The sequence below is a fragment of the Symphodus melops genome (genome assembly GCF_947650265.1).
Source record: "Symphodus melops genome assembly, chromosome: 14".
NCBI classification, from domain to species: domain Eukaryota; kingdom Metazoa; phylum Chordata; class Actinopteri; order Labriformes; family Labridae; genus Symphodus; species Symphodus melops.
The window spans coordinates 15,654,087-15,786,962 of NC_136704.1; the positions used below are offsets into that span (position 1 = coordinate 15,654,087).

At 41.3% G+C, this 132,876-nt stretch overlaps 4 protein-coding genes across 19 annotated transcripts in view; 3 read left to right on the forward strand and 1 right to left on the reverse strand.

Moving 5' to 3' along the window:
- The first annotated feature begins 5,278 nt into the window (after window positions 1-5,278).
- On the forward strand, window positions 5,279-64,856 carry eya1 (EYA transcriptional coactivator and phosphatase 1). Of its 11 annotated transcripts, XM_079361145.1 has the most exons (19): window positions 5,279-5,471; window positions 10,180-10,253; window positions 33,910-34,037; window positions 34,619-34,684; window positions 36,001-36,078; window positions 38,117-38,183; window positions 38,567-38,712; window positions 39,551-39,688; window positions 44,204-44,286; window positions 44,830-45,016; window positions 45,651-45,793; window positions 46,531-46,614; window positions 49,838-49,927; window positions 58,937-58,995; window positions 59,109-59,269; window positions 59,466-59,580; window positions 59,760-59,881; window positions 60,549-60,649; window positions 62,731-64,856. In XM_079361145.1, the coding sequence occupies exons 3-19, from the start codon at window positions 33,914-33,916 to the stop codon at window positions 62,809-62,811; spliced, it is 1,845 nt and encodes a 614-aa protein (XP_079217271.1). In that variant the 5' UTR covers window positions 5,279-5,471; window positions 10,180-10,253; window positions 33,910-33,913; the 3' UTR covers window positions 62,812-64,856. The 11 variants fall into 11 exon arrangements, with proteins under 11 accessions (XP_079217271.1, XP_079217278.1, XP_079217269.1 ...); XM_079361142.1 differs by lacking the exons at window positions 5,279-5,471; window positions 10,180-10,253 and adding an exon at window positions 26,528-26,797; XM_079361146.1 differs by lacking the exons at window positions 5,279-5,471; window positions 10,180-10,253 and adding an exon at window positions 26,528-26,797 and having other exon boundaries at window positions 45,654-45,793.
- A 49,885-nt stretch (window positions 64,857-114,741) lies between these two features.
- xkr9 (XK, Kell blood group complex subunit-related family, member 9) lies at window positions 114,742-117,146 on the reverse strand. The gene is made up of 3 exons (XM_079361418.1): window positions 116,701-117,146; window positions 115,727-115,941; window positions 114,742-115,650 (listed from the first exon to the last, which is right to left on the reverse strand). The coding sequence occupies exons 1-3, from the start codon at window positions 117,015-117,017 to the stop codon at window positions 115,022-115,024; spliced, it is 1,161 nt and encodes a 386-aa protein (XP_079217544.1). The 5' UTR covers window positions 117,018-117,146; the 3' UTR covers window positions 114,742-115,021.
- Window positions 117,147-119,303: 2,157 nt separating this feature from the next.
- On the forward strand, window positions 119,304-124,947 carry tram1 (translocation associated membrane protein 1). The gene is made up of 11 exons (XM_079361419.1): window positions 119,304-119,601; window positions 121,066-121,129; window positions 122,068-122,189; window positions 122,275-122,391; window positions 122,491-122,549; window positions 122,684-122,768; window positions 122,965-123,035; window positions 123,164-123,268; window positions 123,376-123,519; window positions 124,052-124,203; window positions 124,439-124,947. Exons 1-11 carry the CDS (start codon window positions 119,479-119,481, stop codon window positions 124,507-124,509), a joined length of 1,113 nt encoding a protein of 370 aa, XP_079217545.1. The 5' UTR covers window positions 119,304-119,478; the 3' UTR covers window positions 124,510-124,947.
- Window positions 124,948-126,644: 1,697 nt separating this feature from the next.
- Window positions 126,645-132,876, forward strand: part of ncoa2 (nuclear receptor coactivator 2) — a 59,141-nt gene continuing 52,909 nt past the window's right edge. For 4 of the 6 annotated variants that reach the window (XM_079360747.1, XM_079360752.1, XM_079360751.1 and 1 more), the window contains exon 1: window positions 126,645-127,037. The gene's annotated coding sequence lies outside the window, so the exon portion shown is untranslated. Of the gene's footprint in view, window positions 127,038-127,082; window positions 127,612-132,876 lie in introns of those variants that run through there. The other 2 variants (XM_079360750.1, XM_079360748.1) reach the window with 2 other exon arrangements.

A 132,876-nucleotide genomic window follows, 5' to 3' on the forward strand; every position in this document is an offset into this window, starting at 1 on the left:
ATGACCTTTTTTTTAAAATACAATGATCTTTATTCTGATTTGAGACAGTTTTTTAATCGAGTTGCTTGCAACGTTTCTTCACTCTTTTTTTGGGGTCTCTTCAATATTTATTCTATTTATCCTATATCTCGCTTCTTCTCTGTCTTCCTCTTTGATTATACTCACCATTTAGTTGTTTTTTTTATGTCTGTATGTTTGTTTAGCACGCCTTTTTTTTTTTTTTAAAAGATCATTTTCTAAAAGCCCATTCCCATACTGTAAAACAGCTGAAATCTGCCCTGTGTCGGTGGTGCAAACCACTTTTTTTTAATTTGAGAGGGATAGGCCTACATGTGAATATAGCTTAAATAAAATACAAAATTAACCATTTCATTTTTTTGGAAACTTAACTTGGTTTAAAATCAAAATATTTAACTATTAACAGGAACTACTTAATTATAAGCTATATGACCTGAACTTTGAGCTTTTGTATTTTAAGTGTGATCTTGTGCAACACTGCCCATAGGACTCATTCCATTTGGCAGCAAAGTGGAGCTGGTTGAGCTTAGGGGTCAACCTAAAGATCATACAGAAAAACCATCACAAATCCACTTCTACTTAAGTTTTCAAGAGAGATAGAACTTGTTCCCTTCCATTACTTTTACTGGCTGTATGAAAATCTAACACTTTGGGAGTGCTGCACATTTTGCTCTTGCTTACCCTAATGGTGCCCAATCAGTTCCACCAGGTCTGTTCCAATGGGGTATAGGCGGCCTCTACCCTGATTACACTGAATTGTGGGTATTTCCTGCCTCTAAGCCTCGCATATGGATTGAGTAAGGCAGTGGCTGAGGGGACTACCGTTTCTCTCCACTACATCTTCATTTCTTACTGCCACACTTCTTTTTTTCACAGAAAAGCAAAACACTTTTGTTTTTTCTGGCTCTGCTGTCAAAATACTGATCTGGGTTTTGGCTCAGCGTCTGCCTGCATGTAGCCAAGGAAAAATCCCATGAGACAAGTGTGGCTAAATGCAGTTTAATCCACATGATCACCATCCGTCTGCAGACTCAACCACACCTATTGCTGACCTATTGCTACAAGGCAAACACATTTTTACTCAATGCGTGTTTCCCACTTCAGGATATAGATGTTTTCAATACATTCAAGCCTGTGTGAAGGCATTTTATTAAGTCAGCTACACCATATGGGCTGTGGCCTGTTTTTATGGTGGAGGTTACTTTGTCTTTATTATAAAATAGCAGGGTGGGTGCTTTACAAATCCAATAAGTCCCCCCTCCCCCACAGAAAAATGATTACATCATTATGAAATATAACCCTCTGGTAAAAGTGCCATGATAAGACCTGTGAGTGACACATAAATGCTTTTAAAGAGAAAATAACAACGCGGTCAGAACTACATTTATATGTATAATGTTTTTTTTTTTTTTTTTTAAAGAAGTAACTTTGTCTGAACATCTACCAGTTATTGTTTTATCATATAAAACCACAGATATGTAAGGCAAACCTGGCAGAAATGGTGTCAGTACCATGAAAAAGAGTGAGATTTAAGTTAGTTGCAGATGGCACATCTGTCAAATTACATTACATTCTAGAAAAACCAATAAAGTTACCCCACTTTGGAATTTCTCTCTTTTTTTTATCCTCACACACATTACTTCCTCAAAATGATATTTTATGTTACAAACCCACAAAGGTAACTTGTTTTCAAATAGTAATATTCTTCCTGCAATGGTGAAAAAGTCTTACATGAAAAAAACTCTGCACACTTTGACAAAGTTGAGAAGACCCTGACTCATTTAAAGGAGAGGTCTTGCACTCACCAGTTTTTTCATGACATGCTGTATGAAGAAAAGATCCACACATGCTGAACAATTGTACTGGGCAGTTTTAGAGCCATTCTCCAGCTCAAAACATTTCCCATACTCTATGTTACTGGATGAGGCCTTCATAAGCGCTTTTGTGGGAGAATTTGGCATTTGGTTCTGGTGCTTGTATGTTTATATTAAACATTTTTGAAGTGGACGGCTCATTATTCTGCGCTCCTCTCAAAAATTGGCCATACTTCCTCTCCAAAATAACCACTGATAGAGGACAGATTGAACTGCATTTTTCAGGGTTTTTCATACCTGCAGGGCTATTTGATTTGGCAATGGGAGAGCCATCCCCTCAGGGCCTTATACCATAAGGGTAATTAATCTAAGATGTTCTGTTCTTATTATATTTGGGCAGAATGTCTAGAAAGTCAAACATATTGACAAAATGGCAACTGGTTATTAATGGACAGATTTGTTTTATGGTTGATTAGTATTTTAAGTCTATCATTAAAAACATACCTCTAGATATACACTAAAAAGCTAAAAATACATTAATGTACAGTATACCACAATATTATGATATTATCTTTTTAATGTCAAGTTTTGCAGGGTTGCTAAATATTTTAAAAGCCCCCTTATTAAAGGAGCAATCTTAGCAATCTTCAAAAGTAAACCACACCGTCTAAAATGTAAGAAAGAACAATTTAAAACAGAAAATATCATAATTGTAGCGAGTTGCGGGACACAAAAATAACATTTATTTTTTTAATCTGGAAAAAATATAAAAATTAAAGATTACAGATTGAACTGAGGGACCAACTTTCTTTTGCCGCTATATCGCTTAATTCCTTCATTTTTTAGGATGCGTCTTTATCGGCACACATCAAGTTAAAATCTTACAAAAAATGTTGTTCACTTGTTAATTGTGTGTGGTTGTAGCAGATCATTTCATATGAAACCAAAGAAAACATCGTATAATCGGATATTTGAGAGGGACTTCATATTGTTTTCTGTGTCCTCAGCTGTTTAAAAAGCATTTTGTTGTGATGTTTGTCGCCTTCTTGTTCTCCTAACTCGTCTGTCCCTGTGGCAAACAAAAGAGATAGGGTGACACATACTAGATTACTGGAGTACAGGATGTGATTGATTGACTTGTTGTTGGCCTGTATGACCACTGGAATGCACCTTGTGTGAAAGGTGCCTCCAAAACACACTGTGCATACCTCCTTGGGTTACCTGGGCGGCACACAGGTATTATGAATCTTATTGTACCATTATAAAAAGACGGGTGAAGAAGAAGAAAAAGAAAATAATAATAAATAACCATTGCTTCTTTCCTTTTGTGTATGAAAAATATGCACATTTCTCCAGGTGTAGGTTATTTCACTTTGCTTGTAATGTGATAGGAAACTAATACAAAACACCTGACCTCAATGTGAAATGTAGCATATAATGTAATAAAGTGCATTGTCTGATTGGCTATGGTAATTCTTCATTTAGTCACAATAACCTAAAGCTCAGCCGCCTCAAATCCAGGGAAATCACCTAAAACAGATGTTGCTCTGAGTTTCAAGAACTACGAAAAATGCATCTCCCAGCAGAGGTACAACCAAAAACCTGTTCCCTTAGAGTGTAGGAGTATCCTCGTGCATAGGGAAGCATTGGTGCATTGTTATATTTTACTGTGTGGCATAAATCAAAAATTATAGAGGTGCTGAGAATAAAAAGCATCTGACATTTTTAGCGTGACAGTTCCGCCGTTCCCGTGTTTAAGTGGCGTTTGGAGCTTTGTGGTGCTAGGCCGAGATCTCCTCCTGTTAAGCACACATCCTGTAGGCTTTGTCCCTTGGCAGTGACCTGATCCAGCGGGAGGAAGCAACCAATCAGTAAAATATTAGATCAGCTCTGGGAAAAATTAATAAAAAAATTCTCTCAAGTCTGCCTCACCTACCGTAGTGAACCGTGAGATTCACACATACGAGTAAAGGCGTGCACTTTATATGCTTTCATCAGAGCGACTCCATTAACCCCCCCCCCCACTTCTTCAGGTTCAAATGATCTATGGACATCATGATACGCTTGTGGAAGGTGTTGTGTTCCTTTCTGCCCGTGTCCAGACAAGGGTGGTCTGTGCAACCAGATCCTTTGACATCCCAGAGAACATGAAAACATGAAACATAGTTATTGATCACAGCGTCCTCACTAATCAAATAGCACCCTGGTTTGTTTGAAGTTAAAAATGGTTACAGTGGGTGTTTACGGTTGCACTTCAGGACCCTCCAGCCGCTCCCCTCTCAAACATACACAGACAGAAGTGTTATTTGTATTGTTAAATTTACATTAAGTCCATTTTAATTGCATCAACCCACTAAACAGATCTCACAATAATGGGCCTGACAGAGAAAATTGCAATCATCTGTGAAGAGCCTGCGGCGGTGTAATGGACAAACTTGATTAATTTAATCTTGTTGCACTCCATTATGGCTGCACTTTATCATTTCAACAGATGGAGCACCAAGAAATTAAAAAACGCTCTCAAGGATATGTGGCGCTTTGCATCCACTTGAACCCCTTTATCTGAAGGTGTGTGGGCTACTGTGTGGAATTGAAGGCCTCCACTGGAACCTTTGGATGAGTGCATTTTCCAACCTAAATGAGATTACAAGAACAGTCAATTGATGCAACAAATCATCAGAATTGTCTTGTGATGTATTGCTGAAGGCTGTTAAGGGCTGTCCATCCAATCATCCAGTCCAATGAGCTGATATTATCAAATGAGTAGAATGACAATTGCATTATTATGGAGGCCATTCACCCAAGTATGGATGCTGCATTCATTCAGCTGTTATGCCAAAGCTAGAATTACAATGTGCTTCAAATATAATATAATTATAATATAAATATATTAATATTGGAAAATGTATATATAATCCCTGCATTATAATGCTATTTTTACCAAATTGCATCTCTGGACTCTCAGTACTTAATCTTCACTAATCTTTGCTCAAGTAAGCCTTTAACATCTAATATTTTCAGAGATAGCTTCTGAGTCAATCCTCAGAAAGAAGCTCATTTAACAACTTTCATGGCTGTAGATGTGCCTATAGGTGGCGCTGTAGTTCATATCCACAGAAATATAGAAAGATGAAATCTACTATGATCTAGGACCCCCCCAAAAAAACACTCAGCACCCTTGTAAGGTGTATCGGGAGGTTTATCAAATAAAATATTGCTAAATAATAAATACCCCGTTTAGCCTAATGTCTTAAAAACTATATTTTCTACTAAACTATCTGATATATATATATATATATAAAATGTAAGACAATGCATGAACTGTTAACGATAACAGTGGACCACAAGAGCGAGTAAAGTTTGTCTCGTGCCTCACACTGTTGATACCAGAGGGCAGCGCGCGCACACATGCATGCGCATCTAGCTTGTCAATTCACTGGAACCTTCCGACTCCGCAGCGCCGATAACTTCGGATTCCAAGTCGGCAATTGAAGCGCTTTTCATGCCCATGTATCTTCTTTCAGGGACACATTTCCTGCAGGCGTGGACAGAAAAAGCAGCAGTCGCTCGCTGAAGGGTTGGAAGACGTGAAATCCATGGACAAGGAGACTTGTTGCATGTGGTGACAGCTGTGATACAGTAAGGTTGCAACTAATGACACGTGTGTACTCACATTATGTATAATTGTTTGCTTTATTCGAATTTGCCTACCTACCTATTAGTCTTCAATTCAGTTTAAGAGCTGAAGACCTGAAGTTTGACAGCGTGTTTTAGTTTCCACAATGGGCGGAGACAGTAGTAGAGGGACTATAAATCATTGCTCTTGTAGTAGCTGTGTCTGACGCATTGTTCATAGACCATGTATCCATCCGCAGAATACATTGAAAATGGTTAAATTCAGACATACATTTAACATGAACCCAAATACAATTTAGTTGTAAAATTATTTTTGTAAATTATTATTAATCTTTTAAGGTGGCTTTATTTACATTTAAAGTGTGTCGAGTAAAGCAGAATTTTCTTGGGGGGCAAGCTGTGAATTACATTAGCATATTTACAATTCCACATTATTCCTTTATTAAAACAAGCCTATGAGTGCACCTGCATTGTACAGCATTTCATTGCATATGTTGTCTCCTATTTCCCCTCAGTAGCATATGGCAAGATTAACAGGTTTCACTCCCAAAAATAGGAGGTCCAGCAGGTTGTAGGAGATGCATACAGAACATTTATCAACATATCATTTGGCTTAAGTTAACATCAGTTGTACCTGGGTTTTACTCTCATTCATTCTGCCTCAGGCTGCAGTCATTTTTCTGTATAATTGCTTCCTCTTTCACTGTGCACCACACTTGACAGTGATGGATAACAGGTTAAAAATGGACATTTTCTCCTGTTGGTGTATGTTGGATTGACTCAAGCATGCATGGTGTTCTTCCCTCAGACCAAAAGACCTTGGAAAGATTGTGTTCCCCTCTGCTTTTCCCATTCCAATATAATCCAGTTTGTCTTCATTTTCTCCTGCCTTGGACTCATTTTCATGATGTATAGCTGAAGCACATCATCAAGACAGAAGTGTAGGTTATGTCAAAGTTATGCCATCATGATTACAGTCTAGGTTGCAGAAGGAGGCCATGTAGCAGTGCAGCACTAAGAAACAGCAGATCAATGGTGAATGTTGTTTGTTCTATATTAAAATTTTTTCCTTACACAAAAAAGTTTGTAATTAGAAACGCTTCTCTGTCTACATGTCAAATCAAGAAGCTGCCGAATCGATGCACCTGGTGCAGCTTTATCGTGACGTCACTGCTCGGGATTGGCGAGTTGAAGATTTTAGGACAAGATGCTCCGCAATATTATGGACGTTCTGTTCACACATGCACCACAGGAGACTTTCCAATGTCCAATGAGATGGGGCGGGTGGGATCTCAGGAGGCAGGACATGACTTAAAAAGGATAACCATGAAATGGCAGCTTCTTTTGGGTGAAATCTCCTGAATATTTCTTGCTGCGTTCACAACTCACCACTTGTTCACACAGAAATGTTCCTTCATATTTCCAGTGAGGTTGGCGTGAAAATGAATCCTCTACAGTGGGTTTAACAGATGCAGTTCATCACAAAAATGTCAGCGACTTTTTTAGAACTTTTTTTTGGATGTGTGAATTACTGTAAATATATTGGCACTTGTAGTTTAAAATACTGAATAGGGCACACTCGTTGCTTTCTTCATCTATCTCATGCAGTCTCCATATATTTAAAGTAAGTTTCAGGGTTAAACAACACTTTGCAGTCTTTGCAGATATGTAAGCCAAACTGTGTGTTTGAAAAGGTTTAGCCATCAGTCTAAAAACAGACATTTTTACAAAGTGAGTCTTTTCCCTGCTTGATTTAAAATAGTATTTCTCATTACGGTTGCTATGAGGATTGATGTCATTGCAGATTAATGCAAGGATTTTTTCCCCATTGATCAACCCCCCCCCCCACACACACACACACATTTTAACAACGGCCAAAATGGCAATTGCACAGTTCTTATGTTTAAAAACCAACGTTTAAAGACCTTTAGTTTTTTTGTATTGTTGAATGAAAAAATATCTCCTTTTTAACCATTAACTGATTAATCAGCTAATCATTTATGAATGACTACTTACAGTATATAGTTTTCCTCTGATATTGCAATGAAACTGTTATCAAGGCCCCATTTTTTTCCTCCCCTGTACTTGGATTGCCCTGAAGAAACATCATCCATTTTATGAAAGAAGGGGAACATAGTCCAAATCTATAAGCTTATAAATGACACATTCAATGTGACTTACGGTTATTTCATTTGAAGGCTTGTTGTTTTTCTTTGGGTGATGTCACATCCTTTGAATGATATATTTTTATAGACGTCTTTATTGGCATTTTGGAATGTCTTGTTTTGTTTTGACCCAGTTTTTTTTTTTTTTTTCTTTCTTTATGCTGCTTTTCATATTTTCAATCTCTGACCCGAGCTGGAACAGCTGTGACCTTAAGAGCCAAAGTCTGAATTCACTTGGCTTTTAAAAAGTGTGGTAGCACAGCGGGGATACTGCAGTGTATCATGTCTGCAGCAATGAACAGAACAATTTTCATTCACACATGTAGCCGATTGCCTTCTATACTGTACATGTGCTTCACGTTTTCTTTAAGACTTGACTTCAGAGGGAACTTCTCCGGTCTGTTCTCCTCACTTTTGAAGTTACATGCTCCTCCAATTACTGGGGCCATGCAGTCTCCCCTATGGTGTCCTTGGACAGCTCTTTGAGTGCCTGAAAATGTTGCGGACCATTAATCCTAGATTGTCTTCATCTGTTTGCATAATTCTCCCTCCGTAACCATTTTTCTCCCCAATTTTCACAGTGTGTGCTTTAAAGTTGTTTTTTTCAGAAAGACCTGAATCTTCAACAGATTTCAGTTTGAGTATTTTTTTTTCTCCGTACCACTGACAGTTGTTAAACTTTAACTTAAGTCTGTTTTATGGGGCACAGCCTGTCAGCTGTGTATTCTACACAGCCTGTGTGTTTTACAGCCTGTGTGCTGATGTTGCCTATTGAAACTCTTCACCTGCCAGCAGATAGGTTTACAGATGTATTCAGCGATATTTTTTATTCTCTTTATAACATTTCGAAATATAAATCAAGCCATAAACCAAGCTGAGCAGGTAATAAACAGAAACCAATTTTCTTTGCAAAGAAAAAAAAAAGGTGTTGTTTCCTTTACCTTATGCATTTAAGGTTTTTCAGTTAGACTAATTTGCTGTCAGGCAGGAGGTTGTTTTTGCAACTCAGGCAGACTCCAAAAATTAATTTATCCAAATAACCAAGTCCTCCCGGGCCATGGAGGTTGGGACACTGAATGGCCCTGGTAGGCAAAGCCGCCTTTTTGAAGTCTGGAATGTTTTGGCTGACTTAGAGCAGGCGACTGGAGTGGAGGGATCATTTTCACTGACCCATGGGATTTTTAACCATTTTCATATACTGAGAAGAAAACAGACTGGGGAAAAATGCCGGAGCTGATTTGCATTGACTTTGTAATCAAAAAAATGAGGAGAGGAGAGAAAGTGAAGTGAAACTGATTTGGTGTATCTCTTTAGTTTTTTTTTTTTTTTTTAAGTGTCACCTGTGTAGTCGGCATGATGTCATGCATGCTACAAATCATTTTTAACGGGTTCAAATTCTTTCCACTAGGATTTTTTTTTCCCTTTTAAAAAAATGCAGCCTGATCAGAGAAATGTATAAATGCAATGGGAGTGTTCATTCACCGCTCGTTTGGACTGCGAGCAAAGTAAATACAAGGTCCATCCTAATCATACAAACACTTTGATTGTACACTTCCATTGTATAAAGCCTCTCATTAGTTGCTAACACTCTGAGGGTATCATTTGTTATATCCACTTAAAAAAGTCACTACTGCAGTTACATTAATGAAATCAAGCCCTATTTATATATGGTATCCTCTCAAGGACTTTAATTACAGCAAGTAAATGCTTTTATTAAACAAGCCCGAGGAAAGGGAAGTGCAGGAAACCAGGCTGCTCTTGAGTAACGGGGCACTTGAGTTTCCAGCGTAATAAATAATTCACAGCTCTGTGTGATGAGCTGCTGAGGACAGAAATCCCTAATGACAGCTTTTTATAACCTATGACTCAGCTGGCCATTATGCTTCTGACATCCCAACACAGACCACATTCCCTCCGCATGCTCACTGCTCTCACTCTTTTCACAATGACAAAAAGGAGTTATATTACAGGGTGCAATGTGCAGCCGCTGAATGAAGAAAAAAAAAAAAAAAGGGACGTCAAACGTTTTTAAACGACGTTGCTGATTGTTAAACGTGTGCCAGCTATACAGCTCATCAATGATGTGAAAGTGTTGCGGTTGTTCCTTCACAACATCTATCCAAACATACTAACAGAACGTGTGTTAGTTTTATTGTTGCATTGTCAACATGTCCACTGTTTCATCGAGCTCAGTTCGTTTCCTGATGCGTTTTTCCGGTTCGGTTTGGGAGGGAAAATGTGCTGAAGTGGTGAAATGTAAAGAGAAGGATGGTTTTACGGAACCAGTTTTGACACATTTTGACATGAACAGAGGAGTAACAACCTTTATGCACTTACTCTGTGGCTCTTGTCTAGTTTGTGTGTAGTTTTTCTAAGTCTCTGTAAACACTTGGGATTTTTCTGACAAATTATGAAAAATGCAAAACTTGTTCTTTGATGTAGTTCCTGAAACATTTACTCCTCGGTATGTTTGTAACAATGCCCCTGTCATACTGTAAGTTAAACTGTAGTCATTCCTTTCTCTCCTTTGTCCCTTCCTTCATTAGGTCTATGCGTCAAAGGACTGGGCTAACCTTAATTCCTGCGGCAGCGGCGGCGGCGGCTGCTGTGTACGTGTGAGGTAAGAGTCTAAATAATTGAGTTCCTCCGCTCTGCTTTAGGCCTGTGACTGATCAAGTGTTTCAGCGTTTGATTGGCATAATGGCACCATACCCCCCCAGGTGAGGTCAGTCCGAGCAACATCTGGGCTTATTATGCAACTCCCAGAATGAAAGGCAACGCCTCATATGGTATTGGTTGATCTGATTATTGTTATCATTTCCAAACGCTGGATCTCACTAAGACGAGGTGGTTAATTTTAGATGCAAAATATGATCCAATTACTCAGGCCTGTGCTTGTGGTTGTCCCCAGAGTTAGTGCAGGGAAATAAATCTGGTGGCCTTGATTAAGTACCTGACAATAGAGTTAGCACAGCACTAGTGGTTTATAGTAATACAGAGGACATGGACAATTAGGCCCACCAAGTAATTTACAGTACTGCTTGCAGGTGGTGACCCTGAATGAGCTTGGGACCACCTCAGTAACAAATTAAATCATATAAGCAAGCAGAGTAGCAGCTCTGTAGGACTTCCAAATAAAGCAGAGCAATCAGAGAAAAAAAAAAAGGCCTGATGCTTATTTCAAACTTGCTATATTTTGTACTCGTGAAAGGAATAACAAATGGCACAAGGTTTCCCTTCTGTTATTTTCTGAAGAATGAATGATCACATTTACGCGTTGTTGATCTTTTTACGTCAGTGTGGACCGTTCTCCCCTCACCGCTACCCATTAATTATGAAATACTGTAGGTCTCGGCCATTTCTTTTTACTACCTCTTCCTGCTGAACTCGGTGTGAAAGGCTGCTGTTCTTGTGAAGGTGTATAAAAGTAAGAGCGGGGAGAAAGTTCCCCACCGGTAGACCCCACTCTCTAAAGCATGATGTCACCCGAGTCAAAAAGGCACGGCTGAAGAAAAATGGCTTGTTTCACACATGATAGACACCTTAACACATGGAGCAAATGGAGCGCGGTATGTGGCTACTTCTCTTCACTATTGAAGCACAGGCTGACGTACACAGAGTCAGGCAGTGGGTGTGCTATGATGTTTGAATGTAATATTTAATCATGGGAGAGATCTGTCTCTGATGTTAAAACTAAATTGGAGAAGTTTCAGGTAATAAGTGACTGAAACCCAAGATTTCTTTGTTTTACTGACAGCATTTTTTAATCCATGTAAATATCGGGATCAAGGTTTAGGAACATCATTTTTAGTACAGCCAGCAGTAACCACATAAACAACAGTACTGGAATAAAGGTGAATATATCTAAGTGATTTAAGTCAACAAAAAGAAAATACAAAAGACAGAAAGAAAATCCTTTAAAAATCAGCCAGAGGTTCTGTATGTTGATCAGATATTAATAATACTTTAGTCATTGGCCTTCACAGTGTGTAAAAGTGAAGAAAAACAGTGCCCTCTTCTGCCTGCCTGCCCTCCTGCCTGTTGTCGCCCACAGATTGAAACATTACTTCAGGTTCGCTCGTCGTTTACAGAGTGGAGACCGCCGCTCTGTGTCTGTGGCTTATCATGCTCTTGTACAGGTCAGACTCAGTGGCTGAGTGGCAGGACCCTTGGAATAACTCTGATCACCCTGATCCTCACTGTCAGCACATTGGCTTTAGTGTGAGTGGATCGAGGGTCCTCATCAAGGACGCCACAGTTTAGGGGGGGTCTGCCTGCTCCCCCATAATGCACCACTGCGGGGCTGGTTTCCTCAGTGAGTCTGTTTAATTGAACAGGATCATGTACTGTCTCTTTCTACGTCTTCACAAGTATTTTAAACACACACTGTTTTAAAGGGTCAACTGTGTTCTTATATTTATTGATAATCTGATATTGGTCGTATCTTTCAACAAAACATAAACTGTCAGGCCTTTTATTACCAATCGGAGTGAGGCCACAGCTACGGCCTTCTTCCACGGCCTTCTATTTTTATGTGCGTCATTAATTCATGACGAGCGGCCTCAAATAGAGAGAAAAGCTAATTGGCATAAACTCTGATGATGTAAGCAGCTCCACACCACTAACAGCTGTGTGTGGCCCACAAATGCTTGCACAGCTATTTTAGAGCTCCTCCAAATCCAAAAGAAATATACTGTACTGCTACACCTGCAGTGGAAGCTGGTCCTGTAGAAAGACAGCGTTAGCAGCAGAATGTTGAGTGTTTTCCCCAGGCAGAGGGAGGATTAGCTCTGTTGAGCTCAGCTATTATATTTGTGACCTTCTGTCAAAACTAATGCACGGGCAATTATTAATACATGAAGTCTGTCTTTCCTGAGATGATTGCCTCTGCTATCTTTGGTAGATATTGTAAGTGTGCATTGGTTAGAACACTCATCACATGTGTTATTCATGTTGTTTTTTTTTCTAATCTGCACAGATGCTTTCTATAAAACAAGAAAGAAAAAAGTTTTTAGTTATGAGCGCTATTTCCACTCACTCCATAAAGGAAATGTTCCCTGGGTGATTTCCACAGAAGCAAATGTGAACTCCCGTTTTCTCAACTACTGGAACAATATTTAGTATTTCTGCTGCTGATGTTTAATCTCTCATTAGCCTTTAGGTGACATGAAACAGCATCAACCTCAGTCTTGAGTTTGCCAATCAGTGGCGGGTTGAGTGACAGGCACAGAGCAGCACATCCCTTATGTAAACCCTTCCTCTACCACCACGAAATTAGAGTGGCTGTTGCTACAGTACACGCCGCCGCCTCCTGCTTCTACACAAATGAGAAAGTAAGCACTCCGGTTCAGAAGTTCACATTTTGGATGCGTGCCGGAACTACTTAAGGCCAGTGACGTTTTTCAGAGGAACAGGTGGTCAGAGTGACATAATTCTGGCTCAGTGTTTTGATCCTTAAAAATTAGGCCCTGCTGCTCCTGCCAAAAGGGTCATTACTCTGTCAATATGTATGAAGGCAAGATTATCGGACTCACTACTAATGTAAACCGATAAAAGACAAAATTATGATAATGACATGAACGTTTCTTTACACCTGCTTATATACTTGATATCGCTTTACACAAACAAACTAATAAATAACACAGATATGTATCCATCTTTGACAGGTCTCAAGGCTTGGCTGAGAAAGTTATTTATTCTCACACTGTTAACTCCTGGCACGTATGCGTTCGAGAGGAATGCCATTCAGAATGCAGAAAATATATTTAGTTCTCGCCAACAGACAGCAAAAGGCACCAGAGGGTCTAGCCCCTGTGTGAGAACAGTTATTTCTGTCACAGTATGGACTTTCAATTACTGTAATCCGCTGCTTGATTCCTTCAAGAATATCAGGAACGATTAGATGTTTACATACAGCGGCTGTGACACCTACAGTACCAATCAGAAAAAAGTGACGTTTTCCTTTAACTTTCATTGCTCAGTTTTTTTTTAACTACTTCATCTGTTTGTGCAAGTGAAGAAACGGGAGATGTTACGTAGAACATCTGCAGGCCTTTTGTCTGCTGAAGAATTGTCACATCTAAGTGTTAATAAATGTGCAGTAACAGTTTGACAGGTTGCTTGAAGCCCACTAATGGATAGGTGCTTATGGACAGTGGAAATACCCCACAGCTGCAGTCTGGCTGTTGCTACATATGTGATCCTCCTGTCAGACCTCACTACCACAGAACAAGTCTCAATTGCAGCGAAACAGACATGTGTCCAACAACTATTCATGGTACAAAATGAATCTACACATGCACAGCTTTTCCTCACAGTCAGATCAATATTGAAGATCGACGACAGACCATTTGTGCATGTCTCGTCCAAATGCATGGGATGAATTTCCTTCAGCTCTTTTTCTTATTTCCCGACATTCAAGGCTTCGAAACCTTCTGCATGCTTTTATTTTTGGAAACCCTGTGAGGTCTGTGCTTATATTTGGGCGAAGGTTTTTTTTTTTTTTTTTTCTAAAGCTGGGCAAATCTCACAGCAAAGCCTGGTGATTTAAACAGGGATGAACGGAGAACAATGGCCAGATAAGTGAATTACCTACCTGGTAGGAACACACAGAGTCTGCGTCCTGAAGCTAGGCAACTGGCCGACTGTGTTTGTGTTAGGAAACAGTTGAGCAGCTCCCGCAAACACAACTTATCCGGTTTAATTGGTGCGTAATTCCTGCAAAGTTGTCATACGCGTCTGTCTTTCTTGAGCTGCACAAACAATGTAGTGTAGGCTGAATGCTCTTTGAGTGGTTAAGTGGAGGATCTGTAGAGGTGGCGTATAATTGGTCGCTTTAGAGCCTTGAGAGGACAAAGTGTTATTGTTCATTCTGGTGCAATCTAAGTCATTAGCTGTAGTCTTCTACATTGTTGTATAAGTTCAACATATTTCTGACTTCCTAAAATGACTGAAATGAAAAAAATGTCTCGAGTAGTCCAGAATGTGGTCTAACCCCGAGTCAGCTGTAAAAAATAGAAAAAGGAAAACTCCCAATTTGAACACATATAACCACCTAATTAGGGTTTATACTATTAAATAAGGAAGGTCTAAAAGTTTATTATGATCCAGTAAAAATCATACAGAACACACGACGCAACCAGTTAACCCAATTATCATTATTTTAAAAACCTTTAAAGAAATGTTGTATGAATGGATGGGTTTACTACAGTTTACAGCCTTCAGACACTATTCTGGTGTTTGTGGAGCTTCCTGAATAAACTCATGAACATATCATAAGTGTGCTTCTTGAAAATAAAATTGTGTTTTCAGAACAACAAATTTAATACAAATAAAAGATATTCACTGAACCATGTTTTGAGACTTGACTATGGACTAGTCTGTGTACCGCTCAGATTTCAGTGCGATAACATTTCTCTAAACACACGTTGTGCTTGCTTTACCGGACCACCCTCTGCTAGCAGTGCGTTGCTTTTCTTTGTTATTATTACACAGTAAATAACCTGAAAGCACTGTTTCGTTTGTGGATGTAAAACAGTGTTTGATTGTAGCAGCAGTATTATATAGGCTATATCAATGAGAGTCGGCATCTGCATTGTAGAAAGAAATACTGATTTTGGGAGCTAATATGTTATAATATCAGATCAGTACATCACCTCATGTTGTTGCCAATACTTGATAGAACATTCACACTGGTATCAGTACAGCTTTATGTGGACTGAAAGAACAGAATTTCACACACAGTATTGTTATATTGTCAATTTGTTGTCAATGCCCTCAGCTTTGGAACAAAATCCGGTGAAATAATGAAAAATAGATTTCTAAGTCATTTAATGTCGTCTTGAGTGAACAATACCTGTACCTTCTCTCAGTGCTTCAACTTTTTAAATGTCCTGGGGGAGTTCCTGTTCAAGTCCCAAACCTACAGAGAGCTCTAATGAAGGCTTTACCTTCCAGGCAAGCATATTTCTCCAAATGACAGTAATTTACATATGATGTATTTAGAGAAGAAGAGGGCAGGCTAATTCTATTTAGAGATTTTCCTTTGTTTTAGGAGTCATTAGCAGCTAGCTCAAATCTAATTTTTACAATTTCATCAGGCCATCTTGGAAAGCCTCTGTGAGCTCATCAGAGAGGAGCATTTATTGCTAAGTGTTCTCTATTGCATTAGCACACAATAAAGCGGCCAGGGACTGCTACAGACGTTTATGTGGAATCCAGTTAACACTCCGCCAATTCGTTTTTTATTGGGACTCAATCAATTTTTATTCATTTTAAAGCCAGAATGCTTTCTTTCATTGTGTGCCTCCTCCAGCTTATTATGCCCTAAACTAATTACTCAGTTGTTTTCACAAAATGCTAATGTTTACGTTGAAGATTTCCTCTTTGAAATTCAGGCCGGAGAGATGCATATACACGATGTGAAAGTCTCTGTCACCTTACTCTTTCATTATCACACACCTCCCACTTTGTTGTTTAAACCTGATCATTGCATCGCTTTAATTTTTACAGCAATGTTGTCTGAGTAATAAACTGTTCAACATGGAATCAAAATGTAAATAATATTCACATCATTGTGGACATCTTCAAATCAAACATCTTTTTGCTTTAAATGCATTTGATTTGTTAACAAATAAATAAAAAAACTCTGAGAACAGGGGAGACTCAATTCAGCTCCTGAAATAATCAGATGTCAACAAAATGAGCCTCAATGCAGAAAACAGTAAAGCCACCTACATACAGTCGTGGGCTATGGACCATAAGGATGAAATATTTCAACTATTATTAAAAGTAATCAGATTTTTGTGAAGAAACATTCTGGAACAATTCTTAAGTTTTTATTGATAACAAAGAGAGGTTTCAACAAAATGCATTTTTTTAGTTTTGTTACAAAGTGTGTCTATCATGGATGTCTGTATTTTCCTATAAGGCTTATGAAGCGCTTAAGCTGCTATTTATCTCTGTTCTGGTCTGAAAAAGCAGAGCACTACTGACAGCAGGTGAAGACTCCTCAATGAGAGCTGTGTGCATCTTACTACTGTGTGATAATTCGAGTGCTCTAAGTGCTCCTGGAGACTAACCAAGATACCCTCTTCCTCTTTAGCCTCTCCACTCATTCACTCGGATGGTTTTTTAATGGCGCCCATTTGACTCTGATATCATTTATTGTTTGGTATCAGATGTACATCTTGTACCCTTCACCATTTGCTCTGAAGCACATCTGACCTGAACTTTAAGGCAGGCAACAGATGTCCGGTCTTTTTCCCTCCAATGCTTCTCCATCAGTAGAATGCACAGGTGTTTAATTAGCACTGACAGACATTAGTCATTCCTGCATCTTCAGATCACAGTCACATTGCTCTTTAGTTGTGCTGATATTTTTTTTCCTCCAGTTTTGGTGCCGGCTTTGGATTGCGTTCAACGCTTGGACGAGATGACAAGTTATCATTGATCCGTCCTTACTTAGTGGGATCTGTTAAATAATGTATGGACTCCTGTGCATCACCAACGCACTCCCCTGTCCTCGACCCATTAGAGCAGCAGGGCACGGGGCCCCTAGCGGCTCCAGGCCCTCAGAGGTCCTTCGGCTTTCATTTAATTAAATGATCCCATAATGAAAACTCCAGTAATGAGATTAATTTTAATTATTTATCAGTGGCCGATTTGAGGGAGAGAATGCATTAATGATGCATGAACGGGCTAAACATTTTTCAATTCATCACCTTTTCCTTTTGTTAAAGGTGCAATTTATTAAGTGCTCCGCAGCTGTTAGAGGTGATGGTGGTGGAGATACGGGCGACCAGGCCCAGAGGTCAGAAAGAAGGGCTTGACTTTCATCTGTCAATCTGCATTATGTTTCTAAATCAGACCAAGATGTTTGTTTTTATGCATTCAGTGGAGTAAGCCCAAGTTTCATCTTGCTTTATTTTTTTCCAAAAACTAATGTCGCAATTTGAGCAATCCTCAGGTGCACAGTATTGTTTTCTTAAGTTTCTTAAAGCTTTGTGGATTTCATATTAATACCTAAAGGCAGATAAGTAATCAACATTAAGCCTGTAATTCCTTGCTGTTGTCTGTATACTTCTATCAAGTTGGCATGTTGATTCCCCTTGTGTGAGCAATTTAGAAGAGTTTGGTGTCCAGCCAACAGAAATGGGGAAGATTGTCGACTGTCACACAGTGTGAAACTGTAATTAGCTGGCATGGAAGTGTGTTTATTTGAGTTCCCGGGCTAGAGAGAGGTAGCAGCAGCAGCGGAGTTCTGTAAGCTGATACTTTGTTTGAAGACAATTACCTTTTGTGATTGAAATGAGCACATTTTACGTGTTCATAACTGTAGTAGCATATAAGCAGGCAGAGCGGTAGAAGTGGCCCGGGGCAGGAGACAAGAATGTCATTGGGACAGTGAGCCGGGTGCATTTATCAGGCCCTCATCAATAGTTGATTAATAATTCAGGCCAAGTCTGGGGCTTCTTTAGGGCAGGGTTTCAGCTAGCTTGTAATTTTGTAAATTGCATAGTCATCATGCAATGGACGGGACAGGGTGCTCTGAGAGTCACAGGAGTGAATTCTGGTTCGATTTGGATTCTTTAGGAACTGGAAGAGATTTAACCCACTGTGTAACCAGTGGCTTTTACAACAAATGGAACAAATGGTTTCATGAAGAGGCTGTAAAGACACCTGCTAGATAAAAAAAAAAAACCCAGTTGTATAAGTATTAAAGCTTCTGATATCAATAATTAATATCAAAGACAAATGAGCAGAAATGAGATGTACTTGCATTTCTGTCTCATAAAAAAAACTAAAAGTAAGATGCTACAAGCTCAGTCCTCATAATCATACTGTAGTCAGAGTCATCTTTTGCAATCCACTTTAGCTTGACTACAGAATGAACAATATTACCCAAGTTAAAATGTCAAGCAACGTACTAGCGTTTTGTCGATCCAACGCTCCAGATTTCCACCAGATACTTACCTATCAGAAACTATCAGAAAACAAACCAGCATTTCTCTCCATTGTGAGTTGTTTAAGGAGCCTCGGTCCAGGTGCAGCATTCACAGCAACGTCCGAGTTCGGTGAATGAGCAAACCCCTCAATTACCCTCAGCCAGCTCTCTGATAACTCCCATTCAACAAAAGGAGCCCTCTTAATTGCCCTGACCAGTACTACCTGTTTCTCGTCCAAAAGAGCGCTATTCTTCAACATTGTTTCCTAGGCAACTGGAAGTTTTGGTGACCTATAAAAAGTTGCTACTCCTGTAACTGATCCCTGGCTCCGTGGTTGTTTGTTTCCATGGCAGGCTGCTGTGCTATATTTAAGTCTTTCTAGCTGGTACAAGTCAGCACAGAAAGCATTACCAACAATTTAATTCATTCATTTGGGAGAGAGAAATTCTGAGGTGCTTCTGCTGGAGTGAAAGTCGACGTGAGATCTGACGGGATGTTTTGAGAACCAAAAAGCACCTGGGGCTTCAGAAATTGAGTCACAAAGTCAAGTAGGAAGAAGGCTTCACACTCTTTTCCCAACTGCCTGCTTTTCACCCCTCAATCCAGAAGCGGATCCTTGTAACAAGACGTAATGTTTATTTTTGAGTCAGAGGCAATGGCCGGAATTTCTTTGTTGTGGTTTGGTTTGTGTTTTTAGCAAAGACGTGTGAAGCTGCTGGCACTGATGATTCAGACGTTCATCATCAGAGGTCCTCGACAGTTCATCACATCTGTTGACCTTGTGCGTCTTGAGGGAGAAGGTTAATCAGGAATCCTCCATATTAAATGGAACATTTATCTCTGATTCACAGAGTTGAAAAGGTAAATTCATTATCAAAGGTGTCAAGTACAAAGTTCAGGAAGGGATCCCCCTCGAGGCATTTGGCAGCTTCTTCAATCGTCTCTCCAATTTCAAAATCTGTCTCTTATTTATTGTCTTTACTGTATTTAAGCTTTACTGTTTTCTTCATTCATGTTGCTGGATTCTTTCACTTGTACTTGATGTTCACTTTAAGACGTGTAGACTTGATTTGAAATAAAAATCAATATCTCTTCTTGAAAGCAACTGTAGATACAGGAAGAACCTTTGGAGTCCACCGATAATATTTAAAGAGGTTTCACAAAAGATGGAATGAGATGGACTTTTAAAAGAGGCGGGATATCAATAGGAATCCATTTAGTTTATGGGCGAGATACATTAACTTAACTAACAATCAATCGTTGCCCTCTTTAAAGCTTTTTAATGCACGTGAATCTTACATGTCAATACATTCAGAGCTATGCTTACTCTTCAGTCCATCGTCGTGGTTATTCACCTACCAGAGTCGGTTTGTTTCTTCCCTCCTGCAGTGCACCTTTTACTGTACAGTATAATGAATTCCAGTCAAGCTGCTCCGCATCAAATACAGTTCTACAGTAGAAGAGGATGACAGAAACTCCTCCTGGCATGTTGCTAAAATAAGCTGGAATCCTAACTGTTGCATTGAGGATGTATTCTCTATTGGATATAATCTGGCTTCTTAGTGTCCTGCATGGTGGAGGACATGTATTTGTTTATCTGCTTTCTCCACAAATTTAGCACAGGTTGAAAAGAAAATCCCTTATTTTCGTAGTAGCGAAACAACACGAGTGAACGCTTCAGGAGCATCGTGCATAAAACCTTTTTTTTTTTTTTTTTTTTTTCGCATCTTCAGCGTAAGTTCTTCCTCTGAAAATCCATATGCACCCATCTTAAAATACTTAAGACTCTATTTCCTCAAATCACTTGTAAGACGTACAAGCTAGATGAAACACAACATCTTTTCAACCAAGTACAAAGGGAGTGTGTTCTGTAAGCAATGCATCGCAAATTCCATTTCCTCACACAGGAAGTCACCTTTTAGCAGTCCCACTGCTGCTCCAAACACATCAAGAGGAAGCAAACATGGAAAGTTGGCATATCATTTGGCCGAGTTGGTTCTATTGATGTCTTTCACAATGATATGTTTGTCCGTATTAACTGAGTGGACTAGGATTACTACAACACTGATTTAGATGGACAAAAATCTCAATGAATTACAGTTTTACTTCTTCGTTCCTTCTGTTTGTTACCCTCTCTTCCTCGTCTTTTCAAATGGATGATGCAGTCTTTGCTTTTTCATCTGTTAAGTCACTTGGACAGCTCTTCCTGTTCGCCGGATATTGATCGTCGCAGCAGCAGTTTTAGTAAAAACGATAAATGAAAGGCTGTCTCCGTTACTCATGACGATGGCGAGGACAAGAACCAGACACGTGCACAGAAGTCACCAAGAGGTACTTCAGTTCACGCCATTAGCATAAATAAATGTCAGCACTCTTCTTACAAACTCTTAAACCGCCATTACTGCGTTGGTTATTTCCGAACGTCTTGTCATGCTTCACGTCGGACTGTGGCATGATTGGAGGGAGCCTCCAGTTGAGTGAGCCGCTAATAGTTCACACTGTACTCGGGGCTGTGAAAAACTGTGCAGCTCAGCATGTTTCCTGCTGTTCTATAAAACGAGTGACATTTGGTGCCTGGATAATCTGAGCTTCGTCTTTTTTAAGAGCCCGATAAGCCCAGCTGTTAAGTCTGTCCTGGAGTTAAAAATGACCGAAAACTGGTGTCCACTGTCCAATGGGAATGTCCATTCATCATTGCAAATACCCCTGCTGGGTTCACTTGCATTTGCTTCCTAAAGAACAAATGTGCGTGGAGGTTAAATATAAGTTATTTCCGGTCTGTCTTAATTCAGTTATATTTATGCAGGACGTGGAGCTGATTGGTAACACCCCGGGCTTAAATAGCCTTGTCAAAGCTCTTGTGTTCGTCCCTTGGCACACACGGGTTCAGAACTTGAATGTGGTAGCATATTCTGTCAGTGAGACAAACCGCTGGCTCGCACAGCTCTGCCTCTTTTGTAACTGTATTTAGTTGCTAAGCAGAATGGCACAGACCCAATCTAAGTGGCTTTCATCTGGCCAATTCAAACAGACGTTTGACCCCAGACATTTGCCTAATGTGTTTTTGTTATGTGGACTCCTGGCTTCACAAATGTCACAGTGGCTGGACTAGTGGGGGTGTGGTGAGCGACTCAGGGGGGGAGCAACAGAAACAGAGAGGCAGCCCGGGGGGGAAGGGGGGGGTCTATAACCTCTGCATTTTGTACTCTAACCCTCTGAGAGTTGGTGGTGTGCTGAACATAAGTTCCCAATGATACGAGTGGCCCCTCCTTCCTCATGGGCCCAGCTTCACTAAAGCTCGCTGATGAGCAGCCCGGCCCCCAGCGCTCTGCTGACCTGGGCCCAACTGTGCGGGCAGCTGTGGAGGAGACGGGGAGTGCCACATTTCTGGCCGCCTGGGTCGCGCAAGTCAGAAGCCGTCCCAGACAGTTGGGGCGGCCCTGACAAATGCTGCTATTAGAGGGGTGCTGAAAATTTATTACCAAACATATTGGTATTTCAGGGTGCAGCTGACTTTGATTTAGTGGAGTTGCTGATGAAGCTCAGGCTTTAAACTGTATACCAGAATATTACCAGAAAGTTTCACAGCTCACAGCAACCACTTTATTAAGAATCACTGACACATGCTCAACTCAAAAAGGGACTGTATGGACGTGAACAGATTTGAGAGTATGGCATGGATGCAGAAGATTCATTAGGGAATCGGGAATCAACTTTTGATTGATTGATTGATTTTTTTTATAAACCTAAAGGTTTTTCTTTAAGTGTTGCTTAGTTGGTAAACTTAAACATAAAGTGCTGACCACATTTTGTTGAAAAAAAACCCCAAAAACATTTACTCAGTCATTTGACCAGTTCTTTTCCTGCCTGCAAACTTTGCATAGAAGAAGATTAGCTGTTAGGGAGACCAAAAAACATCCTTTTAAAATGTTACAGATCTTTAAAGGCTGGTCCAGACTGAGCGTCGGATCTCTGATCTTTGATATAAAATCTATAAAAATAACACAAGTATCTCTCCCCAAATATAAATGTATATTCTGGCCTTCTGAAATCACATATTCTGAACATAAATCTCAAAATATACCAGACTAATCTCATTGAAGTGACTTATTAGGCTGAATTTACTCTTGTTATTCTCTTTATCTTTTAACAGACTATATATCCTGAGTGTATTGCCCTCGGTGATACTTCCAACCTCGGTGATGTCTCATTCTGAGTAATAGGTCTCTAAAGTGTGCTTGTTTTCCTTTTTTTGGGGCCATTGGAGAGCAATAAAGTGTCTGTCGGAGGATTTTTCGGGGTCCTCGTGGACTTTCTCCAGGTGTGCCTCACCGGTCATAAAGTACAACTTGTCTTTCACGCTGTATGCGTGGATAAATGTGCCGAAGGATCCTTCTCCAACATAGTACTGGTTATTTTGCTTTTGGATTTTTCAAGCAAGGAAACATTTAGAGAGGACTTTATAATTTTTTTCAGAAAAGGTTGCCTGACAGTGTTCTCCAATGGACATTCAAAGCATGTTCGTCTTGTTATGTTGGGCTACAACAATAAAGTCCCGCTGTGAATTTAAGCCTGTGACGTCCGCTGAGGTTCACCATTTCCTTTGTTCCTCTTTCGGTGGAGGAAAGCTCCGGAGCATTTTTCGAGTTGAGGTATGCTGTGTTTACTTTCATCACTGCTCCTCAGCGAGGCAGGCCGACCTGATGTTTGTTTATAAGGACTCCGGACTTCTCAGAACTTTCATTCACCACTTGAAAGAAGCTGACGTGCTACTCATTTACCTTGAGGTACTTCAAAATTATCAGTCTGCACTTTCAAAATCTTTATTGTGGTGAAAACGTGTCATCATGAAAGTCTGTCTTTAGAGTTTGAAGAAAGCGTGGCAGATACAAGGGTTGGTGTTATTTTGTGTTGTATACTCCTATACATGCAGAATCTTAAACTCAAGGTTACATTTGTTTGGGGTGCCTGACAGGATGTTGGTTGTTTTGCTTTTGTGTCTACATTAAAAAAAAACAAGCAGCAGGAACGGAGCAGGACTGGAATAGTCCTGGAAATAATTTTCCCCGGTCGAGATATGTCGCTCAGTCAACTTTCTCAAGGAAACTATGCACATGAATAATTGAGGAAGAACTAGTACATAGCACTCACAGAGCTCTTTGACAAATTGCCATCCTGCAAACTTTAATGTGCCACTTGTGTCAGGGGCAAGGCTGAAAGGTGGGAGGTTTGTGTAGTTAAGGCTTTTTTTAGAGTATTTTCCCCTTATTCAATAGGTGAACACTTCACCTGGTAATGCCTGTGTCAATATATGAAAAGTGTTATTTTATCCAGAGTTATCCCAAGTTCAGATTACCCTTCTTGGGGGGGGGGGTTCAGAGTGTAACGCTCTGTTGAGACTTCTGTCAAAAAAGGAACTTGATCCCCCCTGATGTGTGACTTTGTGTAAACACTGTAGTGGTTCTAACCAAACAAATTTGCCGCATATGCATATAAAAATATTGCAACTGTGTCACTGGGGTGTTAGCGTTTTGTTTCATCTGTATCATTTGATCCCTTGTCACACTGTTCATGTTTTCCATGTCAAGATAAGTAAACTCACTTGTGGAACATCAGACAAAATAAAATACAAAAATATAGAGGATTGAAAAATCTTTCCAAGTACTAGGATTGCAGTAACATGTACATTAATCTCCAATCCTTATCTGCAAAAGGGAATCAGACATTTGGAAGTGAGTCTATTTTCAAGTGTGTGTGAAGCCGAGTGGATAACCTGTTGGCAGCGGAGGACAGTGCAGATCTCTCTTCACTCTAAATTGCAAGCAGGCATCTCTGAAACCCCACATGAAGACCATTGAGTCCCATCAAGATAATCCTTAATAAAGAACGGCTTCACATTTAATCTTAGCTCACTTCTCAAATTTCTTCCTTGATATAGTTTTTGGCAAGTGGCGTTTTAGCGCTGATGTCAGTCGAACGGTATCAGTGCATCTTTTGTTAAGCCTCCATTTGGCACACGAAGAAGGTTGTGTTAAGTACACCGTTTTTATAGCTGCAGAAAAGATGATTAAAATGTTCTCATTTATACAACTAATGAAGTTTTATATGTTCGAAATGTCTGTGCCTTTAAAATTTGCACCGTTTTTTTATAACACGGTTAAAAAAACAGCGAAAAAACTCGGCATATTATTCTTCCTTCTTTATCTAGATGATGAGCATTTTACATCTTAAATGAATCCTGTTTAACATGAAAATAGTCAGGAGGACTCAACATCCTCAGATACTGCCAGCTTGATTCAAAACATACCACGGAGCTCTGCATGCAGGAAAATCTTGAGTTTAGTCGTTGGGACATAAACAACTCTGGATAATTATACTGTGCAATTTGAAAATAACTCACTTGCAAAATGACATCTCAGGCTAATTTTATACAGCTGCTTATTGAAAAAGCGAGCGGCGGAGTTAAAGGACAAATTCGACTGGCGTGCGTACCTCCTCTGCTATTAGAAATATTCACCTGAGAGTCCCAAAACTTCAATTAGTCAATCGAGTTATCAAGAGCCTGTTCAGTGTGCAGTGTATTTCATGCCAGGATATTGAGATGTGAGCAATATGGATTTACCTGAGGGCAGGAGAGGAGGAGGTTGCACTCACACGTCCACATCCTTACTGCCGTGTATTTAAATCAGGAGCACTGCAGCTCGAATCTATTTCTGTCAGCTCCTTGTTGACTGCATGCTGGTGACCTGCTTTCAGTTGGAAGTGGTGCAGCTGGTCAAGGAGAAAGGAGCTTTATTTTTTTACTTATTTTTCATCCCATGTAATTCCATGAATAAGCTCTGTTAGTGAGACGTGTTCGTTTTTTTTATTCTTTTCATCACCTACCGACTATAAAGTTACAGAGGAGACAAGCAGCGCATACATACGCCAACCGCTAACACAGTAAACTATATATTCTTCGAGCTGTGGGTGTTCTTCTTCTCTCACCACCTCTTTACCGTAGTAAATGTATGATTTCCTCTATCTGGGTAATCATTTTTCAGAAGAGCAGTTGTTATTTCACCCTCACTTTTATTATGTGGAAATCAAACAAATTTAAAACGCTCCATCGACCTCTCAACCATCCATTACTCTGATTGATATTCTTGGACAAAAAAACAAAAACCCAGTATGACATATTGAAGCAAAAAGCTGCACTAGCTTCATCACCAGCTTGAATAAATCACCAGTTTGAGCTCATCAGTAGCAGCGTGGCCTTGTGCGGCAGCTTCGCACAGTTGAAATAATAACCTGGAGCAGACAGAAGGCAGTCATTACCTCGCACACAGACACGGCGTGTATGTGTTGACGGAGGACTTCCACTAGTCTGCCGCGGGGACGGACAGAGCCGAGCCGCTCGGGCCGCTGCTAAACCTCCGGTTTCTCGCCACCTAAGCTGATGACCTAAGCTGTTGTTTGCCCTCTGAAGTTCCCTCTCTGACAAAAAGAAATCCAGCAGCAGCCTACGATTTGCAAGAAAAAATGTGGTTTGTGGTGGAAAAAAAAAGAAGAGAAAAAACAACAAGGGAAAGAGGGGAAGTAGAAAAGTGTGGGCCCTTGGGGTTTGTGAGCGGAGCCGTGTGTTGCAGTGGACAGACAGGCCAGTGGAGATCTGCCGTTTCATTGTCTTAAGTCTCCACTGATACAATCTGGAGAGGGCTCTATTGCTTTAAGCTGTGAGTGAATGACATATGGGGAGCTGGTGTGAGGCACAACTCCCCTGTGCCTCCTCCAGACCCAAAGTCTTCCTGTGAGAGAGTGGCGAGCAACTTTTCTGCTTTTTCAAACGGCAGCAGCAGCAGCCTCCCTCTCCCTCCCTCGTTCACTCCCTCCCTCCCTCTCCCTCGCTCTCTCACTCTCTCTCTCTTTTTTTTCCCTCTTCCTCAGACACTCACTAGTCACTGCCTGAAGCAGTAATCGGACAACTCTCTTTCTCACTAGGACCGGGTCTCCTGAGATAGCGCGTGGGGCTCCATGGGTTCCAACACCTAAAATGAAAAAGAAAAAAGTAGTCTTGTAGTTTACATTTATTGTGCTACTGATTCTACCAACACCTGAAGAGCTCTTGTAGAAAATTTGCTGTCCGTTCTGCTGGACTGATAACCTTCCTGTAGATGATTTTTTTTTTAAAAGAAGATCCGAGAAGGGATAAACACACAGGGATTCAACCAGAATTGTAGTGAGTATCATTTTCATTTCTACATTATGTTTGACAGGTTTGTTTGACTGCTGTCTTTTCCCAGTCTGTTTTTTTAGTGTGTCACTGTGTAAAGAATCATCTCAAACATTAGATAATTTTGTGAGGAAATTTAATTCTACATTTAATCCTCAACTAATGTGTTATTATTAAAAAGAGCTGTGGAAAAAAATTATTTCATTTAGTCTCTGATCTTATCATAAACTGTCATCATATGGGACAGAATCCTCCTAAATCTAATTATGTTGAAAAATGTCAAACTGTAAAGCTCATAAAAGAGTTAAATTAATGGTAATAAAAGAGAAGCTTCAACATGTACATTTCAGTTTTAATACACTGATAATAAGAGAGTTAAAAAAAAGGTGCATTTTTATTTTACTGAAAAAAAAATAATCTCACAAAGAAGTAAATTTAAAAAATAAAATATAAGGCTTTTCAAATAACACTGATAGTCTGACACAAAACATTTAATGATAATCAAATCTAACCACATTGTGCTTTAATATTGCATTTAGTATAGCCAGTATTTTTAGATATTTGGAACTCAATTTTCTCTGTAAAGATGAATGACGTTTATGTAGAATTTTATTCCCATCCTTAAAAAAAACCCAAAAAACCCTTAGTTATCGTAATCTTTTTGATTAAAACAAATAAAAAAGATTTAGATACCATTTAAAGAGTCGTGTGTTTGCTTGTTGTGATCCTCTTCTGCTCGGCCTAGTTTACATTTTGGATCAAACACATTGGTCCCTGCAAGAGTATCTCTTTTTTCTTTTTCTTTTTTTTTTTGTTTGACTTGCCGAACAAACCAAACCAACACAGTTAAAGCAGTTGACATGTAATGCCATCTGCTGAGGCCAGGAATGCTGAAGTGAGACCTGAGAGCTTCTCAGCGTCTCTCAGAGACAACAGGCCTGGACTCCCGGCCGTGCTGCGTCTCCGCTCGTATCCGCCGTATCCAGCGTGTAGTGAAGATGACTCAGCGGCTGTAATCAGCAGCCTCTCTAATTGAAGGATGTTCTGCTTTAATGTTGTGTGTGTGTGATCGCAGGCTTACATCTCAAGTCAGGGAATTATTATACGTGTGTGAAGCACTTTTCATCTCTTTAAATTGCTATTTTTTTCTCTTTACTTTTTCACACTAATTCCTATAATTTCAGAAAGTGCTGCCCTTTTTGGCTCTTTAAAAAGGTGTGTTTGTAGATAACAGAGAGGAAATAGAAAGGGTTAGAAGAGCCAGACTGCTTGCAGAATGGCCTCCGCTCCATGTAGACAAACATGACAGTGTGTGTGACCGCCTGCAGCAGCCATTCACTCACACAATAACCTTATTTATCCAATTAACAGATAATGAGGCGGCTGATTTGGGGCTGTTTACTCTGTGTATTTGCTTTGCGCCGACAGAGATCACGGTCTCTCCATGCATGTGTAGCAGCAGTGTGTGCAAGCAGGAGTGGTCGACGGTGACGGTGGCATTGTTTGCCCAAAGGCCTGATGTCTTCCGTATAGATGTGTGTAGCCGAGGCTGAGCCCTCGTCCTCTTCTCTCAGAGAGGAGATTGAAAACGGTGAAAGACACAGAGGGCTAATTGATCCAGCGAGGACGAAGCAGAGGGAGAGAGAGAAAGGGAGAGAGAGAGAGAAAGAAGACTGAAATAGTGGACCTCTTATTAAGTAGCTCTAACTGGGTGATTAGTGGGCAGGGGGTGTTTACTAAATACTATGGGCTCTTATTTTGTTAACACACCACTGTTTGGATCTGGAATATGCGGCTGAAAGAGCAGGAAATGAGCTTTAAAGATTTCTGTTAAATGTCATTACAGAGCCTCAATCACTAAAACCCTCTAGTGTTGTTTGTTTGTGAATGCATGACGTTTACATTCACAAGATAAAGAGGAAACCTGCAGTTAGAAGTCTAAAAATAGATTTGATCAAAAATACACGTCCTGCACATTCAGTTAAAGAACACCTGATAATTCACATTTCATTTTTTACTTTTAGAAAATAGAATATCCGCTTCCTATCCTGTGTAGATAATAACTTGATAAACATGATAGATGACTTTCTCTGATTAGTGAGAATTAAAATAACAAGCCCCAAGCATTAAGGTGATTTGATCGTCATCATTTGTCACTGGACTGTCTTTTATCTTTGTGTGTAAAGCCCCTCTCGGCCTGCGGTGGTCACGGTGGTAGGCAGGTTGTGATAAAATGTGCACCTTAAATCTTGTTTGATGGCCCCTCAAAGGCGAACCGGCCTTCTGGAAATAATTTGGAGGGTTGAAGAGCACAGTATTAACAGATTTAATGTTGCTATTGAGAGAATTGCCGGAGCACCATGTCAGATTGAACCAAATAAGACGGACAAATTACACATCAACAAACAGGACATCTGTTAATAATCGTGCTTTTAATTACAGACAAGTTGAATATTTGTGAAACACCGGCGGATTTAATGTGTGTCAGCACAAGTCTTATTTCATAAACTAGTACACTGCATCTTTACGAATTAGTGTTCATAGAAGGACATACATTTTTTTTAATTTGAGCAGCACACTTCAGATATACGTGTTTTTTAATTTATTTTAAATGAACTGCTGTATTCATATGTTTCAACATATTCCAGCCTCTGAAAAAAAGTGGGCTCATTGTTTTATGGTGACCCAATAACATTTTAAATGTCCACCTCTTGTTTTAGTTATCCTTATCTAAACAATAAAAAAAACACAAAGCTGTTCGACGCTGCGTTCGTTGGCAGCCGTCATTTTTTTTAGCCGCGTATTGAGACACAAGTGAAGTGTAGCATTTTGTAAACTGTGCCTAAATCCACTCACATCTGTGTCCAATTGTTGTCTCCATCTACATTCTTTGAGAGTGGATTTATTTTTCCTGGGCCACCATGTGGATTCAGCTGACCAGCTTAAGTGGGGATTAGTTGTTTTAAAGTTAGATTTTGATTAAAGCATTGTTTCTTAAAAGTTGTAACTCACAACACATGGCTTAGACTGTAAAATTCAAAGGACTTGGAGGCTGGGATCCTGTCAAATTATTATCTATATGAAGGATGACACAGATCGTGGAGGACAAAAAACAAAGTCTCCCCCCCTTGTAGTTTGGTTATTTTTAGTTTAAACATCAACTTTAACATGTTAAAAAATATAACTGTGGGCTGAATAGTTAAAAAAAATGATATTCCAAAGGTGAAGAAGAGATTTGTGCCGGGTCAGGCAGCCTGCATGCTGACTTGATCTGTGCTAAAAGCTGGGCTGGGGTTTTGTTTACCTTTGGAAACGCAGGCCTTGGAATAAGTAAAGCGAAACAAGGGGCCAGCAAACAAGCGTGAGAGAAACGTGTTGTGGCATTTCTTTTTGCTCCCCTCTTGATGACACTTGCAGCGCTTCATCTAACCCGGCTTTGTTCTTGTTAGCTTCAAAGACCTGTTCAGGTTGAACTAAGATGCACATCAAAGATGAATGTGAATGCAGACTCTTTTTCCCCCCCTTTAAACAATAAATATTTAGCGGCCCAGAAGAAAGGCTTTTTTTTGGGGGGCTTTTAAACCCCCCCCCCCCCCTCCCCCCCTCACCTGGCTGGTTTCACCTGCTGGCGATGGCTCACACACCAGCATGATAATGGCTGCATTGGCCTGTACTGTTAAACAGAGAAACCAAGCAGCCACCACACACACACACACTCATTATACCACATCACTCCACCACAACACACTCTCTCCACAGCTCTATGATCGCTGTTAATGTGCTGTGGCAGAATGTGTTTCTCTTTCGTCCATGGCTTTTACCTCTGTGGACTTTCTTTTCCATTGATATTTTTATCTTTCTTTTTTTTTTTTTTTTCTCTCGACATCCCCTGCATTTTTTTTAGCGTCGAAAATGCAACGCGGAGATGCCGCTGTTGCCTGTAGCTTCCAAAGTGAGAATGAAACAGATTTTTTTTTTTTTTTTTTTTTCAAGGAAAGCTTTTCCATAAGCAGTTTGAAGGCAGCATGCACAGCCAGAATGGTATTCATGAAGGCTTTTCCTTGGTGTGAAGCGCAAAGCCTGTTGAAAAAAAAAGAAAAGGAAAAAAAAACGTAATACCATGCAGCTCAGGTTACCGTGGCTCATGTAAACAGTCAGCCATTAAAAATCATGCCATGAAAAAAAGCTTTTTATAAATATATATTTCATTTTTTTTCAGACCAGTTGAATACCTTTGACCTTTTTTTGGACCCTCTATCCCCACGGTGGGCCTGACTCAGCTCTAAAGTAGTGTTATAGCCGTGCATGTATACGACTCTGCTTGATGTTTGCAGAAAGAAGAGCAGAGCGGGAGTGGACGGCAAAATGTAACTGTCAGCTAAAGGAGAGTAATAGAGGCATTCACAGCGTCATAGGAAACATATGTGGCTCCATATGCTCTCCGTGTTCTTGTTTCCAGTCTTGTTCATTGTCTGAGATGCACCACTGATCTGGGGGCCTCTAAAGTGCCCTGTGTGTGTGACTTTGTGTTTGCGTGCCGTGCATTTGCACCACTGATCTGGGGGCCTCTGAAGTGCCCCGTGTGTGCAGAGACATACGGAAATAAGTTATGTGTTTAAGAAAAGAGAATGAAAAAAAGAAAAGACTGAGAGAGACTATTTATATATTTATATATTGTTCTCTTTGTGTTCGCCACGCAGTTGGGAAGTTGTGTTTCTGTGCCATGGCCCCAGGCTGGGGCAGGCCCGCGGGAAGCAGCCCTGACGGTCATTAGGAGCTGTCAGTATGCGGGGAGGGGGGAGTGCTGATAAATTTCAGATAGTGTCAATTGCAGATGAAAGATCTGCTGAAGATGCTGGGGGTGTCACGCTTGGCTTGCCTCTGCTCAACAAGTCCCATCTTCCCTTCCAGCAGCAGGCTACCTCAAGCAGCAAAGCTCTCCCCCAACCCCTTCACCCCTCTCTGCCTACCTTCACCACCCCCCCCCCCCCCCCCCCCCCCCCCGCCAACACACACACACACACACACACACCCCACCCACCCCTTCCTGCTTACCTTGGCTAAGCCTCTTTGCATGTTGATTGGGGGAGGGCTAATCCAGTTTGCAGCTGTCGTAGACCAATGATGAATCACCTTTCCGTCATTTGGCTGTGCTCCCCTTGCTCAGGGAGGAGGAGGGAGGACCTGAAGGAGGAAACAACAGCAGAGTAGAGGCTGCGGCTCGGAGAGTGGAGACAATGTGCGCCTCTGTTCCCCCCCCCCCCCCGCAAGCCCTCTCTTCCCATTCTGCTCCAGAATAATAATAATGTTTTCTCAGACAAGCCTTTTTGTGTCATGGATGGCTCTGGACTGTGACATCGAGCTGCAATAACAAGGAGTGACATTGTTTCTGCTGGGGCAGGTGGAGGCAGAGCACAGAGAGGTGGAGTGTGGTTTGTGAGGACGCAAATCCTTCTAGGTGCAGGTAAGAGCAATGTTGAGCCAGTGCCAAGAGCATCAGAGACTTGTAGCGCTCCGGAGGCCATCAGAGATTTCACTCAGACACTCTGCTGAGCAGCTGACACGTTTTCTTTTTAAGCCTTCTGTGTTGTCAGTGAAGGCTTTTTAGCCAACTGCTAATGAGAATAAAGTTTGGGCAAAAGAGGAGGAAACAGGATTAAGTAGTGAGTGTGAAATATGGAACTAGAATCTTTTTTTTCTCTTTCTGCACAGTCCCCGATGTGCTTCAATCGTAACTCTGCTGTTGTATGCTTTGTGGGTCGGATAATTTTAGTGGTGGAGTAAATTAATATACTCCTGGGAAAAGAACAATGAAGCTACCATTACATATGTGTGACTAACACTGACTCAGCTCTGTGTTTTAACGTTTTTAGTTAACACATTTATTTTGTGACTTATGTGTCAGTTTTTTTGTTTTGTTTTTAAAAGTACATTTCTGTTAATAATCAAATCTGACTGAAACCACAAGAAAGAGCTTTATCTGCCTATCTTATTCTGCAAAGTATCATAATATCATAACAGTGGAATACCACCTTAAATAGAGTAAATGCATATCATGATTGAATCTCTTTATCTCATGATTCTGGTTTCTTCGAGCCCTGTGATAGCACTCAGACTGCTTAGAGTTTCTGGAGCATTTATCTTTGTGGCCTCGTGTAAAGATTGATGTGTATCGATAGCACAGATAGCCAGAACCCTGGGATACAATTGGAAATGACAGAATAATGTACTAATTTCGTTAAGTCACTATTGCAGAGTGGCAGAGATAAATCGGGTCCAGAGTTAGTGGACGGAGTTTTCCAATCACTCGTGCCTCCTTTACACGCTGCTGTCTATACTCGATCAAATCCTTTTTGAGCGCACAAAAGAGAAGATAGAATAATGTTTTTAGTGGCGTGGTCTTTTGTATAAACACAGAAACAATTAAGGAGTTTGCCAGAGCAAACACATGCCTCGTGAGCTTCTCATCTGCCCCTCACTGAGGCATGGGCTCGCACAATCAGACAGAGAGAGCTGCACTTTGAACAGGCACATTAAGCATAGCCTCAAACCAGCAAACATCTGTTAACAGTCTTCGATACCACACAAAAAAAGATACATATACACTCAGGGCAATTTTCACTTTTACATCCAACACAGTCAATTGACAGTAAACACTTTGTGTGATTTTTGTAATGAGAGAAATCAGGAATAGTCATGTCAAAATGTTTACTTTCCTTTGAAAGCACTTGTGCTGTTTTCTTTGTACATGATGTGTGTGTGTGTGTGTGTGTGTGTGTGTGTGTGTGTATGTGTAATGTTATATTATATTCAATAATCACGTGTTAATGTTTATATAAAAAGGTCATTCTTTTTAATAACAAACAAGGCAGAAAAATTGCAGATTCTTAATATAAATGAAATTGACTTTTTTTTTTCTCCCCTGAGAGACTTATTAATATATTAACACATATTTATATCTTTCTCTTTTTACTTTGTGATATCTTCATTTTATTTCACTTGATCTGAACATTGTGTGCACTGCATTGTGAATCAGTGCTGCATGTCTTCCGTGAAACCAGAGTGAAAAGTGTAATTTGATTTGGTGTGTGTGTGTGTGTGTGTGTGTGTGTGGACAGGTCTATGGAAATGCAGGATCTAGCCAGTCCTCACAGCCGAGTAAGTGGAAGCAGTGAATCTCCTAATGGTCCCAACCTCGACAACTCCCACATCAATAACAATTCCATGACACCCAATGGCACTGAAGGTATGTGTGTGATGATTATTTGTCAACTCGCTGAGTCATGTTTCCTTTTCAACATCTCACATAAAGGGGGGCTGAGAATAGTGATACTATATTGTGGAGTAAAATGTGAAAGTGGTCAGTGTTGCTCTCCTTACAGTATTTTCACTACAATCATAAATCTAGTCTCAATCAGAAAAAAAAGCACCTTTGTGTCTGGTTTGAAGCGTAGATTATTTTCAACCATACAGACTGCGTGGCGTTTTATAGCTTCAACCATTCAGTGCTAATAGTAGTTGTCTTCCTCTTTCCAGTAGCTGTTTATTTAAGCAACCATGTAATTATTCAAAGCCCACAGCATGGAAATGACAGAGCTTTGCATGAAGTCTCTACTGTACATAGTTATTTACTCAGGTGATTCACCTGTGCTTAAATCTGAACCTTTGTTTAGTAAACCCCACCCCCCCATGGTCACGTAATCTTCACCTCAGTCTGTGCTCTGACCTCAGGGTTTATTTTCATTAATATGTGTGTGTGTTCATGAGATAGGACCAGACACAGTGCAAACTGTCATGTGTCCCTCTGCAACTCTTTCTGTCCCGTAGGTGATAGCATCACAATGCTTACCACTGCAGACTGGTTGTTAGGTTCTAACTCACAGTCCTCTGCAGGTTTGTCTATTCTTGGCCAAACAATGAAAGGACAATACTTGGTGTTTCTACCACTTCATCAAAAGAGCAAGTTAAAAGTCTACCATCAAATTTCCAATTAGAAACTTTGAACCAAGGTCCTAAAAGAATCCGTCTGTCAAATCCTAAAGTGGCCTCAACTATTGTGCCTTTCATTCAGAAACTCTGGTATTTGCTGTTATTGTTGTGGTGTTTCTGTTTGCAGCATGGTTTTACACACTCGATTTGAGTCCATTGTTACTGAATGGTCTTGATATCAACTTGAATACTTGGAATGTATGATTTAATTTTCCTTTTATGTTCCTTGCTGTTCCCTGAACATAGTGGACATGTTTGTGCTCTGTGGCCCGAGTGTGTGCTAGTGTATGCATGCACCTTCCCACTTTCTTTTATCTTGCATTGATGTTGCAAAGAATTGCCCCTTTGTCAAAATGTGTTCCTGCACTGAACAAGCAGAGCAGAAACATGTAAAACATGACAGCAAGCAGCTTCTTCAGCCATGAGGGATTCCACTGAGTATGACTCCCTTGCCCACATTGTCAATTTGTTTTGCCAAAAAAAAAAAGGAAGAAAAAAAAAAAATCCTCCCGCCAGCCTGAACAGGAATGGATTGATTTCAAAGATTCCTGAGCTGTCACAAAGCTGTGAAATTGTCTATCCAGATCTAACGCTGATCTGTCGAGAGAGGCCGGGTCACACAGCGTTCGCTACACTCTTAAAAAGATTTTATTCACCATACATTACCTTGACATTTCAATTGTACTTTGAGCTCCCTGTGGAGCTATTTTTTATTGGCAATTCATGCTACATTTCAGTACCGAAAGACAGTAATTTATCATGACAGTTAAATCATTTTGTAAGAAAACAGTATTTCTAGAAAAGTAGGAATAAATGTGAACTTAAATTTTTGATTTTTCCTCCTGTAAAATAGTCAATTTTTTTTTTAAACACGTTTCCAAGCTTAAGAAACAGTTCATCAAGTTTCTAAATGCAAATCCTGATTTAAAAAAATAAATAAATAAAATGAATTGAATTGAATGATTTAAAAAAAATTAAAAATAAAATGAATACATGAAAATGTATGGACATTTGAATTGGTGCAATAAAAACTCTAGCTAATCCTATTTTGAAAAGAGCCTGAAATGTTGTTTGACTTTCCCTCTGTTTTTAATTTATCTGAGAAACATTTTTGCTGTTTTGATGAAATATTATTAGTTCAAGTAATGAGACTTTAATCTAATTTATTCTTCAGCCTTGATTTGGTGCTTTTGGTGACAATATGGCTTCTTTGTTTGCAGTTAAAAGTGAGCCAATGAGCAGCAGCGACATCGCCTCCTCGATAGCAGACGCCTCTCTGGACAGCTTCTCAGGATCAGGTAAGGTTGGGAGGTTAGAGGAGGGAGAACTGGCATGTGTAGCGCAGACACACACACACACACACACACACACAGATACACACACTTAGACATACAGAGCTGCAGAACTGATTAGTGAGAGATGAGCCTACAGGTGGGTGCCTGATAAGCTGAGGCCCCAGGAAGTGTCCCTGCAGCTAAAACATAGAGTGTGTGTGTATGTGTGTATGTGTGTGTGTGTGTGTGTGTGTGTGTGTGTGTGTGTGTCTGTCTGTCTCCATGTCTGGGAGTGTTAAAGTATATGCACCTCTTACCTTACCTTTGTCAGCATATGTATGTGCTGTGCTTGCTTCCACATCTTTGTCTGTGTGTGTGTCTGTGTGTGTGTGTGTGTGAGTGAGAGAGACCTGCTGGTTCCCATGCCAGTGCGGGCTGAATTATGACCCATAATGCACTGAGCCTGTCTGTCCACTGGAGTGACATGGCGTCCCAGTGGCCCTCGCTCTCCACGGGCTGTTACCCTATCGCCCTGTCAGAGCAAGGATTTTCACACCCTGCTCTCAGTGAGGGGAACATCTCACACACACACACACACACACACACACACACACACACACACACACACACACACACACACACACACACACACACTCACTCACTGACACATACACACTCACTCACTGACACATACACAGAGGCATTGCTAAATAAAACCAGGACCTCGGAGTATAATGAGCATTGTCAGAATTGTTAAAGAAATAGTCTCTAATGTGATAATTTTTTAGCTCATTGCTTTTTCCGCCCTCACAGATATCTGTGTCACTCTGCAGGACTCACTTCTATGTCCTGTCACATGTATTAATAGTACCACCTCTAACTGTGCACGGTTTTTTCTTCCTGCTAATTTTACCTTATTTCCTTAACTGTTTAACTAAGTATTTGATACTTTACGCTAGAAGCGGATAAATCACAGCCACGACTTTTGTCTCTGACAATATTAATGAAATTTGGTAATCTTACACCCCATATCCTCCTCGGGGAAACCCAAAGCTCCGCTCAGAAGAGCAGGTTTTGTCCAGCGGCAGGTGCTGCTGATGTGGGAAAAGTGTTCAATATTAATAACGTGTGTGAGGGGTTACAGCGTACAGTTACATGCAGTTAGCGCTCCCCCGCAACCAAATCCTTTCTTTTACATGTCACGACCAATTAGACAGATGTTTGAAGACTGTGTACTCAGCTCGGCTGCAGTTTAATGGGAGTAATACGCACTAATTCAGACCTCAAGTCTTTCTTCAATTCTTTTAATTTTTGAGTGAATTTGAAAAAAATGATTCTTGAATTTCTACATTAATCATAAAATTCCAAATTGATATTTATTCTTCCACGTTCTTTAATTATTTATAAAATACGAAAGAGTTTTTGTTTTTTAAGTACAACCGGCCATTTGCAGTCCTGCAGGTTTAGTGGATTCAATGAAATGTTTTGTTCTGACATGTAATAAAACCTGTATGTAACCTGAACAACAACTCTGATAAAAATGATCATTTTGCTATTAACAAAAGTTTTTTTTTTTTTCAGCATCATTTAAAAAAACAAAAATCCCTTAAATAATTCTAACTGTAGATTCAAATCAGACGTACTCTTGGAGTTAACAGCACCATGGAACCGCAAAGTTGTACACTTAATGAAGGAATGATTACGCAGTAGCAATCAGTGATGTCACTTTCAATGTGGGTTTGAAGGCCTGAGGCAACAAAAGCTCCAAGCTTTCAGTGCGACCGTCCTGTGTGTGTTTGCACCAGCGGTCGTCATAGCAGCGCAGGCCTATCTCAGAGATACGTGGGTCAGCAGAAAAAACCTGATGTTCTTACCTGATTATTTGACTTCATTATTGCACTACAGTTTTCAACCTTAAATAAGGTTAGTAAAATAAATAGAGTAATGCAAGGTAATTACGATTTCCTTGGAATCCAGAAGTTCTATTGGCAAACGATAATATTTACCTTATTTCTTAATGTTTAAATATGTGCTTGCCTCTTTTCTTTTTGACTTTCCTCAGCTATTGGAACCAGTGGCTTCAGCCCAAGACAAACTCACCAGTTCTCTCCGCAGATTTACCCTTCCAAGTAAGGCTTCTTTTACTTTTCTTTAAAAAAATAAGCAGCATCCAACTTCATTTGGATCTTTAATTAGATCCTTCTGCTAGATCGGGGGGGTTTTCGGACAGCTTTGTTTGCCAGGATGTCTGCAGCTTGCGCACTCTCAAATCTGTTGTAATTATTATCTCGCAAAAAATTTCCTCTGCAATTTATTATTCTTTCACTATGTGTATGTGCTGCACGATGCTATCTGCATTACAGCTTGGCTGGGTGTTTTAAATGAAGGAGCACAATCACAAGGAATTTGTCAGTGAGCATAGTTTCTGTTATGGTTGCAAGGGTACAACATGGTCCCCTTTCTTCCTGCCGTCCTTCCTCACATTTTGTCTTTTGCTTCTTGTCTCAAATAGCAGAACATATCCGCATATTCTTCCTACCCCTTCATCCCAAAATATGGCTGCGTATGGGCAGACGCAGTACACCACAGGAATGCAGCAGGCCGCAGCTTATGCTAGCTACCCCCAGCCTGGCCAGCCGTACGGCATCCCGGCCTACGGTAAGATTTCTCCAAGGCACATCATAACCTTCCTTTTCTCACTTCAATCCGCACGTCTCATTGTTTGTGCTTTTTACATTGTGTGCATGCAAAGGCAGAGAAAACAACAACTGACTATATTCCCCTATTTTTGATCACCTTTCATATTTAAAAAAAATCCTCCAGTAATGCAGGAGCAGCAGAGATGTGGTGTTTCTGTTTAGAGCTTGCACATTCTCCTTCGTTGCACTAAAACAGAATCTGCTTGTCAAGCTGTTCAGAAAGATCCCAAAGATTAGTGATAAAAATCTAAAAAACAAAACCTGCTTTCCTTTGGCATTGCAAGAGAAAGCACAGAGTACATGACTCACTGAAGGCTTTATTTGTCCAAAGTCTTTCGAGTGTTTTGACCCCAGAAGACTCTCCAATATGTGGAGGAATTTACTCTGTTTATTTGAGCGGAGTCCTGCAACCTACCACTGCGAAGATACTGCATCGTGACTGATTGAATGTAAGCAGGGGCCACTTCGACTCACAAACAAAAGCAGAATGTCGAATTATTTGTGCGCCTTTTCAAAAATGACATATCTGAGATGGCAATTTTGATAACACTAATGAATGATTACATAGAATCAAACAATCATGCTTCTTCCAAGTAGACAACTCCTCTGCAGTGACACAATAATACTGAACTGATTATAGTTCAGGCTTTGATCACATAATCAGTGCTCCTGCATCGTGAATACCGTGCTATGCTAACGGACAGATGCTGTATTCCTTCGCTGTGTGCAGTGTAATTTAAACCTGTGTTGACTGTGGTCTGTGCATCAAACCGATCTGGTGTCACTAACTGATTTAGGTCCATTGTGGGCAGGCATAAAGACAGAAGGGGGTCTGAGCCAGTCCCAATCCCCGGGACAGACGGGCTTCCTGGGGTACAGCTCCGGCTTCACCACACCGCAGACGGGACAGGCTCCCTACAGTTACCAGATGCAGGGTGAGGACATTTTAATGAATGTTTGTTTTTTCTCTGTGCATCTTCACAACTCACGTCGGAGGGTGTTAAGAAGCGGCAGACGCTTTACGATGGATGCATTTCCAGCGTTACAACTTTAAATGCAGAGCAGCTCAAATGTTTGACAATGTGTTGGGTCTTTAAAACCACACACATCTAAAAATATAGAGTCTGGATGTTTCCTGTTTTTCCCCATTTGGTTACCTACATGTATTTCTGTCTTCTTTATCTTATTGTCTAAGTGTCTTTTCTGTCTTCTGGTTCACGTTATTTTTCCAGTACGACTTTTTTCCATTGTCTTCTTCACTACTTTGTCTTATCTCTTTTTTTCTGCCATGTGTTCCCTCTTCTAAGCCCATCCAAATAAGGGTTCTAGGGCTCTTTGACAAAAAAAAAAGTACAGACAAGGGTATCTGTCCCTGATTTAATAGCACGCAGAGTCGGACTGATTCACTACACGGCCCTCTCACTCACCCCGAAAGATGGCTAAATCTTGGCGGTCGTCATGTTCAACCACCACGGCTGCCTCCCTCTCCTCTCCTCTTAAAAGAATCAACACAGATGGAAACTTAGTCACAAGCCATGTCACTTCCCACTCCCCTGCCTTTGTTTTTCTCTCCCTGTGATCATATTTGTATTTGTTTAAGAGCTGAGACCATGGAGATTTACGGCCTTGGAAACGATAAAGATGAGTTGTTGCACCCTGCGCGCCCTTTTTTTTCTTCTTCTTCTTTTGCTTCCCCTCTCCAGTTGGTTTAAATTTAGAGGGCCTTATGCCTTTGAATGTTTCTATTTGTAAGCCTCTGTTCCACCTGCACTAGACAAGCACAGCCAGATAATGGCAAGCATAGTCTTTTAGTTCTCTCTTGCTATGTCTAATGTGTGACAGTAGAAACATCTCTGCATGTAGCTGAGAAGCCTCCAGAGCATCTCACAATAAATAATGCCAGCTCAACAGCAGATGTGTCGCGGGGAAGCCTCTTTTCCACGCCTCTTAAGCAAATACAGTCGGCCACAGTCGGGAGTTTTGCAGCGTGCTGTCGATGCACATGAAAAAATGGAGGCACAGAGAGAGAGAGAGAGAGAGAGAGATAGAGAGAGCGAGGGGAAGAAAAGGGAACAAGAGAGAGAGAGAAAGAGAGAGCATGTGCGGCAGAATGCAGAAGCTGCTATCCTGCTCTTAGTGGTTTAACTCACGATGACAGTATTATGCGCCCATTCATCTTCCAAGTATTATGCTCTTACTCTAGCCTTTCTATTTCCCTCCCTCTCTTTCTGTCTCTCCCTCACTCTCCTGCTATCTCTATTTATCTCGAGCCTCACAGAGCTTTAAGTACGTTAGTAATTGACAGTCATGTCAGATGACAGATTGACCACTATTCTGGCCCTGACTTTTTCTAACTGTGGCCCTGGCCCTCTGCCACACCATCATCATTACTTTCTATGGCTCATTGATCTGCTTGTGAGGTGCCGAAGGCCTGGATATCCATACCAAATATTTGTTTTTTGTTTTTTTTTTCTTTTTCAAATCTGATACTCCCTCTCTCTGTTTGTGTCGCTGCCACCAGCCCGTGGCCAGCTGTCAAGGCGGAGGACGATTAGATTAATGTTTCTACTCCTTGCTTTCAAGTCAGATGCCATGGAGCTTTATATGGGCGCTAAAGTCATGGCACAGTATCAGAAAGCCCTTTTTGTCACGCCTCAGTATTAGAATCCCTTGTGTCCGTTTTGGGAATTTTTTAGAATAAAAAGCCTAAACATCAGAGATGTGTGAAGACAAGGAGTTTTTTTTCTGATTGTTGGACAGAGCAGATGCTAATACGGTGAATAATTGGATTCCAACATTCTGTCTCAGCAGCAGTGCAAAACTAAAGAAGACGAAGCCTTGGGTTTTTTTTTTTGGGGTTTTTTTTAAAGGAGAGCCCATCTGGACTTGATAGCCTATTCCCAAGTGGGGCATACAAACTTCTGCTACAAATATTGTGCACTGATGATAGACATAGCCCATGGCAAGGGGACTGATCAAGCAAAGCAAATGGACTTCCAATTGAGGAGCCAGAAGGCAGGAGGGAAGGAGGAGGAGAGGAGGGGAGGGCTGGTGTCTGCTCTTGAGTGAGTGAACTAACTGGAGCAGGACAGGGGGAGGGAGAGAAAACATGCCCCCTGGGGGAACCCCCTCTTTCTCCCCCTCGAATATAACCAGCACCACCACTCCCAACAGCATGGGCTCATTCTCGCAAGGCTAGCAGGGGTCCCCTTGGCTTTTATGTGGCTCCTTGTCCTCCACTGAGCAACCCTCCAGCCTTGCCAGTGACGCTTTTACGACTTTTTGAACCGTGCGTTAGGCTAATTTGTTGTCCTTTCCAGCCGTACTCGTCCTGGTCTCTGTCCGATTGTTCTGCAAGACGTTCACTTGATGTTGAACTCACTGCGGAGAACAGAGACGTTTGAGAACTTCCCCTCAAGGCCTTGAAATGTCGAATGAAACAACAAAGAGAGGGTGCGAACAGTTCTGATGAAAATAACCAGTCGAGGCAGAGTGGGAGAACAAAATAAAATCTGCAGAGAGAGAGAAACTGCACAAATAATTAGCGGATCGGGGTTATAATGGAGGCTTTGGAGGTGTTTGTTTCTCTCTTTTAGCCACAGTGTTGGCTTCTTCCAGCTAACTGACAAGGCTAAACACTGCACCATGTCGTTTCTTTTGCTTTGTTTTCTCCCATACGGTACCCTTCATGCCCCCCTCCACAGGCTTCCCTAAACCTTCCCACTGTTCTAAAAGCTGCTTCACGTTTGTCACGGTGTGGGAGGGCTCTCCTGATGGGGCCAATGACCACAGGATGAAAGGAACTCCCTCTGTTTGTCTAAAGGAACAAAGGTGTAATTACGCCCCCATTTAGAAACAGTAAATGTATCTCCCCCTTCGTTTTCACTCTGGCTTTTGGATGAACAGTGAAGTGATGAGTGATGAAGCCTATTTTAAAGAATGTAATGGTCTCTTGTTGATATATGGTTACGTTATTTGTTTTTCAATGCACAAAAATGATTCGGGAAAAAGGCCAGGGGCCATAATTATATTGGTTTTATCTGCACTGTGATCAATTATGGGGCGATTTTTAAAACTGGATTGTTTAGAGAATACATGTTGTGTTTTTAATGATCAGAAACATATTTCACATACAGGAAAATGATCATAAACCATGCTTTAGAATGATCTCATAACCATTCAAGTCATTTTGCTTTGTCCATCAAATTTTGCCTTTCGGTATTCATTCTTTGCTTTAAGAGATTAAAACAACATCAGTCTCTACTCAAGGCTGAAATCTCCAACCAACACAAGGCTTTAAAAGATATTTAAAGGAACCTTTGTAAACATAGTTTTTGCTTCAGGTAGGAGTGTTTCCATTCAAAAAGGGTAACCAGCTTTACCGTCATCCTTCCTGAAACTGGTTCATTTTGATATATGTTCTGCTGATGTTATGAGCTGACCTTCTAATGTTTAGATTAAAAAACAAACAAAAAAGATTTGTCATATATTTTTTTTTATTATTATTTCTTGTAAAAATGTAATTTTATTTATTAATTTGTAGCCACTTTAATGAATAAGGTCGTCGAATAATGTAGTTTTTTGTCAAAATTATATTAAAGTAAAAAAGTGTTGTGTTTTTTTTTTTTTATTTGTATTTAACCTTTATTAAACCAGTAACCCACTGAGATCAAGATCTCTTTCACAAGTGTGACCTGGCCAAGAAGGCAGCAGCACATGTCATTTTTCCTCATACGAAAAACGAGCTCCACTACCAGAACCATTTTAGCTCTGATTCTGTGACGTCTAAGGGCCGTCTGTGATCCCTTTGAAACAATTTCTCCTGCCTGACAGGACAGGACAGGTGGATTTTCCGTGCCCTCCGGGCCCCTCCGCTGCTAGAGCTCATGTCATGTATATTATTAAGCCATTAGATGCTATCAACTCCTGTGAATGATTTAATTATAGAGGAGAACCATCCTTTAAGCAAGTGAAAAGAGACACATACATATTCATTGGTGCTGGATCCCAGCAGCAAATACCTCCCTCAACTATTGTTCCTCACTTCAACCTCCATACATACGCTTACACACACACACACACACACACACACACACACACACACACACACACACACACACACACCCCAGGAGCTCACAGACAACAGTCTCTTGTCTTCCTCACAATGTGCAGGTTGGTAGGTAGGTTCAGTCCACCCCTCACTCTTCTCTGTCATTCACCAGCTCTGATTCAATCACTGATAAGAAACGAAGAGGACAAAGATCAGGATGAGAGCTCCCTAAGGCCTCCATCTGTTCACCACCTTAAAAAGTCATCTTTTTTCCCCCCATAAAATAAAGCTCCTTTTGATTTCTGTCAGTGCACTCCCTTTAGATGAAAACAATATGTTATGTGTTTGAGGTATAAATTGTGTACACTCAACTCAAAAAGTCTTTCATTTTCTCCTAAAGGTGGTACTTTCACGACGACGTCAGGATTGTACGCGGGAAACAACTCCCTGACAAACTCGACTGGCTTCAACAGCACACAACAGGTAATCTGTGCACGTCCTTCTGCTCCTTCTATTTCTCCTCTCTGCTATCAGTATGAAGCTATCAGTTTATAGAAGTCTGAATTGCAGGCCTGGAAATCTTCATGCAACATGCATACTTGATATGTTACATTTCATCCGTGACACATCCAGACATAAATCACTCAGGATGTCAAAAGCTTAGTATGCAGGATTAACTACTGTGCCTCCTCCAATACAAATGTCTTATGCCACAGAGGAAAAGGAGAAGAAGAAAAAAAAAACAAGACAGATCGTTGTCCAGATGTAGGACAGAACAGACATATGTTTGCATTTATGTTTTGGAATCTGCACTGTAAAGTAGCAACACTGGTGCAGGGCATATCTCACATTACTCTGCCAACCTCCTACTTCTTTTTCCCCCTGCTCTGCTACCTTATGTCTCGCTTTAATCTACCCTTTTCATTTAAATTCCCTTTTTTACTCCACATTGTGCATTTCTTTAACTTTTCTTTTCCTCCACTTGCTTCATCTTCTTCTGTTGATCATTTCCATCTTTCTCAATAGGAATATCCCAGTTATCCAGCCTTTGGCCAGGGGCAGTATGCTCAGTATTACAACAGCTCACCCTACACTTCCCCCTACATGACAAGTAACAACACCAGCCCCAGCACACCGTCCACCACTACCACCTACACTCTCCAGGAGCCACCCACCGGCATCACCAGCCAGGCGCTCACAGAGAACCCTGCAGGTAAGAGTCAAACATCAGGCAGCAGGGATGCCTCATGAAGCCTGAATATCAATAGTTTGATCTTGCTGAAAGACACGTCTTCTTTCTTTTCTGTTTTTTTTTTTTTAAATCAACAAGTGTGCCAGCACAAAATTTGCTCCTGATAAACCAACAGCTAAAAGCAGAAAACCATTCATTTTAAAAACCTTCATGCACAATATTCCAAAACATGGCTGAAAAAGAGGGATCAGATGTACAATTGACCCAAATTACACAAGACTTTAATGCATAATTTGGCAATTGAGTACTGATTGTATCTTTAAAGGTGAGTCTAAATCGTGTGAGTGCATTTGTAACTGTCAAGAAGCATTACAGAAGACGTCAAGCTTTAACGAAATGTAATTTTATACACTGTCGTCACATTAAGATAAAGACATTTTAGCTATTTCTCGTTGGCAGTCACTCCCGCACCTTGTTTTTATTCAATCAGTGTGGCTAACAGTAGCTTTTAGTTTATAATTGTGTGTTACCTGTAAGCATTCAAATCCTTTTGTCCTGCATCAAGACACGTGGTGACTTCTTCAAAGCAAATAATCGCTCAAGTGCAATACACTTTTTTTTGTTATACGTTCCTTCTGTCTTTGCTTCCTCTCAGTAGAGTACAGTACCATCCACAGTCCATCAACCCCCATTAAAGATTCAGATTCGGATCGATTGCGCCGAGCCTCGGATGGAAAGTCACGTGGCCGGGGAAGAAGGAACAACAACCCATCACCGCCGCCTGACTCTGACCTTGAGGTAGGGTGAGCCCGCTACCTTGGCGACAGACAGCCTCGCCCAGTCTGAGGCCAGTGGACACTAATCCACTTACCTTATGGCTGCTACACTGGCTTTAACACTTGGGCATTAATTCTTAAATATTTGATTCCTTAACTATAAATGCATTATTGATGCTTTGTGGAATATATGACTTCACTAAACGTATATAAAGATCTCACGTCCACCTTGTGAATAAACCATAGGCCGTGAGATGAAGTGAGTCATCAATGAAGTGAATAATATATATTCTAGTCATGAAATACCGGACACGAGCATTGACTAACAGTGGCACCAAGGCACCGTGAGGCCATAGAACACTTTGATAGAGACCATATGTCAAGATAATCTCTGGGTAATTCAGAGGGCTCTTCATTAATATGATATGAATTTGAACAAGGTTAATAGCACCCATTATTGCGCTGACATCACGGCATGTTAACATATCTAGTTAATTAGTTTGTCACTATTGATTACTCTAATGTAAAGGGCAGGAGATGGAAAGCGTGTGGTGGAGCGATGGGAGGAGTTTTGCGGTGACCAACCCAAGCAAATGGATCCTGGTCCCTGTGGCGCACAAATACACGCTCCTGGCCTATTGACCAGGAGGATCACCTTGCAGCCCGACAGAGTGCACCATTGATTTTGCCTCTTTTTCTCTCTGTTTTTCTTTGTTTCCCTCCCTTCCGTCCTCCCCCCCCCCCCCCCCAATTCTCTAGCGAGTGTTCATCTGGGACCTGGATGAAACAATCATCGTTTTCCATTCCTTGCTTACGGGTTCCTATGCCAACAGATATGGACGGGTGAGTGACATCAGACTGTAGCAGTAGCCATGTATTTTATCAGCAAAACACATAAATATTAAAAGGAGGAATAAAAGGGGGAAATGGCCATTGAGTGGAGGATAGATTTCACTCCGTCTTGAGCCCGCAGTGAGAAAATTAAACAGAACTCAATGTACAGATAATTGTTTCTTTTTTTTAATAGGTCCAATGAGGCTTGGCAAGTATTTGACTGCTCTGTGCAGCTGTTGAAGCTATGCGTGGCCGGACAGGGCTCGGCTGTAGGGGCTCACAACAGTTGCACTCTGGATGTCTATTGACACATCCTAAGTGTTCCTTTCTCCTTCAGAAATGCCACATTGTTAGTTTAATTAAGTGCTTCTCAATCCATCCTTTTCAGGCTGGGCTCTCCTTGGAGACCCCTTTACAAGAGTCTGAGCCCACCCCAAAATCAAAGTGGAGCAAAAAGATTCCCTCGAACCTGCCTTAATTAAGATTTCCATTAAAAAGAAAAATCTCTTGCAGATGTATATATAAATACATACACAAACATATATTAAAATCACAGTGGCAGGTCCTTTTCCATCCCATGTCACTGTGTGTGCTTATACGATGAAGAGTTTACTTTTCCAGGCTTTGCTATTTGTTGTTCCATGTAAATTGCCTCTCTAAATTTAAACTTTCAAAGCAAACAATTTGGGAAAAAGGCAAAATCCTATTCTCATGCTTTTGTTCAGGTCATAGGTTTCTATATAGCCTTCAAAGTGCAGCTTCCGCTCTTATTTTCCCATTTAGATTGGGTACACAGGAATAAAAATAACTCATCACAAATACACAACAGTAAAAGACAGTAATGAATCACCTATTTGAGAGTCTGAGGGCAGCATTTCTATCACCAGTTGTTTTGGCTATAGAGGTGTCTGGGTTTCAAGTAAAAAAAAAAAAAAGACATTGCTCTTCATATGTCACAAAGCTTATCGTCTGCAGCCCATGCTTTTTGCCTTTGTTCTGCTCTGAGGCAGTGTTTGATGGGGGCAGTGTTTTGTTTTTGGGGTGAAAGAGGGCTGCCCCACGACCCTCCACTGTTTATTTACTTTATTCCTCAGCCCTGCATGCTGGGTAAAGAGAGAGCTGAGGCTTAGGGAGCTGTGGCTCAGTGACGAGGAGCTCTCCAACCACACACACACACACACACACACACACACACACACACACACACACACACACACACACACACAGGGTCTCCTGTGTGCTCCTCTGAAACAGGAAACACTCCTGACTCCATAAGGGCCCTTTCCATCAGAGCTCATATAGAATGTGACAGCCGCTCGAGTCCCTCTCACTCTCTCTTTTCTCTTTTGTTCCCTCTTTTTTTCCTCCTCTGCCCTTTTCAGTTTCTTGCTAAGTTTCTCTTCCTCACGTCCTGACAATATCTCACTGAAGCAGAACTACAAAAGAAAGCCATAACTACTCACAGCACTCACAAAGCGTGAACTGAAGATCTGTGAACTAACTCAGAAAAGAGAGCGAAGCAGACAAACATCCCAGAGAACCACGAGCACACAACAACAGTCTACCCATCCATCTCCAGCCTTCTCATTGACATACACAATAGGTACCAAGCAGTTTTCCTCCTCGCAGCTTTTAGTTTACTATTAATAGCTGTGTATCGGAGTGGGTTTGCATCCACACTTTCTCTCCCTCCCTGTGACCTCCTCCCACCCACTCCCCTTGACTCCCTTTTTCTCTCTCTCTCTCTCTCTCTCTCTTACACACACACACACACACACACACACACACACACACTGTTGCTCTTATCAGCTCTTTTAATTGGCATCAAGGCAGCTCACCCCCCTAAAGCTGATGGCTGAGGCCAGCTGTGCAGCCATTGGGCTGGCCAGAGCTCGAGCTTAAAGTGGGTGGGGTTGGGGGAGTGGGGGGGGGGGGGGGGGGTTGTTATTGGTAGTGGGGGGACTTGGCGCCCCTGTGGATGGCACTGACGTCTCTGGACAGGTGGTGCTGCAGCAATGACAGCAGCAGTGCTTTGGCCTTCTGGCCTGCTTGTATTCTTAACTCCCTCACTGACTGATTGTTTAGTTTTAATTGGAAAGGATTCACTTGGGCCGGAGAACAGTTCCCTTTCCCACCAAACCAGACCACAATACTAAATCACATTGCAGCGCCAGAGGTTAGAGACAGGGAGCTGGTGTTCTGCTGATGTGGGAGGCTAATTATTTTTGATGAATTCTGACTGAAAGATTGATTCAGACTGGGAGGTGAAGAGCAGGGTTGGAAGTGGGGATTGGGCTCTACTTGTGTGGTTTGTCCTCTTGTCATTTTAGTGAAAACATCAGCATTGTGGGGTGTGACAGCTAATCAGCAGAAAGCTCAGGTGTGTCCTTAGGTGGTTTAACTCTGTAATCCCTGTCTCAGGTCCTGAGCGGAGACTCTTAAACGCAGTCTCAACCAGCTGCATGAGGTTCTCCCTGACAGCCTGCCTTTGTTTGCCGACAAAAAACAAGAAAAAGAAGTAATGCGTGTGTGCAAAAAGTAAAAAGGGTTATTATCACGCTGTTAAAACACAAAGAGAAGTGTGAGAAAAAGCCCTGAATTAAATCTCTTTCACCTTTTTTTGAGTATATTTTCAAAGAGAAAATGTCAGGCATTGTCACAGACTCATTAACTATTTACAGTGTAGTTGGCTTCTCTCCTGGTGTTATCTTACAGACAGTGCAACCTAATTACCATTACAGCATGTGTCGCGTTACTGTCAGACCAACACAACTTCAGAAAACATTGTAGCTATGCCGAATAAAGGAGACTCAGAATGTGTTTGCTTCAGAGGGAATTGTGTCATATCCCCCTCTGAGGGATCACATGATGCATCCACTCAAGTATGTGAAGAATGGACTATTTACGATGAGGCTGTGACCCCAACTCGTCCAGATCGACCACCCCTCCTGAGAAGAGACATGCTTTTACTGCATTCATTCAAGTCTGTGGCACTTCTGATGACTATTCTGGTCTCTTTCGGAGAGTCGTAAACAGAGGCCAGAACTTTCAAGTCCGCCTAATGTCTTCTTTTATGAGAACGGCCTGCTGAGGAATTTAAAGGGATTCAGCGTTAATTGAGTGACTGAGAGGGAACAGCGTTATTTATTGTTTCACGTTAACTCTTTCAAAATGGAAAAAGTACCTCAGTATGCAGCAGTCAGGTAATGATTTCATTTTGTTTGTTTTTCAGGATCCGCCCACCTCTGTATCATTAGGCTTGAGGATGGAGGAAATGATCTTCAACCTGGCAGACACACACTTATTCTTCAACGACTTAGAGGTGCGACCATTTCTGGATTCTTTCTCTTTTCATCAAGCTTTTCTTCGTTCCTTTTCTTCACTCTGTGTTCACCGTATGATGGTTTTAATGGCCCGAGGAGTTTAAATGACCCAACAGGAGCGTAAGATAAAGTGCACAAGGATTTCAGTAAAAGCAGTAAAAACAACCTATAGCATAGCACGACACAGTGCGACGCCTGTTTCTCGGTTATCAGTCCCATAGTGATGAGGCATTACCTCCGAGCCCCAGGAATACCATGAATTTTACATGTGCTGTCAGTCTCTGTCATTCCTGGGTCACGAGCCCCTCTCATAGAAGCTAGAACAATTTGTCAGGCTCGGGTGTTGCAGTGGCCGCTCTGTCTGTGTGTCTGTCTTTATGTCACGCTGTGTGCTCAGTGTCGCTGTCCACCCACAACACAGAGCCCTCGGTCACAGCATGAAATCCCCCACAGTCTCCCCTCCCACGCCTCTTTGCTTCCCTGATTCATGTACGGCCAGTGTAAAATCTGCCCCTGGGGCACAGGACTGGAGGGATCAAGGATATGGAGGTGTGTGTGTGTGTGTGTGTGTGTGTGTGTGTGTGTGTGTGTGCGCGTGCATACATGCGTAGGGGTGTCTAAGTGTCTACTCCACCCTGGGGAGAGCTCAGACTGTATGTACAGAAAAGCATTTGTTCTTTCAGATTCCGAGCAGATTTTAAACCAAGCCAACCAAACACCAAAGATTTGCTGATTTTTAAAAATATATTAAAAAAAAGAATTTATCTCTGTTTTTGTCTAACTTTTAGATTTTCATTCATTTTTTATCTTTGCACTTTATGTCCCTTCCTCCTTCCCTCCACCTGTTTGAACCAGTGAATGTGATCCCACCGACCGAGTGCTTCCCTCGCTGTCCTGCCTTCTGCTGACCTCACTCTCGCAGTAGAGGAAATGTTTCGTTTGATACTGAAGTGTGAGGAGATCTGCAGCCCGTCTGCCAAGTCTCATTACTCACCACCATGTTTGGCTGTGTTACATGAAACAAACCCAAGAGGGAGGGGGGAGAAATGAGGACGAAAAGACACAAGGAAGAAATGTTCATACTCTCCCAGACGGACGAGTGACTAAGATTCCAAACGCAGTCGTCGTGATCAAAGTTAATTGGCTGCAATTGGCTGGTTAAATATTCCCTTATGCCCTGGCCGTGTGGACTTTATTGAACAGATCTGCACCGATCATTTGAAAAGATGGCAGTTTGTGACGATGCTTAAAAGTGGGTTTTCACCACATCTGTCCTGTGTTTTCATTTCTTTTCATGTGTGATGGAGCTGTTCTCGGATGAATTGGCATCTCTGCCCGCTTATACAATTATTGAAAAATGAAACACGTTTGTTTCTTCTGCTCTATCTCAGGGACAAAATTATTAGATTTAGTTTTGACTCTTTAAAGCTTTAGATGTATTTTTTTTTTCCAAAACTAAAGCCTGAGTATTATTTTGTTTTATGATTTTAACATCTGTGGTCTGCTACAAGCTTTCTGAGAACTGTGATGTAAAGCTCTCTTTGCAGACGCTGCAGTGATTGTCATTAGCAATCATGCCAGAGGAGGAGTGACATTCTCTTGAAGGCATATTGATCTCTCCTCTTAAAATGAGCTCGACCAGTCTGAGTGTTAAGTGCCAGTTCTCAGCAATGTCTAACCAGTTGTGTTTCCTCTCTGCTGATTTACAGTCCTCCATCTACGATAGAGCTAAATAGAGTCCAACTATAAATACTGCAGCCAGCAGCAGTTATGTATTTAAGCATGTGCAGAAATGCATATGGTCCATCTAATTTAGTCTAAGCCATAAAGGGAGACCCCAGAGGCTGTGCAGAAACACAGGTGCAGAGTTAGTGGCCTTAGCGTTCTGTGGGAGTGCTCCATCCAAGTCTTAACACTATTGTTCTGCCAGCCTCTGCTCAAGAACATTAAATATGGACACACAACCTCATAAGGGCAACACTTTTTTGATTTTGCTGATTTTAAATGAGCTCTTTGCAATGCACAAAGCGTAGCTACAGGTCCCTCATAATCACAGCTGAGGATGGTTTTGTGCTCACCCTGCAGAAGCAGAGTAAACACTCTGTTCTTATGTGTGTGTGTCTCTGTGTGTGTGTGTGTGTGTGAGAGAGAGAGAGAGAGAGTGTGTGAGAGTTGAGGCTGGGCCGTGTTGATAGAGCTGCTGAGTGACGATTCAGAGGAAAGTCATAAAAAGAAAGAGGGCATGCCAAAAGGGTCAACAGGGATCAGTTTCACCTTTACGTCTCTCTCTCTCTCTCTCTCTCTCTCTCTCTCTCTCTCTCTCTCTCTGGATCAGTGCTTTCTCTTTTTATTCACAGTTTGCATTCTTTCGCAGAAATAAAGAGTTCCCCTTCAAACCCACAAACACAAATTGCTCAGCTGATCTTCCTGCTCAGCCCCTTAAAATAATATTTTTGTTTGAACGATGTCGAGGAAAACTTATCTGCATTTATTATTCTTTTACATTTTATTTAAATTGATATAAAAAAAATTAGAATCCAAACAGATTTAGTAATTCATCATGCATGCAAACAAACAGAAAAAAAACTTCAACAACAAAAAAAGCCAACATAACATTTTAGTAGAAAAACAGAAAAAGTCGTTCAGTCTGCAGAATGGGCTGCTCTGAGGGTCCCAGGTCAAAAGGAAATACTTTGACAAAGAGAATAAGTTAGTTGGATTTTCATGATTATCTGACAAAAGTTCATTATGACTAAAAATCTAATTTATATTTTCTTGTATTCTTAGATTTCCAGATTTTTGTTTATTATGTTATCAAAAAGTTAGACATTTATGAATAGATAAGTGAGAAACCTTCACTGGAGGCTGGCTTTGTGTCATGCTGATGAACATGGAGTTAACTGATGGCCTGAAGTGATGTGTATAATGAAGCCCACTGAGGCTGAGCTCACTGTGAGACCTGACAGCTCTGCTGTGACTCAGGGTGTGAGTTTACTGTAGGTAAAGCTAACGTCGAGCACTATGGGAAACGGGAGGCCCCTTTTTTTCTCTGGCTGAGCCCCCCTGTGCTGCCCTCTCAGTGGGGTACACAGGGCTTACTGCCCGCCCCCCCTCCCTCCTTCCTTGGGTGAGAAAACAACCCTCCCTGTCTGGAGGATAAAGGGCATGGGGGCAAACCACTCACAGGCAGAGAGAGGGGGAGAGGTGTCTAAAGGTGGGAACATTTTGAATTACTCCAATGATGTCTTCACGCTGTGCACATGCACTCTGAACACTTTCTGCTGCAAAATGTAACACTCACTCACATGTTTAAACACCAATGCACACAATCAAAGAGGCACCCACAAAGTCTTATTCTCTTACACATGTACCTGTGGACGAACCCTGTGTCACTGAGCCGAGGTCCTTTTATAGCTCCCAGCCCGCAGTCACAGGGTTGAAACCTCCTCTGTCACTCTAACCCAGTGGCTGCCTGTTAATGAGAGACACTGTGAAATGCATGGATACCTTTCTCCTCATGGCTGAAACAGCCCTCCAGAGCCCCTTTCTGCCGAGCTGTTGCTTTTATTTCCCACTGTAGAGTCAGTCTGTAGTCGCCATTCCAAATGATTGGTAGCTTTATGGTGTTTTCCTTGATGGTGTTTTTTTTTTTCTTTCTTTTTTTGTGGTTTTATTCCCAGTAAGGTGGAACATAATGCTGACTGTTCTTTTCACTAAATCAGGAAATTAAGTCATTCAGTTGATAGGTTACCATTTAACACTGTAGCTTTTTTACCAATTACATTTACAGTATTTCTATTTTAAAAACACCTTCACATTGTTGATCTGCCCCGGTCAAAAACTGTGAAACCATTCATTTGCAGTTCCTTGTTTTACATTTTCAAACTTGACTTTGCTGCTAAATCCAAGTTGCAGAAGGTTTTTTTTGTTTTTTTTCACACCGTTTATTTGTTCAGATGGACTTCTTTGGGTCTCCACAAACTGATGTGGGTATTTCATCATGTGCCTGGCTACTGATGCAGCACTTCTGTCATGCTCCTCAACATAGCTCCATCACGTCTCCAGGCAGGACTACTGATGTGTTTTGGAAAGACTACAGAGGAAAAGTGGAGGTTTCAAAGCCACCCTGTCAATCTTCCCTCCTCAGAGCTCCACTTCACACCGACCCTGCTCCCCGATATCCCAACAAAGCACCAATAGGGGTTGAGGGTTGAGCGCAGGAAATATACCATGACTGTCTGGTAACAAATGATAATGTTACGTTGGGAGGGACAGCACCTGTCTGTGGAGAGCAGAACAGATACTTTCAGAGATTTGTCCAAACAACAGTCCACTTGGCAGGAATAAACACTTTCTTTATGTTGAGGAGGAGGAATGCTGAAATGACTGAGATTTGATATTGCATGTAATGTGGCAGTCCTCGAGGTGTGGTTTGGACTTGCAGCCCTATAAGTAGGGAAAGGGAAAATCAGCTCATCCATCAGACATAACTTCTTCATACTTTTCGCTGCCTACCTGTTAGAGGCTTTTTTTTTCTTTTTCAACTTTTCCAGTCACTGCAAGAGCGCTTTATGGCACGCTTTGTCAAATTCAGTCTGAGCAAATCCCGTTCCTGCTCCCTCTGGAACCTTCCTCCCGATCGTGTGAATTTCTGTAAAACAAGCATGGACGTCTCTATACCTGTGCTTTGTTTGGCGCCGCTGTTTGAATTCCATGGCTGTTCAAGCACAGATTGTGGATTGGAATGAAGTGGGTCCGAAGAACTCTGCCTTTGTTACCCACATCCTGTGTTTGACCCCCAGGTAATCACAAGCCCCCCCCTCCCCTCTGCACACCCCTCTCTCCCCCCCCCCCCCCCCCCCCAGACAGGGGTGCCTGTGGTGGGAACGGAGAAGGAAGTTGCTGGGGTCACAGACCGCGGGGGGGATGACAGCCACTGCCGGTGGAGTGGCGTATTGAGAACCTGCGAACCATGGATGAGTCTTTTTCACATGGCATTAGTCTGTAGGGTCACAAGGAATATTGTGATGACGGCTGTTATCGCTCCCACTGTGGTTGTGACCACCCACCCCCCCACCGACAGCTCACCTGAGAGAGAGAGAGAGAGAGGGTGAGAGCGAGGGGGCGAGCAGGACAGCAAAAAGTGGACACTGTCTATAGGGTGACCTCAACCTTTATGGGGGGGGAAAAAAACACTTCCACATTTTAAAAAGCTCCATCATTTCTGTGTTTTGGCAACACGTATTTCTGACTCGCCTGTCTTTCTTCTCCCGGCCTCTGACTGCTGCAGTCACCACTCTGAGCTCTCTCCAGGGCTGCAGGAAGACTCGGGCCGTCATCACTGATTGCTTAATGACAGACGCCAGGGGAACAAAGAGGGCTGTGATAACTTCCTCCGCAGTGAAGAGTTTTCAGCAGACCAGTGGAAAGACAGAGAGACAGGGAGAGGAAGAGAGGCTGAATGATGTAGAGATGGGAGCATCCTGAATCACCCTGTCTTCAATTGATGTACATTTTTGGGTGTTTTCTTCTTTCCTGTTCAGATACAGACTGTCTGCTAGCAGGGACGACTGATAAAAGAAAGAAGGCTCCTGATGAATTTAACAGAGCGACACAGTGTTTGCATAAGGAGTAATTGCGATGGCCTCTGGTGGAGGGTCTTCACTCCTGAGTACAGTAGGAACATCTGGTGCGAGTTAGCAGTGATTGTAGGTTTTAGAAAGACCACTGTTTGCTTGGTGAGGGGAGAACGGGGGGGATTCGATGGAAAAGAGATGTTCAAAAGGTTCTCAGAAATTCTCAGGCAGCCCCTCAAGGTACCAGCGCCATAAAGGCCAGTCATTCTATTATTATGCACTATTCAAACAAAATAAAAGCAGGATGTTATTTCTTTTTGAAGCTTTCCAATGAGTCAATGACAGCAACTAAGAGTGGCTCCTAATTAGAGCCTATTTGTCATAAGGTAACACATTTTTACCCATTGCTTTTGTCCATTATTCACAGTATTCTCAGCCTGCGCAGTTAAAAGTTGAAAATGATTTTTTGATTGAATTGAATTCAGGAAAATGATGCTCAAAACACAGGTGTTATATAAAACATGAAGAACAGCAGATAGACATAAAAGTTGTGAGTTATAGCCATGCACTCTTTTTTTTTTTGTTGGACTTGATTTCGTTATAATATTGAATGTGTAATTTTTCTCATATCATGCGGCATGTGTTTTTTTTTTTAAAAACATTTTCTAATTATTTCCATTTGTAATGTTCCATTTCCATTTAACCACAAAGGAAGTTCTTTTGAGTCTGTCAGCGAAGAAAGTTCATCGCCCCACAGATTGCGTTTCCATCCCGTCCAATTCCACTATACGACTGTACTAAACTGACTCTAACCTGCAGCGTCCACGGCTCTGTGGTGTTTACGAGGCCTTCAGAAGTGGCTCCTAATGAGTGTGTGTAAGGGTTACTGTACGACATTAACCACAGCCACCTCCTCCGTCAGCTCTCCCAGTCCTCCCAGGAAACTGGTGCAGAGGTTTATACTGGCCCCAGCTGGGAACAGTAATGGTTGAACTTTAAAGTTCATGAAATATCTTTGATAATGAGGCAGCAGTTTTTAATAACTGCAATCCAATTCATGACTCAAATCTGTGTGTTCAGGTTTGTGTTGGAACATTAGATCCTGCCCCTAAAGTAAACCCCATAATTCACACTTTGTAAATATGTGCTCAGATCTCTGTTTGGATCCGTGCTAGCTGTCAGAGTATGAAAGAAACAAATGACAGGGCAAGGAAAAAAACCAGAGGAACTATTGTTATCATGGAGACAGCATGTCATTAGGCCGGTGGAACTGAATGGTTGTGTTAAAGTGAAAGAGGACCAATTGTGTGTGATTCATCAGTAGGTGATTACTGCACAATTGAAGCATTCCACTCACTTGCACCAGAATGGAAGGTCTTTTAAAAACAGATTTACGAGGTGCTTAACCCGGTGTGCTGGTTTTTGTTGTGCTTAACAAACAGACAAGCCTCCACTACTTAAGGAGTACTTAAGAAAAACCAACAGCTCAGGCTTGAGTTCTGAATTCTGCTGTAATGTTCGAGTTGTGACACATCGTTTTTCCTTGAGTTTGTTGGCATTAGATCTTCCCTCTGCGACAAATTGCTGTTTTCTTCAACTGTGGAAGATCTGCTGCAGAGTATCTGGGAGCAGATTAAGCCAAGTGAGCTGAAAAACATGTCTCCAATTGGCAGTTCGTCCCCTGGAACTCAGGGCTCAGTGCTTGCTCCTTGTGAGGTCACTTTGGACTCTATCCCCCAACTCTCTCCCATTTCCACCTCTCTACCCTCCAACCTCCCCCTTATCGGGGTGCCCGAGCTCTGGAGAGGAGGGGGGGGGGGGGTCATAGGGTCAAAGTCTTTTCCTCTTTGGATCTCGGGGCTTGCTGGGAGAGGCTTGGCGAGAGAATGGCTGCATTAGAGCAGGGGTTGGGGGTCAAGATTTTAATTCTGTTAAAGAACAGCTGGTTTGAGTTTCTCAGCACGTCACTCTCACCCTCCCTTTCCCCACAAATCCAGGGAGATGAAAAATTTGTTCAGAGGGGAACCAGTAAAATAAAAAAGGTTTACAGTCCAAAGCCCTTACCCTTACCCCGCTGCAGCATTAGAGAGGAATGCAATAACGTCAGCATTTGGCATCAGTTAGATTGACTTAAAACAAGGAAGTCCTTTTTTGTATTTGGGTGTCTTAACAACTGGATGAAACTTAAACTTAAATTATAAATCTTAAAAAATCATGTGGACCGTAGGAATTTAGTCCTGCAAGTTTCAACTTCCACAAGAAATTATGGATATATATGTTATTTGTCACTTAACTTTAAACAGGTGAGACTAACCTGTTGTGGCGTTTACACTACCTAACTGAAATGTTTAACTTTGCGAGGAAATTCTTTGAGATGTTAAATGTGCTTTCTGTTGTTTCTTCTCGATTAGCGGTGAGTAGAGCACGTTCAGATTCGAAGTCACATTCCCATGTCAAAGCTAATGCTAAAATCAAGCAATCCCGCCGAGGTTTTAACAAAAATACGCTTAGCAAGTCTCCCTCTGCTCTGTCCAATGTGCAAAGTGTTGATCTGAATGCCAGTGCTGGACTCCTGCACATTTCAACTTGCTGAGAGGGCAGAGAGAGGAGAGGGGGGGGGAGGCACTCGCGCTCTCCTATAAATGGAAAACTAATAACAGATTTTCAGTCTGCTTTCTCCTGAGCTCTCTTGCCGGCTGCCTGGCCCCAGGGCTGTGTTGGTGTGTGGCGCAGCAGCAATCAGAGGTCATAATTTCATTGGCGGTTAGCATCAGGTTCAATTTTTCTAGTAGGTTACATTTACCAGAAAGTCTGGATTGTGTTACTGCGTACTGGTGGAATCAGTGCAGAGCTGCAGAATCCGTCTACCTTTCCAAGAGGAGCCCGGCACCCCCACAGGGGGAAGAGGAGTGCATACATATGTTTAGAGATGCACACACACACACACACACACACACAGAGACCATTAGTGCCAAGGTCCTTTATACATCCAGCGAGCCCACATACATCCTTCTACTGTATGTATATATATCAGTATTGCAGAAATAGCTGCTCAAGTGAAAAACCTGGGGAGTGTTTAGAGTTTCGATTGAGACTTAATTGGTTTTGTCTGTAGGTGTGCATATCGTTGGACCCCTCTAGTGGTAGCGCTGCTTTCCCTCTGATGATGAGGTTAGTTTTTGTTTGGACAGAGCTGGTGAAGGACAGGAAAATGTGGAACGATTTAAACGCATACGAAGAGAAAGTCAAGGCAAACAAGGATTAGGAGCAATGCCGGCCGGCCAAAGTACGAATTCCTGAATAAATATGTTGTCTTTAGAGGAAAATGTCCTGGAAGGCACAAGGGAATCCTTTTTTTTTTTTTCAAAAGGAGAAACTGCTCGTTAAGTTTGTGAATTCTTCATGACTTGAATTGTGTTTTGTGTATTCCAGGAATGCGACCAGGTACATATCGATGATGTGTCCTCTGATGACAACGGCCAGGATTTGAGGTACAAAACTGTTTCACTTTTATTCCTGAATCAACAATCGGACATGTTTGTTATTCCAGTGTTGAATGTTTGTGCACTCATGCTGATAGTTTCTTCCTTCGTCTTTATCTCAGTACTTATAACTTCGGCGCTGACGGTTTCCACGCAGCAGCGACCAGCGCCAATCTATGTCTGGCCACAGGCGTGCGGGGAGGCGTGGACTGGATGAGAAAACTTGCCTTCCGCTACAGACGAGTAAAAGAAATCTACACCACCTACAAAAATAACGTCGGAGGTAATCCCCCGTACAGTTCTGTCCATTATAAAGGAGTTGTTGCCATCATTACGTGGGCATCTGTGTGAGAGAGTCTGCGCATGCTCAAGTGTTTGCTCTGAAAGCACACATACCACAGCACCGGGTCAGGGTACATTTTGAAAATGTGGTATTCAGAGTGCATGTCCAACCTAAACAATGTTTCCCTACGTTTCAGGTCTGCTGGGCCCGGCCAAAAGGGAAGCCTGGTTGCAATTGCGAGCAGAAATTGAAGCCTTGACGGACTCCTGGTTAACACTGGCACTGAAAGCACTAACATTAATCCACTCAAGGTAGGAATTCAGTGAGGAAAATTGTACCCAGTTACATACCACAGTTTTTCAAAAGCACACGTGGGGTGTAAAAAGGTGAACTCTGTACTCTCCCGCTCTTAAAGAGAACTGCAATTTAACTTTTGACTGAAGAATTCAGAATAATCCCTTTTGTTCTCCTGCTTTTTTCTCTTCTGTAGGTCAAACTGTGTAAATATCCTGGTGACCACCACGCAGCTCATCCCTGCCCTGGCTAAGGTCCTGCTCTACGGCCTGGGAATAGTCTTTCCTATCGAGAATATTTATAGTGCAACCAAAATAGGTAAACACTGTGTGATTCGTTTGCTCTAATCACTTTGGTGACACTGACGGTTATTTTTGTAGCTTTGTTTAGAGTAAAAAGTTCAGACGTGCTACCTAAGTGACAGGACAGAAGCGAAGGGATGAGGCTGACCAGCCTGAGATTATTTTCCTGGAGTTTGGCCTGCACTGGGCTCTCCCGTTCAGTCTGCAGATGAAACCACTTCTGCACATTTATGTCAATCCTCAAAAACAAGCTCTCCCCCCTCCTTCTTCCTTCTTCACTGTTTCTAATGCAAAATAAACATTCAGCTTTACTCCTGGCCTCGTCGATGCAGGGTTAGTGTAGCTCGGGGTTCCTCGACGCTGAAATGCACTGCTGCTCCTCCTCACCAGGAGCCCGTGGCATGAATGACTTATTTAACTGATTTAAGTGCATCTGAGGAGAAGGAGGGCCGAGTTAATGCTTTTCAGATTGGCTTTATCTAAAGGCTGATCTTATCACATCTCCTCGCTGAGCTCAAAGTGTTTACGCTCCGACCTGTTCTCTGCGCGCTCGTTGTTTTTGAGGCTGCTCTCGTCGCCGTGCGCCTTTGAATCATCGTGCTGGTGTTTAGTGGGCTGTCTATGTGTCTGTGTGTGTCTCTGTGCGACGCTCCACTGAAACCCTGTTGTTGACTCCTGCACAGGGAAGGAGAGCTGCTTTGAGAGAGTCATTCAAAGATTCGGGAGGAAAGTTGTTTACATTGTCGTCGGCGATGGTGTGGAAGAGGAGCAAGGCTCGAAAAAGGTAAGATGTCTCACAACAATAGAGACCATGTACTGTGAATACATTGCATCATTGAGGGAGAAATACACAGAGCTAAGAGAAAAGAAAAAATGTTTGGACGTGTTATTACTCTCTGTGAGGTCAGGAGTTCAGGATGAATGCTCACAGAACACAAAACATACCTGCCATACCTCTCCGAAGAAAGGAATCAGCGCTCAGCCTCTGCCTTTCAACAGTCTTACTTTACTTTCATTCGCTTATCCGCTTATAGTGCATCCAAGTACAAGAGAGAAAGTCTGTAGTGTGTAATCAGCGCTCTTCCTCTGCCGTCTCAGGTTTACAGAGCAGGGGAGGGGAGAGATGGCATAATTATATATTCCTGCTCGGCGCCCTGAGCAGCATGAATGCTGAGTGTGTAAAGCCAGGCAGGCGCTTTCAAGCACGTTGAAGCCACACTGTAAAAAAAAAAAAGCCTCAAATCATTGTCGATGGAATTAGAGTCCTCTCTGCGATCACAAGCCTGTTAGCACGAGATCAAGGCGATGTCCGCTGTATCTGTGTTCAGAAGGAACTTTTTCAAGTACCTGTTGGAGCTCGCTCCCTCATTTGTAAATTCAGCATTTCTGCCAAGTGTGAATGTAAAACAAATGTAGCGTGCAAACCGCACACGGCAAACATGCTCATTCGCAAATGAATCGGCGGCGCGAGAGCATACTTCACTGTCAGCGTCGATGAGCAGCAGTGTGAGGCTGAAGACGCGGACTTTCCCTTTGAAAATCCTCCATCTCCTTTTTCACCTGTTTCTCAGTAAACAATGAGCGTGAAGACGGATGAAGGGTGACTATGCTGCAACCTTTCGCCTGGATAAGTGTGTAAAAGTATAGCTCTGTATTATGAAAAGTGAACACGCCCTGGGAATAGGGTCTTGAGGGATAATTGTGGAGGAGAAAAATGCAAATATTTTTACTCAGTCATGAGTTGTCGGAGTGTGACATTGATGGAGGGATAAGGAGTTTTTTTTTTCTTCCCTCCCCCTTGTCTGAGTGCTGTGAGTCCCAGGACACACCATGCGGTAAAAGGTTTCTGTGTCAACATCAGAGAGGACGTGAAATAACACAACAATTTCACCCGTCATGAGGCACATATCAGACGTGACACTGTGTGGAACTACAAAAGCAAAATGTCTTAAAGTCTTCGCTGCCCTTATTCCTTCATCTAAAACGAAAAGAAGAAGGAAAAAAAAAATCTGAGACAATCCTGCCTCCAGTTATTTCCATCGCCTGGGAGACAAGGCCGAGATAACATCTCGAGCTTTTAAACTTAAAAGCAAAGACAATTTACAAAACAAAAAGCAAAGAGCTTTTTAAGGGTCAGTGCAGGCTCTCCTAAGCGGAACATATGCCTGGGAGAGGCCGTACCTTTGATAAAGGAGTGGTGGTGGCTGGGGGGTGGGGTGGGGTGGGGGGGGGGGGGGGGGGGAGGCTGAGGACTCTACCTGACAGGCTCCTTTCATTCTGTGCGATTCTCAGGTTTCTGCCCCGTCCTCTGCTCGGGAACAACAGCTCATTTGCACTGTCCTAAAACACACTGACAGGAAGGAGGTTTATTCTAAAGACACTGTGGGGAGCTCATTTGATTTGGAAGCTAAAGACGGCGGCTGGATTAGTCGGATGGAATAAAAATGCACTTAATGCAGCAGAGAAATTAGCAAAGAGGGACAGAAGTACTACTTGATTGTAAAGATATAGACACAAGGGAGCTAGGCGAGTTTTTCAAATGATGGCTTTTCCTCATGCTTCACTTATTGTATTTATGAGTAGCTGTGTGACGATTCAAATCTTTTTAGCATGTCTTGAAAGTGCTTTAAAAGTGACTATAATGATATCACTCTTTTCTCTTATACTCTAAATACTCTTAATATGTCCAAAAAAAGGAGCTCGGATTGACTGAACAGCGGTCCAAAACTCAAGCTTATTAAATCAACAAAGAAAAAAAGGCATACATCTCCATAACTGTGAAGCATGAACTGAATATTTGTGGCAATTACATCATTATTTTCAGCACTTCTTTAACATATTTTGATGTTTTGATTCATCTCATAGCACAACATGCCCTTCTGGAGGATCTCCAGCCATTCAGACCTCATGGCCCTCCACCACGCTCTAGACCTGGATTACTTGTAGCACTGCACCATCCAGCAGCATACTCGACTCCGCCTCAGCCTTCCACCTTTTGCCCTCCAGCCCTGTCTCATGCTTACTGCAGACCCTGCAACTCAGAACCCCCCCCCCCCCCCCCCCGCAGTGCTGCCTGGCGTCTGTCTTGCCCTCCACAGGAAGAAAGGAAGAGGAGGATGGGGGTTTAAAAAAAAAAAAGAAAAGAGGCTGAGCACACGGTTAATGTGCTGACATACGGTCACACTTTGTCTTAACCTGAAACTTTTTTTTTTTTTTTTTTTTTTTATGAATCTTGAAGCGAAGGAGAGAGGTGAATTTACGGCTTTGCAGCTGCTTGCCCTGGTTACTGTGAATCGGCCGCTTTCTGAAGCTGTCAAAGTGTTTTACGGCCTCCTGTTTGTGCCGGGACTCTGTCAGGGTTCACACCTGTGAGAGGAACAGAGCTACTGACGGCCTCGCCACAGAACTCAGCCGACTACTGGTGGTGACATTTCTCCATCCTCCTGGCTCCCTCCTTTTTCCTCTGTACCTTTTTCTTATTTGTCTGCCTACTCACTCTCTTCTGTCATATGACAGACACAAAAAGGAACTGTCGGCCCGGGAGTCCTGTGCTTCTTATTTATGAACGGAGACTTTGTGGGTGGCACCGTTCTACCAAAAAGGTACCTCGAAGACAAAAAGACTTGTGCCTTTAACAAAGTACTTTTCGTTCCCACCGTAGTGAGAGGAAGACGTTGATGGAAGAAACAAGAAAAAAGGAGTTTTCTACTAATTTAAGAAAAAAAACTAAAATCTTTATTTACATTGCTGAGACAATCATGTATAGAGGAAATCTTTTTTTGTGTGTGTGTAAGTTTGTAATCACTGGACTATTCCTTCCTATATTCATTTAGGTACGTGCTCTTGAAAGGTGGCAGCACTTTTCATTGAAAGTTTAAAAAAAAAAAAAAAAAAAAGGCATCCTATCGCACATTAGCTTGTGCGAAGCCTGAAAGTGTTGAAGTGTTTTGTTCAGTAAACAAATATGTAGATAATGGGATTTTGTGATGAATTGTTTTGTCAAGACCAAAAGCATGGATGTCAAGTGTCAATGCGCTCTCATCTGATTCTGCTGTCCAACAGCTCTACTCCACTGCAAGCCCGCTTTAGATTCATCCTCTAAAGAGGCAAAAGGTTTTCTCTTCTTCTTCTTTTTTTTTTTTATTCAGAATGGTAGCTCACATTTTGTGTCCTCAGCATTTCACCAGCTTGCAGCACCAACCCAGTACATTTGGAAGCAAACTTAACTCTGAGAAGGGTTTCACTTACAGTGTGGTGTTGAAGTGTATACTTGACATGTCTGGCCTCCTGGGAGCCACTTAAACAACAAATTTGAATCAATCAGAGGTTTTAAAAAAAGCAGGCTTGAATAGGTTTTATTATCTTTTATACAAGCGCTTTAATGACTCTTGTACAGCGAGCAACATTTTCTATGATGTAGTGTTTTTATTTGAAAATATATCATGTCCTTCTTTGAAATAGCTGAAACACATGAAGCCCTTTTTTATAATGTATCTACATCTGTAGATGGGAAAACTGTCATGAACATTAAGAGAAAAGCCACTATAACCTTCAAGGGGTTTGTGAACGTACATGACATGTGCTATCGACTGTGAATTTCTTAAACAGAAACCGATCCGTCGTGTTTCTCATTTTTTCCCTCCTTTGCACATGATCGTTGTCGGCCTTTACATTTCAATTTGGAATCCCTGCCTATTCCCACCCACTAAACAGCCTCCTCATCCTCCATCTTTTCATACAACTTCTTCCCCTGCACTCGGGGGTATCTCCATATTGCTGCTAGATCAAGGTAAATAGGGGAAATGTTTTATAGATTCATACAGCACACTTTTTTTTATTATGTTGCAATCATAAATGCAAACTGGAAATACTTTACACTACACGGGCCTTATTGTGAAACGCAAAAGATTGTTGTGTCTGCAAAATATGTGTACAGATGTTTTTGACATTATTATTTGATTGTGTTTAAATTAATAAAACTGATTTGTGAACTGTTACATGTCACACTCTGACTCTTTTTTATGCAAAACTGATAATTCAAATATTTTTAATGATATTTACTGAACCAAAGGTGGAAAATAGCTTGTGGTTTTTTTTTCACTAGTAATGAAGCTGAGATTGATATTAATGCTTCTATGTGACCTATTAAGGCAAAAAAGATCATCAGGGATGCGATTGCTCATTGCCTGTAGACGCCCTTTATGCTCGTAACCACTGCAGTGGAAGGTGTCAGACAAAGGAAGTTACAGCACGCTGCAGAAACAGCCTTTGTTTACCGTTACCATGACAAAGATTCTCAATGAGTGATACATCTGACAGTTAAAAGAAAGCAGGACGATTTGTTCGGGTAACATGACTTGCTCATCCACAGGACAAAAGAATAGCAGACAGATAGGATGTACCGCTGAGGGCGCCAAAATAAATACAGTGACAATACAATATCTGCTTTATAAAACTTCATAAGGAAAGGTATATTCTTTGGGGACTGTAATTAACATGTAAAAAATTATGCTGCTTAAGGTACATGACAAGGCATTTCATCTGTTTCATTTGATTCAGCTAAAAAAAAAGAAGCTAGATTTTCTTCAAAGCCAATGCTCAGCCAAATATTTCTAATAGTTCAATCCAAATGTGTATAGCAGCCTCCATGCATAATTATCATAAATCAAATCCTCTAGGCCAAAGAGTAAGTTAAATACTGTAACACATGAAAAATATTTATGAGTCTGATTTTATGAGGTGGTCACAGCTAAGACAGTACAGCATGTAACACAAACCCGGACAGGGAAGAAAGTGTCCGGCCTCCAAAACCACGCTGGCGAATTAAGCATGCATGGTATTTTATTTCGAGCCGCACGGTCCGTTTAATATCCAGATCAATTATGTTTTCAGATGGAGTTGGAGTGATGGCCCCGGTTTGAGGTGTGTGTCTGCCAGGCTGGACGAAGGGAGTCGACTGCTACCAATGACCCCTAATGTGCTTTTCCCACTTCCGAAAACAGCTGAAAGAGTGAGCAGTGTCTGACGTCCTGGCTGCCTCGTGCGCTCTCTGCAGCATAGAATAGACGTCTGTTCTTTGATAAGTTTTCCCGATGCTCTGGGACCTGGCAGACAAACTCAGACAACCAGACTAGACATTTTGTGAGAGAAAAAGTGGGTGTTTTGTGGCATGTCGGCCAGCCGCTTTGGCTACTCTTGCAATACAGACGGGAATAAAAATAAGAGCTAGAGTGTGCCTGTTTGGCCTGACTTACATTTTTTATTCAAACTTTGATTTTCTGTAAGATTTATCATCCTTTGCTTTGTCTCAGACCCAGCATATAGTTGTTTCTGTGCTTTAATCAAGCCCTTACAATAACCATGGAATTCTCCTGAGGCCTGATCCTCACTGAACTCCCATCAACCCCCTCATGGAAATAAAGAGGGCCATTAGATCGCAGGTCCTCTGTTGGGCATTCCTCTCCAGGACGTCCCAACAAAGCGCCAGCCCTCCATAAAACTGTACTGCAATAATAAACAACAGTGTTGGTGATTTACGACCTTGCCCAGACAGTGATTTCATGCAGATTTCCATAGAGGGGGCCTCTGACGGTGCATCACAATTGAACTAATATTGTATTACATGCATATCAAACTCCCCCCAAAAAACCTGATCCGCCACATCTCTTTTATGAGCAGGAAGCCTATTAATAGGTCTGTGTTCTCCTCTTGGTGGCTAGTGTGTCTCAAGTTAGGGGAATTTGTCTCTGTAGTGTGCAGATGTCCACAGATTGAGACAACAAGAAAAAAAAAACAGGAGTGAGACACGAAAAGGCTCCAACCTTAACAGAGCTGCAACGAGTGTCTGATAAATCTAATAACCGAAAACACACTTTCAGTCCCTTTAAAGTCTGCCTCTCTCTTCATTTTTAGTTGGCTGAAGCTGTGTGTCTCGAGGCGAGCTCGAAAATCCTGCTGTTACTGATTGCAGCTTCCCTTGCAGTGGTTTTCACATGAAGACAGGGCTCTTCCTCCTCTCCAGAGTGCATGGCTCAGCTAGACTTGGCAGACAAGTGAGGGTGACAAACCTGTTGTCATGATGCGGTGGATGGTGGCGCTAAACTAGGTCCTTTGTTTACTGTTTGTTTATTTCTCGGTAACTGGGGTTTGACAGGTAGAGTGGGGCAGGGACAGCTGGTAATCAGGAAGCTGTGGATGCCAGGGATCCCTGCCAGCAGTGTCGAATCAGATTTAACTCAGGCTCTACAACGTCGTCTTTCTCACGTATATGAGAAATTCCCAAGTGCGACAAGACTGTGAAACTAGCCGCTTTTTTTAGAGTGTGATTCCGCGAAAGCCTCTTAACAAAGCTCTGCCATCACAATATATCTGTAAATTCAAATTGATTCCACAATGGTGTAATATTGGTCTCCCAATGTATCAATTCAAATTGCCTTACAGCTTTGGGGAGGTACAAATAGTAGAAAAACAGCAGGGGCTTCACATACACACATGCTCAGATATGCACACGTACGGTGCTGTTCTCCCCCGCTGCTTTCGCACATCCAGTCATGCTCCTGTAACGCCACGGTTACTATCTCCCAAAGCAGTATAGTGGTGGGGATCACTTCATACACCCATTACATCTTTGTGACATTCACAGTGAAGGCAAAACACCTCAGTGATGTGAATAGGGCTAATGTAATGTAGCTATATATAAATATATCATCTATATCAGGGAGAAAGTTCTACTAGACATGATACACAGGGGCAAGAACTACAAAAAAAACAGGAAAGCATACAACCTAAACTTAAATAATAATACAATGAAAATACAGAATGGTGTGTTGAACAAAGTTAAAAGCTTTAAGGTTTATCATCAGTCATGATGATGATGCCCTTTCATCTTGATCATAAACTATTTTCTTTGAATTTCACACAGTTTTCTTTGAAAGTTAAAGCTGGAATTCAACGCTAAGTAAGTCTTGCAAAAAAAAAGAAAAAAAAACTTTCCGAAGCTTGAAGTTTATTTTTGGAGCAAATTCAGCAACAAATGCACAGGTGCAGATAGCCTCTAACCACAGCTCATCAACCACCATGTACTTGTGTTTGATTGCGTTGCCAGGCCTCGATGCTAACCCTCTGCCTAACCACACGACAACTACACCTGCAACCTGCGGGTCAAACATACACTCTCCCTCATATTTACTAGGCCCACCACCTCCCCATTTTAAAGTGAGTGGCAGGGATTTATATGGCAAGCTAAGGCAACCCTTCAACTGAGTGTGTATTAATATGCACGGGCATGACTTCTTAGCTAACCCGGCGCTGTGAGCTGCTACCAGCTCCCTGAGGGTTTATTTACCTGCTGCTGCACTTCAGACCTCCCGGTATGCTCTGTGTGTCAGTATACGCTGGGTGTTTTCGTGGTCAGAAAGTGTACGTGTCTATGTGTGTGTGTGTGTGTGTGTGTGTGTTTGCAAGGACCTCACTCTCTGGTGTTAATTGGGCAGGCTCTCCCAAGTCGGGTCTCGGAGTCGGGCCAACCTCCCTCTGGTCTGGCAGCAAAAAGAGCCTCACAGCCAGTTTAATAACCTGAATGTCATCCGGCTAATAAAACAGTCCTGCGTCCCACTTTGGCTTGTTTATGCTCGATTAGTCATGTGTGATGTGTTTTTTTTTATTCTATAAGGAGAAAAGGTGAACCCTGTTTGGTAGCTTGGCTAAGTGATCTGGCTTTTGGATTTTGTTTTCCTTTTAGTCCTGAAATGTTCTCCTGCTTCTGCTTTGTGTCCTGAGATAGTAAGCCAAGACTTCTTTTCATTATTTTTTTCACTTGCAAAAACAATATGGTAATATGGGCTAAAGTTACAAATATTGTTATTTTTTAATACACAATGAATGAACGTCTCACTTATGAGAAGAAGATGACTTCCAATGTTGTTTTTTATTCTATGCATTCTGTAAAGCACTTTGTAACCTTCTTTAAATACTGTAAGTGCTACATGAACCAAGTCTTGATGATTATTTTTAAACTTTTGTTGTTCTGGTGGTTTCGAGCAAAGAACTTCATAGACGGTTTCAAATCCTTCAGTTCCACAGTGTAGCCTTTGCTATGTAGAATTCTTTGGAGCCTGAAGCAACCATATTAGGATGAGAAAAAAAAACCCCAAGGCGAACAACTTAGCTGGCTTATTAGACAGCATGTTGAATCCACTTGCATAACTTGGCCATGCTCTGAGCTAGTGTGTAATGGGCTCACTTTGAATTGTGGGATGGCTCCAAGATGCCATTTAACCTAGCAACAAACTGGGTTGTGGTTTGACAGCAAGGAGGTCTAATGCCTCGTCGACATCTGCATTGATGAACATATTTGGTAAACGCTTGACACACCAAGTAAACAGAATTGTGAGTCAGGCCATAAAGCAATGCTGATCAATGTCAGTGAGCGCCAAGCTCACTAAACTAAACTAAAACAGAAAGAGACCAGCTTTACAAAAGTGACGGTAGTGAAGCAACAAGGGAGCTGTTGAACTGGTTAATGTTGTCGAGGCCTGTGATGTTCTGCTGACATTGTAATGTATGGAATTGAATGGATGAATAAGCAATGTTAGCCTATTGCTTTTGTCTCTGCTGATAGTCAAGTGACCATGATTCACTAGTATCTGTATTACTGCATCTTTTAACAGCCTAGTACTACTACTGTTGTTGTCTCCTACTGCTAGTTATCTTTTCCAGTAGCTGGCTTGGTTGCGTTCTGCAAAACAAACCACTCCAGGGTTTCAACGGTAAACGAGCAGAGACCATCTATAGGCAATCTCAACTCACTTGTTTTGTTCTGCATCAGAGAGCAATTTTTATGTTCACGAACAGTTTATCTAGACGATCTCAGCCACGGTGGCAAGCGACCCATTTGTTCCCTGTTCCACTTGGAACAAATTCTCCAAAACGATCAGTCCATTTGCCATGAAAGATCAATCAAAAGCAACATCTGCTTTTTCAAAACAGAACTCCATTAACTCTGCATAATGCTCAACATGCTGTCAACAGGTTTCATAAAAAAAAACATTTTGTGGTTTGAGAGTTGTTCCAATGAGAACAGCGTTATCCAGACTCACCCTGACATGCTGTTGACATTTTAAAAGGCATGTATGATATCTGTAATTGAATTTCTATTGATTTATATTTAACGGTTTTGTCAGGGATCTTGAAACTAGTGAGTGTTTCCCACACATAGACTATGAATAAGAAGGCAGCCCAGGTATATTTAAAGCCACCCCAATATTCTGAGCATATTTTCAATTCACTTCTGTTTTTGTCGTTATGTGATCACCATTTAAGATGGATGAACTAGTGGACGATAAACTCGCTCTAAGTCCATCACTTAAAGCTTTTGTATGCTCTGCAGGTAAAAGGAGAGAGAGAGAGAAAAAGAAGAAGAGAGACCTGCAGTGACTTTCCTCCTGAAATGGATTGATTGCGTTGTAGCTAGTTGTTTGGTGCAGTTGGTTGCTCCCTGCATGAGACTCACCTGTTGTGTTAACAGAATTACAAGTCTTAGGGAGTCCAGTTCTTTGTGTGTGTGTGTGTGTGTGTGTGTGTGTGTGTGTGTGTGTGTGTGTGTGTGTGTGTGTGTGTGTGTGTGTGTGTGTGTGTGTGTGTGTGTGTGTGTGTGTGTGTGTGTGTGATAGGATATCAGAACTGCAGGGAAGTAAGACAAACAATTGAAGTCGTTTGTGAATAGTGATGCACTGATCTACCACTACAGTGAAAGGTATCAAAACAGCTGGGGCAAACAACAACATTTGAGCAATAGAACACCTACAGGATCTATTTCAGGGTATTGCAAATTGGAAAAGACCTGCAGGAGAGTTGTGCAAGATTTGAGCTTCTTTTCTTTGGCCTGTTTCTTTCTCCTTCCAGTAGAAATGTTAATGCATCAATCAGATTGGCTGAAATGATCTCTCTGCTCTGCCTCTGTGTGAACAGAGGGACACAGAGGGGATGGAGGGGCAGCATGGGGGCGAGTAGCCTCTGAGACAGAAGAAAATATTCTATATCCTGGGTGACTCTGCTCTTCAGGGGGATTACAAAGGCTTTAACTGGCGGATGAAGGAGAGCAAAGTGGTAAGTGACATTTCTGGTCTGGGAATATGGCAATCAGCAGCATGGAGCCCCGCCAAGTCTCCGGCCTGGCCAGAAAATGCTAAAAAGGCTTGGGGGAGTGTAAACAAATGGCAGGGCAGGAGGGGAAAGGCAAGGAAGGGAGGGGAGCGTCCAGGGGGACAGATCTGTTAACCATCAGTGACTGCGTTTCATCCTGCCGCCCCTCTCCAGACCCTTCAAGGGAGGCTTTGTGTACCTGCTCGCAGACAGGAGCTGGGAATTTAGGGAACAGGAAACCAAGGCTTCTACCCCCTTCCCCTCTTCCCTTACACCTCACCCCTTCCCCTGAGCACCCAACTCACCCACAACTCACACAACCAACATTCAACCCCCTGCTATGCCCTCTTCTTCTTCACTCTCATTGCACAGTCTAAAGGCCTGTATTCAGGTAGGTATAACCATGGGGCTCACACCTTTATCAATAACTTATTTGTTTTATCAGCACCATCCACCTGAAGCTGCTTCTATGAAATTAACCATAAGGTAAGTACAGGAAGGTGATAAAGAGCTTTTTTTTTCTAAAACAGAAATTAAAAGACAAGATATGATAAGGATTTTAGATGAAGTCATAAAAAAGTTACATCACTATAAATACAAAATATAAAATAAAAGCAAAAGTTTAAATTCACAGCTATATGTTGAAATAAATATTGAGGAACAAGGACTGTGACATTTGGCCTCCTAAATGCGACCTCCTATGGCCTGGTGATCAGGGGAAGGTGAAATAAACACTGCAGATATTACACTTATACGTTTGTTAACAGATCGCAGATCTATTGATAGTAGAATAAACCTAACAGGATGAAGCAATTCAAAACAGTTCTATCTTTCCTATTTCTGCGCTGAGAGCAGGCTGACACATCTGTTTCTTGTCGCATTAGCTTCTCATTGGTTGTCACGTGTCAGCTGATTCCAGATACAGTCACTGATTGGTTGACAGAACCAAACAAGATGGCAGCGTCCGTGTTAGCTGTGAGAGCTATCATATATTTCACTTAAAATTCCTCCTTAAAACATCCCAGATAACATTGGATTGGATCTGGATTAGTCATTGAATGTACACTGATCTTCTCAGTGGGATAGAGAAGCTGCCTCTGGATGTTGCAGAAACACAACAACAACAACAACAACAACAACAACATACAACCCAGAGAATGTCATCGGACAGTTGCTGTGCAGGTGAAGCCTGTGGAGTTACAGTAAGTTGAAATCACACTGATGATGAAAACACAACTCTGTCATGTCTTACATATGAGTGTCGACCTCAGTTGAAGGATGAACATGAATTTGGACAGGTTTTCTCTCATGTAAAGTGCAAATGTTAGCATGTCCAACTCAATAGCTAACTATTCTAAAGATAACAAAGTGATGCACGGAATATAGAAAGCATTTCCCTGATTTCCAATTTCTCTTGCTATTATACACTATGCTTTGGATAATTCCTACTCTGTACACACTTCTTTGGGCTTCAAGGTCACACTAAGCCTCAAATACTGAAACTCAAACCTCAAACCTGAATTTTAAATCACACAACTGATTTTGAAGTCAGGATGAATTTCAGCCTGTGAACGGGAAGGCCCGATCTGCTGCTCCTAAGAGAGGAATTTCTGATTTCTTGTTGACAGCTAGTGTTTCTGCATGTGAGAGTGGATGAGTGTTTTTTTACACAGTTTGTATTAGACCATATGCGACAACTGGAATACACATCACATACACAGTACAGATCTGACTTCAACTAGAATTTGTGGAAACTTTTGTCGACAGATGTCAATGCACCGTCCCAATTGAACTCAGAGGGGAGCACCAAAATGGTGAGCTGTGGTTGTCGGGCCAAAGCAATTTACATGTGTGTAAGAGATGGGATCTATCTAACTCAACACTTCATACAGTGTAGATTTTTTTATGCCAGGAATATCGCATTAGAGTATTCCAAGCGGTAACATTTCCACTGTAATCTCTGAAAATTGTTTATGTGCATGGTTAGCACAGGTGTGTCAACTGCTCTAAAGTGTTTTGATATATAAAGATGCTGTGCTTTTTCACAGACTGCAGCCAAGCAAATTATCATGACTTAAATAAACATCCTCTATCACTTCCTCATGCAAACTGTATCATCTTCAAGATTAGCATTTGTAGGAGGTCTACTGTACTGCCAGTTCAGTTAATACACAGCGCAGAAAAGTAAAATACTCTTCCCTTGTACTGGAGTTGACATGGATCATAAAGGCCTCATTGTGAATGCTGACTTGTCTCCCAGTATGCTAAATTAAAAAATGGATGTAACCTAACACGGGATGGTAGCTGTGATAAGATCAGGAGTCGCTCGTGTCCCTGCAGGCCCTTCTCCTCTTCACTACACCACATGGGAAGGCAACACGGTGACAAGAGGTGTTCAGGAAGAAGTGAACACCCTGCAGATCAACAGATAATATTTTTCTGGCAAATAAATTCATTCCTAAACCTTATATTACATTTTCACCTCCCCAAAACATGTCTGCTGTTCACAGCCTGAGGCAGTGTCTGTCTGACAAACAGGGAGAGGGAAAGAGGAAGTGTGATGTGTTAGCTGACGGAGGTCCAGGCAGTGAACTGTCTTTATGATTGTATTCATGCATGGTGGTGTTTTTTTTTTTTGTGTGTGTGTGTGCGTGCGTGCGTGCGTGTGTGGGTGGAGAGAGAGTCCTTGTTCAGCACCATGACAACAGTGGGGATGTCTGATCCTCTCTCTCTAATTGTCTGTGACCTCGTAACTGGAGACGCACTCTGCAGGCAGGAGGAGGGCCTTTCACACGGCAATCACTTTTGGATTTGTCCTCAATGCAACTCCTGAATATCCTGCCAAAAAAAGGTGTGTCTGTGGTCGAGTGTGTGTGTGCATGTGTGCTTATATATGTATATGCAGGTGTGACGGCTTCCTAAAATTCAAAGCCTTTGCTGAGTTGCAGTTATAAACAGTAAGGTGGACTGTGATGTGATGATTGCTGAGTTTTTGATATCCAGAAAAAAGATAGCCTGTGATTATTTCACACATGACAGTTAATTTTTTTTTTTCAAGTTTAACAATATTTCACTTCCCTGAAAGTTTAGTTGGAATATGGAGCGTTCTTGCTTTATTCTGAATGTATCTAGTGAGCAGGTTCCTAATGTGGCCTATAAACTACATGCAAACAAATGTGGAAATCAATTCAGCTATGCTTGCAGACCTAGGTAGTTCAACTGGTGGTTTAAAGAATGACCAGAACAACATACTTTAATGCTCTTTACACACGGGAACGCGTGATGTGTATGATGTGTACGCGATGTGTATGAAATATATTATCTACCATACAATATTTATATTTGAAAATACGTTTACATTTTTTCTTTTTTCAATATATCTTGCAAGACTAATTTTCAGGCCAACAGTACTTGTTTGTATTGACCTCTGATATCAAAAAAGGATTGAAACTATTACAGCACAGGTATGATCAGTTTAAGCAGAATAATCATCAGTTTACAGTGAGCAAAAAATAGAAGAAGAATCTAGAGTGGGTGAATTCAGGTGAACTTACTACAGCTGAAAGTTTTTATTGTTTTATGTAATACATTATCAAAAAACTGAATGTCCACTCTGTTGAATGTTTTGATTTGACAACGAATGTATGTCTTTCTCAACACTAAAGTGAATGTGATTGTTTTTTCTTTCTTTTGTATTTTGCATAATGTCCATCAGATCCTCTCCCCTATACCTTGTCTGTTTGTCTTCCTCTGCGTCTATCTGCTGAGCCTGGCCTGCTCTGATGTCTCTGTTGTGCTCTACCATAAAGGGGCCTCAGTAATGGCCCCTGTCACACACTAAGGTATTAAGGCCTAAAGCCTCTCCCTCTCTCTATCTCTCTCTCCGACGCCACTGGCAGCTGGGCCAGAGGGAATAATTCGATTTGGTATTTTATGCAGGAAAAGAGCCTTTCTTCTCCCGAGCCACATTTGTGCTTGGCTTCTCTGCAGCCTGCAGCCCCCTGAAAGACTTTACATGACATTAACACATTTCAGAGAGCATTACGGCTTGAAAAGAGATTTGTCTAGACAAAGACGTGGTTTATTTGTAGTTAGAGCTTCATTTCCTGCCTGTTCCTTCTCCCTACACTCTCTCCCTGCACCTTTACCCCCTCCTCCTCCCTGAGTGACTCCTGCCAGGGCGCACAATGGTTGGCGCCCTGACAGGTAAGAGGATTTCAATTAGTTTAGCTCAGAATGGGCCCAGAAAAACGTGATTAATGAAAGCAATTAGTCTCTGTCATGTCCTCAGCGCACTCTGGCTAAATCACTGGGCTGCTCCTCACTGACGCTAAGAGCAAATTACATCACCCAGATCCTCTCTGTGTCGGCCTCTTTATGAGCTCCCTGTGTCTCCATGAAAAGAGTAACCGAGGGAGAAAAAAGAAACCCAGCTGACAGCCATGTGTGTGTTTTTTACTTACCTCGAGGCATGTATCCCATAAACATTCACAGTTTCTTAAGGACTGTAATAAAAAAGAATAATACTCATCTTTTACACAAGAACCATTAAAAGAAGTTTTAGATGCAGCAGCTTGAAAATCTTCTACAATAACATTAAAAAAAAAAAAAAAAAAAAAAAAAGAATCACAATGCTTGTGCTATCAGTGTGAAACAATTAAACTGTTTATCAGTGTTGGTTTGATCAGGCAGTCAGAGGCCCTGGATTATATGTTATGTCAATCATATGGCTTCACACAATAGTTTAAAGTGAATAATCATAAGGCCCCTTCTGTAACATCACACAATTCATACCTTTTAAATTATAGTGGTATCTTTTTTCGAAGGCATGTTTAAAACTTTTAGGCTATACATATGTGCATGCTAAGATTTTGCATGTGACCTGGGCTTCTGTCACAGCACCACAGTAACTCTCAAACGGAAATAAAAGAAATCAACTAAGTGTGGATTTTCTGAGCCATAGATAATGTTTTTGTAGCTGCAGGCTGGGTGGACCTCAGCCAGCAGTAATCACTGCCCACTGGGAGGGAAGCAGCCCCTCCTGCTCCCAAACAGCCTCATGCAATCGTCCCCTTTTCACAGTTTTTGCTTCAGTTATAAAATAAAAGTAACAAGCCTACTTTTCCCACCCACCATCTCTCGTTTTGCCTTTTTCTCCAAACCTTGCTTCTGCTGGCACTGTAATGGCCAAAGTGTATTTTTCTAAATATTACCAAAACGGTTGTAAATTAGTATTTGCTTAGGGCAATTTCAGAAACAGTTCTGTGTATAATGTATGCACCTGTGTGTATTATAATATACAAGGATGGTGTGAAGGGACAAATCAGCCCGTAGAGCCCTCAAGTATGGCTGTGTATGCTAGCGATACCAACTGGGTGAGACTCATAGAGTAACTCATGATATGGTGTGATATTCAATTTCAATAAGCTATGTTTAGCTTACAATAATAGCAATCATGATGCATCACAATGTCCAACTCCAGCCGCCGTGGTTCAGAGGTAGAGTTGGTCATCTCTCAACCAGAAGGTTGTGGGTTCAATCCACAGCTTCGCAGAAGTTTAGTGTGTCCTTGGGCAAGATACCCACGTTTCTCCCGCTGCTTCGGTGGCGACGTGTGATTGTGAATGACTGGATTAGTTACTTCTGGTGGACACTTTTCTTGGCAGCCTCTGCCATCAGCGTGTGAATGGGTAGGTGTGACCCATGGTGTAAAAGTACTTTGAGTAGTCAGAAGGCTTGACATGCTGTACAAGCTCAAGTCTATTTACCATTACTTAAAGAATATAAAGAATGACCCCATAAAGATAAGAGGCATGATGAAAGTGTTTATTCTCTGCAATCCATTACATCTCTTAATTTATTTTCACTGACATCGTCCCATTGTCTGAAATCTGTTTCGATCCCTCTATTTCTTTTGATAGACATATCGATATTTGGCCCCAGCAATTCACTAATTATATCACACCATTTAAGACAACGTTATACTGCAATATATATGTTACCAACCTAAGATGCCGATAAATGTAGCCATGAAAACTCTGAGTAGTGATTGTGCCTATCTAGTTTCATTGTTTCACTTGTTATCACGGCCAATCTCACAAAACGACCACTCCAGACGTTTGGTTTATTTAATTTAGTCATCAGTACCTTATTTTGTAGTAAAACGCATTTCTCAATAAACTGCATAAAATGTTTTCATCTGGCCAAAACTTAATCCGTCAAATCCTATGTTGGCGTGTCTGACTCCTTTGGAAAGGTGTGCTGGGGGATGAGAGGGCTTGCATATTTTGATGTGATCCTATTTCTTCATTTCCTGCTTTGGCTGGGAACAGGGGAGCAGCACAGGCTGCAGCTTGACCAGAGGCTCTCCTTTTCTCGCTGTCTTCTCTCTCCCATTCTTTGTCTTTCTCGTTTGCCCTGTCTGTCAAGGCGGATACCGATTTGACAGGTTTGAATTGGAAATGAGATGATTGGAGCTTGTTGGTATCAACCATGGCCTGTCTTCTGTGTTGTTTGATCTATGAGTCCAGCTTCTACCACTACCACCGTTTTCACATTCCTGAGCAGGCTGCATGCATGTGTGTCTTTCTGTTGGAGTTCACTCATGTGCCAGTGCTTGACAGTGGCCTGCTCCTCCCTGCAAATGGAGGCTGCCTTGTCAAGCTGTCATGCTTCAAGACAATAATATCTGAGGTTCCCCCTCTCCTCGCCCCGTCAGTCAGAAACTTGGAGAGCCAAAATCGCAGCACACACACACACACCCTTCACTTTAACACTCTTCTGTTGTCTAAATTTTTCTTGTCGCCAAGCCAAAATCTAATTGTTCAAAGCTCTGTCAGCCTCCGACACTTTGATATTTTTCCCAGGCTTCAAAAGAGCATGACAACAATAGGATTTGTGCCTGCAGGGCACGCCGAGGTAGCCAAGGCTATATTAGTTATCACTTCTTTATGTCTTTATGCTTGCTGGCATGGCTCGTAGACTTGTACTGTGGGAAGGGGGGATTGTTTTTTATGGAAGGAAGCAGACTTGTTAGTGGTTTTTCAGGCAGCTTGTTCAATGCCCAAGGATAGGTTTTGTTTTGGGACGGACTTTTCACAGGCTCAGGTAAATATCAGGGCGTGTATGGTGTCACAGCTCAAAATGTTGGCGTGTCTGTTTTATGTTGATAGCAATGTTGAGGTTTCTGTAATTGACACTCTCTTAATGTGTGTAATTCTTACACTTTGTGCCTCCCCTAACCACAAGACATAGTCTGTATTTAATGGTCTTGGATGATTGAACATGTAAAGCACAAACAGGATATGATCATTTGTTACCGATTCAGGCTTGGCAACAAATCAGTTGTAAAGGCTATCAAAAGAAAAACACTTTTAATGTATTCTAATAAGCCATTTCCTTTAAAGCCCCCATGAAACGAAAGGCACTTTTACCAGTTAGAATCCATTTGTCCTGTTAAATGTTCATTTACCTACCAAATATATTTCAAAATACCATTATCTGAATATTTGTACGTCAAAATAACCATACTTTCTCTTCCTGTAAAATGTTTCAAATGTCTGATGAAGACAACTTAAAAAGCTTTGTCAAAGCAAATGATCAAATCAATTTAACATCCTGTCTTTTATCTTTTCATTGGGTTTGTTCCGCTCCAGTTGTGCAGTCAGATACTCTAACTGGGCAGTTAGATACAGTTTTCATGGGGACTTTAAAGTTATACTTTAAATGTTCTAGCATACATTTCTCCTTCAAAATAAGGCAATTCAAGAAATAATTTATTCTGACATCTTAATGCTGCTCAATTGTCTGGTATCATTATAGACTGTATAAAACTTGGGCGATGCTTCAGTGATATCATCCACTGGTTTTTTTTTGGGAGCAGAGCACCGATGGCTGCTGCCATATTGGAAATGCTGTCTTAAACTATCTTTTGGTAGAACACAGAGCAAAAAAAGATAATTTGCTGTACCAATGAAGACATTTTTCAGCTGTACTCTAGATGTAAACGTCCACCTTTTCAGCAACCAGACGAATTTCTTTTGTTTGGTCTGTACCAGGACACAAACTGACAACCCTCTGGTTTCAAAGCCAACTCCCTATGACTGAGCTACTGAGATTCCCAAATGTGGGTAATTTGCATATGTCAGCCCAACCAAAGTACAATCTGGACATAGAGTGTGCTATGAGTTGAATGATATGTTATATTTTCACACCTGAAGGAAATTAACACTCTTGAAATTCTTCTATGGATGAATTTGACAATAGGAAACACTTTGTTGCCGTTTTTTTTTTTCAACTTCGTTTAAAAAGGTAAAAGCATTTTAAATTTGACATTCAAATATTTCTGCTTGAGAAATGTCATCGAAGTCAAAGTTAGACTTATCGCAGCATACAATCTAAAGACACCCTTGTTGTTATTCGATTACTTGTAATGTAATTCTGTCGAGGGAACCAGCACCTGACAACAAAAGGCCTTAGATTGCGTTACACTTTCCTGTGTTTTACTCTACATAACATTAGTTCACTTTTCACACAACAGTGATCCAATTTCGTTGTTTCTCTGTAACAAGTATTGTTTAGTGTGGAAGTTGCCAGCAGCAGGTTAGCACCTACTCAGGCTGGCTAACATGATATGCATTCACCTCCATGGGGGATATGTGCCGTACGTTCTATTTATTGATGCTGCGTAAAGTGACACTTCACCCTCAAACCCCTGTGTCTGCAGGGAAAAAAAGACGGGGGCACATTTCATATTTGAGATGCAGTACATATTAGGACATGAGAGTTACAAGCAGGAATCAGACAAACAAAAGGCAGCAACACTTTTGCAAAGCGAAGCCTTTGTAAAAACAGGCATTAAACATTGGGGAAGAATTGTCAGTTAATTTGGTTAAACATTTTTTGAGTGATTATCTGTAATACTCCTCATTTAAATACTATTCATACAAAGCCACATTGGACCTTCTGTATATTTTTATGATGCTAAAAACAGTAAAAGGAAATGTTTCTTCACTTACTTGTTGGAGTTAGAAAAGATCAATACAAACCATTTTTGTTTTTTTGTTTTTTTAATAATCTGTGTTTATAGTCAGCAAATTAGTGACAGTTGTGTTTGTGTCTTTTTGTTGTGCGAAACTAATTTGCTCTAGACTGATTGAGTTCCATATAAGTCTGCTAAACTAGTATTCCTAAGGATGTGAACTGTATTAACTTAGCCTCCTCTCCACCCCTCTATAAAATAAGTACAGAACTGCAAACACCTTTAGCAGGTCGAACAATGTGTGAAAATGATTGTGGTCTCTGGCCCATTATTTTGACTGAGTCTCTTTTCCACTTTTTGGGATTTCCTCCAGTATCCCAGTGCTCCTGTTGAATGAGGAGCTGGTAAAGGCGAAGCAGCCTAACAAGCTGCCTACTCCGTCTGAAACTACACTTTCACTCACTCTTGGAGAAAATGGCACTTTCCGCTGGGACAGGGGGAGGTTTGGCTCTGGCTTCAGACACAAGTCACGGTGAGCTCGCTGGCAGTAGCAGCCAGTCAGTTCCCCCAGCTCCTCTTCTTCCCTCTCGGCAGCTGGGAACTGTGGGAGTTACGGGCTGTGATTGCTGGCCCGGAGCTCAGACTATAGCTGCTTTTCTCTCACTCACCAGGAGATATGTTTTTACAAGTTTTTAAAAGTGACAGGAAATGGGTCGCAAATGAGAAATGATGTCCTTCATCAAAACACACTGCATTTCATTCCTGTTTTCTCAGGGCACATAAGTCATACAGTAACATGGATCCCTTTCCCACAAGCTATTAAAAGGAGATACTTGATGGAAGGGTAAGTCAACACGCGATGTTGCATATTAGCATGTCATATATCAAATCAGCGTTTAAGTTCAAGAAACCGTGAAGACAGTATTGAACACAGTACTTTCATGTGCAGTAACATACAGTCTGTTGCAGGAAAATAAATCTACATCCCTTTCACCCTTTTCCTGACAAAGTTATGTTGTGTCTTCCCTCTCTAAACTACATGTGTTTGCATTAGGCTCTTAGTTTTGCTGGACAAGGAAGAAAAACAGTGTTATGACCACGAATCCTACAGACTTTGCCTCCCTTCTCATGCAGGATCTATGCTTCTCAACACAGGCCTCTTGTTCAAACAAGTTTAAGTATTAGTGAAAGAAAATGCTAAATTAAACATGCCGGGCAATTTCCTTTGATAAGCAATCAGTGTCTGGTACATGTATTATAGGTTCAGACAATGCAGTCCGAGCAGATTGACTCCCAAATGCAAAATGATCTTTTCCTCGTGTCAGTGAAAACACAAAGGAAAAACACAGAGGGACGCCCTGCTTCTCCCTTACATGTATCTCAGCAGTGAAGTTCATTTCAGTTCCCCAGACTGAGAAAAGTATGTGGTGTCTATTTTGACACAGATACATACCGCTCATTGTTCAACAAAGTCTGGAATAAGGAGGGAAGATATTAATTGTCATTCCAGAAGCTTCTCATTTCTCCTTGTGTATTTTTGCAGGAGCTTCAGTAGATATTGCGTTTTCGTTGTAGAAAAAAAAGCCCCTTAAAAAAGTTTAATTGCCTGTGTCATCAGGTGATTCTCAAGCTTTCATCTACCCCCCCATAAAAATGCATGGACTGTGTTATACATTGGGGTAGTTGTGAAAAAAATTGCACAGTTTGATGATTTCAATGCTTTTGTGTATGATTTCCTTATGTTCTCAATGTAGGTGTATGGCCTTACCACGTCTGAATCTGTCGCTAAAGGCTTTATAGCTTAATAAAGCATAGTTTTCTAAGAAGAAAAAAAAAAGACTTAGTATGTCTTTTGGTTTTGCAGAGTCCTCATGCCAGGTTCTCACTGTGCCATTTCCTCTCATCACCTTCCTGCGGTGACAGTGAATGGATTTATGTGCATGTAGTCGCCTAAAAGACCCTCTACTGTACCCTCCCTGCAGAGCCTGTCACACAGGCTGATGTATTCCTCCTCCACCCTCCTCTCCCTCGCCAAGCTTTATGATGGAAACTGATACAAACACTGTGATAGAGTTTCGGGATAAATTATTCACGCTTCCAATGCTCTCTGCCGCTGAGGATGTCCACTCTACAAATGGCTCCTTTTTTTAGCCCTCATCCTTTTAATTGATCCGTGGCAAAGACAATACATGTGCGATCGAGGGAGCGGAGGGAAGCGCAGTAAAAAGCACACATAACACTTTGGCTAGGGTGGTGTGTGTTGTCAGGCGCTGTGCTGCGGGGCATTAGGTGCCTTAAGATTTACTGCCTGGTAAATGAAATGGCTGTCCATCGGTTGCAGGGGCGGCACATCAACAGAGTGTAATGTCTCTACCATCTGTACGGATAGGCCTTTAATTGAAAAGAATTTCTGGACCGAAGGGGAAGAGCTGGACCAAGTCTCCCAGTCCCCCAAGAGAGAGAAGTAATGAAAAGAAAATAACTTCTCTCCTCTTTAGTGCCTATGGAAGCCATAAAGAATAACAGGACACGGTGATATAACAGACGCACTGCCGTAGTGAGTGGGTGAATAACTTTCATATTACAGCCGACCATCTGCTAAGACGGTTTCGGAGCTTGGCAGTCGATTGGATAATACGTTACGGTCACTTTGCTCACTGTAGCTTTTTAGGAATACCATCAGGTGGCAGTTCATAAAGCATCTCTTTGTCAGATTTATTTAGACTTGAAAGATGTGTTTTTTACTTTTGTGTCAGAAGCACCCGCGCCGTACTTGTACTTTGAGACAGGGATTTTTCTTAAAACAAACAGGAGGGAGGGAGGGATGGCAGACATCCTGAAGGCTATAGAGGATAACTGATGAGTCTAGCAGGAATGAAGGCAGAATAACAACACTCACCTTTAATGTGGCTTTTACCGTCAGGATTCACAGAGGCCAAGACACAGCTGGTGTGTGGGTCTGTGTGTATTTGTATTTGGAAAGGAAACGCGTTGAATATGTTTGAACAAATCATGAACCTGGTTGTCTGATCTGTTTGGATTAGGGACAGTTATGGAGAAGATTTTGAGTAGAGAACACTTAAAAGCTTGTGCACCCGTGAAACCTCACAGCGCCAAACGCAGGCTGATTTTCCACTTGTTGAGTAAATCTCATGAATCTCATTTTAAATGATTGTACAGAAAGAGTTGAGTAATTTAAAAATAATATGTGCTGAGTTTTTGCATGTTTTGGTGTTGGCTTTTGGTCCTGCTACTCTGCTGTCTGTATGTGGGATCTTTGCAGGAGGCAGGCTGAGTTGGAAAACATACACTCGTACCAAAGAACACACGCACAGGAACGCCAGGCACAACACGCCACTGTTTAACCGTTGATGACATCAGCTATCCCACTGCAACCAGTCTGGTACTAGCGAGCAGTAGGGTTAGGGGAAACAGATAGTGTTTGGCAATATTTACAAGGAGTCAATCAATCAATTTATTTTAGTATTTTTTTTAACAGCAAAGTCCAATTGAGAAGGTTGTCAGTGGCGATCAATGGGTCAATAAGCCATGTGACTTTTCAATAAGGAAATCACTCATATTATAACTATTAGCTATCGTGCCTCAAAATAACCAAACTAATGACCATTATGTGTTAACCAAGTGGTAATGATTTTTCCAAAAGTCATTAAATGTGAAATGTTTGCTTCTTTTTACATTGTAAACACATTTGTATTGATTATTGCTATCTTTTCATTATTTCTATTGAAAGTCAAACCCGAGTCTGCGTGTTTGACCATTAAGACATTTGTCATCATTTTACTTTGGGTAATTGGTCCACTGACAAAACATCGTATTTGAAAAGAATAGAGTAAAATCACGTTGGCAGATGAGCAACTGTCAACTCTGACAGGCCTGCAGACTCCCAGACTGTTCGACTGCATAGAAAATATATCATTTACACCCACTTTTTAAAAAGACACCTCCACCACCTACATGTTCTGTATGAACAAATTCCACACTTAACTCAGTCAACGTATGATTACTGGATGAGGTCATTGGCTAAATTATTTTAGGCACCCAAAGGAATCACCCACACCCAATGTAAACAGATATAGATACTAAAGGTAAACAATCAAAAAAAAGTCAGATGGAGGGAACATCAGTTGCAGATTCCGTACTGCTGCAAATGGTGTAAAAACAAATGGTAATAATGATGATTTTCATCTTTTTTCCATGTCTTTATGTGTGCAGAGTTGAAATTAGGCAGACAGGCGCTCTTTGAGCTCTCAACTCAAGTCTTGTGTGTTTTGGCACTAGTTCCTTTTTTAGAGGCATCACAGAGGTGTCCACACACAAGATGAGGACACACACAGAACTTTATTTTACTCCAGTATTTCAGTTTCATTCCAAGACTTCCAAGATGCCTACGATATTGGCAAAGTTGCAGTACATTTTACATTCTGGCCTTGATTTTAACATGACAGAAACGTACCCCTGTCAACAGAGCAAAAACGACCCAACTCAGCCGCATTCTGCATGGTGGCAAAGAAAAATGTAATCAGACATATCGCCTCTTACAAATACTGCATTAAACAGAACAAATTGCACATAATCAGTTGTGTTAAAATAATAGCGAGTAAAGGGAGAGTGCATCAAGCGGGTGTGTATGTGTGTGCGTGTGGGAATGGGTCACAGTTTGTCCACAGATACAGACTCCATTAGATCAGATGACAGCATTTCATATTACTGACACATTCACAGCATGAGGTGTGCTATTCAGCAGGTCAGTGCATTGCTTATATAATGTGGGCACCTGACATGTTGCAGGCTAGTTTTGAATCAGTAGTCTGTCAGTCACCAGACAAACAGGGTAAAAGGTGAACCATGTGAACATATAGTATTGTAATACAAATTCAAGAATACCACACAGAATGTGGATTACATACAAACCAGCCACTCATACATGCATGTGTTTACTTGAATATAATGCAACACAATCTAATTTAGCATTTCAAATTGGCTTTACTTTATGTATTAGATACACTGTCTGGTCAAACATATGTTTTATTGGAGATTTGAAATGTTGAGTTAAAATAAAGCCAGATTGAGGGCAAGTGGTTGGTGCGCGCGCCCAATGTAGCAGGCCACAATCCGACCTGTGGCTCCTTTCCCGTAAGCTATTCTCCACTCTCTCTCTCTCTCTCTCTCTCTCTCTCTCTCTCTCTCTCTCTCTCTCTCTCGCTTGCTCTCGCTCTGATATCTGACACTATCCACTGTCCTACCGCTGAATAAAAGCACGAAAAGCCACCCGAAAAAATATAAGAAAAAAGCCATATTGGGGGTCACACTTTTCATTTAAATGACTTACTTTTTTTTTTGTTAAACAGTTCTAATTTTTTTTTTCCCTGTGTGGGGAATTCAAATCCAAAAAAATGGACTATAAGATGAAAGATTAATTTTCATTAATTTGATTTTTTAAATTGACTGACTTTATAATAAGGAATAATAAGAGGCCGTAAGAGGCAGTTTTAGCATATGATTGTTGTTTAACTAGTGACAGGATTTATGTTAATTTTTCTATTCAGATTTATTTCTTGTGACTCTGGAAGTATATTTGGAATCTGTTGAACATGTCACTCCAGGAAAGGTCAGATTACCTCAGAATAATTTGTAAGAGTTTGGAGGCTAAATGGGGTAATTATGATGTTGACGGCCTAGAGATGAGCTAAACTCACTCTGAAGCCTCCTCAATTATGTGTGTGAGGTAAAGTGGGCCCAGCCAAAACCAATGAGAGTGTCTGCGGCTCTCCTCGCCTCCTTGCTCTTAAACAAACACACCAGTCAGACATCAATAGGAAGTGTCTCTGTTTAGCATGCCTGACCTTTAGCCGCCGTCCCCATCTGTGCCCAACAGCAGAGCTGCACGTCCCAGACGTTTCGTAGTAATCACTAACACCCATGTAGCTCGCCCATGTGAATTACATCGCAAACCTGGTGTGACCCTGCTATGCTGCACCCAGCTGATCTGCAAAGCATGATGGACAGATGCATGGCTTTAAAGAGCGGAAGAGGACTAAAATAAATAAAACAGGGCTGCTGGATGACAGCGTGAGGCTTTAAATGATGGGTGAGGGTGGGAAAGGGAGAGAAATAGAGTGTATGATTGAGAGTGTCTATGTGTGTTTGAGAGAGACAGAATAGGCGGGGGCCCTTGTGTGGTTAACATAGTGTGTGTTATGCCATGCCACAGGGCCAGCTGGCAAGGTCCAAAGCTGGCATGACAGAATGTGACAGAGGATCCGGAGAGCAGGGACTCGGGGAATCCCGACACAATAATGCTGATGGCAGGGGCCAAAGCCCAGATTTAATCACAGCCATCACCCACCTGCCAATAGAAAATTACACGACGGATATCAATGACAGCCTCCCCATAGTGTTAAAGCCTCCAGCAGAGTTTCCAGGCTGGGCACAGCTGTCAATCACTGGACATTAACAGTGGCATGCTTAGCTCTCAACAATACAGGAAGGTTTTGAGGCTGAAAAATAAATGAGCTGCATCAACGGTTAGAACAATTCTGTTTATTACACAAAGACGCAAGTTATTCCGTAATTTTTTTGTATTATATAATACCATGTTGGACACAGAAATGTAACATTATTGGTTATTTTAATAACAGTTAATTTTAGACATTATTTCTTAATTGTCTTATCTTTAAAATGTGAAAAAAGTTTACATTTAAAAGGTTTACAAAGAAAAATACAAGAAAAGCTGAAAAGTATCAAATGTTTTTGTTTGTTAAGTACTGTGTGCTGTTTTATAACCAAAAAAGTGTTCTAATATGTTTTCTTTAGTATTTTCGTCACTATTTTTGTAGTTTGAGTTTCATATGTCAGCTCCACAGTTTGCCCATCATACAATTGAAAAAACAAATATTTGAATTGTTCATCCAGGCTTGATCTTTTTCTCTTTGACGTCAGAAAGCGAATCAGAGAGAATTAAGCTCAGATGATGGCGTTGCCAGTCTGGAGCGAAGCAGGCTCTTTGATTTTAACCAGAGCTTTTTGAGTGTCTCGAGCAGGCCTCATTTCAATCGTATATAATCATGCACGCACACACAAGCTTTCATAAACTCGCACACACATATCTCATCATGCTAGCCGGCATTGCTCGGACTTGACAGGTAACGGTCCTGTGGTTTGGGTACCAATCAGTCTCTAAAAATGTTTACATTTCGACTGTGCTGCGTGCTTCGACTCTCAGGTGCCTCTATGTAGATTGCTCGACCACAATTAAGATCTATCAAAATTACAGTGATTTTACATGTGGGACACACACAGATACACAGATTCTCCTTTTTGGACATTGGGATTCTGTTTTTGAAAATCTTCTGAATATTTATCCTTTTCTCCATACAAATAACTCTGATTGTATTAATGTCACTTTTTTTAAAGGACCTGTTTATTTTTGTTCCTAGTATTCTGTCACATTGAACTCCCATAATCATGTTGTTGTTTTTTTAACTTTGTTTGTTAACATCAGATCTTATCACCAAGACCCAACCATAACCATTTGCATAAGCTTTATTTCAATCTATCATTTATGATGGTATTCTTAGAGTGGGTGTGTTTATGACTTTGTGTGTGTGTGTCGTCTGGGAGTGTGTGTCTTATGTGTGTCAGGTCCTCACAGCTATCACTTCTGACACAAAGTGGTTGTTTTTCTGAAGTCTCTGCACCGTTTCACATTGTAATGGCTTCCCTGTGATGGCGAGAGAGGACCTCTGCTCCGAGCTGCTCTCAGCCATGACTCCTGCAATATTTACATGTTTACGCTCACAATTTCCATCTGTTGTTTCTGGAACAATCAGCAGCCCGGGGCCAGGGGAGCAGCAGAGAGAAACTTCTGTAAGTTGGGCTCAACTTGGGTTTCTTGATTGGGGAGGCTGGGCCTGATTATTCTCGATTTAGCAGACAGAAGGGAGGGGAGGGGGTGTTCATTTTCTTTCCTTCAAGGTCCACTCGAGGTTTGTGACAGAGAGCAGGATGGAAGCAAAGGCGCACGGTATCTGTGTGAGCTCCTCCTCAGAGAGAAGTTTCACCGAGGTGAGATCAGTCAGAGCGAGCCTGTAACCCCGCTCACCCTGATCCAACTGGCCATGGTAAAATTCTAATGGGTCGCAGATACATTACAAAATCAATTACAAGGTTCAACTGCATCATAAACATTATTACTAAAACAAACCTCAGTCAATACCTCACATTTTCACCAAGATGGTTTTATAGTGATTTTATATTAATACATTTATTTCTCTCAACAGAATCCAAGTGACCTTAAGATATGAAATGAAAAACAACATTTTACTTCGGAGCAAGAGCAAACATTCCTTTGTAATTTAAATAATTTAAACAGAAAAAAACCTATCTGTCTGAAAATGAACGCCCTTCCAAAAATGTAGCTGAAGGTAACTGACATGCCCATTTAAAAATATTGTTACTCTCCACAGACGGGTTATAAGATCTTATCATTGTATCAGCAACACAAAATGGACTGCTAAATAATCATTAAGAATTCAAACGAAAACTATTACTCCTAAGAAGTAAAGTTAAACCCCCTGAGGACAAATGAGAGCGCTCAGAGAAAGGGTGATACTGATGACTGTGTGGATAGAGGTAGAAAGAAAGCAAAGAAACAGGCAGGATGAAAGGGTGTGTGGGTCCCCTGTGATGTGGCTGCAGACGTAGCGGGTCCCAGCGTCAGCCTGGCCCGGCGTCGGGTTTCCCTGTGCCGGAAGTGGCGCGTTTCCCCTGGCGACAAGCTTTTCCTGCAAAATAAAGAAATCATTAGAAAGATGACAGCTGGGCCAGCCGACAGAAAGCCCAGGAGGTGGGGGGCCTCAGAGAACTGCCACCTAGCATTTAGCTAGCCACGCTTAATTTCACTATCGCCTTCCTCAGAAGGTAAACAACAAAATCAACACTGTCTTTGTCACACTCTCTATCTTATTTCATATTTTCACTATCTCTCGTCTTAACATACTTATCTTACATTTCTTACATTAGCAAACTTCCTTCAACTTCAGACAGTCCCTGAGGATTCAGGGTGGAGAAACAATGTGGGGGTCAGCCAACGAACTGAGAAATATTCTGACATGTGAACTCCAAATCATGCGTTGTGAGTCTGGGGCTTAAGGGTCCAGGCTCTGGCGGTGACCCCTGGCAATCATGGCGTGTGGCAGCCACACTGGGGCCTCAGCAGCTCGTCTTCTGGGAGTGCAACGGGCAGCATTCCAGCCCAAAAGTCCTCTCCAAGCATTTCCTCCACAAGCCATCGTGCTTTTTTGTCTGCCAGACGATTGTTGCCAAAGAGCCAGAGTACTTAAGGCTGCATTAAAAGAGCTCTCCCAAAACCGTCAGTACTTGACCTCAGCTGAGATGATTACACTGTGAGGAAGATATTTGGAGGTTGATCCCAAAAGATAGTCTCATTTTGTGCTTAAGGGCCTACAGAGGATGAAGTGATGCTGCTCTTGGAGCAAATTATGCAGTTCTTGAATTTAGCTGATTATTATTCTAGGAGACAAGGAATCGATCAGGAAGCTTTGCTCCTCTTCCTTTTTATTTGTTATTGTACTTAACGATTGCTATTGAATTGGAAGTACCGTAAATTCCGGACTATAAGCCGCTACTTTTTTGTCACGTTTTGAACACTGCGGCTTTTACAACGATGCGGCTTATTTATGGATTTTTCTTGGGGGACAATGAGCTTCTGCCGCAAAAACATTTGACCTCGTCACATCGGATCTTAATATCAGTCATTTTGCGCTTCATGCACGCACCCTCATCATGGAAAACACACGGAGAAATACATATGATGCAGCTTTCAAGTTAAAGGCGATCGAGCTGGCTGTCAAAGAAGCTCATAGAGCTGCTGCACGTAGAGTTAACACTGACAGCGACAACAGAGACTGAGGAAGTGAGTGATGAAGTCATTCCGAGTCACTGAATGGATGGACTTTTTCTTGTGAAATGTATTACTGTATTACGGTAATCGTTTTCATCAGCCGTGTTACAGACACTGTTCGATCAAGGATTTCCAGAAGGCTTTACGGATGTTACCGGTAGCCTACGTATTTAATTAAAAGTTAAAACAATGTTTTTGTGTCACGTCTTTCCGTGTAAATAGCTCTTGTTATAACGTGGACACCTGCGGCATATAATCAAGTGCGGCTTATATACGTTCAAATACATTTATTTACTTATTTTTAGCCGGTGCGGCTTATATCCAGGTGCGCTCAATAGTCCGGAATTTACGGTATATGGATAGTAACTAAGAAGAGAACTTTTCCCTTAGTTAGCTAAAGTTTAATGTTAAAGTTTTAATAATAGTAAGACCATTTTTAAAGATTTGTTTTTGGCCTTTTGCCTTTATTATAGAGGGAGGACAGTGGATAGAGTCGGAAAGGGGGAGAGAGAGTGGGGAGAGACATGCGGGAAAATGGGCCACAGGTCGGACGTGAACCCTCAATACATGGGGTCGCGCGCACTGCCGCTGCGCCACCTGCGACCCCGTAAGACCATTTTAATACTACTTTATATCACTCAGTGCAATATAAATTTAGCGCTAGCTTAGCATAAAAATGGATATCAAGGGCCCCTGCCAGAAAATGGCTTTCCCAAAATTATTACTATGAGCACCTAACTATACAAATCTGCTAACTAGCTGCTAGCTGAAGCATCCTATTGAAAACAGATAAAGGACTGAAACACATCTATACGTTATATGTTTTATATGTTGTAGGTATATATGTGTGGGTTTTTGTGTATGTGGGAAATGTGATCATGATCCAAACATAAAAAGGCCTCACAGACAACTCCAGGTGCTATAACTCTGTTGCCATGGCAATTAGGAGTGACATAGATTAACACCTGCTAGTGTTCACTCATGTAGATTAATGTGGCTGCTCAAGAAAGACGCGCGCGCGCACACACACACACACACACACACACACACACACACACACACACACACACACACACACACACACACACACACACACACACACACACAAGGACACACAAACATAAACACACACAAACACTATATCCTCGTCCCTTCTAATGAGGACTGATAAAAGACAGCCTCCATCTTCCTCAAACAGGACTGACTTGGCAGCTATTGGTTAGCTAAACTGCAACCATGTCTACAGCTGCTGCATTTAGACATACAGGTCCATGACTAGGAAGCAGAACACAGTTACAAAACCTTGTGTCAACAGGTCAATGTGGCTGGCAGGTAGACAGATGTTAGCTGCTTCTTGCTGTGTTTCCAAAAAGGGTTATGCAAGCCAAAAAAAGGCTGAACAAGTTGATCAAAAGTGCTTCGAGGTTGCCGGCACACTGGCTTATTTCCATTGCCAATGTAAAAGCCCAGCGTGGCCACGGCTTAAGCTTATTTACACACACAAATGAGGCCTACTTTACTTTGCCCTGAGGGTAAAAATGCTGGGATCAGATGCTGTGAGAGGGGTTGTATCCCTATAAGTTTTGAAATGCTTTCTCTTATCTTCAATCATATACACGTGTCAATAGATATGGCAGATATTTAGGTTTTAGTCAATCCTTGTCAAAAACCAGTAGATTGTATTTTCAATAAACACAAGGTACTGGTGCACAAAGGAAAGGATGAGCACTCAGTGAAGAATCCTTCAATATCTATTATGTCCAAGGCTATGTCTCTGATAAATTACAAAATCTTCCACGTGGCCCTTGGTTTTCAACACAACCCAAACAGCATTGCTGACTTCAACAGACCCAGGCCAGACCTGGGATACAACCACCTTACATTACCCATATGCCCTTTTCATCTGATATTTCCCGTATAATATTATCTTCATCATTTTCCTTGTAAAGGAAATGGACCCTCAACAGTATTTTATAAACTGAATCAAGGGAACCGCCAAAGTGCAAAAACACCACAACATCTACTTTTGGGGAGCCATGACTTATCTTTTCAACAGCAGGAGCTACAGTGTCTTGCCAAAGGACACATTTGGCAATTTGGCGATATTCTATTGCTGGAGCTTGGAGTTATCTACCCCTGACCTTCCACTTGGTAGACAACTCACTCTTCTTCTGATCGCAGCCTATCCTATCAAACTGATTAATACTGCAACTCTGCACCCGTTCTGTCAGCCAAAAGCACAAACCTGAGGCTTCCATTCCTCTCTCATTCAATCACATTTTTGGGTCAGGGCAGATGGCTGTCTACCAATGAGTCTCTTGAGGTTTCTGCCTGTTAAAAGAAGTTCTTCCTTTCCATTGTTGATGTGCCTTCAAACAGTGCAAAAGACATTGAACTTCCCTTTCACTGAGACAGCACTACAAATGACACCTTTTTCCAACAGAAACATTTTCCAGAAACAACATGTTACTCTGGATAATCCACAGACCGGCCTGTCAACATTTTCACACCGACTATTTCTTTTTAAGAAGCTACAAAGACGATGCATATTATAGGTCTGTGCACTTTCCAGAGTATTGAGGGCATTGTTTTTGGAAAGAGATTTTACTTAACTTAACTTTAAAATACTGAGATACCATCAGGTAGTCATCTAAAGATCCATTTTCTAATTTCTATAAACCAACCCTTTAAAATGTATATACCATTACTTTCAAATAACAATAAATTACTTTTTGTCGTCATTTAAAAGTTCACTGGTGACCCCAGTGGTTTTTCACTGCTGCCTAGAGCTGCTCGTCTCTCAAAGCAGTGACTGTAAATTCCACTTGGGACACTAAGCCTTTAATGATAAGGGATGCTGAGGTAAGGCAGGTACCATGACTTCCCTCCTCAACTCTGATGGTTTTTGGACAACGCTAACTCTTTTGTACTCGGGTGTCTTTCTGGGCCAAATCACTCACATGGTACTATTTATTTGGCCTGTTAGAGACTCAGGGATAATAGGACCCCCCTGCCCATTTTCCTTGTTCCTTTTCTTTTTCCCCTTGTCCTAATAGCAATTGATATGCGCTATTAGAGGGTATTTGCTGTGTAGTTTGTGCTCACATGGTCTGTTTACAGAAATGGAAATGACGGGGATTTAGAAAACATTGTCATCACAGTTAAGACCACGTAAAGGATATAATGCACTTAATAACAATGAAGGGGAAAAGATCCACTGGAACGCTTCACTGGCAGGGCAGAATGTTTCGGACAATGAGTGCCAAGTTCATGGACTTACAACAAGCAAACAGGGCTTGCATGTTTTTCTCTAGGATTTATTTTATCCAATGTAGAATATTAAGGAAGTAAATGATTGTGTAATGACTTAAAGTTGTAGTCAAAGGATTCTTAGGTTGCTGTAACATATTTGTATGATTAATTTTAAGAAACATATGAAAGAGCCTCCAAAATTGTTCCTGCTAGATGTAAGTATAAGTTAACTCTGCTCTTAATGGAAAGTAAATCTTCAATTTTGAAAAGGGTGCTTCCCATTAACAGAATCAAACACTGTAGAAATAATTGTCATAATAAAACTGTTCTTTTCATATTACATATTCCAACAGCAGCACTCTCTAATACAAGCAACATGGATAACAGCACAACAATACGTCACTTAGCATTCAACCTGAAAGGAGCTGTTGTCACCATGCTGTCATGCTGATGGCTGCCAACATAATAGCACTCAGCAACAACTTTAATACCTGCAGTCTTTGTAAAACAGCCCCTGAGGTCCACATGCACTTGTTCAAAAATACTTTTTTTGCAATTGATCGCTTCTGTCATTTCTGTACATATCTTGAAAAACGTGGGGGGGAGGGATGACAGCAAAGCTCAGAGGTGTAGAAAAAGTCTTGAGGCGTTGGGATGCATTGTTTAGCTTCTCAATACAAGAGGGAGGAGTGAGAGGAGCTGAGGCTGGGAATCACCCCAAGGTGCAAGGGTGGAGAGGTGGAGTCACGCTAGGAAACAAAGTCCAGGTGACATTCTAGTGTCAGTGTCACCAATTTAGACAACAGCACAGACATATCAGTGACAAAAGATGCTTTAGGCTACAAGCTCTGTCAAAGCTGGCGTTATCCTGACAGGGTGGAAGAAAGTGGCGAGAGTTATCAACAGGGACCTTAAGAGGACAATGTGTGTTTTATATAAGGCCCCACTTAATGTTACTGTTGCCCTCTTTCACTTGATGGATGTGTTTTTCCTCAGTTAATGTTCCTTTATACATATAAAGAAGCCACTAATAAATATGTCCTTTTCGTGTGCTTTGCACTGTGGAAAGAACAAGTCTTCAACAGGTATTTGTCCATCTCATAATTTTGGCAGTGCATAAAGAAAGAACATAATTATATCTGGATACCACCCACGTTTGTATACTGTACAAAGTTAAAGAAATATGTAAAGAAATTAAGTGCAAACTCATCTGAAAAGAAGCAAAGATCTAACCACAAGAGTCTAAACTGGACACTCTCGACTAAGCAATATCAACAACTTTAGAGGTGACTTGTATGCACAACACTCTGGAAGGTTTGAATAACTCAGCGGCCCAGTTTTCCAAAGCTAAAGTAGGAGGACATGGCTTCAGTTAGTCTGTAGCAACCTGGACTTGTGTAAGAAGTAAAACATCCATTCTGATTACAATATGGAACTCCATTTTTGCCTCTGTCTCTTTCAGGTGTGAGTCTTTTCTGTTCTGAGATCCAGACTGGGCCTCCTTCCAATCATTGTGGTGGTCGGCCTTTTTCCAGTGACGAAGTAGGATCGAGAGTAATGGATCTATTTAGCTGTAATATTCCTTAATGGAAACAGCCTAATTACAACCGCAAATAACCACAAGCCTTCAGAAAGGATTAAATATACAATAGCAGAAAAAAGGCAGGTATACATTTTCCAAATGATGAAAAAGTGAAACATCTGCTGTTCCTAGCAGGTTAAAAAAGCCTCAGAGGGAGAGAGAAAAATGCTTTGTCACTTTGGATTTCACAGCACCAGTTTGAGCTAAGAGGGGGCTGGTTTGGATTTCAAAGCCCTCTACATCCAGGGAGAAAAGAAAAACAAATATTTGTTTTGTGGTTCATTGTGTTTTAATATGGCAGCGCGACGAATGCAGGATAAAGTCAGATGCTGCAGAATTCAAGGGAGGGGGAACTGGATCTGTCTCTTGCTTCAAGAAAGATTTGTGATATTGATTATTGCCCAGTTTGATTATTTGAGTTTTAATCTTTTGATTATGTTTCTCAGATATAGATTTCATAGGAAAAGGGAGACGTCTTTCGCTTCCTCAAAGGCTTATCATTTCCTTTTAACAAAGTTCCAATTTCCATGGTTAGAAGTGAGACGATCCCAGATGTGAAAGCTCAGTTGGTAGAAAGTTCTTCCAAACCTCTTAGACTTAAAGGGTATACCATAGAAAGTATATCTCAAACAAACACACAAACAAACAACAAAATCCTGTGCTACTGAGCTAAATAATAATGAGATAAATAAGGCTTGAAGAGTAATCCAAATATCCAGGTTATTAATAGTACCCACAGTTGATAGCAAGCCTCAGTAAGTGGCAGGTATAGTGAAATGAAGCCACCAGAGACTGCTGATTGTGAGTGAAGGCCAGTGATCATCACTCATCACCAGTCGTTACAGCCCTGTCGCTGCCATCGGTTAGCCGCTCTGGCTTCTAAAATTGAATCTCAAGTTGTGTCCTATTTTGGTTTGAGGAACAGGTGATGTGCTTGGCCTGACATGTTCTCTTGCCTCCCCCTTTGGGGCTGTTTGTAAATGCAATGACAACGTTTTTTTTTCCAAGAAAAGGAGCAGAGACAAAGAGGGTCCTTCAACACAGATCAATACATGATGAGCCTAGCATGAGTTCTCCAGAACTGTGTCACACATGGTTGTGTTCATCATGGGGGAAAAGACATTTGTCTATGTTTTATCTTTTGTTTGGTAAAATAAATCCATGTAGGACAGATAGCGGCAATCGGCCTTGCCTTGTTAAATGAGCTTGCGCAGTGCAGATCTGTCTGCCTCGCTTTGTTGACCTTTATTGACAAATGCTTGACTGACTTGAAAATATCCACTTAAATTAGGCAAATCCTTTGTTCCTCGTGTGCCCTGAGAGAGTTATATGGGCTTAAAAAAAAAGTGGAAAATATAATTGCGACATGCATGGTAGATAATACTTAATATTAAAAAGTCCTTTTTTAAAAGATAAATTACATAATCCTCTGGTGTACAGCTGGATGAGAAACAGCAACACACAGGTTGGATCTGCGTCATTGTCAGTGGTAGCACACCTGGACTTTCCCGTGCTCCACACCTGTCTGTCTGCTTTCAGTGTAAACTTCTCCCAACCCACCATTTACATGCAGGTCAAATCCTATTCAAATGGCTCCGTCTAAACAGAGGAGCATTTCAAAACAGACACCCTCAACTGACTCATGATTGTGCATCAATTTGTATAAGGTCTCCACATACGCAAATAACCAAAATACTGCTGCAGGAATCAATCTAATAAAAAAAATATATGTATATGGCCATATTAGACATGTTTTTACAGTTTGTTCCTTTCGCTCATCTTGAATCTATTTCTGGCAACACAAATATCTTTCCCCTGACTCACAACAGGGGGGATTGAGGGAAATAATGCAGCACTGCTGTGACAGAATACTTGTTATTTACCCATGCTAACTGCCGAAAACTTTCCTACAATCGTACAATTATTTCTACCCTGTGGATGATTACCGGCAGAGCAATAGATATGCACAGGCAAATTATACTCCAATCTGGGATGCTTAGATTTGAATACCAGTGTGCTTAACTACAAAGGCCATGCTTTAAAAGAGCATGAATCATGTAAGAGGGGGAATAAGAGAAAGGAAGTAAGCCAGAGGTTCCATATCCATGGTTTCTGGGATATAGAGTGGTACATGGACGGAGTATTAATGTAGAGGTCTATTTTATGTGTAATTATAAAAGTGAATTTGTTTTGAGGTAAAAGTTCTGCAGAACGCCAAGAAATTACTACCTGGGGGAACATACTTGGATGCTGAAACTTTATTTAAAGAAATGAACCGTTTATATTAACCACAATGAAGACAAAGTATTACAGTGGCTGCTCTTTCCTGTGAAAGTGATCACATCTTTATGGCTCCCGTCACTGCTCTTTACAGATCTGTTTCCCAGAGGTATTTGACTGGGAGAGCCAAGGAGGGAGGAAGTGTGGGTCTGCAGCCCCTGTGTTAACAATGGCTCTCCTCAGACCCCCGGCCCAGGCCCAGCCAGTCATGAAACACCATGGAGATGTTATTGACCTCAAGGTTAACTCTCCTCAGGTAAGCCTGGGAGATAATGGACAAAGAGCAGTTCTTTTACAGGTGGAGTGACACGGCATATCCGCACCGTGCAGCTCCTCTCGCATTGACAGATTTTCTAATTCACTGCAGATTCCCATAAAACTGGGTGGCCAGGGCCAGCTCTGCCCAACAGAGGGCCCATTCATGCTGGGTGGGATAAGGGGGCCCGGCCAAATTAACCTGGATTAATTTAAAAGAGCAAAGGGTCCTTACATCCGAATAAAATGAAGATCAATAAATTAAATGTCCGGGTCAGGATGTCAAGTTTCAGCGATGATCGACTGACGTACAGAAAGCTACATTCTTTGGCTGAGAGCGCAAGAGAAAATGTCTGAGAGACCCTTAATTACTTTATTCTGAGGTAAAGAAGTGCTTCATGGGTCTCTCTTTACATGCTAGAGTTGCGCTCCTATAAACACACTCATGCCAGAAAGAATGCTCATTACTTCTCTCATTTGGCTCTGGGATTAGTTACTTAAACAGAAAAGTCATCAAAGAAACCTCTCCAAATTTTTTTAACTTGTTTGTTTTACACAGTAAGAATTATAGTTGAATGTGTGATTTATGTTTCTTTTCCAGTAACTTCTAGGTATTCTTTGTGTCAATTTTGGCTTTCTATTTTTTCTTTGGTTCTGTTTTTTTATGCTCTGCCTGTCATACACTTTGGTCAGCTGAAGCTGTTTTTAAATATGGTAAACAAACTTTGACTTGAGCTGGATTGTTCCCTCCTCTTTGTGCAATGAATAATTGAGACGACTCCTCCATTTTGACCAAATCTTCAAAGTTCTGCAATTATTTCATGGACACAAATTCATCCACCTGAGACTCAGAAGATGTCATCTAAAATAAATAAGTTAATGCCTCTGTGATGAAGTAGCTAGACCTAAACCTGAACCACATCATGTCTTTCAGTACATGATCAATTATCCAGTGAGGGCAGCCTTGTAAGGAGGCCATCTCATCCTGCAGCCATTAATATCTTAACAGTGTCTGCCTGGAGATGACATATAGGACAATGAAAAGAGCGCCAAAGAAATGACCGAATGGCTCAAACCCAAGCTGTTAGCAGATTAAAGTGATTTAAAGATGCAGGATCCTCTATGACAAAAGGTAAGGTATGGTGACACCAAGATTTCTGGAAGGTCATATGAAGGGCTGTCTTTGTCTTTCCCCAATACATCACAGTTGTCTCAAGTCAATAGCAACTAGTACTAACAAAGACTGTTTTTAATTAGGCTATTGAAATGTTACTTTTCTTGTGAGAGGGAAGGCCCAACCAAAGGAGTTGTGTTTTAAATTCCTCATTCCAATCCAAATTCAAGTTTTATGTAGTTTTCATTCTCAAAGGTTGGAAGTTACAAAGGGCAAATACTTCAGTGCTGGCCTTAAGATTATTGTTTTAAATCTATCTGTTCTTAAATATTTACTTATCTGATCATTTTGTCCTTTGGCTCTTTTTTTTGGGGGGGGGGGGGGGTTCAAATATCTTGAATTTATGCTCATTATATTTATATAAAAATGTACCTTACCAAAATCTAGGTTGATTTAAACCTCTTTAATGAAACTGTGATTAGAAAAGACAATTTTTTGGCATATTCGTTCACCCATTTGGTAAAACAGTAGCAGTTGGAATATTTTCCATCCACTTGATGTGCATAATTTAATATAATATCATTTTCATCATTTTAAACTTCCGTATTTTTTGAGACAATCTTTTCACATTTTTACTTATACCTATGTAAAATGTCTTATTATATGTTAGCATATATAATGTTTTATTTAAGCCACCTCGGTTCGTTGTGAGTTTGTAAAGTCATGCTAGTCCAAAGAATAATTTATTACATTTGCTAAAGTTCCCTTTCTCTGTCTCTGATGCCCACAATGACTTTGTAAATAAAATACCAGACCTGTTGCTGAGGGAGACTTCACAAATATGCCAACAGGATACTTCCTCAGATTAGCAGGGCTGTTTGCACAGTCCCCTGGTAATCTGGGCCACAGGGGACATACCTGTACTGTGTCAGAGACAGAGCTAGAGTTACACAGCGGGACCAACCAGCCACAACGGCCCTCACCAGAATACGATCCAGAGGGTCCAGCGGGACTGGCCCGGCTCCAGAGGGGTTGGCACTGGGTACAACTGGCCTTGTCTCGCCCTGCCAAACAAGGGGTGTGTTTATGAGTGTGTGAATGTTAGTGTATGTGCGTGTGTGAGGTTGTGTAAGGTGGCAGTGGGAGGGATTTTGCCGTCTGCTTCCTCTACATCCTTCCTTCCTGTTTTCCGGGAAGGGGGTCATATTTTAGTAATTTGCTTGTCTACAGGTCTACAAGCAATACTGTTGGTATACACTGGCACAGAATAAGAGAAAGCTCTGTCAGGTAAAAAAAAAAAAAAAAGGTAGCGGTGCCATATGGGCCTGGACAATGAAAGCATACAGAGAATACTGGTGTTATTGTGAACTGAGGGGAGGGCAGTTTGAATGGAGCTTAAAGCTGATGGACAGATAACAGGAGATGGTTGCCTTGTTTGTACTGCTTGCATTATAATCCCATATTCAAATAAAGTCATGCATCTGTGAACAATGTTGTAAGCGAGTGTATTCCTACCTCATGGTAGCTTCTAGCTTCTCTCAAAAAGAACTGTCTGATGACAAAAACCCATGTGACTTAATAACCCATGTAATTTAACATGATTGGGAGTTATCAGTCTGTCTGTATATCAAAACATCCATCTGTCTGTCCAACCTTTTCACATTGCAATTAGGCCCAATTAGGCAGCAAAGAACCATACAGAGACTGTCTTCAAGGACCAGGATTTAGTTCTTGTCATGGTCGAGTATTTCCGGTTGCTCGTAGAGGCATCATCTAGAGACAACTGGATTAGCTAAACAGCAGTTTACAAAGAGTTGAGCGAAATGCTGCTAATGACACTGATGACTGAAATGGTGCCATTAAGCAAGTCACCCTTCCTACCTACTTCCCCTCGTCTTCCTAACGGCTGAGCAGCTACAGGGTCCACCCAACAAGCCAGTGCGGCAGGGGATGATTCTGGAGTAAATCACTTGTGGAAAGGTGAAATGTGGCCAGCACGAGTCGACCTAATCCATGCCAGACATGTGCAGAACACCAGTGGAGCAGGTGCAAACAATTGACGCAGCTGTCAGTGAGCTGCCGTGATCTCTTTTGATATCTTAATTGTTAGTCAATCCAAGAGCAATTTTGGCAACATTGCTGTCAGCCCCGGGACCTGCCCTGCTCTGCTCCCATCTGTCAGGAGGTTTGCAGGAGGCTAGCTGGTGCTGCTCTGCCTCCTTGTCTGAGGGCCCGTGTCTCTGGGATGTGTGTGTCCATCCCATCCAGCATCTCTGAGGGAAATCGGGCCTGATTGCTGCCATTTCCGCTCACTTTGGCAGTTTGAGTCGAGGGGGTGCAGGCTAATGCTGATAATTGCCACATTTCAAAACTACTGGAATTCGTCAGGCCTCCCACCCAAAACCTTGTCCAGCCCTGTTACAACCTCCCTTTCGGTTCCTTAACATTGTGATTAGCATATGAGCTGAGTGTGTGTCAGTACTGATTCAAGTCTAGGATCTGAGACATACCAGATACCCTCTCTTAATAGAGCGGTTAGGTTCTGGTTGATCAGGAGTTATGTGACCTCGCAATCAGGCAGTAAACAGCACCAAAAACCCCATATAAACTAATCTAACTCTAAAATCTAATTAGCCTCAATTACCAAAATAACAGCCGATTAGTCGTCGTAAACGCTGAAAAACATGTACTCTCATTCACACACATTCACAGACAGCCAACAGGCGTCATTATAAAGAGATAACTCACATTACAATGACAGTGAGTGACCTGACTCCACCCATTCAACATGAGGTGAGACCTGACTAGGCCCGGCCTGACCCCAACCTGTGATTTATGTGGACCCAGAAAGCCGCGTCTATTTGAGGGCCCAGCAAGGAATGAAAGTGTTAACAGTGAGTGTTGGGAACGGTGGGCGCTGAGGGGAGAGTTATGAGTTTTCTCAGCTGAGCAGCAAGCTTTGGGTTTCTGACATTGTTTTCATCCGATCAGGGGGAGGGAGCAGGAGTAGTAAAAGGTAGGGTGGGTTTAGGGATGGGGGGGTGTGTGGGTGGGGGGAATCCATGGAGCCCGCAGGCTTGAACTCCACAGCTGAACCACTGACCCTGACCATCCATCAGTGCAGGGGTATGACAAGGCAGAGGCAGGGGTATGTGACAGGAGAGCTGGTGACTGGAGGGGCGAAGGGACTGAGGGGCTATAATGGGCTTTGGGACATGGGAGGGGCCAGTCACTGGGGAAAGGGGGCAAGGAGAGTAAAAGCCAGTGTACTGTAGAAGGACGGAGTGTTAATGGGTGAGAGAGGGTAAAAGATCTTTAGCTGGTTTGTGTATCAATGAATCAGGTGTGTGTAATAACTGGCAAAGAAATATAAAACAGGCACTCTCCCTCGTATAAAATAAAACGGAAACCTGTTTTCTTTATTATCAAAACAACTTAAGTTTGACAAAATAAATATTCATATTTGTGGCCTCCTTTTTTTAAAGACCTTTTTTTGGTTGAAATAGTTTATTTTCCTCATGAATGCTTTTAGAATTAAATGTGAATAATTAATTAGAAATTAACTTTCAAGTGTTTCCATTAGTAACAACCGTCATGGAAATATTGAACTATAATTCAAGTTTGATGGGGGATTTTTTCTTTTCTTTTTTTTCTAAATTTTATCATTTTGTGTTGATTCTGAGCCTTGTACACTGCTGATGGGAACTAAAAATGAGCAGGAGAACAGAAACCTAGCCAAACCCTTGTAATGCATTCACCAACTTGGAAGATCTACAATGTAAAACTTATCAATTGGAACTAGATGGCTAACTATTGCTCAAGACAACAACTACTTTTTTGTGTTACTGTTTCCACTTTGTGAGATTTGGGCAGAGCTCAAAGCCACATTAACCCTCCCCCCCATAGGGGCTCAAACGGACAGCGTCTTTCAGCTGTTGCCCAGGACTCACTGTCACTTGGCTCCATACAATGCATGGCCAATGGCTAGACTGGATCCTAGCATCCGTCCTCAGAGGGGCATTGGCCCTCAGCCAGATGAGCCTGAGCTTTGTGGGGCCCCTGTCTCACTGAAAGACCAGAGCAATGCTAATGGTTAAGTCTGAATGGAGACCTAAGGAAGAGTCTGGGGGGAGAGCAGGGGGAAAAGGTCTTTTTAATATGATCCAGTTTGGAAGTGCGTAACACATATTCTGGTTTCATTAGGGGCCAAAGATGGAGCCTTATGTCGGCGGCATTAGCAGTTATAGGGGTGACTGTGTTTGCCTGCTTGACACCGTGTAAAAGAGGGTTAATGCAGAAAGTATGAGGAGGGAGGAGGGGGTGGACAGGAAGAGAGATAGAGAAAGAGAGAGTTCATGGCCCTCCAAGTTAGGTTATGGCACTGCAGCATGGACAAATCCATGAGCAAGCGAAACCACTGTTTTAAATAGCAGGTATCTGGTGTCAGCGGGCCCTGAGAGAGGCTCTCTCCATCAATATGTTCCTTTGCCCTTGTCTGCTCCTGATATCTTTATCTTGTCAGGACCTCTCCTGTACGTTCCACCTCAATGGCTTCCGTCTGCGCGAGCCCCCGTCCTGTGCAGATGGACCGTCCCCGCTGCTCAGTTCACTTTTTAGGCCCTTGAGGCCGGATGGGGCAGGGGGGGGGGGGGGGGGGGGGGGCTGTGGGTGCAACGGAGTTGAGCTGAAGGCAGTCTTATGTCAACCTGTAGTCTACAGGGGCCTCATTACACAGACGCCAATGGAGAAGCTTTTAGAGGGTAATTAGACCATTACAGATAGCCAGGGGAATAAATGAGCGCTCCTTATGTTCTCTGAATAAATGAGTTGTTAAAATGTGCAGCCATTTTTTTTTTTCAATAAGTATACCTTTGGGAAAGTTTATTTTTCTTGTGGAAATGTGTGAAAAGTTAACAAATGTATCTTAAACATATGCTTGTTTGCGATGATGAAAAAAATGGAATAGATCTATATCTACAAGGTCGTGCTGGTTCCTATCATAGGTCTACTGGAGAAATTGACTGGACTCAGGTTGTACAATAGTCTGGTGGCAAAAGGAAGCTTCCACTGTTCCTTTCCTGTAATTTACAGCTTACCCTGAGATGAAAATGGGAGCTGGGGATTGTGGGAAATGACAGATGCGGCTCGTGAGGGCCATTGAAGAGGTCATATGTCATCACGGGGTCGCACACGCCCTTTGAGCAGGGGCCGAGGGAGGGGGTGGGGATTCGTCTTCTCACACGACCTGGCGAAGCGAGGCTTGGGAATAGAATTAACCTGGACTTGAGTGACACACCTCACCTGTAGGTTTGTTCATAAAACTGTCCTGGATTAATGTTGGCAGTTTGGTTCTTTTATGAATGAATCCCTTTTTTATTTATGAAATGTCAAGTCGAAAAGTCCTTGCATTACATGTTTACACATAGAGCAGGTACAGAATCTTTGTTACTGACAGAGATCACACATTAATCCACCAATGAAAAAACACTTAACAACAATAGCAAGTAAAATCTCCTTTCAACAGGCAAAAGCCTTGAGCAGAACCAGAAGTGGACAGCGACTGTTTAAAACTGCTTTGGTAATTCTTTAATAAAATATTTTCCTGCATTTTTTTTTTCAATATCATGTACCCACTTATCTTCAGGTCTTGTATTGTATGTTTATCTAATATTACATAAATCACCATCATCAAAGGTGCTCTGCCTGGTATGTCCTGCTAGTGTCTGTATTTAACTTTTTTCACCCTTTGCTCTCCTCTTCTCTTTTCATCTCTTGCAGCAACTTAAAGTGTGTGTGTGTATGTGCATGTGAGCGAGAGAGAGGAGCTGAGGACCAAGTGTGTGATTTTAATAGCCATCGGTTACCTGCTCACACATGATACCCCTCCAGCCTGCTTGGGCAGATGGCTATTACTTTCCAGTTGTGAAAATCAAGCTTATACAAACACAGGCAAGACTGAGACGTGTTGGACCAAGTGTAGTATCCCTCTGATAGATAGGATATGTCCATATGTGTGTGTGAGTGAGTGCGTGTGTGTGTGTGTTGTGATGAGGGCTGATTCTCTGGCATCTGTCATGCACAGCCTATCCTGTGGAAATCATTAAGTAGGAGCACTAGGCCGTCACTTCCTGGCAAAGCATGCAAGCGAAATGTGGAGCTTTATCACTTTCCAGGACAGGTGGGAGCGTTATTAGAGTCAAGACAGTGTTCCGTGAGGTGTCATTTTCAATTTATATTTTTAGGTGAAAGATGTTTCGAGATTATTGTTGGTGCAATTTTGAGAATATTTGAAATTTTAAAATAATTTAAACTATTTTTTAACTTTTTATTTTACCTTAAAACTTAACAAACATAATTAATGCAAATAAAAAATATTGTCCACACCTTTAGATTTGCATAGGTTGTATCTTTGTCCATAATGATTTTTTATATCTGAGTAGCTCATAGCTTTTTGATTTTTATTTGACATGCAGTGACTAACAGTAATTTTTCGGTTTCATTAATTGTGAGCATTTCATTTTACCCATGAAACCTGAATCGTCTTGCTGTCTTGAAACTTAATAGTCCTTCCAGTGTCAAGGTTGGGCCTGTCCTGTTGCCTCTCTCATGGAATCTGCCGTCATGTGACCTTCCCTCGTTGTCCCAAACCGCGGAGATTATCGATCCCTCGCTGCTGTGAGTGAGACATTTACTGTATTATGCAGCGCACGGCTCACTTCTTTTTGTACAGTCGATCGATAGATAAAACTTTGGTAAATTATTCAGAGACAGAGTTTAAATAACACAAATACATTTTACCTGTAGCGATAAATAAACCTATCTAGAATAAAATTGCGCTCAGACCAACAGACGTAGCCCAATATTTCAACCTTATATTGCCATGAATAAAAATGATAAAATAATCAACTATGCTTATACCAAAAGGAGTTCTGAAATATAAACAGTTTAAATTAAAACAATAGGCCTGTGTTATTTGCAGATATACCTCAAATTGTAGTGTTCCAAATGAAAGTTTATATGGACGCAGACGAGCAAAATAAAGACACTTTGAAGAAAAAAAAAATCACTAACATTGTACAATAGTTCCTGCGAAATAAATAGCCTCCATAATGTTTTTAATTTAAATTTTAACTGTTTTACTCTCCATGATTCTTAAATAACTCTTAAATGCTATTTATTTAATATTTAATGTCAGTCCTTATGTTCTGCAATTATTTGAAAATGAATGATCAACTGCACTATTTCCAGTTATTGTCATTAAACAAATAAACAAAAAGGACTTTATAGACTAATAATTCGTTTCTATCACTTAATATAAAAGTAGACTATAACAAATTCTTGAAGGCTTATTGTCCTAAAGCACCGGAATAGTTTCATTAGAATCGTTAAATGTAGAACAGTTTATCTGTGACTGAGTAAAAGGCTGTCCGCCCGGTCACTTCGTGTCTGTCAGCCCGCTGGCCTCTGCTCACACACGGGCACACGGAGACGGGAAGGCCGGGGCTTTCAACCGCATTGTGGATAGGACTTGCATGTGTTTATAGCACCATCTACTGGGGAGATATCTGCACTGAAAAGAGATTCTCTGTATAAAATAAAAAAAGCATCAGACTGGGTTCAGTATTGTATTTTTATACATACAGAGAAAACAAATGTACACATTTCGGTTTTATTGCACAATATGGATGTATCCATATAGGAACAATTTTATTGATTAAAATGTTGTATTGAGTTGTGAAATTATTTTTGACTGTCCATCAATGCTTTGCTTTGACTGAATTCTTAAAGTATTTTGAGTCGAGCATGGTGACCAATCAAATATTTTTTCATTTTAAACATACAAATTGTGGAGAACATTGAAATTGTAAGAACTAAAGAGGCATTGACATGCTAAACATTTGTGATGGGAAATAGTTAAAGGGGTATTGTAATTCTCTCCTATTGAGTCTGCAAGCATATTTGAAAAGCGTGATGAATCTTATATTGGCATTGTGTTTGTGAAACAACAGGAAAAAATCCCAGCAAGTACAGGGAAAGACAATCTCTCTCTTGTCATAATGAATCTGAAGGCTCCATTCAGAGACGTCTTGTGAAACATATGTTTGAAACTAAACCTTTATTTTTGCATGACAGCCCTGACAGCCTCACTTCACCCTGTGGGTCAAGAAAGCAGCAACAGGCTTTACAAGCAACATACTGTACACAAGCCAAAAAGCCTGAACACAGCTTTATAATGATGCTGTGTGTGTGTGTGTGTGTGTGTGTGTGTGTGTGTGTGTGTGTGTGTGTGTGTGTGTGTGTGTGTGTGTGTGTGTGTGTGAAATCCCACATGTGCCTGTCTGAACTCAAAACCCTCTCTGGGTATATATGGTTGAGCCTAGCTTGAAAAGGACCCTTGGGTGGCATAAAGTATACTATAGCTTTACATGGTACATAAAATGATCAATAATAATCATAAGTCAAAGTTAGTGCTCCTACCTCTGAATAATTTGTTAATATTTGGACGCAAGGGATTGTTCGTTGGAGTTCCCCATTGTCCCTTTAAGAAAAAGAACTTCATTCATTCCTTGCACTTTCGTATGTTCCTTGAACTGCAAACAAACCCACTTGAGACGATTTGCATCATTTCCACTTTACTGGTCAACTTTAAACAAGCATCACCTCTGACCACACTTTTCTTTCTGAAAGCTTTATAAACTTTCCAAAGAATTCTCCAACTGCATAAACTCTCATGCATCTTTTGCACAAATTACAGTCTGCGATCCTTCTGGCATGGGCAGAATAGAAAATAAACCGCCTCTAATTGTGATGCTGTGACCATCTTCCCTCGGACTGTTGTTTGGCTTGGCTGCTGCTTGAGGCTTTGTGGTTAAAACCCAAATAGTTCAGATGGTGTGAGAGAGGGGGAATACGTTTTTATTCCTCCTGCCCGCTACACTGCACATGCTAATAAGGAAAGACAACTGGGATAAAAAAAAAAAAAGAGAGAGATTTTGATGTCATCAGTGGGCTTTATCTGAGTCGGGATCTGAGGGGGGTGCAGTTTCCACTAGTTGAGACTCTGGGGCCAAGGAGTTGAACCTGAGGCTTTGCCAAGGAGACTGTTTAAAGAGATTACTCATTCACCACACCTTTGTTGCATTACCGGCTGAAGTGAAAAGGCCATGCACTTTGGATATCCCAAAGAGATGCCATATCGACAGCTTTTTGACACCTAAATGAATGATTTTGGTTTCTGTCTCCATTGATGAAAAAAAGAATGTAAACATCTGGTTAATTGTCGGTCAATCTCCAAATGCTTGCTCACGCACAGTATGAAAGCTTTTTTGAAACATTATACAGCATTAACAGTTCATGTGAAATCAGATAAATCTACAGACTACCTCATACAGTCAATTGATGCAGGTATTATTGAGCATATGTTATCAGACTGAAGTTAAAGAATAAATTACAATTACAAAATGAAAAAGACGCACTTAAAAAAGTGGGTTACCCACTTAGACATTATTGTGAAACCACAATTAAATTAAGTCATTTCCTTATGGTCTGGTAAAGAGATTAAGTCATCAGTTACATTCTGCATCCAAGTACATTAGAAGTGATCACTTTAGCACACGATGTTGATTTCAGTGGGAGGCACAAGAAAGCCTCAGATTTGTGTAAAGTTTAATCCAGAGTTAAACTTTTTTGAGCATTACAAATATTATGTTGAAAAAAATCAATATTTGTCGTATAATTTGCTTTAAAAATTGCAGTAAATAGTTTACAAAAGGGAGCAACAGAAACAAGTTAAATGTTGCTTTTCCCATTTCTGCCACTACTACACAACAATTATCTCCAGACTTGGGAAGCCAACAGTGTCAGTCTATGCATCAGAAACCAGACGACTAAAGCAAGAGAGCTAAATAAGGTGGAAAATAGTTAGAGGAATAGCCATAGCTAACCTTTGCTCAATAAATTTTTCGTCTCCTCGTGTTTATCTCTGTAAATGAGAAACAACCCATGTGATTATTTATCATCTTTTTTTTCATTGTTAATTGGCACAAAGGAAAGGAACAAACCCACGCATAACGAAAGTAATAATAATAATAATAATAATAAAAGGCAAGCATCATTCAAACACCATCCTTTTTTTGTTTCTTAAAATTCGATAGTGGGAACAGGAAAAGGTAAATAAATTCAGTTGTTTGTGGGAACATACATACCACCCTTGCACGAGCCTGGACCTTTTCCACTAAATAATCAAATGAACAACAAAATCTTCACACTATTATTTATTTATTTTCCCACACATGCACAAGCTGGACCTGTGGACATGCATTTATGCAGAGTGTGTCAGAGTGCGGCGGCTGCCCCCATTGGAAGCGCCCTCTGAGCTGGAAGGGGTTCGGAGCCTTGCTCAAGTACACCTCGGCAGAGCTTGAGAAGTGGTCGAGCGCCTCTCCAGCTACCAGACCAACTATCACATTTTAATCCGCATCAGGACTTGAACCAGCGAGCCTCCAGTTCTCAACCCAAGTCCCTACCCAGCTACTGCCGCCCCATTTCTTCTGAGCTTCACTGATTTAATGCTTTCTGCTTCAAAGCCAAATTTGGGTAAACTTCATCCTTATTTGCCATGGCAGGAGTGAGGGCTTAGGTGACAGTCTGAGACTCTGACTGGTCTTTGTAGGTGGGGGAGTTCCACATTTTGCTCCAGCCACACAGACCCTGATTTTATTACCCTGATAAAACGTCCTTTGGGTAATCGTGACAGGCAGTTGCCCCTTTTCATGCCCACACTGAAACGGTACTGCAAGAGACCAGGGAGAAAATCCCACATCCCATTTCTCACACCGGCCTGTCCCTCTTACTCTTGCCCAAAATGAGTTTTACGGACATTTCCCTCTGTTCGCTGCAGATGGGTTAAATATTACATCAAAGCATCTTTAATGTTTCACAGTACCTCTCAAATTTCTCCCCAGTATCAAGTTCAAAACTAGCGCAAGCTGCATTTTTACAGTAGATTTAATGTATCAATGTCCATAATCACATTAGCACTGGCTTAACATATAACAAATTTCAGCATACCAGCATCAAAGACCTGACCTCTTGTTATAATCAGGCATAGCATCTTTTCCTCCACTCAAGATGTCTGGACCTTCTTATGGTGGCAGAAACAAAAAAAATTATCAAGAGGGTGATAAGTTGTAGTGAACGCAGCTCACAGAGAAGCTGTATGAGAGAAAACCGTTTGTCCCCCAGAGTCACAAAGTTACAGATTTTTTTGCTACTCCTCGTTGTTTTCATGAGTCACGCTGATTATCCTCTCCTTCTACTGCTCTTTTCAAAAGATTCGGCAAACATTTGACATAAAACATTTTAAAATAATAACAGAAACTAGCATTCTTAAAAGCACATGGCAGAGATGCAGTTTTCTGTCTAATGAAAATAAACGCTTGATGTATGATGTCTGAGTAGAAAACACTGCAAAAGTTTTCACTCAGCACTTCCTCCGAAAGTCCAACAAGCCATCAATGAATAATACAGATTAGCAAAAGATTCAAACAGACAAACTGCAGACAAACTAGAATTGATGGCTTCCACTGAGCCACTCAGGGAACGGGCCATGACGTAAAAGGAAAAACATGTTGGGTTCCCCCGGCCAGGTTAATCAAGACAAGCCTTCCCTGAAAAACGAAGAGTGTGTGGATGTATGTTTGATTGGAGATTGTTGCTCTTTGTGTAAGTGAAACCATTTCTCATTCATTATATGCAATCTTATTTTAGGGCTGATTGTATTTGCTATACATACGCTGTATTCACAAAGTCTTTACCCATATTCCTTTACCCAGTGCAGCATAAATAAACAAGCACACTCTATAATCCATCATCTTGTGTGCTGTGGGAGCGTGCCCAACACAAACACGGCTCCTGTTTTCTATCTGTATGCACGTCTGTGTGAGGCAGACTGCATGTGAGGGCTGGGATGGGTAGCATTATTATGTTATTGCTCTCAGTCCATGACTGTGAAACATAAACCGCCTGTTCTAAATGAGGATTATACAAATGAGCTTCCTCTTCACTCTTTGTTTCTGCGCCTCATTGTCTGGACGTGATGCAGAATCGAGAGAACACTCAGTGGGATTGCTCCCGTGATTCTTTGAAGTCCTTTCAACATGTCACTCATTAGAGTTGGAAACAAACAGGCTTACAACTTGTCATTCTTTTCAGGCATTTATTTTACATTAGCTTAGCCATGACAAAGTCTTTGTGAATCAAACTGGCCAATCAAATAATTATTTACAATATATGCCAAAAAATGTGGGTATTAAAATGACAACTGAGCTTGAGGCCGAGTCCATTGACAGGCTGAGAAAATGTGAAAGCAGGGGGTGATTAACGAGAACTCCTTCTTTCCTCAACATGCAAAGTTATTAGAAAATACCTAAAGAGCATTGAACACCAACTGCCCAAATGGACAGTAAAGACTATGTTTATGTCAGCTCCCTGGTTAAAGTGGCGTGCACTGACTGGTCCAGTTGCATATTCTCATCATGCAGTCGTTATACATGACCAAATCCAAACCAAACACAGAGCAATTTACACGTTGATAGTACTATTGGGAGGTATGGAGGTGGGTCAGTCATTGCATTGTTTTTGGCTTGTGATAAATCTCTGGGTGAATTGTCAGAAAAAATATCATTCAGACATTTGTGACTTTAAGAGACAGCTTTTTTTTTAATCCAAAATGTATAACATTGTTCCCATCATCACTATTCCTCATAGTAAGTCCTAATTAGCAGACCTGAGAATGTTCACATGATAAACTGAAGAGTTCAAACTCACTAAACAGAATCATGTTTGCCTTCTCATTCTCACGTGGTTAACACAAATAGACTCAAAGGGCTGCTTGCATGGTTGTCAACTGTTATTTGTGTGTCATAACACATAACACTTAGATCATTTGGATTTAACATAGGGCTTATTTAACATATATTAATTTAGCAATATTGATAGGTACACGTTCTTTGTCTGTGACATATAGAAATCTAGAAGATGGAGTAAACTCAAGACCCGTGTCTTTCGCTATTGTGTTTCCCACAATTATCATTGTTATTGTCATTATAAGTATTAGTAGTAATCGTAATAGTTGTAATATTAATAGTAGTTGTAGTAGTCATGAAGTAGGTCATGCAAATATGACAGTATTTTTCTTAAAAACTTTTCCATTTTGCAATTTACTTATTTCAATTTCACATACATTTTAAAAATATGTTTTCACTATATTCAAAACCCAACAAACATCCCAAAGGAAATGTAAATGTTTTTCTCTTAAAGGGGTTTATTGATTTGCAGTCCAGTTCAATGATAATGATAATGAGACAAAACCAGTGCACTACTTTTATTTTTGCATGATAGACGTTCACAAAAATCTCAGATTTATTATTGATTTTATTTCTTTATAGATTAAAGGAATAATAATAATAGCAAATTCCCCATAGTGTTTGAATAGTTCGAGGGGTAATTGATACCTTATGTCAGACTTATGGTAACAACTGACCTCATCATCATCACATTGCATTTCTGTTCATACTGCACTAACAACTACTCTGGTGCAAAAAGTAACAATTGTGTAGCCAGCATAATGCACCTCAACTAAATCCGTATTCATGGCAGGAAAACTTTATTTACAGAGCTCTCTGAGTAACGCAATGCCACGCTCTGATCATACACACCAGCCCACTGCATGTAATTATCCTCAGCCTGCTTTCCAATCTGTCACTGCCCAAACCCATTTGTAAGTGTGCATGTACAGTGATTAAAGAAACTCCTGTGCCATTGCACTCCCCCCAAAAAAGAGGGGGCTCCCATCGCGCCCCCCCCCCCCCCTTTCTCCCGCCTTCTTCAACACTGGGGAAATTCTCCAAGAATGAGGCGAAGCTGCCATGTCAAAAACACGCCAGGCAGATGTGTACAGATTGCCAACATTGCTAATGCATCTGCAGCACTGGCGCGGCAGTCAAGTCATAATAATTAAAGACATACAACATCTCAGGGATTCATTAATCATGGTTTATATGGACTTTGAAGCCCTAATGAAAAACAGCCTGTCTCACTGGGTTTATTGTGTCTGTACAAATTGTGGGGATGGCGTATGCCGGGAGTGTCCCACTCCTGACCGGCTGTTACAGGATGTGGTGATGGAAAACAAAAAGATAAGGTCTGGTGAAAAACGAGTGATGGTGATGGAGAGGTCATGGGCCGATTTTGTTTGTGTTGACACTGAGTGCACTTTCAATCCGAAAACAACTGAGCTTCTGACAGAAGTGTGATTTTAATGCTTTAATGTTACTTAGGTATGTTCAATGAAATGTACTCTGGTGAGGGTTTAGGAAAAGATTTTCTGACCTTGGCCAAACGAAAACAAAGGCCTGTGCTGCTCTCGAGCTTCATCTTGCACTGTCATGTATCATCATCTTTGATTTGTTATTTGTTCCCCCAATTCTCACCATACTCTCCAGCCTCTCTTGGAGGTGCATTACAGCGAGATCAGAGTAAGAGATTACTACGTATTAGAGCCCTCAGTTGCCAGAAGTGGAAATTACCAAAAGGTTGTCAACGCCAAACTTCTCTCTGCTTGTTTTCTTCTGGAAAGAAAGAGAGAGGTAATGCTTTACTCAACACGTTTCATCCCAATAACTTGTGACTGGTCCTTGGAAGCGCTGTGAATAGTGAGTCACAGCCAAAAGTATGAGTAGCTCTACAAAAGCAAAGAGAGAGAGAGAGAGAGAGAGAGAGAGAGAGAGAGAGAGAGAGAGAGAGGGAGAGGGACGCCAGCCCTGGACACATGCATCTTCTCCCAATAAAAGTCCTTCTGGCAGGTTTACATCGCATTAGTTTACTCAACCAAAGAAAATACACAGAAGAAGAGGAGAGAGAGGAGCATCTATAATATGAAATGTGAAGGGTAAAGTCATTTTATTTTCTCTCTAATGATGATATTGTTCCTATAGATGCAACAGTGCAATAACGTCAGAGTAGTTCCAAACGTAAGATATCAAAAGTCAAACATTTTGATCATGTCCTTAGAAAGCTGATTTATGTGTGGTAACTAAATTACAGTGAATCATTTCCGTCTCAACATAACCTCCTTACTTAACATTTTATGGAGTGCTTCTGACAGAGCACAACCGACAGATGACGGTTAAAGTGGCCCCTTGGAGTAAACAAGTCAGAAAACCCTGACTTAAAGGAAGAAAGATGGTGGGTTTGAGCTTACAGGAATCATCTACCCTTGACCCTGTGGTTTGTCAGCGTTCCTCTCAGGTGAGCTCACCCTGGACCAGCCGTCCTACCCCCCGTCCTGGCCAGGAAGAGTCAGAAGACTCTCCCAATATTTTCCTGGTAGTCAAAACAAAATTAGCCTTTGGTTTGTTTTTTCTATTTAGCTCAACCATGACCTCCTTGTTCCTCATTTCTGATGAGAGGGACATATTTAGTTGCAAACCCTATAAAGAAAAAAGTTGTTTGGTAGACTTAAGAAAGGCCTTTGACTCCATTTGGCATGAAGGGCTCACATGCTGATTATTCGATAGAGTGGCATGGGGGTAAAACCTACTATTGTAAACAAAGTAACTAATTGTTTCAGACAGTACTGTGTGATGAAAAACGGCTGCAACATGAGCCCAACCCTCTTTAACATATATGTCAAAACATTTGCAGAACAACTGCAAAAGTCCACAGCTCCTGGTGTGACCTTGCAGGACACAGAGGTCAAATGTCTCATGTTTGCAGATAACCTGCTTCTCCTGTCTCCCTCTACAGAGGGATTACAGCAGAGTCCTCCACAAGTCAGGCCAACATGGACACTTACTGCCAATATGGAAAAGAGCAAAAAAATGACCTTCCAAAGCATACACATTTAAATTAAGAGAGGTGGAAATTGAGCACACAAAACAATACAGTTTGGTGCTGAAAACAAATTGGGAGAGGTCACTTGACTGGTTTGAAAATGTTCGGCTTGGTGTTGACATTTTGCTGCACATTTTCTTACTATGTAACTCTATGAGTATTTGATGAAGTGGATCCACAAGTTAAAGATACTAGAAAACTTAACTTAGACAACAGCACCATCCTGTGTTTAATGTGTGTATTACATGCTTTGAGAAAATATCTGTCCATATATGGATGACGTGAAATCCATGAGATAATCGTGAGTGATACTCCTACAAGCTCTCTCAAAAAAAAACCAAGTCAACAAAATAAAAGTATGTATAGTGTTGGCGCACAAACGCTCTCCTCCAGGGTTAGCACATCAATGAGTTGTTATAAAATGGTAAGAATAATTATGTAAATTATTGACATGTTTATTTATACAAGAATAAATAAAGAGGAATTGATACATCCAACTATAAGAAATACCGTCGCCATTCTATCAACAATGATGGCAAACTTCAACTCAGAATATGATACGATAACTTATAGCAGCATTATCATGCAAAGAATACAAACTACAATATCAAGATTATTTCTGTTTAGACATTTTTTGTCTTTTCATCAAACACATTTTTAGATATTCTCTGTACTCAAGTGACCAGGCTCAAACACATTTTCCTCAATCTTTCCTTAAGGCTGTAAAAAGTTCCTTATTCTCCTTGTGGTCTCTGTTTCTGCTCCCAGGCCGTCCACCTCATCTGCCTCTTGCCACTTCTCCCTGGGATGCAGAAGGAGGTAGTAGAGGACGAGACACAGCAGTCCCAAAACCAAACATCCAAAGATTAAACCATTGATTGTGAGCAACAACGTGACTCTCTGAGACTCTGGACTCAACAAACCCAAAAGTAAAGGAGCCAAAATGTTAATAAGTGAGTAGAACGAGTAATAAAGCGTCATGACCACTCTGGTGTCCTGTCCTTTGACGTTGAAAAAGGTGAACGTAAGAATGACTCCGACAACTGCCCGGTACACAAGCTCCAGGCCTCTGGAGGAGCAGAAATTGGTTTGAAGCAGGTGCGCCCAGGTTGTCCAAAACAGCCATAGGACAGTGAGGGCTACTGTGCTGTAGGTGCTCAGTATGAGGAGGAGGGTGTAACTGAGAATGTGGCTGATGATGGTGCACAGTTTGTAGAGGAGGTAGATTATTGTGGAAAGGCCCGAGGGCATCTCACTGATGTGGGGGAGAGATCTGCGCAAGCATCGGCGATAATCAACCAAGGACCAGGCGATGTTAAAGAAGGAGAATGCCATCGATAGATCTGAAAGACATGCACAGTCAGGTGGTTCAGTGATCACTCAGTAATGATTGTGCACAAGTTTTCTTCCTCGACTCACATTGCATGACTGAGCATCCATCCTGACTCAGTGCAATGAACAGTTGGAGAAGCAGTTGGGGAGCACTCTCCAGAAAAGCCTCGAACAGTTTGAGCATGCTCAGATCAGTCGCCAAGCAAAACAGGCTGTGGTTCACTTCTCTCTTCTCTTCCACTGTGTAGAGATTGGTTGTTGTCCAAACGACTCTGAAGCCTTTTTTTAGCAGGTGATAAAACCTAGCAACATGTCAAACACGAACAAAGTCAAACAGGTGGTTACAACAATGTTATACTGTCTGCCTGTTGTCTGAGTTTCTCCCTGTTTGTTTGTTTGGCCATCTGTCTGACTGTCTGTCTGAACGTCTCCCTGTTTCTCTCTGTCTTTTCTTTGTCTCTGTCAATCTCTCGCTTACCAATGTGTTTAGCCATGTGGGTTTTGGCAGATAACACTCAACCAATGAGTCATGTTCTGCTTAAAGTTGCTATTGAATATCATTTTTAAGTTTTTACAAAAATACAAAAAAAATGTTTGTGTCTGTCCATATTTCTGTCTGTCTCTCTTCTGTTTTACTCTCTTTGCCCAGATGGCAAACATGGATGCCCACCAAAGGAACTGCTCTTGCTCATCGTTGCAAAAAAACAGTGGACTTTTTTGCCTACTACTGTTGCCAAGTGCTTAGTCATGATGGATTAAATCAGAGTTGTATAACGGTCTAAATCAGATGTTAAGTGTCAAGAGATAACTTTTGTTGTGATTTGGCACTTAGTAAAGAAAAAATGATGGATTGGCTTTCTTTTGTCTTTTGCTGCTGCACTGACAACAGTACTGCAAGCTTCACATCACAGATCATACTACAGCTTAAATGTGGTTATTCCAGTTTGCAAATTCCTTAACACCATTGTGCATAATTAGCATGCTGCACATTTTGTCTCACAGCCGGCACGTGTGGCTCTGCAGACATACTGTAACATTGATCATCATTGTTCTCTTCATACCTGGTGAAGATGCCCATGCCACACAGGTGAAGAGCAGCCAGTCCGCCTTTAGACATTCCAAATATGGCTGTTTTTTCCTCAGGGTTTAGTGTAACATCACTCATGTCGTCCCTGTACCAGGCATAGCTAAAGATGTTTGTCACAAACAGTCCGGTCAGAACAAAGACAACAGTCAGTGCACTCCATACAAAATGCTTCTCTTGGAAGTATTTTAGTGCCAGCACAATGTCCGTCCAAATATCCAGCACATACAAGAACAGTCCGGCAATGGTTAATAACCATCGCAGTTTGGTGTACTGATTGTCTGACTGAAGCATTTTGTTCTCAATCAAAGGTTTAACTCTCAAAAGGAGGACGAAATATTGTTGCTTTTTGAAGGCTGTGAAGAATATCAACTGAGGAAACTTCTGTGTTGTAATCCGAAAGTGGAGACGACATTCTGGCCAATCTGTAAAAGTATAACAAAGATAAAAACCATGAGAAAACTTTTTTAACATAAGAATGTACTCTTGAAGTTCATGTGCAGATTTACCTTCAAATTAAACCTCTATTTTGAATGTAACTTCAGTCAGCTGTTATGTCACAGTCTCCTGCACTTTGATCTGCATAATAATCACTTTTTACCATGGAGTCCTGATAAATGGCATAGCTACAGTTATGACAGAAAAATAATCAAGGATGTTATCAGCAGGAATTAGAACAAGATAACACATGCTGCCTTGCACATCCCAAACTTCTTACATAACATATATACACTGAATTATTTTGAAATTACACAAACAGATTGAATAAGAGAATAACCACAAATAAAGCCTCTTTACATCCTCTAGCTTCAAAATAGTTGGTACCATGTAAAACATGGCACTCACATTATCATTATGTCCATCCATCAAAAATATTAAATGATTCCATTTTCATCAAGTATTAGTATAAATAACGCTGAACTCTCCTATAAATCACAATTTAATCTTTAAATATCTGATATCAGTGCATGTGATCGTCAGTCTACTTACAGTTAGCTTCTTCTGGACAGCTGTGTTGAGTACACAGAAAGGAAAACTTCTGCACACAGTTACATTTTCCCTTCCTCGAAACTGTTGACAAGCTCCACCCACAATAGTGAACTAATATAGTCAGAGCGGAAAACATGTTTACACAATAGATCATGTAGCTGTGTGCATAGGTGTGTAGGACTGGGTGACAGTTCATACTTAGAATTTTCTGTCAAAGGGCGATGTCAAAGCATTCATAGTGGTTTCCCGGTAATTAAACCATTTACAGTTAGCATGAGTCTCAAAACCCCAACATGTACTAACATACTCTAATAGAGAGATAATACAAGCCAATGTGTTTTATTAAATAGGAAATTAAATTTAAACTTTAGATAATTTGAAAGAAGACATTAAGTAATTAATAATTAAACTTTTGTTTAATAAACATGAAATTAGAAAAATTCCTAATGTAATACATTTCAGGATACTGCTAAGCTTGTCTGACCTTTTATGACCATGCAGTTGAGAATTGTTTCCAAAGATGGCTAGTGTAACTTTTGTGCTTCTGACATGCTGCTTAACCATTATACGATAACTGCCGTTAAAAAAAAGCCCCACCTGCAACCACTATGTGCATATATTACAGTTTAGATAAGCAAGTCAAGCCAAAATACTACGTCTTTAATAAGTTTGTGGTATTTTGATTAAAGAGATGCTTTATCATTTTGGATAATATGCATAGAAAAAGTTTATAATGGTCAAATGAAAGAAAAAACATAAGCTGTGTTCTTTTACCATAAAAATAAAGCATCTGTACAGTAACAGGCAACTGTGTGCTGTACTATTTTCATTGCCAGGTGAAAATATAGCGTTACATTGTCATGGCTAAGAGCTTGTTCTGTAGGCCAGTGTTTCTCAACTGATGGGTTGCACACCCTTTTCTGTAGTTTGCAAATGTGTGCCTGGAAAAGAAAAAAAAAAGATGTCCAAAAAGTCTGTGTGTTTATCTTGTTTCTGTTACTTTGTTCTGTCGAATATTTTGAATGACCTGAGAGTGAAACTTTTTCATGAGATAAATTAGATCAGTTGAAAATATCAGAAATGTAGGTCTCGATGGTGAGTCCTGAGGCTAGACCAGTTGAGAGCAGCTGTAGGCCTACATTTCTTCCTTTCAACCTGTTTTTACACTAAAGCTTTACCCTTTTAATTAAGCATGAGATACAAAATTCAATTAGATTCTGGGGTAAATTCTGGCAAAAGCCACTAGTTACCTCTGTGCATAGCCAGCTGTTTTTATTCATGCTGTTCAGTGCAAAACAGGTGCTGATGTCTGTAGCCTCATACAGCTTCCCTGAAATGGTAGTGGTAATGGAAGTCTATGTTAATTATTTCCTAAATCTTCTATCATGTGTATTTATTGTGAACGACCTTCTCCATCGCTTTTGAGATTAAATAAATGTTTTCCACCTTGGGCCAAATCGGTATGGTAAAGGATGTGGTCAATTTGAAACGTTTCTACTCCACACCTCTAGGTGGAGATGGAGAGTCCAGATGTTTGTCTCCTGTGCGTAAAGCATCTCGTTGGTCAGACGCAGAGGCTCTCTCCGTAGGTCCTCCTACTCGTAGAAGAGTGACACGCCATTCAATTGCTGCCTGGCCCTTCGCTTGGAGCAAGCAGGAGGGAAGCTTTTGATCGTTTCTCGCACAGAGGGATAATAATACAATCAAATTAAAACCGACTACAGCTGCACGTCGTCAAGGCAAAGTTGGGTCTAATCGTCTCAACATGGGGATCCGAAAGAAGCCCAACAAGAACCCGCCGGTGCTGAGCCATGAGTTTGTCATCCAGAACCATGCAGATATTGTTTCCTGTGTTGCTATGGTGTTCCTTCTCGGGCTCATTTTTGAGGTGAGTCCCTTCCACACATTGACAGGGTTTTGATTGCAGATCACGCAGGGTTGTTCGTCCGGACAGGGGGGGGGGCAGACTTGTGGCTGAAAGGATGCAGAAGAACTCCCCATCTGTGTTCCTGGAAACTGACATGGCTGTCTGATCTATTCTTCACTACTTCCTCCTGCTGGATCGAAAGTTTTGCATCAACGATGGCCTGACTTGTGGTTTTTTAATCCACACGATTATCGTCTCTGTCTGGTCGACTGACATCGGGCTTTCCATGACGGTCAAACGTGAACTTTGTCTTCATTAAAGTGACGTGGGAACTATAGTGTCTGCTCTCCATCTGGTTGCGTCCCATGATGAAATCGATATTTCAAATCGCCAATCCGCAGGCCCACAAAAAAAGAATAAAGTTGTTTTTTTTCCCACATGCAACAAAACCTATGAAAATGCTTCAGTACGATCGTATTATGTAAACTTGCACAACTCCATCTACCTGATCTACAACATTGAACAACCCTCTGCTTGGTTAGTTTTATGCGTAGACGTGGCAATCATACAGCGACTGAGAGAGGGCTGTCATCATGATCATCATCACAGCAACCCCGAATGTGAAAGTTGTCCTTGGAGCGAGGCCATGTTTAAATGTAACTCACTGCTGCGAGCTGACTACAACATTTATTCACAGTGACGCTTCCTGCATTCAAGTTTCATTTCTTCGTGTTTTATCCTCTGCGTAAAAGCAGCGCCATTTGCGTCAAGCACGTCACATTTTTCAACCACTTCCTCCCTTTTGTTTTACTGAGTAAAATACCTGTAAGAAAAACATATTCCTCAGCGTGTGTATTCTCTTAAAGACAGCAAACGCAGAGTAAAAATATGACTAAGACCAATCAAACAAACGGTCAGCTTTGTGTTTTGTATGTGGGTTAAATATTTATCTCACCTTGCTCTTTTGTTGTGAAGGAGTCAAAGGCAACTTCATATTTGAACCTTATTATTCAGCCTTTTTGATGTTTGTTGCTCCTGCAAGACTGGCCAGCTTGGATCATTTTAATCACAGTCACACTATAGGCATTAACTTTTATATCATAATTACTACAAATTGTGACCAGCAGTTCATTTCTTATTGGGAAATCCATTCAATATTTCTTTGCATGAAAACTTTAGAGAAGACATTAAGGGTTCGCTTTTCTTGATGTTGCACCACCATTTGTAGTTTTTATTTTTATTTTTTTAGATTTTGCTGCTCTTTGCATTATTCCTAAACTGGTATTAAATATTGTTAAAGTGGCTATAAATCTGATGTGTTACTTACTTCAAGGTTAATCATCATTAAAAAAAAAACAGAAGTTAAAGTCACCCCATTAACAGTTCTTCAGGGCATCTCTGCATGTACCCCGTTTGATTTGACAGTAGAAGTATTGCTTTGTGCAGGCTCTTACGACTTCTTCTTTTTTTCCCCCACTTCTACAGGTCACCTCGAAGTTTGCTGTGTTATTCATAACTGTCCAGTACAACGTCACCATTTCAACAAATGGTAGGTTAAGAGTTTAAATTAGATGATGATGCTCTGCGAACCAGCTTTAATGAACACTGTGTGTTTTGGCTCCAGCCTATAATGCTGCGTTATCTTACAGTTGTCAGTCTGAAAGTCGTTCATTGGAATTCTAGAGCGGCACATGCATGGCCTAACACAAAACCCATTTGAGGGGTGCTTTCTCCCCCCCCTCTCTGTGAAGCTAAATTTAGTCCGCCTGATTTATAAAGTTCTCTTGTGGCTAGGTTGTGCTGGAAGAATTTGGGCTGAGGTGTAATATTGGCCCTCTCAATTCAAATTCTGCTCATATCAAGGTTAACTATTTCTTTGCGCTGAAAGACACTGCAATAATCAACTAACGACCAGACAGACACTGTTAAAAGAAAGTTTGACCACAGAGATTCTTTTTTTTTTTTTTTTTTTTTTTTTTTTTTTTTACTCCGGCGAACAGTCTGGAGATTTCCAGGCTGCCAACTGGTTCTTATCAGAGAGACCTCACTCTGTAACTTATTTACAACACAAATCAAATCAGGCAAATAAAACAGCACCTGAAGCTCTCTGTACTGAGACAAATTCAATAACAGAATGGTATATTCGCGGCCTGTGCTGACTTTTACAAATGACCCTGGATCAAAGGTAACATAAGATGGACAGAGAAGCTTTATGTGTGTGTTCCTGAGCTGGAGATTGTCAATGACTGGGATTTAGAAAGTTGTGTAACACTGCACAGTCAAGACGCACTAATCCAGACACCTCACCTAAGGAATTAAGGTTATTAAACCTGTGAATCACTCGACTAAAATGCCTCTGTGGTTCATTTTCAAGTACAAAACAACCTGCAGTAAATGTTTGCGTCCAACATTTGGGACAGAAAATCAACTGGTTTCAGATAAAAGACGATTTATTTCAATAATAGTCGTTGTAACTACTAACTACAGAAGGCCCAGAGGAGACAGCTGTGAACCACTTCCACCATGGCATCAAAGACCTCGCCACTATCTTCTTCTACATGCTGGTCGCCATCATCATGCACGCCATAATCCAGGAGTATGTGCTGGATGTAAGTCAGACACACGCTTTAGAGTGCACGCACTGTAACATCTGCAAACAGTTCTGTGTTGTTTATGTCTGTTTTATCTGTGCAGAAAATCAACAGGAAGAAGCATTTCTCTAAAACTAAGCACAGCAAGTTCAACGAATCGGGACAGCTCAGCGCATTTTACTTGTTCTCCTTCGGCTGGGGCGCTAGCATCCTCCTATCTGTACGTATTTACAGCTAATTCAAGGTTTATTTTGTTTACAGAGATTTTAAGCTCAAAACTTCAGATTTAAAGTTTTTTTGTTTTTTTTGTTCCTTTCAGGAAAACTTCCTGTCCAATCCCACCACCTTGTGGGAGGGTTATCCTCATACACTGATGCCGTAAGTTGATGACCATTTTGATTCATATGTATTTGTTAAATAGGTGACGGTCACGTATGTTTCAGTTTTATATATTTATTCAGAGCTTTAGTTTAAATTTGAACATTCAAACTTTTATTTTGGTAACCCCTCAGATTCCAGATGAAGTTCTACTACATTTGTCAGCTGGGCTACTGGTTGCACTCTCTTCCTGAGTTGTATTTCCAAAAGACAAAGAAGGTAAACATGCATGCATGTGTGTGTGTGTACTATTATTACATTGTGTAACTTCTGTTTGCACCCTGAGGCTTTTTCCTGTTTGACTTCCTTGGTTATGCAGCATTGTTTCAGAGAGTCATACTCTCCTTGTCTGATTCTACATGCAACGCTGCTTGTAAATATTTTGACCCTCCTTTCTTATTTGTTTACTGTTTAGGAGGATATTGCACGCCAGCTTGTGTACATATTCCTCTACCTGGTCCACATCGCCGGTGCCTACATTCTGAAGTAAGGACTGCCACTTTACAAAGAATAAAATAATGACTTTCTGGAGAGAGTTCATGGCGTCCCACTGTGCTGTTCCTGTCAGTTGTAATAAAGGGACGTACTGTATCATGTCGTCATGTGTCTTTCAGCCTGAACCGTCTGGGTCTGGTTCTGCTCGTTTTGCACTACTTTGTCGAGCTCCTCTTCCACGTTTCCCGCCTAATCTACTTCAGCAATGAGAACAGACAGATGGGGTGAGTTCTCTGCAGAATCAGTTATTTGTGAAGCATTGTTTGCCTTCTAGTAAGGAATCGTATTTGTGTTGAATGTGGTATCATGGTTGTCCCCTCTTGTCTTCCAGTTTCACCATATGGGCGGTATTGTTTGTCCTTGGACGGCTGCTCACTCTGTCCCTATCTGTCCTCACTGTGGGCTTTGGCCTCGCCAACGCTGAGAATCAAGGCTTTGATTTGGCTGCAGGAAACTTTAATGTGCTGTTCGTTAGGTAAGAGTGTCTGAGGGTAAAATCACAGTCAGATAAAACACGTTAAATCTGCTAAAAGAACTAAAATGGATTTGCTGTGTTGTGAAAATTTGACATTTTTAATTATTAACTTACTAAGCCACATAAAGATCCACTCTGTCATGTATTTGCAGTGTTGTAAGAGTAGCTTATTGGGATTTACATGAGAGTCCTTTTTTGAAATAGAATATATATCCTTAATCCTACTGGTGATTGTGCAATGAGGTTGAGAAATTCCATGCAAAGCTGCAGTTTAAATGAATGTATTTAAAGAGAATCTGAAGCCTTAATAATAAAGATGTTTACATCAGTTTGGTCAATTCAAATAAAGCAGCACGAGCTTGATTAAAGACTAATAGAGGAGGTCCACTGATAAAGAAGAAGAAGAGCATTTTAGACATGGGCTTTAGATAGATCAAAATGTCTCTTTTTTTGCAGCAGCAGCAGCATCCCCTCACATACTCATGTTTCTATGAATCTTTTTCACTGACTGACTGTTGCCCCTCTCCATTAGGATAACAGTCCTGGCTGCCATCTGCCTCACTCAGGCCTTCATGATGTGGAAATTCATCAATTTCCAGCTGCGCCGGTGGAGAGAGCACGCCCAGGCTCAGCGCTTGAAAAAGAAACCGGTCCCTTCCAAGAGCAAGTCAAAGAAAGACAAAGGTGGTTATTAATGGGTTTCTCTTACAATCACGTAACTTTCACAGATTAAAAAAGTAATGAACATAGAAAAAACACTTGTAATGTAACAGACAAAAAGCTACTAGAATAGCCAAATGAATCCACACACATTTCTTCTGATAAAATGTCACTTTAAATTAATAATTTACATGTGCACCTACACCTGCCATCATATTGGAATTAAATGAAACTCATGGAGATGTGTCCCTTTTTACAGCCAATGGAGTAAATGGAGTAAACTCTCATGGCGCTGATTCACCAAGAGCAAGAAAAGAGAAGTCGTCTTAAACACATTTATCCCCTTCGCCCACTTCTTCAAACATTGGACTCCCCACCTGCCTCCTTGGCTACCCAACAGCTCTGCCTCCACCTCCTGCTCCTCCACAATGATATGCATTTCAAGCTCCCCACACAGAACTGATGGACCTCCCCCCAGCTGGACTACAAGGCCCAGATTGCATTTAGCTTTACTTTTCGCCACTCGTCCAGCACGCCTTGATTAAAGAATCATTGCTTTGCTGTGCCATTTCAAAAGAATTCATAAATAAACTATGAAAAAAAGACCTTATTTAAGAAGTGCCTATTGATATGCATTGTTTTGTACAGGGTGTGTAATTTTAAGAATTTCAGGAATGATGACATCAGTGTTTAATATTTCTCCCAAGTCAGGTCATTCATGCTTTTTCCTATATACTGTGTATTCCAGCTTGTTTTCTTTTTCCTTTATTCCCCTTGATATTGTACCTGCTAGCCTTTTCTTAGCAATTGACTCCTTAGTGATTTTTAAAGACATTGTGTGGATTTTATGAATTACCATATATCTCTTAATTTCCCATGCTTGATATAAAATCATGTCATAATCTACATCTTTCGGACATGGCTGGGTTCACACCCCAGACTGTTAAAAATAATCATGCTGCAAGACATTGTTAAAATGTTTTTCTAAATGGGGAAAAAAAAGCAAAGAGTGGGGAAAAAAAAAAAAAAAAACTCAGCTCATGGACTCAATAGGAAACATGTATAGTAACCCAGGAAATGAGACATCACACTGTAATGCTAGAGGTAAATTCAAGGTTGTGTATTCTGTAAAACTGCCCTGTAACCTGATGTAGCATTTCATTTTTGGAGTTCAGAGCAGCTTTTAAAAACCCCTACAGACCAATTTCATCATCAAAGTGATATTTGAATCTATTGCCGTTTTGCCTGTAACCATTAATAAGGACTCATTCTGGCTAATCATCCATTTTGTTTGTTTGATTTACTGTCTTTTGTGAAGCCTCACAGTTTCTTTTTCAAGTAGAATTTGGGTTTCTGTATTTGTTCAGGCTTTACATATCATTGCTTCCCTTTAAAATGTCTGCAAGAATATTTTGATGTAAAAGCACGGACTGAAAATGAAAAAAAAAGACCTTTGTTTACTCCCTTTCCACTGTGCACGAATGAACCTGATTGACAGCTGATGTCTGCCTTTTACTTACGTGCCATAAAATGAATTTACAAAGCTATGAGGTGCAGTCGTGAGCATCAATCACAAAGGAAACGCTTCCTTTCTCTAAGGAATAAACCCAAAGTTACTCAACATTGAGTCATGGCAGCATGTGGTGAAATCAACATCCACTGAGGGTTCACCGAGATCAGAGTTTCTATTTTACTTATGTCCAACAAGAAACTCTTCAACTGCTAATAATGGGGGGATATTACAAATTGGGATGCACTTGTTGATGGGTAAACCATTCATTTCCTTTGTTTAGTAAGACTATGACAAAATTGTCCTTAGCCTTATAACTGGTTTAAGTGAAGAAAATACCTGCCATGGTGGACACACGTTAATAACTTACAAATAGTGGACTCTGTTTTCTGTTTGTTTTTCCATCTAGTGTTTTTCTTTTGAGTTCATGAAAACACGTGGAACCATACAGTTGTTGAAGCTGTTGTCCACTTGGTGGCGGTGTTGCATAGATTATAGTAGAGAGAAAACGCCTGCTTGCCCAATGTGATCTGAGAATAGTTGACCACCTAGTAGATCAAGGTGTCGAAAGAGGACACGCGCTTAAGTATTCATTCTGCTTGTCATGTTAGCTGAATATCTGTTATTATATTTTTGCCCATTTCTTAACACACAGACACACTCACACAACTGCGTTCGTGTTACAGTTTTAAAATCAGTATTGTTATTACCACTAACATGTTATATTATTATTATTATGGTGGTGTAGTAACTCGGCTACACTGGTATTGGCTATGCAGTTGTTTTTTTTGTTGTTTTTTTTAAAGAGGGAAACCTTTACAACATTTTAGTTGATACACTATGTAATTTCATTGGCTGACATAAATCTTTATGACCTTAAACGTATATTAAATTTGCATGCACATGTGTAGCCTAACCATAGTGTTAACAACATGAACTGTGAGACACACTTTTAGCTCTCCGTTGAGACACACTAAGTTAAAAGGAGGGTCCACACACACTTTGCCCATCTTTTTAACTCTGACATTCATGTGACGGTGGTGTTTTAAAGTAACAGCCACTGTTTTATTAGATTAAATAATGCCACATTTTAATTGCAAACCATGACAGGTAAATGTCCGTGGTGAAGCTTGAGTTTGATAGTGCTTTGGAGGAGCCCCGTGATGTGGTTTGGTGTGGGGGAGGATAGCAGCTACCAGCCAGATAAACACTCAGCATTGGTTTGCACAGCAGGAGTAACATGGCGGCACAGTTAGCCAGCAGAAATGTTGTTTCACTACCGCGAAGGTCAGAGCTGCATCTGATAAACGGAATTTAACAGCGAGGACACAGACCCAAGTCTTTAATCGTAAGTAGCCACACGTGTCTATGCTGCTTGTTGGGACCGGACGTGCTGTTTTCGGTGTGAAATCCAAGATCCAATGCGAGGGCTTCAATCTCGGTTGTGTGTCTGTCTGGCACAGGCTCTCTCCTCGGCGCTAGCCTATTAGCAAGTGTTAGCTTCTTGGCTAAGCCCGCTGCCTGTGTCAATAGTGTTTTCTGCAGCAAACTCAATTAGGACGGATCAGGCGACGAGCTTGCAAGCGAGTTGTTGCAATGCCTGTCATGTATTTGTTTTGTTTATTAGTGTTGTGGTGAATTCTACATGCTAATGTGGCGTGCACAATACTTTAATGTCATTGTTTTTTTTTGTGCTGAGTGAGCGGCTGACCGTGCACACAACACCGCACGAAGTTCGTCCAGTACAGCAGGCAGCGTAGTTAGCATGCTAACTGTTTTAGCTGCAGGCTAGTCTGTGGATGGACGTCGTTGTCAGAATATAGGAGTGAGTCAGGACAGCTCTCACCACCATGTGTTTGAGCGGGCTGCTAAAATGGTTTGTTGTGGTGTTCACCATGCCTCTGCTCCATTTGCTACGTTGGGTAAGTTGACGAAAACATTTTCTGCGTTTGTTCAGAAAGCCAGGAGCCATTCTCCCTCTCTCTCTTTTTGTTGCTGAATTAATGTTATGTTGTGTTTACTATGCACTATCGAGGTGCTCTGTGGAAATGCTAGTTAGCAGAAGCTATAATGTGAGCAATGGGACTTCTGTAGTAGCTCACATATTTTGTTTAAATGTGTTGGGTTTTTTATTTAGAAGTTGTCTCGGATAGACTACATACTTCAGAAACCTCAAACTATAATATTACCCCATATTTAAAGGGTTAAAGTGTTGTAGTTTCTTCTGACACAGCTTTTCCAACACGAAAGCATACCTCAATTGTTTACAATACTAATGATGTAAAACAACAATGTAGCACTGATAAGGTAAGATGTCATGCAGGAGGAGGAGGGGGGGGCTGTGCTGCTGCTGCTGCTGCTGTTTAGTGTTTTATTGAGGGGGGCTGTGATCTACTTATAAGGGTTTTCCTGCTTTGACTTATTCAGGACTGTACAGGTAGACAGCTTATGCCTTTTCAGTGATTGTCAGCGTTTCCCCTCAGTAATGCTGGAGGAATGCATCCTGTGGAACCAGTTGAGCGGTTTCTGTTACATCACTCTGCCCACCTGATGGTGCGCAGTACTCTGGTCACATCACTGACAGGAGACCGAACATGACAGGCTGTCCAGCTGCAGCTTCAGGGCTGCTGATGTGACATGAAGGGTTTCAGTCAGATCCACTAAGTGGTCCTACACCAAGCCAACTCTCAAGAAGTTTCATGGAAATAAAAATGTTGGCTCCTGAGCCATATTCTTCATTAACACAAATTGAAAAGGTCTGGAGTGTATAACTTGATGAGTTTAGAGATAATGTGTTTATTCCTTTTGCCTGTGTGCATGTGTTGTCTGTTAACCACTTTAAAAAGATGCTTCTCCTGCCAACCTGAGCAGCATTATCATCTCAAAAGCATTGTGCCCAGAGTTTACTTTTTCTTGTTTCTTTTTTTTTTTTTAAACTGTCAATGACACACAACGTGCCCTCTACAGGAATGTATTTTCGTAGAAAGCAGCTGAAGAAGCCGCTCAGCCTTGGCACTTTGGGACAAGATGAAGTGAAACTTCCTCTAAATCTGAAACTGGCTTTAAATTTGAGTGTGAGTCGATCGAGTACACAAAGGGAGCATTTTACGTCTATTAAAAGACTTCCCCCGGTTACAAGGAATGCAGATGTTATCGTGCGATCCTGCTTTATGTTGTGACATAAGCTTAGTAAATTTGACGTAGCAGCACACGAGAGCCACTGCGTTTGGGACGATGACATCTCAGGAATTCACGCAAGTTTGTGTCCAAGTATGTGGATGTTTATAGAAGGGTAATCGGCTGGAGGTTTTCTCACACTGACTAGAAGTAGCTCTCTGCCTGAACACACAGGGAACTAGGGCTACAGCTGCAGGTGTGGTATAGCTTTTGTATGTGACAAAGTAAAGCCCAGCTGCGGAAACAATCTCTCCATCCAGCTCTTGCTGTGTAGGCTCTGTTGAATCTGTCACACAAACCCATCTTTCTATATGTTTTTGTTTCGCTATAATTGCTCGCCTACCCAACGTTAAATGTGTGTTCATCATTCCATAAAAAGAAAGCTGTATATATTTTTTTCCCATTTGTTGTGACAAAATCTCTGTACAGATTTTTGCTCTGTTTTCAAAGTAAAGTTAAAAGATCGTCATCCTAGAAGTTAAATGTACACACTTCTGTTCTTAAAGAGAAGTGTCTCCTCTCCTAATGACTGACTTTTGCCCTGTGATAGGTCGCTATGTTGCATCACCTGAGAGATACTGTAATCATTTGACCCTTGTTCTGCATAGGCTGCCAGATCGTTGGTCCAACGGCGTCCACAGTTTTGTTTTTTGTTCTGCAGCTTTACCACAAGTGAACAATAACCATTACTTCAACTTTTCAGTGGAATGTCTTTGTTTATTTTTTCATTTGCTATGAGAAAAATTTAGTTCAGATTTGTAGTCTATATATATATATATATATATATATATATATATATATATATATATAGAGAGAGAGAGAGAGAGAGAGATTTTTATTTGTTGAAAGTTAAGGAGTAACCCGTCAGGCAAATAAACTGGCCGTTCTGAAAGTTAAATTTGCACATTATTATTACATTTATTATTTCTTGCAAGCCCAATAATTTGTGGGGAGGAAAAAAAACAAAAATGAAACAAATATTTGACATGAGGTCATCTGTAATTGAGCATTTTATTTGTATTTCTTCAAACATAATGAATGTTTTGGGGGTGGGTGTTGTGAAAACATAACTCATAGTATATACTAAAGAATACTTTATAGTAGTCATCGATAGATGGAACATCCTCGGGGTTATCCTCGGTCATACCTTTAGGGTATGCTCAGATAAAGAAATGTCGCTGCCTCTGCTAGCTGAAGATGCTAAGCGTGATACATTCCCGGTCGTTTTGAAGTATGACACAGACCCCCTCTTACACACGGCCCATTGTGCTGCCTCCACTCCACTGCTCCTTGTTTCCATACACTTGTCTTTGCTAACAAAATTAAGTTGACTCATTTGTGCCAGGCTGGAAAAATGACATCCCTGTCATTGCCTCTTAGTGCGGTCGGCTCCTGAACAACAACACCACCCCCACCCCCCCTCTCTCACTGGCTTTTGAATGTGGACTCCTGGACTCCGTTTTCTATAAGAAGGTTCGAGTGACAGCACACAGGCTGGCAGGAATCGGGGATTTCACACGGATGTTGCAAAGTATTACGGGCCTTGCTCAAGCCTGTAGGTTTCATTAAGGAGCAAATATCAGGAGAAAATACCCCGCGTAAGCCTCGTCTGAAAGAAAGACCGCACTGCCCGCTGAAGAACATTAGAGTTGGCATTTTCCCCTGTTTTTACAGTTTTAAAATTCAATAAAGTTACCCCAAATATTTGACCAAGCTGGACTTTGATTGAATTGAAACAGGTCAAACAAACACAGAAACGGATCCCGCTGCATACTGTTTTCTATCCATCCCAGGCTATGTAAGGTCTTCACCGTATTCCTGACACAGACGCCGCGCTCCTCCGTTTGCCTTGTCTCGCTGGGCATCTCACCCTGCTTATCTCTGCGTTTGTGTTGTCATGGAAACAGCAGTGTGACAGGTCCTGGGTGGGCGTGAGGGATGAGCGGTGGGGAAACGGCCAGGTTTTTTCTTTTTTTCTTTTTTTCTTTTTTTTTTTACAGCAGAGGGAGGAAGGAGGGGAGACGTCTAAAAGCGAAGGCAGAGATGGTTGATGAACAGCCGAGGGGGCTTTGACATGGAAGAGGAGGAGCGGGAGTATTTAGTCCCTCTCTGCTTCCAGGCACGTTGTCATTGTGTTGTTTAGCTGACCTCAAATCAGACGTCCCATCTATCTGTGCTGAAAGTAGGTCCTGATAGTGTTATCCACTAACAACACAAGAAGTAGACAATTAAGACATGTTACGTTTGCTCCCGATCCGAATGATGCATTTCCAGACTTTGACGTTGTTTACTAATTTGATCCCATGAATTGACCTTAAATTGACTCTGGGACCATTTGCAGCTTCAGTTTGCACATTTTCGGCTAGCTTTATCAAAGGCCCTATCTGTGATGAGAGCCGATGGAAGAGTACGCCTCTTCTCGAGCAACATTCCTGAACACTAACGCTCTTTCATTGCAGAGGGAATAAAAAAACCAATAGACCTGATGGGGGTTTGCTGTCAAATTAACCTCGAGTTCCCAGAGGCACATATCGTCAGACCGATGACTGCCGCTGGGTTCAGAGATGTAAAATATGTCGGCAGCAGCTCAGCTTACAGCCCCCTTAAAAGCTTTGTGAGACGAAGAGCGACTCCGATTGTTGTGGCCTCTTTTCCTTTTTTAACTTGATGTCTTTATTAATGACATTTAACATTTCATACATGTACATGTTCCCCTGGAGACCCTCTCGTTTCTTAGGATAACACCACTTCAGAATATTTTTAACACATCCAAATATATGTCTTGATAAATGTAAATATTAGTCGATGTTAAAAATAAGACGGCCGTGATCATGTGTTTTCCTTTGCGTCCGGCCTCTAAGCTCTGTTAGTAGAAGATCTCCGTCACTTGTCTGTGGTCGTATCCCATGTACAGTAGTTCCCCGTCAGTCCTTGTTAGACTGCACAGATTGAAATCACTATCTGTGTTTTAAAATCGGAGATTTGTAACAGCACACCGTCAGCTGCCTCATGCTCTTCTACCTCGGAGACTCCAGCGGGGCTCCGAGGATCTGAAGACTCACAGGCAATCCGATGGCTTCGACTCCGCACGCTCCTCCACTTATGTAGGTCAGCTACTGCAAAGTGCATATTGATCTCTGAGCTAAATGATATTGTGGTGTCTACCGCTCATAGCTTAGAAGAAGGTGCCCTCCCTCAGCCTGCTCGGCTATAACGGAGGAGGCGGCAGAGGTCACATGACTGTGTGACAGTGCTTCTGCAGCTGTTTCCCCTTGTGACGTGAGGCTGGTATTGCTTAACTGTACAATCGTAGATCTAATAACTGTTGCTGTTTGAGTGTGGACTGTAAGGAAGTGCCTCCTTTTTTTTTTCTCTCTCTCTTTTCGGAGGAGCATGGCTTAGTCTTACTGATCTGATACTGTTCAGAAAATGTGCAATTGAAAAAAGACTTCTCTAAATGTCCAGCTATGAAAGGTTTTCATGGAGAGAGAGAGAGAGAGAGAGAGGCATTAAAAACACTCATTCAATGGAGGTATAGGATTGCGTTCTCCAGATTGACAAAGGATGACCAGGTTGTGAATCGGGTGCTTGAAGTCTTAGATCGTGTGAGTGGGTGAATTGTATTCCCCTCTGCCACAATAGGTTTGGGTGCTTGCATGTGGTTGGCGCCTTTCCTGCTGCCCGGGGTTGGAATCATTGGCACAGAGGGAGGGAGAGAAACATTGTATTAAGCGAGCTGTCGTTAGGTGGAGGGTGGGTGGCCCAAAAAAAAAAAAGGAAAAAAGAAGCAGTCCAAAGAAAGTCCTTCTTAAGATCCTGAAGAGGAGGTAAACGGCAGCATCACAGGTGGAAGTGAGGTTGTATGGAATAACATGTGCAGAGCAGCAGCATTTCTCACTCGCTTGTCATAAAGCCAGAGGAATGTGGGGGATTCAGTTTCAGGCTTTTCATTTCTGTGCACTTTGTGAGGGTCAAACTCTGACCAGCATGATTTCTCTCTCTCTCTCTCT

Bases quoted from the DNA above. Each gene is read 5' to 3' on its own strand.
- eya1 (XM_079361145.1), top strand. From the start codon at position 33,914: ATGGAAATGCAGGATCTAGCCAGTCCTCACAGCCGAGTAAGTGGAAGC. The intron at 34,038-34,618 runs GTATGTGTGTGA...TCTGTCCCGTAG, and splicing joins GACACCCAATGGCACTGAAG to GTGATAGCATCACAATGCTT. The intron at 45,794-46,530 runs GTAGGGTGAGCC...CCAATTCTCTAG, and splicing joins CGCCTGACTCTGACCTTGAG to CGAGTGTTCATCTGGGACCT.
- xkr9 (XM_079361418.1), bottom strand. From the start codon at position 117,017: ATGCTTCAGTCAGACAATCAGTACACCAAACTGCGATGGTTATTAACC. The intron at 115,942-116,700 runs GTATGAAGAGAA...ACATGTTGCTAG, and splicing joins GGCATGGGCATCTTCACCAG to GTTTTATCACCTGCTAAAAA. The intron at 115,651-115,726 runs GTGAGTCGAGGA...CATGTCTTTCAG, and splicing joins TGGATGCTCAGTCATGCAAT to ATCTATCGATGGCATTCTCC.
- tram1 (XM_079361419.1), top strand. From the start codon at position 119,479: ATGGGGATCCGAAAGAAGCCCAACAAGAACCCGCCGGTGCTGAGCCAT. The intron at 122,392-122,490 runs GTACGTATTTAC...TGTTCCTTTCAG, and splicing joins GCGCTAGCATCCTCCTATCT to GAAAACTTCCTGTCCAATCC. The intron at 122,769-122,964 runs GTAAACATGCAT...TTTACTGTTTAG, and splicing joins ATTTCCAAAAGACAAAGAAG to GAGGATATTGCACGCCAGCT.